This window comes from Acomys russatus, chromosome 24 (genome assembly GCF_903995435.1).
Source record: "Acomys russatus chromosome 24, mAcoRus1.1, whole genome shotgun sequence".
In the NCBI taxonomy this organism is placed as follows: Eukaryota; Metazoa; Chordata; class Mammalia; order Rodentia; family Muridae; genus Acomys; species Acomys russatus.
In genome coordinates, this window is record NC_067160.1 from 2,016,819 (window position 1) to 2,160,997 (window position 144,179).

The 144,179-nt window shown below is 38.5% G+C and overlaps 4 protein-coding genes, 1 non-coding gene and 1 pseudogene across 5 annotated transcripts; all 6 read left to right on the plus strand.

Annotated features, from left to right (window-relative positions):
• Positions 1 to 7,100: 7,100 nt before the first annotated feature.
• Positions 7,101 to 7,204, plus strand: LOC127207802 (U6 spliceosomal RNA). Its single transcript, XR_007833004.1, has one exon. It is a non-coding gene; the product is annotated as a U6 spliceosomal RNA (small nuclear RNA).
• Positions 7,205 to 26,925: 19,721 nt separating this feature from the next.
• On the plus strand, positions 26,926 to 65,881 carry LOC127207342 (fatty acid desaturase 2-like protein FADS2B). The gene is made up of 12 exons (XM_051166740.1): positions 26,926 to 27,537; positions 37,310 to 37,420; positions 45,323 to 45,520; positions 47,318 to 47,419; positions 53,787 to 53,912; positions 56,767 to 56,827; positions 59,741 to 59,817; positions 60,025 to 60,122; positions 61,144 to 61,240; positions 62,974 to 63,053; positions 64,122 to 64,247; positions 65,486 to 65,881. Exons 1-12 carry the CDS (start codon positions 27,199 to 27,201, stop codon positions 65,532 to 65,534), a joined length of 1,464 nt encoding a protein of 487 aa, XP_051022697.1. The 5' UTR covers positions 26,926 to 27,198; the 3' UTR covers positions 65,535 to 65,881.
• A 34,689-nt stretch (positions 65,882 to 100,570) lies between these two features.
• On the plus strand, positions 100,571 to 101,520 carry LOC127207693 (putative olfactory receptor 5AK3). The gene is given in 2 exon segments (XM_051167113.1): positions 100,571 to 101,044; positions 101,047 to 101,520. Coding segments are annotated over 2 exon segments (948 nt in total).
• Positions 101,521 to 108,242: 6,722 nt separating this feature from the next.
• Positions 108,243 to 109,187, plus strand: LOC127207684 (putative olfactory receptor 5AK3). Its single transcript, XM_051167102.1, has one exon. It carries the CDS (start codon positions 108,243 to 108,245, stop codon positions 109,185 to 109,187), a length of 945 nt encoding a protein of 314 aa, XP_051023059.1.
• A 9,794-nt stretch (positions 109,188 to 118,981) lies between these two features.
• LOC127207545 (olfactory receptor 5AK2-like) lies at positions 118,982 to 119,895 on the plus strand (annotated as a pseudogene).
• A 20,070-nt stretch (positions 119,896 to 139,965) lies between these two features.
• LOC127207652 (olfactory receptor 5AK2-like) lies at positions 139,966 to 140,895 on the plus strand. The gene has a single exon (XM_051167078.1). The coding sequence runs from the start codon at positions 139,966 to 139,968 to the stop codon at positions 140,893 to 140,895; it is 930 nt and encodes a 309-aa protein (XP_051023035.1).
• The last annotated feature ends 3,284 nt before the right edge of the window (positions 140,896 to 144,179 follow it).

Genomic DNA, 144,179 nt, shown 5'->3' on the forward strand with positions numbered 1-144,179 from the left:
TAAGGAAATGTCTTGGGGAGAGAAAAAAGGAGTGTCAGAAGCTCAGAGATCAACTGCATTTAACAAACTCTAGAGGCCCTGCTACTCAGCCGCACATAGAATCCTAATGAATAAAACTGTAAACAGGAAAAAAAAAAAAAAGTTAAATACAGACTATTTGTACATCTGAATAAAATCTGGACAGATTCTCTGTTCTCTGGCTTCAAGCAGAATTTATCATCTGACATAAACAACCTGGATTTATCAGGGAGATGGATCTTCCATCTAGGTCTACTTTTCCAGGATAGCTTTGCTTACCCTGAGGCATGGCACATTGCCCTGCCCTTCATGCCTTTCCTCGTTAACTGATACATGCGTGCATTTTTCTTCATCCATACAATAAATGAGGGCATCTGAAGCACTGAAAGAAGAATCTGTCAAAGAGCTGGCACCAAACCTCAGAGCCATTGACAGCTACCCGCTTTGTAGCTTTGAGCTACTCCTTAACCTCTCTAAATCTGTTTCTTTCTCAATGAAGCGAAGCTAATAGCAACCCTTGAAATACTTGCATTGGGATTATGTGAGAAAGGGAATATGAAATACTTTTCTTGGTTTTGTGTGTGTGTGTGTGTGTGTGTGTGTGTGTGTGTGTGTGTGTGTGTTGAGGATTGAACACAAGGTTTTATGTATGTTTTGTAATAACTTAAACATTATTTCGTGCTGGGAAGAATGTCTTCACAAGGTTAGTCTCCAATGTCTCATCTTGAAATGAGTTGCTGCATCATTGAGAAGTCCTTGATCCTCGGCAGAAGCACCTGCATAGAGAGCTATTTCTTACGCACCAAGGAGACAGGGACTACAACAAAGGAAGAAATGGACACTTCTCTGCGGAGTTAGGGGCTCACATTGAACGCTCAGAGAGTAATTTTCTCCCCAGACCCTCATCTTGAAGGGCTGAGTAATGCTCTAGTGTGAGGGAAAAAAATCTTTAAAGATTCCCTTGTAGGACATTTGCAATATCATACATAAATCTTCCAGCTTGTTTTCTTTGTCAGTTTAATCTGTGTGTATATTTAGTGAGAAACGGAAGTAATCAACCAGAAAGTGAACATCTAATGTTTGTTATTGAGGAACCTGAAATTAGCCAGAAAGCTACTGGCATTAGAGGGGGAAAATGATTGGAAAATAGCTCATCTCTCCACCCCATTTTTCTAGAATTACACATATGTGTGTATACAATTTTACGTTATCATAAGATGATAATATATTTTGTGAATTAAGCATGAGAATCAAGATTGCAGTGGGTTCAAAGAAGTGATATGTGAATTGAGAGATGTTTACATTCACCTCAGTGTAGGTAAGAAGTGTCATCCTCCCTTGTGCTAATCTAAGTATTTATCTATAAAACCGGAAAGTCAGAGTTTAAATTTTTGCTTGCATAAAAATTGAATGTGTATGTACAAGTGTGCGTGGGTGCTTTCCTCCAAGGTGAAATCAAGTTCAAAATTATTACTTTCTTAGGAAGTGAAGAAGAAAACATGCCTAAAACTTACCCTCCAGAGGCTTTGCCAGGGAGAAGATAATTAGACTCTTCTCTCTGATAAGATATGCAAACGATTCAGAGCAATTATCCAATGACAAGGCAGCGCAGCTGTGAGGCTCCCTTCACTCTGAGCCTGCAGCTTGGCCAGGACATGGTCCTTGAACTGACTGTGATAGAATAAGTCAAAATCAAGATGCAATGAGGCTGAGAGGACATCAGAGGTCAACGAAACACAAAATAGTGGCAATCTCTATGGGGGCTGGAGGTCTTTTTAGATGTCATTTTCCCACTTTTGTGCATGAGAAACTTGAAGCTCATCAAGTCCAAACAACTTCCTCAAAGTTCCTGTGAAAATACACGGCATTGATGGGAGTTTATTTAACTTTGAATTTTTGATTGAGTAAATTAAATCAGAACAGTGTAATAATGTATTTATTAGGTAGCTTCCCACTTCTTCGCCCAGTCCACTCCACTGATAACACTCATTCTGTGTAGTTGATTTTAAACAGTTTAAAGGAATGGTAGAGCGGCGTGGTGGATAGAGGTGCTTGCCACACAATGCCGGTGACCTGCGTGCCAGCCATAGAAGACATGTAAACATACACAAGGACAGCCAACCCACATGTTTGCACACACACACACACACACACACACACACACACACACACACATACACATGAATTTATTGATTAATTAATTAATTAAAATGTATATGGTGTCCTGTGCATTTCTCAAGCATTTATTATGTACACACAGGGAAACAGAATTTTATATTCTTGACTACTTTCATGTCCAAATCTAACGTGCAATGTAAAAAATGTTCTTGTTTCATTGGCAAATATGTACTGGGGGTGTTTTCAAGGTATCTCATTCTGCCACTGACAACACCTACATAAGTGTGAACAGAAGGTCATGTACTCAGCCCTCTGTTGAAGGAAATGTACGTTGTTTCCAGGTGTTTGCCAATGCAATGGACTCCTGATAAATGAAGAGTGGTGTCTCACGGTGGATCTTAGGTTGTGGAGACTGTCTTTGTGTTTAAGGAAATCAATCTTTTGTCTGGGACAAGAGTTGCAGCATTTCCCTCACTTGGACTTTAGTCATGACATATGTGAGCTTTAAGCTTTTTTCTTTGGTTTTACTTTCTGAAAGATCGTATTTTGAATGGTTTGAGCTCTTGGTCTTTAGGAAGAAGAAATAGGTCAACCCTCCCTTCCTGGTGTATAGATAGATGCTTACGTAACAGTAACAGAGGCTAAAACCAATTCAAAATTATAAAAACCTTCACTCATGAATGCAAGCAATGTTTTATTTTATATTTTATAAATGCTCTGTCCTACCTTCTGGAGTTTAACATTTTATATAATAATGATATATGGATTTAGCTTCTAAAAATGGGATATGATTTCACGTATGCTTATGTACTCTGATTGTACCCCGAAAGCCATACAGAGACCTCAAAATAAAATTCATCAGAATTCCCAAATGCATTCCTAAACATCTCAAAATCATTTCGTTTTCCCTGTTATAAGGTTCTTGGAAAGGAGTTTGGTAAATATTCTGTGTTCTGTGCATTATCTGTATGTAGGAGTTTTTAGCAGCCAGGGGAAAAAAGGGGGTGGGAGACTGAACAGCATATAACAAAGTTACCTTCACATCATTACTTGGTGTAGTGCGTTCCACAATTGATATCTTATATATTCAACCTAGGTGTGAATCAACAGATAAATGGCTAAAGAACACATGCTGTACTATTTAGGCATTGAAAAGATCATAAGTACACCATTTCAGGAAGAAAAAATGTAAATAGAGGTCATGTTGTTAAGTAAAATAAACCAGGCCTTTAAAGAGAAAATATTGCATCTTTTTACTCATATGTGGAATCTGAGATTTTTTTTTTAAATGTGCAAACATAGGATAAGACATTTGGGGCTGAGGAGAAGGGAGCTGAGGAAGGGTGAGTGAGGAGGGAAGAGGCCTCAGTAACACTGACATACATAAGAATGTCCTAAAGAATTCCATCACTTTCACAGTGAATACATCTTAATGAAAGAGATGTTGAGTGAGCTACTCATCATTCCAAGCAGCCTTCTTCTCTGTGAAGCATTTGCAAGCAACAGTGTGCTTCAGAGACATTTCATTTTCTACAAGAAGAACTGGCGTTGAGGTCTAAATTGAATCCTTCCCAGTTGGGAAATGTGGACAAGCCACCCAATTCCTTGGTCCTTGGTTACATTAATTCCGATAGAAGAAAATGAGATCTTTCTTGCTTTCCTGTTCTTTGTGTTACTTAGGTTACTTACCATTGCCAATAATCCAACTGTATATAAATCTATCCAACTATCTATTGTCTTAATTTCTAGGTATGACAAAAAAGAAAATAAAACAGTAAGATTTACTGTGTGTGAAACAACATATGGTAAGCAAATTTCCCAAATGAACTTCTCACAACAACACTGAAAGAGAGATGGGACTTTTTTCTCATTTTGTGGGTGAGGCATGTAAGACACAAAGCTTTCCAAGGTCACTCAATACAAGAGGAACCTGTCAAAGCAAGAAGTGAGAGAAAGAAGAGAAAGTAATCATCATGAGTTATGACTGAAATACCTTTCAAGATTTACAAAAGCACACAGTCATGTGAGCATATTGCTAGAGTCCCTCTTAGGTCCTTGGGAGGGAACATTACAAAGAAAGAGCTGCTAAGCAAGTTCTCTCTGAAGGAAGGACTCTTGAAATATGTTCTTGTTTGAAGATGTTGATGATGAGAAAATACTAAGTCATGCAAAATAGGAAAAGAGGAACATTTAGAAGAGTGAACCACTAATTAAAGGCTCAAAGCAAGAACAAATCTGAGTTGCCTGGCTCACTGAATAACAATCTCATAAAGAATGAAGCTTCTCCATCTTTCTACCAGTGGTGCTAAGGAACCTGACTACTGTTTGAAGACCCGTGATAGCTATAATGACTTTAAAGGGGCATCTGATATGATCTCACAGCTTCACAATGTTCTCTGGACTTCTGATAATGCCCAACTACACTCTAAAGACAACACAGTCTAAGCAAGACTCAAGTTCTGCGCCAGCAACATCACTGCATTTCCTATGTGCTGATTTTACATCATAGACTCCCTTAACAATCTGCTTAAACCAAAATTCTAACATTGAGAAAAGCTGAAAACCACAGAACCCTAACTGTACCATTTGATAGTAGAGGACATTGAGGGTTTGGAGGAATAAATGGCTTACCCAGAGCCATAGTTAGATGCAGACAGAACCATTGTAAGAACTATAGAAGATGCTCTGCCATGTCCTGTGATGCTCTTTCATGTATTCAGCATTCTTTTAAAAAGCAGGGTGGTCAAAAGACTATTCTCACCTGTGTTTTTCTTCCCTTCTAATAAGACAAAAATAGATGTTCATAAGACTTGCTCCACATTAAAAAAAAAAGTGCCTTTCCAGAAGTTGAATAAGAAAAAATATGTGTCTCACATCTGTAATTCTATCAATTTCATCTTCTGCAGGAAGTATTATTTCTTGATATCTCAAGGATTACAGGGCAATATCTGTGCTTGGAATGCAAAGGCTAGAAACTGTCCTAACCTTTCCTCTCCAGTCTCACCACCTCCTACATTCTTTAAGTTATATTGTCTCTCACCTTTAACCATTGCACAAACCTCCTGAGTGATTGTTCTCTGATCCTTCTACAATCTTTCGCAATTTATCAGCCTTCATCTCTTATAGAAATATTCTCTTTCAGACACCCCAAGGCTCTATTATCAAATATAATTTCTGCAATAGAAAAAAACTCTTAAGACTCTTAGGATTTTAATCATTTGAACTTGACATGTAAAGCCTTTTGCAATCCATCGCTCACATTATAATTTTCATTTTATCACTATATGTCATAATTCACACTGTGATCCAGAAAAGTGTATTTGTTTCTTATTCCTTCTGGAAGCTCTATCTCTTCACTAATGTATGCTTTTGCTCATTTTCTCCTTGCCCATGTATTTTCTCTTGACCGTTCATGCAGGGAAGTTCTCCACTCTTGATGATCCAACTTAGGTTCTTCTCCTTGCTTCTCCTTTCCTTTGTTATGTCAAGCAAATGAGAAGTCTTCAAGCTTTGACTCCACACTGGATCTATTATACTCTTTGATGTAGTCTTACGGTGCTGCCTGTGTTGTCATTTTTTGTTCCCTTTATAGACTGAACTCTATGAGAGAAGAACCACAGAGATATTTACATCTCTTAAAGTGCCTGATAGTATGCTGAGGTACACAGAGTGCTCAGTATCATAGATGAAGAAATGGGGCTGATAGATCCTTAGAATTCACTTATCTGGTGCCTAGAGAAAAATTCAAGAATTCAAGAGAAAGTCTTCTACGAAGTATCTACATTTTCCCCTTCTGTAAGAGTTCATTTTTGTAGACTCTTCCATCATGGTCAGATCTAAAGATTTCATATCAAGGGCAGGAAAGGGTAAGTATCCTTTGCAGAAAGGGGAAGAGGCTGAAATGACAGACTGAAGGATACTGCTAGTTAGAAAAGGAACTGAATAGTCAGAGAGGAGTCTAGTTAGAAGGATGAAAGGGGGCCTGAGGGCTTGTCACATTTTTGCATTCTTTCACCCAGGTTCCTCTATGTCAGAGGAGGAAGTGTATTCAGGATCTTAATCAGCCACTAACACTTCCAACCCTCTGTAATCAAGTACTAGAAGTTACCTAACACCAGTTTTGAGAAACGCAGAAGTAAAGAAGGCATGGCCCCTGCCCTCTCCCAATTCATATTCTAATATGCAACAAAATGCAAATGAAGGATGCATAATCTCACCATGCTTAGGAGCAACAGGAACAGAAAAATGCTTTGGTCTTATCAGGAAGGATCATGACTGACCTCACCTGTATCTGACCTCACCCGTGTCTGCAATCCAAAAGATACATTCACAGAAGTTAAAGCAGATGGTGGTTCCTGGGTGCTGGGCAGAGAAGGTAAGAAGGTGCATCAGGCTGACCACTGGGTGGTAATCTGCCAACAAGAGTACATCCCATAGCCTGTCACTGCACAGTAGAGCAGTGCAAGACAACAAAATAGAATGATAACTACTTGAGGACATAGATATGCTTAAACTGACTCAAGTATTAGATAATATACAAATGTATCAGGACAGCAAATACAAAGTGGCTGTGGAGACTGCTCAGCAGTTCAGAATGTTTGCTGCTCTTCCAGGACACCTGAGTTCAGTGCCCAGCATCCATGTGGGAGGCTCAGAACTACCTGTAAATATGCCTGCAGGAATCCCATACCCTTCTGTCTTCATAGACACAACACACACACACAAACACACACACACACACACAAACACACACACACAGTAATAAATATTAAAATGCAAGGAGGAATTATTTGAATGTTCCGTTCCTGATTGTGTCATGTTTCTTCTTGCTATAGGTAGTTTAATGTATATATGTGTAATAATATAAATGTATATGTAAAAAATAAAAACGTTTACTAAAAAGAGAAAAGAAATATGCAAAGACGACAAGATGGAAACTGTAGTATAATATACATGTGTGTTGTGTTCTCTTCGGCAGCACTTATACTAAAACTGGAACAGTGGAGAGAAGATTAGCACAGCCTCTGCACAGGATGACATGGAAATTCAAGAAGTATTCCATATTTTTTGGAGGGAAAGAAAGCTGTTGTCAGTATATATTTTATGAGGAAAGAATAAATAAAAATTTTAAAAAACAACAACACAATAAAACAAAATGTAAAAACATCAGTGAAGCAGTAATAGATTAGTAGAAAAAGGTTAACATGATGACCAGAGGGGAGCTCCAGTGTAAGGTCACTGATCAACAAGAAAGTGTTTTACTACAAATGGAAGACAGCCTACCAATTCTATATACGCTACAGGTTTCAGGACTACCGAATACCTGAGGAAAATAAAATGGTTAACACTGTAGGTTACTGTTATGTCAAATTTTCATTGGGAGTTTTTCAATTTTTCTTTACAAGAAAGTCAAGCTGAATTTAAACAAAAAAATTAAAATTCATATCAGTTTTTTAAAATTAAAACACCTCACTGGTATGGGCAAATTAAGTTTTTTAATGAATGAGTAAAAGTTATTTAGTTTAATTTTCAAAAAATAAGTGACACAATTCAAGACAATTCAAAATAATGTTCTTTATAAAATGAAAGCAAGCTGGGTGCAGTGGTGCATGCCTAGAATCCCACCACTCTGGGAGGCAGAGGCAGGTGCTCTGAGTTTGAGGCCACCCTGGACTACAGAGTGAGTCCAGGACAGCCAAGGTTACACAAAGAAACCCTGCCTTAAGAAACCAAAAAATTAGATAGGTAGGTAGGTAGGTAGGTAGGTAGATGATAGATAGATAGATAGATAGATAGATAGATAGATAGATAGATAGATAATAGATAGATGATAGATAAATGATAGATAGATGATAGATAGATAGATAATAGATGATAGATAGATAGATAGATAGATAAATGATAGATAGATAGATAATAGATAGATGATAGATAAATGATAGATAGATGATAGATAGATAGATAATAGATGATAGATAGATAGATAGATGATAAATTAGAGAGATAATAGAAGGAAAGCATTGCTTAAAATGAGTTTTGAATACTAAGGAACGAGTTTCCTAGGAAAGCAGATAGCTGGTGAGGAATGCTCCAGGTGAAAAGGTCCACTGAATAAAGACGTGCTGAGTGCTCTGTTCACTGAAGGACAGACACCACACTATCTCATTTCTCCCACTGTCTTCCAAGAATTCCTAATCCCTGTGCTTAGCATATAATATTTTCAAGAGATAACTGCATATTACCCAGCCCAATGTTATTTTTAGACTTCCTTATGAGACAAATTCACTTTGAGATTTTTGCCTACAGCTAAAACTAGAGGACTGATCGATCAGTGAATGTCCCCAAAGGTCTGGTATATCAATAAAGTATTTCTTAATATAATCTCAACTACTCTACAAAAAAATTTATTAGAATTATAGAAAGAGTATAAAGATAAGATACCCATCCAATTATCAAACTCACTGGGAAATCTGGATAATTTTAACACTCATGTTTTGTTTTCATGGCTTTGCAAATCTTGATGCCAAATGATAGCCTAAATTGCCAGCATGGGCTTCTAATTCCACAGTCTTTGATATCGCCACAAAAGAAAAAGAAGTTATAAAAACCCAGAACATACTTGCGTACAGGAACTAGAAATGTGAACAAGAACACGTGCTTCTCGCACCATTGCTTTTTGTACCACTGTTCAACAGCCACCATCCTGAATAAGAAGTCATCCATGTTCCAGTCTCTAAGCTCAGATCCAGGTGCTGAGTTCATTGTTCACTTCATGATGGTGCAATTTAGCTTTGAGGTCAGAGTTTCAGTTTCTGGTTTATCTTGGATTAATTTTGTGCTCCACCCCTCAGAGAACAGGCAGAACAAGTCTGAATAATTTATTCTAATTTGTGATGATAAAAATAGATTTTTTTTCTTCTGTCAAACTCATGGCATGGACCGTGTGACTCCAAACTTACAGAAGTATGTATGTATGGTTATGCTGTAAAGAAGTGGAGCTACAACTTCTCACCCTAAACAAAACACTACTTTTTCCAATTAATTGAAAGGAGATAGGAAAATTTAAAGGTGGAACAATCAGGTACTACTCTGAGCTGTGCTTTACACACATTTGCCAGTAAGTACTCACTGAATGAAGAGCATGTTGATGTTGCCAGAACATAAAGTTAATGCAATAAAGAATTTAGAGACACAGGAGGAGTGAACTATGGGGTGTGGAGATTTATAGAACCCTTCATGCTTGACAGCTTTGCAGAATTACCTGAAAAACCTTCTGGAAAGTGCAAGACTCTTAAACCCCACCCCAAAATAATTGAACCAGAATTGCCAGAGGCTTCAACACAGAATATAACACTTAGAAATGTTCTCAGAAAACACTAATGCTAGTCCGTTCAAATAAACTCAACTGGTTCTTAAAGCAAAACTTTCTTAGTTAAAATGATACACCCAACCACGGCAGTCACTTATGATTCTATATGAAATTTTAAAATTTCCAAAGTCAAGACCATTGGGACTTTTCATTCATCTAGCTCTTCTGCATGCTGAGGAAACTACATCAGCATTCACTGGATGAAACAATTATTAAGTTAGGTATGTAATACTATGCAAATGGTCTTTTTCTAATGGACTCTGTAGATCTCCATCACTAGAGCACTAAAGGGCTCCATCTGTGAAATTTTCCAGAACTTATAAACTTTTGACCCTGGCATCCTCTCACTTTTCACACTTGCAATAAATAAGCCTCTTTGGCTTGCTATTCAAAACAGCAGAAAGTAACTACTACCAACAATTCTTGGGTTCACATGTCCTCCAATCAAAATACTCATCAGTTCCTAATCAGCTTCATTTAGGGTGAGAGGGATTGTTCTGGAGTGATCACTGTGGTCAGGAAGAAAGAGACACCATTGTAAGAACGTGACTGCTCCAATGGAACCATCAGCTTGGAGAGAAGTTGCAGCATTAGAAAACCATGGCAGAGAGGAAGTTTGATACATTTCGCCTGTTATTCTCTGATGCTTCAGAGTGTGATGATACCGCGCCCATTCAGACTGCTCAGGGTTTGATCTCTCTCTGTTCAGACAACTCAACCTCACTATTCATGTACAAACATTTACTGGGCATTGAACTGGGCCATGAAGAAACAAAGTTTAGTAAGAAAGACCACCATATAGCACACTTTGCTAATGTAATATGATGGTTGTGTGATGGCTACTAAGGGAAGATAAGGAGAGTTGGCATACATTTACAGAGTTGTTAAGGGGCTCTAACTAGATTTTCGAGAGTGTTAGGTTTGGGGGAGTGAGGAAGCTGTCGTGTGATGCATATTACAAAACTAAAGTCAACAGGGCTAGAGAGACAGCTCAGTGCTTAAGAGCATTGGCTACTTTTCCAAAGGGCCAAGGTTCAATTCCCATCACTTACCTGGCAGCTCACAATTGTCTCTAACTCCAGTTCCAGGGGATCCAATACCCTCTTGGTGCCTCCATGGGCACTGATTACACGTTGCGCGTGCATGTGCGCGCGTGCGCGCACACACACACACACACACACACGCGCGTGCGCAGGTAAAACACTTGTACACATAGAATAAAAGTAAATAAACCTATAAAAGACATAAAGTCAAGAAATGCATGACATAAGGGAGCTTAATTCTCAAGAGGTAAAGAAATGATTGGATAGAAGAGGAAGGAGGGCAGCAGAAGAGGAGGGAGAGCAGCAGAAGAGGAGGGAGGGTAGTTTTTCCAGTCCTACCACTCTGAGCTGTGTAAACATGGGCAAGTCCCAAAAATGTTCTCTCCTCAGCTAGTGGGATTGTTGTAAAGATTACCATTCCTGGTGCATTTGAAGTGTTTAGAGTCATTCTGGCACATCTAAAGTGCTAAAACATGATGCGTCATTGCTATTTGTTCAGTATTATTATCATATATATATTTACAGTGTACTTCCCTTTGAAAGCACAGCCTGCTCTTTTTCTGGTTGATCATGATTTGGATTTAGCCCAGAGGACACACTGTAAGTTCAGAGATCACATGCTCCAAGTGGCTGTTGAGGTTGTGGTGGATCTCACAGGATTAAAGGAGGAAATTGCTTTGTAACCTCACCTCCCATGGGGCCTTAACTCTCAGAGCAGCAGGCCCAGGTGGAGATCACAAGGTAGCCATTCACTTTATTTTGCAAAACATTCTTGTCAAGTCCACTGATCACTCACTCTGACCCTACCATTGACTGTTAACCAGCATCTAACTGTTCTCTCCAGGTCAGTGTTCGAAAGTACGAGCCAATCTTGAAAAGCTGCACCACGTTCTACCCCTTCCTGTCTATCTCTGCAAATGATGGAGGTAATGAGTGGTTATGATCTCTGCTTCTGACTGGGGACATTCCCAGTGCGACAGCAAGTCCAGACAGAGATGCAAAGTACTAAGAACAATACAAGCACAAGACTGGACACAGCAGACATTCAGCAAACGCCGCTTTATGTTTGTTTGTTGCACTGAAGCAATAGTTACATGGACCAAGAGGCTGACTACTCAAGACCGTTTTTTCCTAGTTAAAAACATTATATATATATATATATATATATCTCAACATAGAATCCAGAATGATAAATTTAATTGCATAATCTGCCATCTCAAATCTTTGTATTTGTTCTTGCTTAAACCTTCACATGAATTTTCCAACTGTTCTGCCTATTCAGATTCCTCTCAGAGACGTTTCTTCACACACACACAAAAAAAAAAACATTTGAAATTTTTCTAATCAAATGCTGTCCTTTAACCACATACAACCTCTCAACTACTCTTCCTCTAAGACTTTGTTCTTTTTATTTATTTTCTTCCTTCATTTTTAGTATCTCTGGCTTGAGGCATAGATATGTCTCTTCCTTGAAAAATAATAAAAAGGTTATATAAACGTCAACCCCATGTTGAAGCTTACTAACTAACAATTGATATCACTTATCTGGTACCAACACAAAACATAATTTTCGTTAGTATTATGATAAAAGTTCATTTATCTTCCTTGTTGGAAGTATCATCACATAGCAAGTACTCTGCTCTTTCACTCACTGGCTTATGTTGTTTTGTTTGCCCAGAATACATGTAACAAATTGAATGGTGACCTCATGATCTTCCACCCCACTGTGTCTATATGGCCTTTGTTCCATTTAAATATCTGTTTCTTCTGTCTACAAAATCTCCCAGATAATAAGACTCCTAAACAGCAATGTTCACATTACATTTCCCTCGACTACAACAACTTTTCTAAGTAAATAAATATGTATGGGAAAAAGTGGTTTGTTCAGCTCCACATTATTTGTATGTGATCTATTATTAGGTTTCCTAAAAAAGAAAAGGCCTTCACAATAAGAATTTTTAACTTAATTGCTATTAGGAAAAGTAGATAAGTCCACAAGAACCAACAGAAGAATTGCCTTCTAAAATGTATTTACTCAACATGTGGTCTGTGCAGAACAATGGGATAGCAAGGAAGAAAAAAAAATTACTTAACTGGGAGGAAGGAAACCTAAGGGGAGATACACAAATCTATAGTTTAGAAGACCTGTGCTTGTTTTCCATGTTAACAGGAAGGGTAGGTTTAGACAAGTGTCTTCACTTCTTTGAAACTGTTACCTCATATATTAAATGCTGGGAGCACCTGCATCAAAAAGCTACCTGTAGGTTGAGATTAAATGTACATAAAAGAATTTCCCAAACTTCAAACCACTTGATGTAATCATGGTGATGAGGTGATAATGAGGATGGCCATGAGTTTGTGATGGGGTAAGCACTGTCTAAACATTTCAAATACAATGTCTCGGTCATCCTCACCCATATATCTGCTAGACTCTGTCACCATTCCCATTTGCAAATAAAGGTCAGAGATGGGGAAATTTTTCACATGGAATCGAAATTTGAACTTGATTCTGGATGCCTAGTTAATAATCATATCTATAGTATTGTATAACTAGTCAAATGGCATTTTATGAAGAGGAATATCCAAATTACAACTTACTACCAGAAAGCTTACAGTCTGGGTTCTCTCAGCTCCATTCTGTTTGATTTCAGTTGGCATTCTCCACACTCTTGGCTCCTGTTGTGTATTTAGATGTTATTCAATAATCATGAATGATTGGATGGACGCAGAACTCAGATCCAGGTTGGTGCTGAAGGATAGAGATATCTCAGAGAAATGGCAGGTGGCAACAGTTTTTGGAGAAAAATAGACTTGAACTATTTTAACACTCAGATTATCTCTTATTGTTTTTTCTCCTCAATTGCTGTGTTTTTAAATATTTTAATTTTTCCTAATATAACACAGTGGCATGGCACAGCCAGTAAAAAAAAATAATAATAATAATGGCGATTTCTATCCCTTCAGTAAAGAAAAAATCCTTTAAGGGCCAGAAGAGCCAGATAGGGAGACAATTCAATGCTAAATGTTAAGCACACGCTAGTGTAATATAAGGACATCACTTGCCATGTGCTACTTTAACAGTTTGCTGGAGATGCAGGCAAATGTCAGAGTCTGTCTTACTTCTTCACTAAGGCCTATCAGAGTCTTTTCATGCACATTGCACTTACCTCGACACCCTGACTTGTGTATGTGAGCATATGCTAAAATTAAACAAATGATGCTTATACCTTTTTTTGAGATATGGCATAAGCTTTCCTGGAACTGGCTATGTATACCACACTGGTATTGATCTTACAGAAATCTGCCTGTTTCTACCTCGCAAATATTGGATGAAAGACATGCACCAGCACACCCTGCAAAGCGTAAACACCTTAATTGGCTTTTATTTGTAATTCTGTAGCCTAATAGTACTTCATTCTGTAACCTAGAGCAGGTGTTCTGATGAGGTGAGACAAGGAGACAGGTTTAACAGAAGAAAGTGGATTAAGGAGATCAGAAACCAAACAAAAATTGAATTGGTCGTCTCAAAGTTACATTCTTTTAAAGTATTAAAGACCAGCCAAACACAGTTTACAGCCAATTGAAATCTTTATCTCTGTCATCTGGGAATACACTGAGGTATTTAATTCCTAAGTGCAGCTCCTCTGAGCATTTTGACCAAGGGGCTTTTAAGGGCAAAAAAATAAAAATAAAAAAATACATCTTGATATCTTGCCCTGCAGCTGCAGAGGTATAGGATGCACAAACAGGCAGATTAATAGAAGCTAAGATGAGCAGATAGCTGACAAGACCAGTTAGCTAGAGTATCTTGACCTTGGGTTTCCATAATAGAGTTGAGTATTTTTTTCATGGTGTTCTCCATAAAGGAGATCAAATTCTAGTTAAATCTTAAATGGCCTCAGCAACAACATAAGATGAAAGAACTTCTGCCTGTCTTGCCCTGTCACAAAAGGGCAAAGCAGAAGAGACTTCCTTTCCATGCTAAGTGAAAGAAGACTTTGGAGGGATAGCTGCTAATTTCTCAGAAAGACAGAGAAATAGTTCAGTCTTGGCTTGCTGCCTGAAATTTTCAGTGTGAATGATTTCTCTTTGGTTTGATCTACTTGGTCTCATACATGCTCTCAGTGCAACCAATGGCCTCACATGTATGTTCTGTATCATGTGTAACACACTGATTCTCAACTATGGGTGTCTGTTCTTAAATTAACAGCTGGAAGTATATACAAACAGTTTAAATGCTGCGATTTGGCTGGATGGGGAAGAAATTATCTTGTTCAAAAGGTCAATAGTGCTGAAGCTGAGAAACAGTGATGTAAGGAAGAGCAACTAAACAAACAAAACAAAAAACAAACAAACAAACAAAAAACAGCAATCACCTCACTAAGAGCAACTATAAAAACAAGCATCATAATGTATGCCCTCTCTCCTCTCTGGTCCAAACCCACTGGAACATAAAGCACACAATCCCGGGGCTAATGTTTGGGGTGTGGGAGGAGCTTGAAACTAAACACAAGGATGATTTCTGCCATTGCCTTTTATTTAAAATAGTTTAAGACTTGGGTATAAGGAATCCCCATGTGCTTTTCCCCAAGCACGTCCATACAATAATGCTATGCAATCATAGTAGATGTTTAAAAACAAAACGAGACAGCATGACACAATACCGTCAACTCAGGTGCTGACAGGACCTGGATTTAATCAGAATTGACATGCACTGTCTTTCTCATTCATGTGTTTGCTTCTACTGTACAATTTAATGACATTTTATCTTATGATAATCAATCACCAGAACCAAGGAACATAGTGGGTTCTAATCCCAAAGAAACTCTCTTGTCACCCTTACTAATTATGTCCTTCCTCAGCCTTCATCAGTGACCACTGATGTGTTTGTTCTGCTATAATGGTGTCATTTTAGTAATGTTATGTAAGTTGAATCACAGAGTAGAAAGACTTTTGAGGGTTTTTTAAAATTAAGAATAATCTAAAGAATGCTTACAACCCAGGACTTGGCAAGCTAAGACAGAAGCATAGTGAGGTCCAGGCTGGCCTAGGTCACATATGAAGTCCTTGGCAAAAAAAAAAAAAAAAAGTCATTTAAGTTGCTTTCTTGCTTGCTGCATATGTTAGTACTCATTACTTTTGAACAATAAGCAGTATCCCTGATATGACTATCCTACTGTTTATTTAGTCATTTTCTTCTTGGAAGACATTGGAGTAGTTTCCACTTAAGGCTTTTATAAATGGCCTTCCTATAAGCTTTGGTGTAAAAATTTTATGTGAACATTATTTTTATTTTTTGGGGGGAAAAACACACAGGACTGTAATCGTTGGGTCATTCTTATGGAAAGTGCACATCTACATTTGTAAGGAAACAGCCACATTCTTTTCCAGCAGCTCTCCACCATTTTATGTGTGTATCAATAGTGTGATGTTTAAAATGGGATGCTCTAGTGAGCTAGAGAGGGGGCTCCGTGGTTAAGAATAAACCATCTAGTAAGTGAAGTCTTTCATGGGACATGCCCCTTGGGCTAGTGTCCAGATATAAGTGAGAATATACCATTTGACTCTTTCTGCTTCTGGGTTAACTCACTCATTATGATAATTTCTAGTTCAATCCATTTGTCCACAAATTTTGGGACTTCCTTATTGTTAATAGCTGAGTAGTATTCCATAGTGTAAATGTACCACAGTTTCTTTATCCATTCTTCTGCTGAGGGACACTTAGACTATTTCCATGATCTGTCTATTATGAATAAAGCTGCTATGAACATGGTTGAGCAAATGTTATTGTTGTGTGCTGGAGCATCTTCTGGGTATATTCCAAGGAGTGGAATAGCTGGGTCGTGAGGAAGCCCTATTCCCAGTTTTCTGAGATAGCACCAGATAGATTTCCAAAGTGGCTGTACTAGTTTGCATTCCCACCAGCAATGAAGGAGTATTCCTCTCTCTCCACATCCTCGCCAGCATGTGGTGTCGCTTGAATTTTTGATCTTAGCCATTCTGATGGGTGTAAGAGGGAATCTCAGAATCATTTTGATTTGCATTTCCCTGATGACTAAGGAGGTTGAGCATTTCTTTAAGTGTTTCTCAGCCATTTGATATTCCTCTGTTGAGAATTCTCTGTTTAGTTCTGAGCCCCATTTCTCATTTGGGTTATTTGGTTGGTGATGTTTAATTTCTCGAGTTCTTTATATATTTTGGATATTAGACCTTTGTCAGATGTAGGGTTGGTGAAGATCTTTTCCCAGTCTGTAGGCTGTTGCTTTGTTCTGTTGACAGTGTCTCCTGCCTTACAGAAGCTTCTCAGCCTCATGAGGTCCCATTTATTAATTGTTGACCTTAAGGACTGGGCTGTTGGTGTTCTGTTCAGAAAGTTGGTTCTGCTCAAACAATGGCACCAGCCAAGGCAATAAGTGAAGGAAACTTCAAACCCCTATTCAGATCTACCCAATGGGCAGGACATTCTCCACAGTTGAGGGGAGAGTGGGAACTGACTTTCACATGAATTCTGGTGCCCCATTTTTGATCATGTCCCCTGGATGGAGAGACCTAGTGGCACTCAGAGGAAGGATCACAGGCTACCAAAAAGAGACTTGATACCCTATGAGCATATACAGGGGGATATATTTTATTTTAAATTCCCTAAGAATTTCAACCACAGTTTTAACTGAACATTCTCTTTGTTTTTCTCAGTCACTGCAGCTATGGACAACAAATGTGGGAAAGAATGTTCCAAATAAGATGTTTCTCATACCATCCCTTTGGGTTTCAGAACCTCTGAGTGTCTGGGGAACTGGCCCATGTCATGTGTTACTATATTGTTGTCACTCATATTGGAGATGGTCCTTCTTCTACAAGCAAGTGAAATGACAAAATCAAATATGGCTAGATTTTTTTTTACAAATTTTTAGTACAGATGATGAAATATGCTGCAGGTTGAGGGTCTTTTATTGGAAATATTTAGTACTACAACTGAATTAGATAGGAAGGGGTTTGGACTTGGGAACACACACAGACATGTAACAAGAGATATGTTGGGTATGAGGCTCAAGTCTTCACATAGAATTAATTTGTGTTTTATGCACACCTTACAGGCATAGTCTGGGTGTAGATTCATGATTATAATATGTCGTATCAGGTCAAATATGGATTTCTTTCCATTTCTGGCATCATGTTGGAGCATAAAATGTTCCAAATTTGAAGATTTAAGGATGTTAAATTTTTAGATTAAGAATGATCGACTTGTAGTCATTTCGCCATTCTTGCAATGTTAGTGTAGGATTGACATTTCAAAATATGAGATCTAGAGAAAAGTCAATCAAACAACTTATTTAATTTCTATGGGTTATGAATTTCAGAAACTATATAGAAATAAAACCATTTCATCTCCTTTTAAAATTATAAGGTACAGTAATCACAGATCAATAAAGATTTCAGCTTGACAATCTATAGTTGTGTTTTTCATTTAATTAATTATTTGAAATATAAAACTTTCATGTCCCATTTTATCACTGTAAATTGTGTCATAAGTAATTTCTGTGTAAGAAAAACTATTTTATTTGATAAATATAATTTTTACAATACACATCTTTTACTGTTCTGGGACTTGAAGCCAAAGTCCTGTGCATGCCAGGCAAGCACTCTAATATTATATCCCCAACCCTATATTATAGATATTATTTCTGCTCAAAATAAGACTGTAAAAATACTAAAAGTTAAACTAACCCAATAAACACAAATCCCCTGCTCTTAACCATATGAATCATGGCAATGGGTTCTTTCTTTTTCCCACACACAAATATCTACCTAGAATTTACCAGAAGAACAGTTTGTTGGTCCAGTGTAACTGTCGCTCACCAGCTATTGCATGAGCTTGAAAAATCAGAAGCATCCTTTCACATTAGTTAGAGGGAAGCAGTGAGCTTGAGAGACATGTGTTCTCACGCATCTGAAGAGACATGGGGATAAAGAAAACTTTACTATCTTCTCCACGGCTCACAAAAAGGCAAAGAATGAAAGTAAGGGAGGAAGAGGAAAAAGAAGGGGCTGAGGAGGAGTTGTGGAGTGGGGCTCTGCCCCCAATAAATGGCATGGCAGTCATATTTACTTACACACCTGACCTGTGTGTCCACAGTGGATGCAAGGGAATACTATGTAAATACTTTCAAATGTGGCCTTCCATTATGGAGGACAAATCGTACCACACAAAGTCTCTTAAACCTGAGATTCTGAATCAGGGGCTTCTTAAAATAAGGAAGAGTAGAGATGGGGGCATAATTACAGCAGGGAGCTTTAAACATTTTTCGAATGGTTAATCACAAGCATGGGTGTTCATAGGATTAAACCTCCATTGCTGCTCTCCTGAGTGAGGTACAGGAGAGGCAGGAGGAAAGGATAATGTTGCCTCATTTGACTCCTGCCTTGGCGGTAGCAAGGCTCACCAGTCCAACCCCAGGCAGAGAGGGACCAGCTAAAGTGGCCCATCCTGAATGTCAGCCTCAAGACAATGACATGTTTTCACCCTAGGCACCAACAGCTAATTGCAGTGTTTGTTTTTTTGTTTTTTCAAATAAATTTTGTTGGAATGATAAAGCAGTGCTTTGGAAAAACTGCCCAGGGAAAATGGGTGTGCCCTTTGCACAGTGGCTTATTCACAGATTCAGGGTGTGCCCTGGTGAAAGGAAGCCATGTGGAAAGTAGTTTGTCCAGTTATACTGACAGCCACACTCACACATACGGGTCAGGTCTCAGAGCACTAAAAGCACAGTTCCAAAGAGGAAAGTAGGTAGATTGTGAGTCAACAGAACCGAGCCCCCTTGTACTGGGTCCAGCTCTCTTTATGGTTCGGCAGTTAAGAATAGTTATATGTTTCTTTGTGTAACATCGTGCAACCTACTGAAATCGTTCTCACTGAGAACCAGAAAAATTGTGCACTCATTTTAAAACTACGATTGCCCTGTAACAGGTGTGTTTGCACCTCCATTGTCTCCTGTGAGCCTCACAGTGACCCTTTAGGGACAGCACGGGGGGTAGACATCCTATACAGCCCATCAGGGATATAACTGAGCTTCTGAAACTGCACATGATAGTAAAATGGAAGGAGAAGCAGAGCTACTAGGGGAAAGAAAGGAGCCCAGGCAGGAGGACATGAAGCTAAGAGAGTAATGGAGCCACGATTATAACCAAAATGCATCTCATGTGTGTTTGAAAATGTCACAATGAGAGGCTGAGGGAGTTGGATAGCTCAGCTGGTAACGTCTTGCCACACAAGCATGCAGACCCAAGTTTAAGCCACAGAACAAAACAAACAAAAAATGGTAGGGTGTGGCAGTGCATACTTGTAATTACAGTGCTGGCTTAGGACAGGTAGCTACCTACAGCTTGCCAGCCAGCTATTCTACAGTAATGGGTGCACTCCAAGTCCTTATGATCCCTCACTCAAAACACAAGGTGAGCTGTACCTGAGGAATAATATCTGGATTTACCCTTTTATCTCCACAGGCCAACACACACACACACACACACACACACACACACACACAGAGGCATGCATGTATACATGCATGCACACATGTATGCACACACATATTTAAATGTAATGGAGTAGACCATTAATGTTTACATCCAATATGTGCTGAAGAAGAAAGGAAAGAGGACAACTAGGAGAGGGAGGCTGAAAAGGAAATTCAGATGCCGCTGAGACTCAGAAAACCCTTTGTTGGTGAAAAAAGCAACCTTCAGCCTGGCTCCCGTCTACAACTTACACTTGATGCTTTTCCATCGATTTATTCACTGAACTGGTGCATATTTTTCTATTGTCCTGCCCATTTGGCTGTCTATCCTCCCATTTCCTGTAGGAAAATCGAATTACTATAAAGGCTCAGTACCTGACAAAAGCCATTGTTCTTTGAGCATGTGCTGTCATTGCTTACTATACTAATTCAGAGGGGATGCAGCCGAAGACATGAAGGCAAGGGAAGGTCCACCTGCAGCTGGTAGGAATGCAAATTAGCACAGCCACAGTAGAAAGTAGTGTGGCCGTTCCTCAAAGAAAGAGAAAGAAGCAGAGATACCTCATGATCTAAGAATTCCTACAATTCTTTTTATATCCAAAGGAAATAGTTTCAGTAGGTCAAAGTGACCCCCATGTTCACTGGAGCTCTATTTACAATAACACAAAACTGGACAGAAATAAGATGTGCATTGAGGCCAGTACCTAAGGAAAATGTGATTCACAGTATATACATGTCACGTGCGCACACACACACACACACACACACACACACACACACACACACACACACACACAAGAATTATTTAACCATGAAAATGAAATGTTGCTGTAACGATGAAGCTGCAGGGTGTTTTGTAAAACACAGAAAGACTGGAAAGAATGAGGAAACAGAAAAGGTGCTTTATGGGTAAGCAGATGAGATTAGTTAGAATAATCACTATAACATAACTATAGTGAACTAAAGCTAATAGTTCAGATTAATCAATATGGAGAATTTTAAATTTTCTTAACAAACAAAGTAAGAGTATGAAATAGCAATCACATCAGCTCTCCTGATCTAAACATTGTATATCACAGGATACTTCCACAAGTATGTATAATGGTTACATCGATTTAAATAATTTTTACCATTTCATTAATTAAGTTTCTTCTTTGGCAGTTATATACATGTATGTAATGCATTCTGTTTACTATTCCCCACACCCACCACTTCCTTTCCTTTCCATCCCTATCAATGGCCTCCTCTTCCTCCTTCCTACAACTCCCTTTTCTTGTTGGTATCTTTTGTTTTGGAGGGCCTATTGAGTTTAGCATCATCTTTATATCTATGGGTTTGGCACTATCCAGTGGACCGTGCTGGGCTCACCAGCAGCTACACAACTGAAAATAATGATGCTCTCATCCTCTGAATCCATCAAGATCCAATACCTCAGCAAAATACCCTTCCCTGTCCACTTCTGGCTCTTAGCGAGCCCAGTGCTTTGTTTTTTTGTTGTTGTTGTTGTTGTTTGTTTGTTTGTTTGTTTTTTTAACTATTTTATTATTCTAAATGTATGTCTTGCCTGTGTGTATGTAGGGGGGTCAGAGGAAAGTACCCCTGTAGCTGGAGTTGCAGACAATTGTAAGTCATCAGGTCAGTGCTCAGAATCTAACCTGGGTCCTCCGCAAGAGCAATAGGGGCTTTTATCTGCTGAGCGAACCCTCTAGCCCCCACGCTCAGTTTTTTCAGACCTAATGCAGCTAACCACAGTTGTTGTCATTGATGATTGCACTAACATGTGATGTCAAGAAGACAGTGTTTAACTGCCCTTCACCCTCTCTCCTACGTATGGCATTCCTCCAATTCCCTTTTTTATGGTGACCCCTGGGCCTTAAAGGAGGGGCTCTATATGTCCTGGTTAGGACTGAATATTCAAACTTTCCTTATCCTCAGGACCTGTATAATCGTGAGTTTCTGTTTTCACCACTGCTCTCAGCAAAAAGAGGCTTCTCTGATTAACACTGAGAGAAACCCTTGCCTATGGGCACAAACATAAATATTTAGAAGCCAATGTCATACCATGTCAATTTACCTACATAATAGTAGTAAATTCCATCTTATTATCTATGACCTCCTCTGCCATGTTTTTTTACTATAACATTGGGCATGAATTCTCCCAATCCAAGAGCTGTTGGCCTCCTCTCTAACAGCCACACCACTAGTGCACCAGCGGGCACATGTTTCCAGCTGGGTAGTATTGTAATTCACAAGGCTCACAGCTGGCTGAGGTGATTGGTGTTTCCTGTCTCCAGCTGCCTGAACAGCCCTTCCTAGCATCATAAAAGCTACAAGGAAGTTTCCAGTTTAGCAGCTTAGCTTCTGCTTGATTCGGCTGTATATTACCAAAAAAAAAAAAAAAAAAGTATGGTGTTCTCAGCAATGGGGTACTAACAACTAGTTCTTTTGGACAACCAAAATGAAATTTAAGAATTTGCATGAAGGGTCTTCTCTGGAATTTTCCTGTCCAACAACACGTAAGGAAGTATCCCACTCCTGACATTGGGAATTTTTTTGTTTAGTAACCCATGTTTTCTAGGAGGACTAGTTTCTAGCCATACAGGATCTTTTCTTTAAGACTCTTTTTTTAAAAAGAAAAATTTAAAAGTGATACCAGGGACAGGGGAGATCAGAATGTCATCGGTAAACTTACCACACGAGAATGAAGCTGGCAACACATCTGTAAGCCCAGCAACACATCTGTAAGCCCAGCGCTTGAGAGGCAGAGACATGGGTCCCCCAGCAGAGCTGGCCACTAGACTAGCCAGATAGGTGAGACCTGGATTCAGCCAGAGACCTGAGTCCCCAAATAAAGTGGAAGCCACTGAGAAAAACATGCAAAGACAATCTCTGCCACACACCTGCGTATGCGTGGGCTCTGTTTTTTAAACTATTTTATTTGAGATTCCTTAATGCCTTTTTCTCCCTTCTCCACCCCAATCTGTTCTAACACCCCAAAACCAGGTAAGAGAGAAAGAAACTTAAGGGGGAAAGGAGGTATAATTTTATTTAACTGCTTCCTGCTGGTTAGGGTCATTGGGTTCCTTGGAGGCAAGTTCATTTTCCGAATATCTCCAATTTCTGTTTGTCAGATTGCATCAACAGCAGCCAGGAGCAGCAGGCAGGGCCCAACCATTCTTTCTCGGAGTCCCCTTTCTCTTTGGGCTCTGGCATTTATTCCCTCTCCAGAGTCCTCAGAATGGAACTATCTGCCACTTATAAAAAGCCCCTCTCAGAGCCTGCAGGAGGCAAATAGTCTGCTGCTGTGCACAATCTGAATCAGCCCCATATCTCACACCTCGAATTAAAACAAAAACATGTTTACGTAACATAACTGAGTTTTTAAAGACACCAAAACTTCCACTGCGCACATGTATGTACCTTCACATACATGAACAGGCAACATTATACATGCAAAGGGAGAATAATTCCAACGACTAGCACTTCTAGCCTTGTTTTAATCACTGCATATGAATCCACATGTTTAACTGTCACGAAGAAAAGCTATGAAGCATTATTACTAGTAGTTTCATTCATGTTTCTTCTTAAAAAAATATTTTCTTTTGGAGTGTGTGTGTGTGTGTGTGTGTGTGTGTGTGTGTGTGAGTATATTTGCCTGAGGAAGATAGAGGCATTGGATCTCCTGACCCTAGAGCTATAAGCAGTTGAGCAACTCAAAGTAGGTTCTAGGAGCCCAGACTGGGGTCCTCTGCAAGACTGGTACATGCTCCTACACACTCAGCAATATCTCCAGCCCCATTTGCTATGATTCTAAAGTGAGGAAATTAAGCTCGGTGTGGTTATGCTCCTGTCATCTCTGTACTTAGTGTCTGCTGCATTAAAATCTTGAGTTGGTAACCAGGCCTGGGCTTCATAGTGACTTCCATACCATCTTAGGATACAGACCCAGAGTCTATCTCAAAATTAGTTAATTAGTTAGTTAGTTAGTAGTTAGTTAGTTAGTTAGTTAGTTAAAATGAGGCACAGTGAAGTTAAAGAATTTTTCCAGATTTATGGCATTAAAAGTTCTTGATTTTGATCCGTTGTTGTTCAATAAAGAAGTTCAAGTATAGGAAATAAATTTTTATTTCGATTTGGTTTGTTCTTTTTAAAATACTTTTCTGTACAAAGAAAGGAAAGCATGGCTCATCCCTCAACTCTGAGATGGCAACAAGACAACCCTTAAGTTCTGAAAGACTCTTCAATAAATTATAAAATTTTCTTAAGGACAGGAAAATACTTCCATGCCTCTGAAAACGCCTGGGCTGAGGGATGAGGATGCGGCTCAGTCAGGAGATGGATTACAGCGCATGTGCACGGCCTTGGGCTCAGTCGCCATTACCGTATGTACTAGGAGAATAAGGCACACATAGGCCTGTAACTTCAGCTCTCAGAAGGCAGAAGCCGAATGGTCAGAACTCAAAGGCCATCCTCGGCTACACAGGGAGTCTGCAGCCAGCCTGCGATACACGGGACCCTCTCTCCAAATAAACAAACAAAATAAATAAAAATTAAAATTAAAAATGACTGCTGCGCTGAGAGGAGCACCAGTGTCCCGAGGATTGAAGACGAGTGGCTCAGAGGTACTGCCTGAGTCCTTGTCATTGCTCAGCCATGTACTGTTGACTGATGATGTCAGAGTCAGCTGACCTCCAAGACTAGCACAGTGCTACCCGACAAAAGCTGCTCCGTACATGCTCTGTGGATGAATTTGTAAATAAACAACTGATGACAGCTTTCAAAAGCTCTTTATAGAATTAATATCTCACGATCTTATCCTTACAAGAAACTTTGGGTTATAACCATCTTTTTGTAATCATGATTAGCTTAAGGATTATCTTTAAGATGAGGCTTTTACTTAACTGTCCCCCAGTGAAGAGTCAAAATATTGTGAGAATGCCAAGTGAAGTAACAAAATAGTAGGCCAGTTCTCTGTACTTTTGAGACAGGCCCCTCTAAGTTCCTGAATGATTCAAGCAGTTCATAGATCTCCATATACTGACAGACATACATGTCCTCTAAAACAAACAAACAAACAAACCCACTTGTTTAGATACAATTGTACTGAGGACTGTTGCTGCAAAGCCCCTAACAGTAGTGCTGCAGTGCTTCCTGAATCTCCCAGGCAGATGAGAGTGGTGTGGAGTGTGGGTACAAGCATTACCTAGGTCTTGAGGTACCTTCTTCAGTGGTGTGTCAGCATGGCAGGATATGGTAAAGACAATGCTTTCTCCGTCCCCTGGAGAAGCTAAGCAGCCTCAACTAAAGCCCTAAGCTGACCTGTTGTTTCCACACTTCCCTAACAACCCCAAAATTCTTTAGTTTTCCTGAATTTATACATATAATGTACAAATAGTCCACACAGGCACATTTGTTGGGTTTTGCAAACCTCCACTTAGAAATCATGGGAACTATGAGAGTTTATGTTGATACCACAGCACTGATGTTGGTTTAATCAAGTCACAAGGAGTGTACTTCTTTCATAGAAAACTAAAATGCAAAAACATAATTTAAGGGATGCCTCATAGCTAATAAATGATAGAGGTGAAACATGGTTCTATCTAGTATCCAAACCTATGCATTATTTTCTTTGTTTGGTTTAATATTTTTCACTTCAAAATTATAAAAATTGCATCTATTAATTTGCCAAAATTTGGAAAGTGTCACAAAATGTTGTAAAGCACAATAAAGCATAACCCTCCACAGATGACTATGCCAGCAACGTAATCTACCCCTTTCCCATCAGACGTTATTCAGTAAATATGACGTTTTTAGTAGAAAATTGCTTTAAAGTACAATTTGTTGGATAACTTTTCCTTTGTATTAGTAATACTGCAGTCATGAGTGCCTACCAATAAAAATTCCCGTGAAGTTTTATTTCAAAATACTTACATCCTGTTCAATATGCAAAACAGACGCAATCTTCTTCCTTAGAGCTGAGCACTGAGACCAAGTCTAGGAGTTGCAAATATCAGTAGAATAAATCCCTTTTTATAATAATATTGAATTACATTGAAGATTCAGTGCAGTTTCCCAAATGTGTGTTTTTGCTGTTATTTTTTTGTATAACATCTTTTCTCAAATTCAGAGGCTTCCTGCCGTCAGCTGGGAATCTCGTCCAAACCATCTCCCTCGGTTGCTGCAAAAGCTAGAGCCCAGATGTAGGCAGAGAGAGAGGAAAAAAAAGTCTTGGAGTTAGAGGCAGATACATCTGGTTTCTCCCAGGTTACTTCTCACTTGCAAGGTGGCCATGCTATGGTGACATGTCAGCCCTTTGTTTTCTAAGCTGCAAAATGGGGCACTAACAAGCTTCTCCCGGAAAGAGGGTTGAGAGGATTAACAGATAAAACATGTGACAAGGACTCTAAATCAGCATGTGTCATTCATGTGGCCTTTAGAAGTGTTTGCAGACTTAGAAAGATTTTAGGTGTGAGGTGTAGTAGGGTGGAGGAGTCATTTACATCGTTTGCTTAGGCTTTCCCCTTTTTGAAAAATGACTCTTAAAAAAAAATTAAACCTGTTTGAAAGCCCTTGGGTGAAATGACAGCTGTCCAAAGAACATTTCCTTAGCCCAAGCAACAGCGATCCCAGTCATCCAAGAAGGAGACTCTGAAAGCTTTCGTTCACATGTTGAGTTTACAATTTTAAAAGTTGAGTTTTAATTTTGAGGCATCTCAGGGAGCAGGTGAACCCAACCCACTATGATGTCATTGGAAAAATCAGAGACCAAAGTTTAGCCCCTCCTCCCATGGGGTGGGGCCTCTAATCCTTCAGCCTGTGATTGGCTCCGGGCTCTGTGCTCTGGGACATTTAATGCTGAAGGAGGATGTTGCTAGAAGAGCAGTGTGGAGAAGAGAGAAATGTAGTCTAGCTGTCCTCGGTGCAGAAAAGATTAGCTGCAGACCAAATCAGGCTCAGGCCGGGCAGGTGCTCACTGTCAGGCTGTGAAGAGAAAATTTAGCCAAAAGGCTTTTTCTGTGTGAGTGTCAGGATTGCAGCGGAATGAAAGAGAAGAAAGGGAGTCATTCTGTGGCCCTTTAGTTAGAGAGAGGTAGGAAATTCAGGAATCAACCTAGATAATCTCAGCCATTCAGGGACAATGAAGTTGGAGGAAAAGCTTGAGTACAGTGAGAGCCTTGCTGGGAAAAGTCAGCCCTGTCTCCATGACTCGCGTCAGGCAAATGGCAAAGCAACAGCAAATGGGAAACCAAGAGCAAACGGGAAAGCAGAGATCTATGAAAAGCAGGGGGCAAATGGCACGAGCGACAGGCTCGGGAAATGTCTCAACATGTACACCTGGCAGGAGATCCAGAGACACAATCAAGAGGCCGACCAGTGGCTGGTGATTGATCGCAAGGTTTACAATGTGACTGACTGGGCAAGCAAGCATCCAGGTGGGCATCGGGTCCTCAACCACTATGCTGGGGAAGATGCCACGGTAAGAACATCCACGTGCTTGCTCTCTCTCCCCCCTCCGTCCCTCCGTCCCTCCCTCCCTGCCTCCCTCTTTCCTCCTTACTCTCACTTTCCCAGCTGCTGAGTGGCTTAGTTCTTGGCTCTCATCCCTAAAACATTGAAGTACGTGCCTGGGCTCCACTATCGCTATCTCCTCCCAAACCAATTTTTCAGGATTCCTATCTAGCAAGAATCTCGAAGCAGACGGGGCTTTACGGTCCAGCTGTTGCCCAATATGGGACACATTCGAATATTGATGGTGGAGATTGTGTTTTTGCATTTTCTATCTTGTCTTTTTTTTTTTTTTTTTGGTTTTGTTTGGTGTTTTTTTCTGCTTCTTCTCTTTGAAGCAGAACAGCTGCCCTATAGAGAACAAGTTATATATGCGTAAGTAAAATCTGGGGAAGACACATCATTGATTCAAACGGGAACTTCCAGAAAGCAATTCATCTCATGGGCACCAAATATTGTTAATAATAGCGAAAGCCAAGGACTTGCAGGACCTGGAGTGTTCACAGTTCTCATCTACATAGCGTAGCTCAGGCAGTTCGGCAAGTGGTGATGCAACCCTCACTTACAGATGCGTTCAAATGCACCACCTTCGTCCTCTTGCCAGGGCTGTACATGTTATCTGCACATCACAGGTGAGGTACTTATCCTCGAAGGGGTAAGCCGTGTGCACAGCAGGGATTGATAGTGACAATCAATTGTGGCTTCGGGTTGTTTTATCTTCACTACAAAGTCCTGTGTGTCCGGTTCCTTTAAAAATGAAATAAAACTTAAGAGTCAGAAAAGAGCTCAGCCGGTAAAGACACTTGCCACCAAGCCTGATAATCTGAGTTCAACATCCAAAAACTGCCTTGTAAAAGGTGAAAACCAGTTCCTGAAAGTTGTCCTCTGTCTTCCACATGCATAGATTTACACACACACACACACACACACACACACACACACACACACACACACACACATCCCTAAATATATAGGTAGTGCTAGTAAATTTGTTTTAAAATTCACCAAGTGTTTGATAAGGAGGTCTGACAGATTCTTTGAGTGCACTCAAAGATTTTTTTTTTTTTTAATTTGTATGTGACGAGACCAAAAAAAAAAAAAATCTGTATGTGATGATGCGTGCCTTTAATCCCAGCACTAAAGAGGCAGAAGAAAGCATATCTCTGTGAGTTCAAGGTCAGTCAGGTCTCAACAGGGAGTTCCACATCAGCCAAAGGTACATAGTAAGATGTTATGTTTCCTAAATCCTTTTTTTTAATTTTCTGTACATTACGTACATTCTCACCAACTCTGCAAGTGTTATTGTCTACCACAGTACAGGTAAAGAGTTAGATGCCCCCAACAAACTCAAGGTCAGAAAGTTAGCACGTGGAAGAACAGGCATTTAAGCTGGGCCTTGACACTTTTGCCTTTATTTCACACACTAGCAAAGAAGTTCTCTAATTGTCTTCTCATAGGACCGAAGACACTTGTCTGCAGATGTTATGTTCTAGAAATAGGACTTGGTAGATGCCTGGTAGCTTTGTAAACTTTAGATTTTGATGCTAACAACTTTCCCATAACTCTGTTTTCCCCTGATCTTTCTTCCCTCTTCACTGTCTAGCTATTATTCATTTGCCATCTTCCCGTCTTGATGCTTTCTTCAGTCAGGTGAAGGTCTTTCCAATCAGGCCCTGTCCCTTCTATATTGCTTCAGTTCTAATATGGTTTTTGAACAACGTTCAATCTTCACTTGGGAGCAAAGGAGGAAAAGTATCACAGATGTCAGAAAAGTACACTCAATGTGAAAACCTAGAGACCAATACAAGGGGAGAAGAAACAAAGCAGAGAAAGTATGCATGGGTATGAGAGAAGAACACTTAACAAATTTCAAATACAAAACAAACAAACACTATAAAAAATAAAATAGTCACAGTTCCCTAGCTAATTTACCCCTCATTCCTACAGTGCAGACAACTTTCTTTGTCTGTCTGAAACAAGATCACCTGTGTCCCAAGCTGGCCTTGAACTCTTGACCTCTACATTGCAAATGCTGGGATTAAAGGCATGTATCCACACTCTTTGCCTGGATCAGTGTTTTCTAGCTTAAATCACAGAATTGGCTCAAAGATATTTCTTCAAGGACTGGAGCTTTCAATCACATTGAAAACTGCTGACAGTCTCACCCAATTTGAAGTAGCCCAGGAATTTTTCTGAAGTTTGATAATGGTTTTTAATGCCCTAGATGCCAGTAAGTAGTCATTTCTAGCCCTAGCCAGTGAGGAGGAGATACTTAACATAGAAACCATCAGCCACGGCCAGATCACCTTAGTGTTGGGACATATCAAGAAAGAAAATCATAGGCTTGGTCAACCACATACCTTAGGAAAATAAATTTTTTTTTTAAATTCAAATAAAAGGTTCTCAAAAGGAAAGTGGCTCAAGAATGGCAGGAGAGAGGCACCAGAAGCAAGGCAGTTCTAATTCTCCCTGGCTGCTTGAGGATGGAGAACACATACACTAGGCTTTGTGTGTGAACTCAGGGAAACTACTGAAATGCTCACAATTTCAACTCCATGATCTGCAAACAGGAATAGCACTGCCCACCTGCATGATCCGCAATAAATGGAAAGAATGCATGCAAAGCATGTCATTTAACTGAAGACATTTGAGCGCAACAAATTATAGCATCCATACTCTCAGAAGTGTGGTTGTTACTCTTGGGTAGTTTACTATCAGCATGGAAACCCTGATTATAGTTTGTGTTGTTTAATTGTGAACAGACACCAAGCCCAAAGGCCCAAGGCCAAATGCTCACTTTACAGCTTAGAAGGAATTAGTACAATTTTTTCTTGATTGGCAACTGGAGACCACAGGATAATCTCTGCAATGACATGTCCTAGGTCCATGGCTGTACTTGCCCAGATAAGGCACCTTTTTCTTATTTACACAGAGATGCTTCTGGGTCTCCTAAAAGGTGAATAGCAGTACCTAAGTAATGGGTACAGAACTGGGGTGGGGTCATAAAACCACTCACTCATTTTCCTGAAGCTTTGTGAGGGAATGGACCTAATGTCTCAGAATGGAATAGGCTCAGTGTGTATCTGCAATCCACTTATTATTAAGGCAGTCCTGAGGAGACTGTTTAAGCTATTAGAGTGTCAGGGTTTTTTTTTTTCCTTATAAAAGGAGATAATAATACTTTAATCTTGGTTTTATTATAAAAATCAGTGGAGGTCAAATAAAATGCCCCTCATGGTGCTCAGCAGAGATTAAATATCCAACAAATGACAGCTTTTGTAGGTTATCATCATTTCATCCTCCTGAGACAGATTTGGATGCTCTCCACAGTAGTTTAATGAGCCTGTATAACAAAATCGACACATAAGATACTTGTGCTGCATGCATGAGTTATCTGGTTGTTTGCAAGCTGCTCGATTGTGAGCTAATATAACAGTGCCAATAAGCAGAGCTGGAGGCCTGGAACTTTCCGTGCATGAGAGTTTAGTGAGGAAAAGTCAGGAAGCAGGAAGTTCAACCTGAAGAACTGATTGTCAAGACTGACGTTTAATTTCACCATGATAGGTTATTTCACAGTCTTTAGAATGAAGATTATTAAGCATTTTGATAACAAGACATGCACATGAATAAATTTTTGCCCATACATTCTGTGCTAGACCTTGGTATGTTCCAAGGGAATTGAGTACAATCCCGGTGGTAGATACACAGAGACTGCAAAGTTTGTGATAAAGAAAGCAAGTGCAAGTCAATCTGCTCTTCTCTCAACATCATAGCTTAGAAGGAGCAATGACAGGGCTGAAAAGATGGCCTGGTCTGTAAAGTGCTTGTCATTCAAGCATGAGGACTTGAGTTTGGGTCCTCAGCACTCACTTCAAATGCTGGGCACTGTAGCATGCATATACAGTCCCAGTGCTGGAGAGGCAGCAACAGCTAGATTCCTGAACTTTGCCTCTGGCCAGCAAGCTTAGCTGAATTAGTGATCTCCAGGCCAGGGAGAGGCGTTATCCAGGAAGAGATGCCATCTCCAAGAATAAAGTGGAGACTGACTTTAGACTCCAGGCATTGAATGTGAACAAACAAGGGAGAGATGACAAAAGCTTACAAGAAATAGGGCAGAGTCTTCTTCAACTACTGGAAGGAATCCTAGGGAGAAAGGGCACCATGTACAATTGCACAAGGAAGAGCCTGTGCAGATTGGAATGAGGTGAGCTGACACAGGCAAGGCTAGGGCAAAGAAAAGATAGGCGTGAGCAAACAGGTGGCACAAAATATGAGCAGTCATGAGTAAGTACCCAACCATCATGGGCATCTACTTCCTCTACTTAGCGTAATACTGGCCAAAAGTGCGCTCTTGATTGATGCCTGAGAAAAACAGAGGAGAGAGTCCAGGTTCTCAGAGATGAAAATATACTATGACAGCTAAGAGGAAGGGGCCTATAAGGTCTCACTTATCTGAGTATCCATAGGCAATTAATGGGTACTTCAATAAACCACCTGTGTGCTCAGTATGAGATGAGCACATCAGAAGAATACATAGGTTTAGGAGGCAAGAGAATGAAAGGATGGAAGGAGAGAGAAGAAGGGAGAGAAAAAGGGGGAGACAAAGAGAAGATGATGGAATTCAGCTGAAAGTATAAATGTGACAGCAGGAAGTTCTGTAGAGATACAAGAAGAGAGATAAAGAAAGATTCTTTTCTTCAGTAGTGTAGCTGTGGCTAAGCAATCCATGCTTCTGTAAATAACCACTCACTCAGGGTCCTGTAAGCAACCCTAATCAAATGAGAGAGAGAGAGAGAGAGAGAGAGAGAGAGAGAGAGAGAGAGAGAGAGAGAGAAGGAAGGAGGGAGGGAGGGAGGGAGGAAATGACCCAGAGTGGGAAAGAAAGGACAAATACAATAAAAATCACATATTTGTTATAACATATATAGACATTGTGTGTGTGTATGTGAAAATTCCATAATGAAACCAATTTGTATGTATAATTAACATCTGCTAGTAAAAAATTAATTATAAAAACATAAAGAAAAGAGAATGGACCATAAAAGGATAAATGTTGCCACTCTGAAAGGCCAGCCTGGCAATTAAGTAAAGAATTAATAAAAGACAGTCAAAAGGAAGGAGACCATGATGATGGAGTCCTGGGAATATGTTGAAAGCCTACATGGAATATGAACAAGAAAATTGGGAAGAGAAGATGAGTGGGAGGAACATTGCAGAGACATAATTTAATGTTTGATGGGTAACCGGATAAGCAAGAGAGATGCAGTCTAAATTGATGTGGGTACCTCACTAAGGCACCTAGGTGCCCATTACGGGATGAGAACATAAGTATACATAGATTTAAGAGGTGACAGAATGGAAGAATGGAAGGGGAGGCAGGGCAGTGAGAAAAGACTGGAGCTGCTGAAAGCATAAAATGAAGGTCTTCCAGTGACAACAGGGACTCCCATGGAGAGACAGCCACCTGCCCAATCACCTGAGCATGCTCCCAGGTGGCAGCTCACTCCCAAGGTGAAGGCAAAGTTGTGCTCTCCCTATAACTCAGTCTACTTACAACTCGCCCTCCACTTGGATATCAGGATGTTGTTCTAGCCACAACCTAGAAGCACACAAGTTCTGAAAAGGAACCACAGAGGAAAGGGGGAATTACCTAAGGGAATTTAAGGTTCTCTAAAAAACAAACAAACAAGCAAATGAACAAACATGGTCTCACGTATGCCAGGCTACCTGGAACTCACTATGTAGCCACCAATAACCTCTTGCCTACATTTTCTAAGTACCAGGTTTATTTTAAAACTTGTGAGCTCCTTTGTGGGAAAAGCCACATTCTACACACTTTCTTTTGTGATATTGATCCTCTCTACTGGCGTTTCGTGAGTTTATGCTTGTCTCAACGTCTTTTGGGAAATTTCAGCTCTTATCTGACTAACTACTAAGTCTTAGCCATTGGTCCCAGGTTTAAGATAGAATACTACATAATTAATAACAACAACAGCAACAATAATAATAATGAGCACACACAAACATTAACAACAACAACAATAATAACAAAAGTATTTTTTAAAATTGAAGTAGCTTTCCTAACATGAAGCTACCCCCACTGCTGCCCTGTGTGGCCGATGGTGGAGGTTAAGAAACAAACTGTCTCTGGGTGGACGCAGTCCTCCAGATACAAGCTTTGGCAAATGGAGTACTTGTTTTCTTTCCCTCTTGGTCCAGTGGCTTTGTGCAGGGTGCAGTCTATACTACAAAATCAGAATTTTGTCTGAGACCTTCTGATTTTACATGATTTTACTGTTCTCTTTCCATTGGGGAATTGCTTTCATAATAAAGCGGTAAACAATCACAGCCCTGGTAAAGAATAGCTATGAATTTGCAGTTTCTAAACTACTTGTAAATTTAAAGTAATATTCAGCATTCGTGTCTTTGTTGATATGAGTTTTGGAAAGAATCAGTTTCAATAGGTGCTGCAGAACTGTGCGATTTATGGTGAACTTACAGAGCAGACATGATGACTGAAAAGGGAGTTAAAGAATACAGGGGAAATGGGAGCAGTGTGTGATTCATGCTTCAGTCATCCTGACTCCTCATCCAGGGCTGCTCTGACCACCTGTCCTTCTTACCCTTATTCATCAAGGGTGTATTCACTACGTGTCGCATTCTAGGCACAGTAGTTCATGTTAGGTCTACATTAATTAATGACTAGTACACAGCCGTAGTTTCAAAAGCTCACTAAAGAAGAAGCAAGTATACAGTTTCATTACGATACAAAAAAAAAAATCTTTATAGTCAGTGAGATGGCTCAGTGGGTAAAGAAGACAATTTGCTGCCAACCCTAATGACCTGAGTCTAATCCCTATGATGAACTACACGGTGAAAGGAGGGAACTTATTCCCATAAGCTGCCCTCTAACATCTATGTGTGTGGGTGTTGTGTTTGTTAGTGAATGGATAAACACGTTTGTTCAAGAACAAGCTGCCATGAGCTTGCAGGGTACTCGTGAGTGACTTTCCTGCCTGTGCAAGGAGTGGCAACATCGAACATTGCTATCAAACTCTAAGAAGGGTATTTGTGAAGAGAATAATGGAAGAATGAAGTGGGTGGAAGAGTGTGAAATCTATCAACATTCAGCGCTACAGAAAGTAATAGAATTTTATTCAGTACAAGGCTCCAGTAGATAATATGCTCCATGAAGTGTCAGCCTGAAGGTGCAGCTTGGTGTCAGAGGCAAAGTGCTTCATGAGACTTAAAGCCTACAGTAGGAAAGCCTCATCACCAGATCGGTTTTCGTATCATCTCTAGATGCGTGTCTCCCAGGAAAAGGAGTGTGGATGTTGAAGGCCAAGATGAATATTCACAGTGCCATTGCCCTATTTAGCTCCAAGTTCAAACATTAGCTGTACTGCTGCTCCCTGTGGTGTGTAGGGGAAAGATTTCCATCACACATTCCTAAGAATTTGATGCCTCTCTGTACAATAGAAGCAGTAAATTCCATAGGAGTAAGCTGGTTTCTATGAGCCGGTGTGCTCCTTGTACATAGGTAGGGTGAATTCTGTAAGTACTGGCACTTTCCCCTTCTCCCTTCGTTTTACTCCACCTCCTTCAGCAAGAGACTACTTGTCCAAGAATGTGGGTAACAGAACCTGTTTTTGCCAGCTTCCAAGTAGGAGTTTCACAACCTAGTATATGGATTCTATTAGAAAAGCTCTGTGTATGTTAAGGTTAAGTAAACTACTTTGTTGTACTTCCTCAACAATGCAATGGAAAGGGCTTCACAAATCAGTATGCATGCTGTTCTGTAAAACTCAGTGGCTCCTTAGTATCTTTCCCCAGAGCACAGACTTCTTTCTGATCATTCCTCAGGCTCAAAGGTAATAAAGAATTCAGAAGAGTGGATAATCAACAAAGTTTGAAATCATTCTTGTGTGTGCTACATATCTTGGAATTAGATTATATTCTTCTGTACGCTGACATGCGATTCACCAGTGTGCTTTCCCACTCTAACTTGCTCAGAAACAGCAGGTGGATAGTTTAATCAGAATAGGTCATTATGGGATATATAATCATTCCCTTAACCAATGAAAAATTCTTTGCCTGGTTAGAAGAACTAAGTTTTAATATCAAAGAGTGTAAAAAAGTGTAAAACGTATTAGAATCAATGTAATGTATTGTTCTCCAAAGGTTTTCTTAGAAGTGCAGAGAGGACTGAACATAAAACCCAGTAAGATTATAGGCCTAACTCTGGACCTCTTGGTGAAGTCAATTTACAAAGTTGACATTGCACTACCATATTCATCACATAGACACCGTCTCACATGTAAGCAAACTTCCATGGCATTGAAGATCTAGGATTCAATATGTTCACTTGTGTAATCAGAGTCCACTGGTTGTTAGAGTGTATAAATAAAAACATGAATGTCTCCATTAAAGAGAAGGTAGGGGGTGAGTTCCTGTCACTGGAGGACATAAAGAGACGGTTAACGAGTACTGTGCAGTGAGGCCTGGGAAAACGGCTCGGTGGTTAAGAGTACCTATTGCTGTCATAGAGCTCAGTACCCTACAATGGCCTGTAACTCCAGCTCCACGGGATCTGATGCCCTCTTGTCACCTTTGCGGGCTCTCTCACTCATGCACATATATCCATACATACAATTAATAATAAAATAGTATATTGTATGCCAATCACAAAATCCTAATTAATTTCTCCAAGCTTCATACTAATTTATAAATTGAATGGCAACTGTCACTCTCATTTATGGAAGAAAACATAGAATACATGTAAGGTTATAACACATAAGGCCCACAGTTGCACAGCTGATAAACAGAAAAACCAGAATTGAGGTGTAGGAAGGTTGGCTCTATCGTCCTGCTCCATAATATTTGTATCCCATCCATATATTCAAGGTACAACTTTTGTTGTATTTCCTCAGTTTTAATCCTTCCAACCTCAGTGTCAAAACTGCAAGAAGTTAATCATCTCCATCTTGTAAAATTTTTTTCTCCCCAAAAAACTGTAAAAATACTTGGGAGGAAAGAGTCTTTTACTTCTGAACATACACAGGATATAAGAACTCCACTGCTTCCCATAGTGATGTGAAATTCCTACTTAGCAACATTATTTTTGTGGTGTAGTGAGAGTCCTTCACTGATGCGTACAGCTGAGAGTGTACTACTTTAGGCTGCCCAGGGCTCAAGGACTGTGCTCCCCCAATCACTCAGGTCTTTGTTTTCAGATGTTGCTATCCAACTCAATCTACCATTCTCTGGAATAGCTAACTGAAGAGCCTCATTCTTCTGAGCCTTAGTTAAGAGTTGAAAGACAGCCCCTCAACAGATAATGTAATTTGCATAGACAGTCTTTTTTACTGCATGCCATAGATAAAGTAACTTTTATACGAAACCTGATGCTGGGTTTAAAAGACTCACCATCACTAATTAACTCAAGCTACTCTTCCTTCCAGTGCTTAATAAAAGGAACAATGACGTAATCAATGTTATAGGAATTCCGTGTCCCTAGACAAAGAGTACCCACCCTGGGTGGGTCACCAGCCTTATCCTCTTGTAGAAGGGTGTCAAGGATAAAGTTGGCACATCACCTTGAAGCATCAACAGAGGGTTAGGAGGAAACACTCTGTGGTAGAGTCTGTGCTGTTGCCAGTTTGGCCCAGGATGGGCCAGGGAGGAGCAGATCTGAGGATAAGAGTGCCTTTTACAAGCCTCTAACAAGTATCTCTGCTCTACAGGATGCCTTCAGGGCGATGCACCTGGATCTGAATGTTGTGCAGCTGTACCTTAAGCCACTGCTCATTGGAGAACTTTCTCCAGAAGAACCCAGCCAGGAGAAAAACAAAAATGTAAGTACAACTTCAGGACCCAAGGACATACAAGGATCAGGCATAAGGTGTATTTTGAGAACAAATTGCTGTTTACTGTGAAAATATGAGTCCATAGTAAAGAATAGTGGCTCCTTATTATTTTCAGGATATAGTTCCTAAGACTTTGCCCCAAGTAGAGGCCTGAAATAATGGATAATACGAACAATATCTGCAAGCAATGTGAAGTTAGGAGAGTACAACATTAGAATGGCTGCTAAGTAACAGGACAGAAGGTAGTATATACATGATGGATACAATGGATGAAGGGATAATTAAGGTTAAAGAAAGGGTGGAGCAGGGTGGCAGGATATTCCTTCATCATGCTCAGAACAACCCAAAACTTACAAATTCTGGAATTTTAGTTTTAATATATTTTAACTAAGGATAACTAAAAGTAAGTGAAACCACAGGAAAGAAAGAGGACACTATTTTTTCTCTTTTTCCTTTTATTGAATATAGATTTTCTCATATAACATATCATGATTATAGTTTCTCTTCCCTTTACTCTTCCCACTCATTCCCCGTCGCCCCTCCAGTCATGATACAATCTCTTTCTCTCCAAGATTTCTAAGAGATAATAATAAAATATAACAAATTAAATATAATAAGTCAAAAAAAACCCATCACATGAGGTTGGACAAGAAAAACTAGCAGAAGGAAAAGAGCCCAAGAGAAGACACATAAATAAGAGACGCACTCATTCATACACTCAGGAGTCCCATATAAACACTAAACTATACATATAAAATATTCAGACAAAAATATGTGATCTATGTATGCATAAAGAGAAAAAGTGGGGAAAAGGAGAGAATAAAACACTACAATCCTAAAAAAAGAGAAAGAAAGAAAGAAAGAAAGAAAGAAAGAAAGAAAGGAAGAAAGAAAAAACCTCACTAAACTAGAAGCCGAAATACGTAAGTAGAGGACATGGTGCAGACCCATTCATTTCTAGTGCATGCTGCTTCACTCTCTACGTGTTCATCTGAGCTTTAATGCTATTGAGTTAAAGGGCCTTGCTTTCTTGGTGTCCTCAGTCTCCTCTGGATTTTACACACTTTCTCCCTTCTCTTCCCCATGATACCGTGAGTCCTGAGGGGAGGAATTTGATGGAATCATCCCATTTAGGGCTGAGTGTTCCAAGGCCCTTCTCACTCTCTGTGTGATACCCAGCTGTAGGTCTCTACATTTGGTTCTATGTGAAGGAGTAAGCTTCTCTGATGATGGCTGAGCAAGGCACAAATCTGAGCACAGCAGAATATCATTAGGAGTCATTTTTGTACATATGTCTTTGCCTTAGAACAGCATTACTTGGTTTTACCCTAGGCCTCTGTCTAGTCTCTGGTTCTCGGCCACTCAAGCAGTGTTGGGTATAGGTTCCATCTTGTAGAGTAGCCCTTAAGTCAAATCAGACATTGGTTGGTTACTCGCAATGTTTGTGCCACCGTTACCTAAGCATATTTTGCAAGCAGGACAGCATTACAGATCAGAGGTTCTTTGTTTTTGTCTTTAATATATTGGTGTTTACATTTCTCTTTTGGTAGTGTGCAGAATGCCTTCCTGTATTAAACATGCTAGTATGTAGGGATGAAGGCTATAGAGTAGGCACCTGCCTGACTTTTACATGTTCAGTGAATTGTGTAGGTCTTGTCTTCAGCAATGGTGCCTTGCTGTCAGCTTGTAGAGAAGACCTACTGTCTAGTTATCTGAGCCTGGGTTATGTGTAGATTTCAATCAGATTCCTTTTCCCCAGTAATCCAATCCCATTACTGGAAACTTTGGTGAAAAGAGATGGTCAATTGTGACTCTTTCTCCCTCATTGCTTGGCAGTTTTCCCTAGACTGTCTTCATACGTAGATATCTTTCAGAAAGTGTCTGCTATAATAGATTTCCATAATACCTCTCAAATGCCCCTTAATTTTAGCTGGCACTCCCTGTTTTCCCTGCACAGCCCCTTTCCCCTCCTCTCTTAATCCTCCTGCTCCAGCTCCATGCCCACTCATCCATAATTCTCCATTCCCTTTTCCTAACAATATTGATATGCTCCTTCTAGACTCTTGCTCCATACTTACCCTCTATGGTACTACAAACTGTAGCTTGGCTATCATATATAAGCACATATAAGCAAAATATTTAGCACAGGTATCTTTCTGAGTCTGGGTTACCTCATTCCGGATTTTTTCTAGTTCCATCCAATTGCCTGAAAATTTCGTGATATTATTTTTTAACAGCTGGAATAACACTCAATTGTGTAAATGTAACACGTTTTCTTTACCCGTTCTTCTATTGATGGACATCTAGGATGTTCCCAATTTCTGGCTATTATGAACAGAGCAGCAATGGACATGGGTAATGAAGTGTCTTTGTAATAAAAATGAAGCACATTTTGTGTATATGCTTAAGAGTGGTAAAGCTGGATCTTGAGAAAAATCAACTCCCATCTTCCTGAGGAACTGCCACAGTGATTTCCATAGTGATGTACAAGTTTGCACTCCCACCAACAATGGAGGAGTGTTCCCCTTTCTTCACATCCTCACTAGCATGAGTTGTTACTTGTTTATTAATCTCTGAATAAGTAGATTCTGCTTATTTCAAATATCATATTTTCCTTGAAAGACAGTTTCTTTATATTTTTATAATTTCATAATTCATATAATGAAACATGATCATATTTTATTCTCAGAACGAAGCAATGGAATTTACAGCACTTCATCCAATACAAGCTCTTTGCCTCTAAGCATTTAATTCATTCCAGGCAACTTGGGCAGGACTTTACTTCTGTGGCTGCTTTTAATCATGTGCTTGAAGCGTAGCTAAGCTAAGTTCCATGGGAGCAGAGACTGTCTCATGTATTCCTGCGTGCTCACACCTGCCTACACAGGACCAGACATGTAGCAAGCCTCAACAGTTTGCTGTTGAATGAAAGATGAGAATAAATCTTAACCATTGCCCTTTTTATGCTTATGGAAATTATCTTCATGAAGAATAAATTGTTTTCTGAACACAATTGTTTTAATCAAAGACCTGTAAATCACTTCTCTCTAGCCACAGTTTTTTAACTGTTCCCCACGGCAGGTGTTATTCTTTCTTTAATAGTCTGGTTATCTTAAACACTGTCTTCTAATGTTTCTGCATGACTAAAACTTTGCTGGGATGATTTTTGCATAAAACTTAAAAGGGTTTTACTTAAAAAGCAAACAGTTCACTTGTTGGAAACTTATTTTTGTAGATACTTAAATGTGTCTTATATGCAATCAGAAATTGTGTATACAAAGTGCTGACCCCTACAGTACTGTGATGTTAAGAGCTTTATTTACTCTTTAAGGAATGACGAGATGACTCAGGAGGCAAGACTGGTTTAAGGGAATAAAGTTGTTGTGTTCATATCTGAGAGCAATGCTGGGGTTCATTTTGCCCACATCTATCCTACACAGCTGTGCACCAGGTGACACAGCGTTGTCTTGAAGACTGGACTCTGAGAGTAGACTTACTCAGGGCTCACTCTAACCCTGCTCATCTCAAACCCATTTAAGCAAGTTCTCAAACTTCCTTGTGGCCCAGTATCTTCCAGTGTAAAACAGTGACACCACCACTACATCTTTGAATTATTTGGATTGTAATTTTAAAAATTAAAGAGCATGAAGTAGTGTTTAAAAATGGCAAATGCTCTGCAGTAAAGATATTATGGTTATCATAAACACAGTGGTGCTACCAGAAATTACAAACATTAATGCATGTCGCCACTACTTGTAGCAGGTGAACCTAGGTTTAGATGGACTAGCAAAGGTTAGTTGTTATTCCTAAAGAGTTTCCAAAAGACAAAGAAAATTCAAATAACTTCTGAGAGCTGAGAGCTTATCATTATTTAAACTATTGTTCTTCTCTGAGATTTAAGGTTGACTGTGAATTTTCTGTTTGACATCTGTGTAGCTAGCTACTGGAGTTACTACTATAGGAAGCTGTTAAAACTGAGTGTCAGGAGATGTGGTCTTAAGTTTCAGCCTCTGTCACTGGCTTGCTAATTATTTTGAGGCAGTTTCTCTTCTGAATTTCAGTGACTTTCTACTCTGTATAATTGGAGTGGAGAAGAAAAGGCCAGGAGAAACTGTACAGTTGAATTACTATGAGGGGCAAATTAGAACTGTCTATGGCCACCAGAATTCTAAGTTTTATGGACACTGAAATTAGGCTTGTGGCATTTGGGCTGACAATGGGTCCTTTGAAATGTCCACCAATCACAAGTGCACCCTCACACATAAAAGAATGTGATATCCATAAGCAGTTATGGAAAATATTGAATAAAGCACCATAAGCTACTTATGCAATCTCACAGCTTGGTGATTGTATTACCTTGAACCTAGGATCTGTGATACTTCTTTTTTAATTTATTTATTTATTCACTTTACATGCGTATTGTAACCCCTTCCTTGCTTTCCTCTTAGTCCCTCCCTTCCTTTCTCTTCCCTGACCTCCTTCTCCCTATTCCTCAAAAAAAGGGGCCACCCGTATGTACCACACCAGCTCATCAAGTCACATCAGGGCTGAGCATACCCTCCTCCCTTGTGGCCTGCTGAGGCACTCCATATCAAATATAGCCTCTGCTCCTTACACTAGGGAAACCACATGAAGCCCGAGCTGCCCATCTGCTACAGCGATGTAAGTTGCCTTGTTCCAGTCTATGCATGGTCCTTGGCTGGTGCTTCAGTCTCTGCAAACCCCTCTGGGCCCTTGTTAGTTGGATCTGTTGGTCTTCCTGTGGATCTCATGTCACCTCCAGGTCCTTCTATCCATCCTCACACTTTTCCACAAGACTCCCTATGCCTCACCCAATGTTTGGTTGTGATTCTCTGCATCTGTTTGGACCCACTGCTTGGTGTAGCCTCTCCAAAGACAGTTATCCTAGGCTCCTGTCTGTGAGAATAGCAGAGTATTTTTAATACTGTCAGGGGTTGGCTATCTCCCATAGGGTAGGTCTCAGGTTGGGCCGGGAGTTAGTTGGACATTCTCTCAATCTCTGCTCTATCTTGATTCCTGCATATCTTGTAGGAAGAATAATTTTTTGTAGTGGGTTGGTTTTCCTCTCCCTCCACTAGGAGTCCTGTTTAGTTACAGGGTATCATCTTCAGTCTCCATGACACCTGTTACTATAAGTCTCAGCTAGAGTCACCCCATATTTTCCCAGAAGCCTACCCTGTCCTAGGTCCATAGCATCTATCCATCTCCCCCAAGAAGAGGCTTTTTACATCTAGATGAAAAACACTCATCAGTGAAATGGATACATACTGCATGTCACTGAAAACAACACATAGCAGGTCCCCTTTAGCCACAGTTTACTTTTTATAGTTTCAGTGATCTATCATCAAAGTCCCAAGACACTCCATAGAAATTAGAGAAAAACTCAATACATATGTTTTCAATTATTTTTAGCAGTATATAAAGAATTATGTCTTTAGTGTAGTCACCTTGGTTATAAGATGGGACTATTTTATATCTCAAACATACATCAATAACTTTGGCATGTTTTCTCTGTGGATGACAGAATCTGCTGTGTGGTCTATTACATACTTCAGAACCCTTCAAAAACTCCGCCTTCCATCTTCTAACTTCTCTCTTCCTTCTTCCCCACATTCCGTAGCTTCCTAAAAACTCCGCCTTCCATCTTCTGACTTCTCTCTTCCTTCTTCCCCACATTCCGTAGCTTCCTAAAAACTCCGCCTTCCATCTTCTGACTTCTCTCTTCCTTCTTCCCCACATTCCATAGCTTCCTCTTCTTTGTTTTATAAAGGAGCAAAAATTTTGAATGTGAAGCTTCTTGACATGACAACACCTTCCCTATGGTTGAATGTACTGAGTTCTAAATTTCAGCAGGAGATGGCCGTGCAGGTCTGAGCATGTGAGAACAAAAGGAAACTCAGACCAACCTTGAACATTCCTAAGAAGAATCAGGGGACAGATTTCACTCACAAAATTCCACATCCTTAACCACAAACTGTTGGAGGACCCAGCTGTTTGAGCTTGTAGTTCTCCCAATCTGTGTAGCCTTTCTGAGCTCAGTGCTAGCTGGAGGGCTCCTTTCCCCAGAAGGGCCTCCTAGCCTCTACTGGCCTCATCTGGAAAGTGTCTTCAGGCATAGATGCCTCTAACCATATCTAGTATATGGCCTTTAGCACAGTTCCCCACTATCTCTCCCCTCCCTGCACCTATAGGATAATTAGGTACTGTGTTCCCATTCATATGATATGAGCATGGTGCCAAATGCAAATCAAGCAACCTTAGAATTCCTAGTTCCAACCAATTATATACAGTTATTCTGTAAAGTCTTTGTTCACCCCAAATAAAATTGCACTATCTCACCGAATCGTTTCCTTGAAGCTATTCCATCATGCTCACAGCCTTCCAAGCCCTGATCCCAAACTTTGCTCCTTCTGCCTTCGTAGGCTGGTATCCAACAGCCCTCCATGGAAGAGGAGACCCACACTAAACTTGTCAGAATTATAAATCTATTGATTGTAAAGTTGTTCCTGAGCATAAAGATGTGTATGTGTATGAAATATTTGTAATGCTATGGTTTTAAGCATCAGTTACTCACTCACAAGTACATAGATAATATGGTTTAAAATGTCCTCAAGGGCTTGCACAATGGCTCAGCAGGTAAAGCAGTTTGCTGCATAAGTCTGACAATCTGAGTTTGATCTTCAGAACCAGCATAAAGGTACAAAAAAAAAAAAAAAAAAAAAAAACTAGCTCAACTATGGTTGTCTTCTGGTCTGCCCACGCATATAACGTGTGTGTCACCCCCTACACACATGAAGAAGAAGAAGAAGAAGAAGAAGAAGAAGAAGAAGAAGAAGAAGAAGAAGAAGAAGAAGAAGAAGAAGAAGAAGAAGAAGAAGAAGAAAAAGAAGAAGAAGAAGAAAAGAGGAGGAGGAAGAAGAAGAAATTTTATGTTACACCAATCAATTTTGAAATGAGACTGAGACTTCTGGTGTCTAGAATTAGCTTTACAGGTCTCTTCTTTTCTACTTCCACACTCCTCTTAACATCTCTAAAATGCTGCTACTTTTCTCCCACCCGACTCACACTCTCAACTGTTCTGATTTCCAAACTTTTATACTCATTAACCCAACTGATATTTATGCTCAGCATCCAGTACAATTAAGTACAATTACCTTGCAAATTAATGCCATTATCTTACACACAAACATACACATGTACATATGCATAATTCTTGTGTACCTAGGCCACACTAGCCAGCAAACACACACTGATGCTGATAGTCTTGTTCTAGGGGACCCACTGAGAAGGTCTGTGAAAATTTTTCCCTCGAGCTAATCTACCCAGAACACATTGTTCTATGTTTACCTCCATCTGTAAATGATTCACTTTTACACAGCAAATAACTAATGACTGGAAAAGCACTTGCACACTATAGCAGTAACTATGGTAATACATATCCTCATGAACAATAAGTTCTCCCAAATGTAAACAGAGTTCAACTCAGTAAACATTTGAAATAATGGCAATGGTCTCAATAGCAACAATTGGGCTTATACATATCACAATTGCCCCCCCGCCCCCCACCCCCCACCCCGCCTGCCATCCCACAGCCCAGAAAACAGCTGGTTTTATCTACCCTCCCTAACAGCTGGAGAAATATTTTCACATTGCACCTCATTCTTTCCCATTAAAAAAAATATCAAATGACCACTTTTTCAAGCATTTCATTTGTTTTAATTTTCATCGTCAATGGCTTTAAATTTTAAACAAATATATCTGTATTTATAAAAAATAATTTAGTAGTAATTTGCTAAGTACATCTTGTGGTCATTTATCTTCCTGGTCCCATGAAGAAACTAATTTCAAACCTGGATATTCATTTCACAGCCACAGTTGGTGGAAGACTTCCGTGAACTGCGCAAGAAGTTAGAGAAGATGAACATGTTCAGTGCCAACCTGGGGTTCTTCTTCCTGCACCTTGCCCAGATTTTGGTTTTGGAAGTCTTAGCATGGCTAGTACTACGTCATTTTGGCAATGGCTGGACTGTTACAATACTTGTTTCCTTTCTCCTTACAGTTTCTCAGGTAAGCAGCTGTCCTAAGCTTTAGTTGTTTAGTTGTTGTTGTTTTGTTTGTTTTGGGGTTGTTGTTTTTTTTGCTTTGCTTTGGTTTTTGTTGTTTTTCTTGCTTTGGTTTTTGTTTTTTTTGTTTTTTTTTTTTAATCCTTCTGTGTTTTACTAGAAAACTTCACACATACTCAATATATTTTGCTCGTGGTCACTCCTCACTGTCCCTGCCTAATGCACTCAAGATGCCAATCAATGCATCTCCCTGCCAACTTCATGGGCTCCTTTCTAAATGGTGTTTTAGCACACAGAGTTCAGTTAGAACAGCCTGTGTGCAAGGAGTGTGGCATTATACACTGGAACCCTCAGTGGCCACAGCCACAAATTAAAATGCCTCTCCCTCTTCCAGAAGCCAGTAGCTCCTCAGCTAGGGTGGTACCTCAGGAACCCCCTGTGATGTCATTTCTAACTTCTGGGTCTTGTACACATTGTAACCAGAGCAAATATGTGTTTGTATGTATAACAGGCATTTCACATCCAGAGGAAATCAGTTCATATCTCTCTTCTTTATGCTCCATTTCCTATATTCTTGCTGACTTCTCTTTTGTAGTGTTCTCTGACCTCCTATAGATGGGATGGTACACATTTTGGGACACTTCTCGTGGGTTCCAAAGTGTCAGACTGCACTTCTTTCACCTATCAGACGAGGACAACAATGAATATGGAATTATTCTGAAAACACTAATCAGGGTAATCTGTAAACAATAGTAATTGTTAAATAAAAGGAATCAATATCATTTGCTATAATGGTTAAACAAAAGGAAATCTATATCATTTGCCATAATGGTTAAATAAAAGGAAATTGATATCATTTGCCCTGTTTTGTCCCAACTCTAATAACTAAAATTCTGTCCTCAGCCATTGTTGATCTCACAACATCCGTCTTTATCTTTCATTGATTAACCCACCAACGCTTATCAATACATTAGCCCATGCATTCTTCAAGGGGGAAAATTATATCTTAATATATGAGAATTAAAACACATGCACTTCTGTGTAAATGACATCAGCAACTTTCACTTAACAGAAGATTAGATAAATCTTTGTTAAATTCTAAATGCTTGTCCAAATGCATGTGGCCTCATTTAATCACAGGCTGTGTACAGATACGTAAGGAAATTCACATGCTCCTCTGTCCTAAATAAAAGTGTCCCCAGGACTGAGAGAACTACTAAGTTGAGTATGGTAAAAGGAGGAAGAAGTGCCAACACCAAGGGGAGGCATGTGCTCCTGGAGCAGGAAGGGTTTTTACAAAGATTGAAGAGTAATGTTTCCAGATCCCAGAATTTCTACATTAATTTATTTCTTGTAAAGTCAAACTTCTTTATTCTTTAGGAAGTAATTTTTGGAAACAAATATGGTTTAGATTCTTACCATTAATTTGACAGTTTACAATAACTAAATTAAACAACAGCCTCATGAGTTTGGCATTACACCCAGGGGGGGATCAGATAGGTCACTGAGGATCAGAGCTGCTGTATAGCATTCCCAGAGTTGTCCTGCTCTTAAGTATTGAAGATCGATGGTCTTTCTAACCCACCATAGAAGATATCAAAGGGTGACAAAGAAAGTGTTCAAAGCAGGACGGACCACTTGTACATGTAGATGGAGGTTGGAGAGATAGCGATGTTGAAACTAACCCTGGGTGATGATCAAGTGAGGTCTCCTAATAGTCTGTCAGGCACACAAGTCTACTTGTGGACTTGATGATTCCTTCTTGACTTTGCAACTTCTCTCACCTCCTTTTCTTTCTTAGGCACAAAGTTCATTTTTACAGCATGACATAGGACACCTTTCCATGTTTAAGAAGTCCAAGTGGAACCACCTGATGCACAAATTTGTAATGTGTCATCTCAAGGTAAGGGTGCGGGAAAGTGTGATAGAGACTGTTGACCATAATTCCCTAAGGCAGGAATTGCTCTGTCTTCCTTATGTGCTCAAAGCAGCAAAACATGTTATGACATTCACAAATGAGTAAAAATATAATTATAAGATAGATTATATATAATATCATTTAATTAACATTGCAAAATGCACAGCAAAATCAAATTTTGAGGTTTAAGAAGAAAACGTTTAGTGTTTATTTTTTGTGACTCTGGTGACATTGTTGGCTCAATTCACATTGTCCTGAGGAATGTTCACAGGAAAATGTTTGTGTCCTTCAAATCTAGATATGCACTATAAAACCACGAATAGGAATCTTTCTAGGAGGGTGGATGTGAATGTTTTCCTTGGGGGAACTCAGCAGACCTAATTAATCCAAAAGGTTGAGGCTAAGTACATAAAGGGAAAAATGCCAGAAGACAGCAAATAAGATAAAGAATAGTTGAGGAAGGCGGGTGATTCTGTTGAAGAGGAAGATTACAAAACTCAGACTTTTGTAAAAAGTAAGAGTTGATAACAAAAACTGGCATTACCCTTTAAGAAGGGGATGTGCTTTTTATGCAGCACCTAGTGAGCTGCTATACATAGCTTTCACTAAGTTCTGTGCATGAATGAGCGAAAGAACAAATGAGCCAAGGTTATAGGACAACAGCATCAAGGGTTTTTGGCTCCGACAATGCTCAGCATGCCATCCCAAGACCATGTGTCTGTCTCTGACCTTTAGCATCTTATAAACTATGTCTCTGCTTTTCTCTAACTATCTAATTTTTTTTTACTGTGGACTCTAGATCACAAGGGGAGAAAAATGCCCCCTGATCAAGACATCTCAAACATACCCTTCCATTCAAGCTAGAATCTTCTAGGAAAAGCTAGAACCTCCTCAGGCACGGACTCAGATTTTTTTCCTATCTTAACATAGTGTCTCTTTCTACTACTTCTCAAAGATAACTACTTGGTGTCCCAGCCTGATAATAGCCAGCTAATTAATAGAATGAAGAGAGTGCTGGAGCCAAAACATTGGAGAGCAATTAGCAGCAGCCATGGGCAATAGCTGATAAGGGATGGTGGCAGGAACTTGAAGATGAAAGCTGTCAGGTGCCAAGTTCCAAACCATCTCTCTGGAGGCTATTTATTGTCTAAGACTTGTGACATGGATATCACAGCACCCATATTTTTTTCCAGATAAAATGAGTCTTCAAAGGCATTGACTATTTAAGCCAATGTCTACAAACTAATACAAACTAATAGGAAAATTAATACCACAGTATTAAATAATGCAGACCAGAGTATGGCTTCTCATTTTTAGGAAATTGAGGATATTGGTAAAAGTAGGTATGCTTAGACTGTTAAAAATTATTCAATTTAATTTATTTTCAGTGGGTTTGGGTGTCAGTCTGGGTGAAGATCTTTAGAAGCTTTTCAGAGGCTTCTAACCAAGATCCTGTACGAAGAACAGCAAACTCTTTCACTGTTTACTGAACCGCGTCGCTTTGAATACGTTATTTAATGTGTGTGGACTTGAGTTTCTTCACTGAAAAGGAAATGAAGATAGATGGAGAAAAGTTTCAGACTGCAGGATTATTGTCAGTTATGTGTGCTACTTCTGTGTCATGGGTAAAACGGTGACTGTAAACTATCGTGTCAGCTGCTACTGACATTAGGAGCAATATTTTCACAATCAAAATGATCCAGAATCAATAAGAAAAAAATGTGTGATCATGATAGTCCTAAGAAGTAGACTATAAGTCAGACGGCCATTGGCTACAGAAATCACCATGCATGGGCACTGTCTGTCATTGAGCAGATGGAGCCACAACCAGGCTAAGTAACAGAGTTCGAATCTGAGTTCCTATTAGAGACATGTCTGTCCCCAAAATGAACAAGGGATGGTCACATTATATGAAAAGACTCATTTAATCAGAAAATTCCTAGAAGCATTTTCTTTCACACCTATTGCTACCATTGCAACATAGATGAATTTTCCAAATTCATCTTGAAATACCACAAAATAAAAATAGAGGCACTTTTTTCTATTACTATAAGATTCAGGTAGTGTTTCCTCCCCTGTGTGGAGGAGAAAAATGGAATTAAAAATCATTTACCCTCAAGGTAATTGGCAGCTGTTTTGGCACCAACTAATTCCACTGAGTTCCACCCTTGCTGGCTCTTTTTAAAGTCATTGTTTTCCCATTGACCCAAATTTGTACCTAGATCTTTCTATTTCATGTCTCTAAAAAACATTTTTCATAACTTGAAATGTATATATCATTTATGACCCCTGACTTGAATGAGAGCATGGGAAATCACTCTAAAAGTAAAGCCAGCAAACCTTGCCTTTTTTTTTTTCAGGCAAAGCTGGTGATTCATGAACAAATAAATATAGGCTTCAACATGTACAGAATAGAAAATTACTTGTGGGGTGGTAAAGTGGGTGGGAAGGAGATGACAAAGAAAATTATAAGCAGCAACATGCCCACCTCTTACAATCATTACAAGTCTAAATTTCAAAACTAGGCTTAACATCAGCTTCCCCTACAGCTCAGAGAAGCATGAGCAGCATTGGGTTCTTATTCAGCATCTCTCGTGTGTGTGTGTGTGTGTGTGTGTGTGTGTGTGTGTGTGTGTGTGTGTGTGTGTGTGTGTGTTCTAGTGTTCCGAGTATACAGACATTCAAATATTCTTTCTGAAAATGAGCTATGAAATGTCTACATATATTTTTCCACTGTCATATATTACAGGCCAAGTACTTTTAAAATCCACATGTGAAATATTTCAAACTCTAAATATTTTTTTTAACATCAAGAATGATGCCAAGAATAGAAAGTTCCACACCACCACACCATGAAACATTGTTTCATGATAAAAAAAAATTTTTTTAAATAGCAAATAAATTTATCTCCAGGGCCAGTTGTATATGAAACAAATGAGTTTTATGTTTATATTTAATTCTCATCTTCATATTTCATTATATATATACAAATATTCCAGAGAGGTTTCTTTTTAAAGAAACTGAAGATGCTACTGCCCCCAGACATTTGGTATAAACATGTAACCTTTTTTTCAAGATCTTCCCATACAAATGTTTTACAAATAATAAAAATTCAGTATCACTATAAAATAATGGAGCAGAATATTTGATATTAAGACTTGGCCTGACTATAGTCTATGACTATATCTTAAAACACTTGGTGGGAGGTAAGAGGAAGTGTTAGGCAATTGCTTCCCATAATCCCTCAGAATTACATACATTTCCTTGTTGAGGAAATTTCCAAAGCCGCACACCCAGTACATAGCCAAACAGGAATATAAATTCCAATTAACTTCAGTTCAAAGACTAGATTCTTTCTCTTGCACTGAACTAAGGCGATAACTTAAGCATAAGGAATACCCTAAGTAGGACCCACGTAGAACTGTCTCAGACTAGCCAGGCACATGGCTGAAAATCCTCACATCCACATAAAAAATAAAAACCTACCCTTTGTCTCTGGTAAGACTGTTTCCCAGACACACGGACTCAGGTGGAACTGGTTGTTTAGATCACACCCATCATTATGTTGGCTACTGTTCTAACCTCTAGGGCTTTGTGCTATTAAGATCTGTTTCTTGATCTGCTATGCATTAAAACCTGTCTCCCATGATACCAGTTACTACAGGTAGTCATTGCTTAAAAGAATACAGTCAGCTGGTGGAAGAGGCCAAACCATCAGCTGTGGGAAGAGATAACTTAAAAAGAGAATCATTTCTTATCATGTTGCATTTGGCTGTCAACCGTGCCCAGTAGATTACATACTGTTCGTGTGGGAACCTTGTTGTATCATGCCTTTCATAGTGTCACAAGTACCTACCTAGGTCAGAATCCCACCTATCTGATGCACTTCAACATAAACAACAAACAAGTGGATAAGTGAGTGCATGTGCAACCCCACGAGTAACTTGACACGAGTAAGACAGACCCCACAGGCCAGTGATAAATACAGCTTGGGACACAACAAGTCTAACTAACCATAAGGTATCCTAGCGAGAAGCATCCAGAAAGTGACTGCTCAGGCAGACAGGAAACATATACACACTGGAGCTAGAAACCCCACTATAATTAAGGAGTGCTGGAGGGAGTGGGGAATGCCACATCCCACTGCGTTTGTGAGTAGGTAGATAATTGTTATGGCTCATAGTAGAGCTTCCAGAAAGAATATGGGAAGACAGGGCTAATGCTTTCAGGTTTTCAAAGCATACTCATTTTCCTCTAGGTGTATGATGTATAGACCATCATCCTCCAGCAGAAATAATATGTAAAATACATTAAAATGACATGACACAGCCAAGGTGCTTGATGCTAGATAGTGTTCCCTTGATGTAACAAGAAAAACGAATTCACGGACTCTCAACAATAAGGTGACCAAAATAAAACCAGCACAATAGGAATACCAGTGGATACACCAACATACATGGAAAATTCTACAAGGTCCTACCTCCACATAAAGAGCTATAGGTGATCAATGACTATTTTAAAAAGGAGAATCAGTTTCCTCCAGGGACAAGCTCCCTCATGGGTTATTCAGTCCCAAGTAGCTAGCACTGGACACGTGTACATATGAGCAACACTAAATGTACTCAGCAGGCTGTATATGTACGCATATGAGTGTATATGGATACACATGTACCTATAAGTACATGTGTATATATGTAACAATAATAAATAAGAGGTCATGAATTCGGGAGGGAGAGTCTCACAAGAAGGTGAGAATCATACAGATAGACACATTGTTGATGTATGAAATTCTCAAAATAATTTTTCAAATGACACCCTTCATCCTAAGTTATATGTAGTCATACTTAAACTGCCTACTTATAGCTATACTATAATATTCAAAACATTATGACTTAAATCTGTGACCAATGTAAAAATTAGTAAAATATTTTGCATTTATTTTTTGTATACTGATCCTTCAAAGTGAAATTTGAGACTTAGTTTATCTAACCACATATAGTTAGTAGCTTCTATATTTGGCACAGCTGATTTATAATGTGTATATATGTGTGTGTATTGATTATTAAGAGATGGGAAATATGCAATAAAATATTAATACTATTCATTTTTCTATAAGCAGTTAACACATATGAGAAAAACTGGGTTTCTCAAAGAGCCAGCATTTTAGCTCCTGCATCTTATATAACCAACCTTGAGTCACCAATGGAACTAAATGTCATCATGTTTAGATAAAATTTAACTTTTATAAAGATGAGTGAGTTACCAAAACATACATATCAGCATTTAAAAAGTGGAAGAAGAGTGAGAGACCTCCAAATCTTTAGCTATATTAAAATCCTCAAATTTATCGTAATAGAGACAATCACTAGCAGCTTAATAAAAACATGATTCTAACTCCATCTAGAATGTTTCCATTCTCATTTATGTCCGTGGGAGAGCATTAATCTGGGACATACAGTGATCTGAGCAGAGTCCTCCAAGAAGAACACTTCAGATTCATGACTCTGTGAAATATTCACTGAAGTCTCATACCTAGGGGTAGCTATGCATCCCACAAAGCTAATTAAGATCTTGGCTATGAGGCTTCTTTATATGTAAAATAGGAATAAGACTCACCATTGCATCTCCTTTACAATCATTTTTCTAGAATAGGCTCCTATGAAAGAAAGCTAGAAAATCATTTCATATGAGTAGACCGTGTTTCTATTATCAGGAGTTCTTTTTAGCCTTAAGTTGTGTTCTTGAATTAGAAAAGTATTTCTTCATAAGCTTTGAGCCCCCTTTCCTTTCTTTCTTTTTTTTTTAACACATTTTTATTGAAAGATAAAATAATTCATATTACATCTCATTTTCTATCCCATCCCATACATCCTCCCATTCCTCCCTCCCTCCCGCTTTCACCCCAACCCCCCTTCCCTATGACTGTGACCAAGGGGGACCTCCTCCCCCTGAATATGGTGCTAGGGTATCAAGTCTCTTCTTGGTAGTCTGCTATCCTTCCTCCGAGTGCCATTGGGCCTCCCCAACAAAGGGACATGGCCAAATATGGGGCACCAGAGATCCTGTGAAAGTCAGTCCCCAGTCTCCACTTAACTGTGGAGAATGTTCTGTCCCTTGGTTAGATCTGGGTAGGGGTTTGATGATGGTTGCATGTTTTGTCCTTGGTTGGTGCCTTTGATCAAGCAGAACCCCTGGAGCCCCCTTTTCTAAAAAATCATCCTGTTGTCTAGCAGCAGCATAAACTAGAGACGCCAAATCTCTTATTCTCCCATTGAAGATATGAAACACCCCAACAATGAGAGCTACTTGGGGAGAAAATTCCATTAGTTAATGAATTCTCTCTTCTCTTCAGGGCCTGTCAGCTGACTGGTGGAATTATAGACACTTCCAGCATCACGTAAAACCGAATATCTACCCTAAGGATCCAGACATTGATGTGGGACCACTTTTCCTGCTTGGAGATACCCAGCCTGTGAAGGTGAACATTCCTGGAAGTGGAAAGATCAATTCCAATTGTTCTATCATCACAAAAAAATCTCAGATGCTTTCTCCCTTTTAGGGTTTAGATATAGATCTAAAATTTTTTAAAAAAAGTTTGGAGTTATAAAGGAATTTTAAGAGTCATGACAATCATGACTCCGGTCACAAAGGTCACTCAGTGCAGATTCACAGAGCAGAAGATATAATAACCTGTGTCACATTGCTTGAGCAATCCCAATGGTAGGTTTACATCTAGTGCTTATCAAAACTTCTGAGGCAACTTCAACCATTCTTAAGTAGTGGAATCAAGTGAGCGAAAATTTGACTTCAAAGCAAGGATATGAGGAGATGCTCACTGAGAAAAAAATAACTCAGTGCATTTGGTTAGCACCGGACAACAAACACCTAAATGCTGGTTACCTCAATTCACTCTAGTGTAGTTAAAAAACTGTTGTTATTTTTGGTTCATGTTCATTTTGGTATGTTTGACTTATAGGACCCATACTGCCCACTTTTATGACACTTGTAAATACTACGCACAGTTTGAACTTTCAAACAAAAACTTAGAGGATAGAAGTGATAACACTGAATTTTTAAGTCATTGATTTTTTTTCCTTCAAGTGTCAACTTGAGTCTGTCATCTAAAAGACTATTTGACTTACTGAATTTTTGTGGAAAAGACAGTGTTTTTTTTATTATTATTAATTTATTCTTGTTACATCTCAATGGTTATCCCATCCCTTGTGTTCTCCCATTCTTCCCTCCCTCCCCTTTTCCCCTTATTCCCCTCCCCTATGACTGTTCCAAAAGTGGCATACTGATTAAAACAAAAGTTTACCCCTCACCTAGGAGAACAATAGCTACTGAGAACCACATACTGTCAAACAGATCTCTGTCTTCTAGCAGATTCCTCCACTGTTATTTGTTGCCTAGACCTGTCTTACACAGAGCCCAAAGATGATGTAACTTTTAGAAATCTGCTTTTTCCATCTTTGAGGGACTTATCTTCTGTCCCAAGTAAAGTAGAAAACAAAGGTTCTTGCTTATATATGTAATAAATGTGTTACCTATGATCACAAATTGATTGTTTTTCACAATAGCTCTGCAAAACTTTTGATTCCCCTGACGCTTGTGGTCTTCTATGTTCATCGTTAGAAGATTGATTATATGCTGGTGTCTCTGATGTGACCCTTGGAGCATATGTTTGCCCATGAAGCATTCTGACTCCCTCTAAAGCACCTTCTAGAGAGTTGTGCTTAGTTTACAGGCTGCTGCCTCACAAATACAGAAGCCATCTCTATAAATTCTACATGCTGCGTGTGAGCCCATTCATAAAACTTTCAAGTTCTAGATACTATAATGTGTGGTTTATACTTACTCCACCTCTGAAACTCGGTGGTGTAATTCAACAGTTGTGGGGTTTCTTGCGAGCCATGAGCTTTTCTGTTCATACTTATTTCCTGAAAGTCTTTCTAACCCTTCATTCAAATAGAACTTTCTTAACCCACACCGACTAAGTCTTGTAAGTCTTCTGTCCATGTCCAGAGATTTAATATCCTTCTTTAGGGTAATGCTCAAGCAGTTCATCTAAGGTTATCAAGTCCCAAGCATCTTCTGCCACATCTCTTTTCCTTGTTTCTCACTACTTAGGTATTTGGAGACTTGAGAGCAACTACAAATAGCTATTAGCATTTCATCACCATAATATTTCATTTTCTTTATGGCAACAAAAGGAGGTGTTAACTGCATTATTAGACAAAGGAGGTTATCTATAGAAGGCAGAAGAACAACTAAGTAAAATGAGTCGACACTTCCTCTAGTGTTGTAACTGAGTTACCAGAAGGGAAAACAAAGTGTGTGTGAATTATTATTCTCTCATTTAATCCTTCAATAAATTTCAGCTAGGTACTAGAGATATACAGTCATTAATCCAATGTCGACTGACTAATTGCTACCATTGTGTCCTGAACACAGATCAAATTAATCAAGAAGAACCTCAGGAAATGAATCAAATTCAAGTTTATGAATGGAATCTTATAATTATATGATGCGTAATTAATTACATATGTTGTTTGTAAAAATATTACGTACACAATATATGCCATATGCATGGCGTGCATTATCACGTTGTCTTAGAAACAGTAAGTTAAAATTGAAACCTATGATGAGAATATAAAAGAAAAGAGATGAGAGAGTCAGGAGGGAGCATGAATTCCCATTTATCACAAAGCCATGTAATAAGTATCCATTGGATGAAGGCACAGAGATAGAGCCTGATAGGAAAGCACAGTCACAGCAGAACAGGCAAAGAAGAGCTTAAAGGCTCCACAGAAATGTGTTTTGACGTTAACATTGCACATGAAGAGAATAGATTTCAAAATGTTCTGCACAATGCAAGGGAAAATAATTCTAAATTTTTAATAGGTGAGTGTTGCATTAAAATGATAATAAACTGTATAGTAAAAACAGACTAATAGTCTGGGAAAGAATTAGCCTCAGTTAAAGCACACTGTGTACTCTCAACCCTGTTCTAGTTCTTCCAGTCTCTCAAGTTTGACAGGCAACGAGTGCTAAAGTCATGCCTCCTCCTCCCTGTCACCTCATCCCCTGCCCCCCGCTGTCTCTGTCTCTCTGTCTCTGTCTCTCTGTCTCTGTCCCTGTCTCTCTGTCTCTCTCTTTCTCTCTCTGTCTCTGTCTCTGTCTATCTCTCTCTCTCTGTCTCTGTTTCTCTGTCTTGTCTCTGTCTCTGTCTCTCTCTCTCCCTCTCTTACACACACACACACACACACACACACACACACACACACACACTGAAGAATAATGACACTTTATTTTATTCTCTATCCTTTTAGTATGGTAAGAAGAAAATAAAATACATTGACTATGAGAAGCAACACCTGTACTTCTACATGGGTGAGTCCTCTGCAGCCTCTCTTCTTGTACGCACTAGCCAGACTGAATACAGAACTGGAACTTTCTCACAGAAACCGGCCCATATCTGATTTCTTAATGAAAAAATGAACAGAACTTATTTCAGAGTCACTGGTGGGGAAAGACGAAAATCAAAGTGGAAAAGTATATGATCACTTCTAATGGGTGTCACATCACACTAGCTATTGGGAAAGGAAGAAACGATTTTCTGAAAGAGGGCCAGAAGGAAGAATGCTACGTAGGGAGTTAAGCATCCTCTTTAAAAATTTTAACAATATTGAAAGAAAAAATTAATAACAACATTTTTTGTAGAAAGAAAAGAGGTGGTAAAACAATGCTGAAGCATTTTCAGTGAGATACCAGAAAAATTAGACCCAAGGATAAGGACATCAAGAAAGTTTGTATATGGAAGACAGCTTGTAGGTACTGAGATTAGCAAACAGCTTTAACATATGCACACAAATCAGATACTTAGATAATAGGTAAAATGGTAGATAGATATGTAGATATATAGATGATATAACAGATGGATAGATAGAAGACAGATAGATTAACAGATATAGATAGATGATGGATAGATAGATAGATAGATAGATAGATAGATAGATAGATAGATAGATGGATGGATAGATGGGTAGATAGATAGATAGATGGATGGATGGATAGATAGATAGATGGATAGATAGATAGATAGATAGATAGATAGATAGATAGATAGATAGATAGATAGATGGATGGATAGATAGATAGATGGATAGATAGATAGATAGATAGATAGATGGATAGATAGATGGATAGATAGATAGATGGATAGATAGATGGATGGATAGATAGATGGATAGATAGATAGATAGATAGATGGATGGATGGATAGATGGATGGATAGATAGATGGATAGATGGATAGATAGATAGATAGATAGATGGATAGATAGATAGATAGATAGATAGATAGATAGATAGATGGATAGATAGATGAGAGAGAGATGAAAATTATATAGGCAGATAGATGACAATATCGCCAAACTTGAAAGAAAAAACAGTAATTCTAATATTACTATTACTATTATTATTAAACTAAATCAAACACCTGGTGACTTATCAAATTTTTAAGTAACTGAAGTCTACGCATCTGACATAGATGTGCACATCTGGAAAACAAACCAACATTGTAGAAGGAAACAAACACAACCTGTATACCAGAGGTTGTCTACTGAGTCATTTTTCTTCCAGGGGATATTTGAACAAGGTCTAGAAACATTTTTTATTCTCAGTATAGAGGGGAATGGGAATAATTTCAAAATTCCTGTAAATGCACAAGAGTAGCCAGTCATAACAAATGATTACCTAGCCATATAACCCAGTACTTCTGAGACTGAGAAGCCATCACATGCTCTCATTTGCCCACATAGGCAACTAGTGGTCACTTATAACATAGCTGTGGAACATGGCCACTGAGTGAATTTTTTGTCAAGTGGGACTACCCATCCTGGCTCTCTCTTTCTCATTGGAGTTCAGTCTTTCTACCCTGTACCCATCACTATACCCTTCTTGTGCTGCATTCCAAAAGATAGTAACACCAGCCTAAATAGATGGCCTGAATGTTTGACACACACAAAAAGATTAATTTCTGAATTTAAGTCATATGCCTTAACATCATGTCTTTGTAGTGAAAAGTACTCCCTTACCTTATGCAGGATGAGTATAGGGCCTAAGTTCACTCTAGGATGCCTATATCAAAACTCCTCAACACTTTCTTGGTGCCCTTTCCCTTGAAATGCCAGCTGAGCCCCTCAGGGACAAACAAGTCAACCTCAAATTGTTACAGAAAAACATAGCTATATATTTGTCAGAGACAACTAGAAAAATTTTATTCAAACTAACGCAAATCAAAGAGAAACCTGAATACCAGTTGAGCTTTAACTCAGCTGGAACAAATGGTGAGAGGAAGACTTTTCAAATACTAAAGATACATATTAAAAGGTTTTGACTGGGAGGTAGAAACGAGTGTGATAAAACTCGACCATCTCTGTATGCAGACTGGTGTTTATTAGTTCTGGGCTCTGGTTCCTCTAGGAAAAAGGTGCCTTCTTCTTCTTTATAATGTTTCAAAAGGAAGGCCCTCTGGCCTTTGAGTTATAGCACATAAATTTTAAAGGAAGAAAAATTAATTTGCATTTATATGTAGTCTAAATTAATTCTCTAAGAAAAATGAAGCCATATTTTTCTTGTCAGGTTGGATGGGCCAAAATAAATTGTTTTGGCATAGTTTGGTTTTCACAAGTAGAAACTTTAAGGAGGCTAGGATGTTGTGGCTTTGGACTGTTTCAGTGCATATGGGTGAAATCATTTCTGATGATAATTAGCAATCCTAGATTGTCAAGCCTGAGATCTAGTTGAGGACAAAGTTTGGCCAGGATAAAGGTCTTTGCTCAAAGTCTAAATGTCTACCTGAAATTGTTTTGCACTCTTGGAAGCCTTGCTGGTGCTGTGAGAAAAAAAATCAAGTGTGTTCAGGAACTGGGTATACTTGTGTCATTCTTCTCATAGCAATGTGTCCCAACATAACACACGCTGAAGACTCAGAGGGCCCAAAAGACTTCAATACCTAGGGAACATTGAAAGCTTACAACCAAAGATTGTGGGAAGTGTCTATTAAAATGACTGGTACCTTCAATATTTCATTTACTACTTCAGGAAACTTGAACCTGGAACTGTTGGCTAAATTCCTTCCCTAGCCTCTGGGGTATAAGAGCTCAGGGTGTTGTTCCGGATGTGTGCCTTGCGTCCTTTCTCAAAGCCATCACTGTGAGGAGGGCACACAGAAGAAACAAACACTCACGGGCTTGCACTAGAGTCCACATTGCTCATTTGTCTTATTTTTTATCTTTTTCAGTTGCACTTCCTCTCCTTATGCCTGTCTACTTCAACTTCCAATCCATGCAAGTGATGTACCTTCGAAAGTACTGGACAGTGAGTCACACGTTCCCTTTTCTAAGCCTAGACCAATAGAAAATGGGTTGAAAGCGCTTGGTGCCTTTCAGGGGTAGCTCTGTTCAGTAACCAGAGAGCATCATACTGAGACGACAGTGCCCAGAGAGCATCATACTGAGACAGTGCCCAGAGAGCAGGACATAAAACCGTGTTCAAGGTGGCTCACTGAAACGCTTATCTCTGCAGGACATTGCTTGGGTCAGCAGCTTTTACATCCGATATTTCATCACATTTGGCCCTTTCTATGGAATTTTTGGGACGGTGTTGCTCATATATTTGGTCAAGTAAGAATATTCTCTTATATTTCTATAACCTCTGTTCCTAGATTTATTTGTTATTGGCAAAAAATCGGGTGACAATGTGGCCCGCCCCCATGAGAAGTTTGAAAGCAAGCTGGAAGGCAACAGTTGAAGTGACTGAGTAACACAGGTGTCGTCTAGGAAGAATTCGTCTAAGTTGAATTTCCCTCACTTTCCTAGGTTCCCAACTAAGCCCTATCAGCTGTTCTCTATGGCCATCACAACTCCAGCTGCTTTGACGTCATAAACTCTGCCAGGAATCATGATAGGACAAGAGGAGTTTTAAGCTGTCATGACTAGAAATTTTTCCCCAAACCAAATTGGCTCCAAACCACTATTTTAAGTAAATAGCCCTTTCCAAACTTCTAATTTGTTTCTTTCCCAATGAGTTGCCTTGCTATACCAAACCCCTATTATTCCTAAGGATAATTAGAGCAACTGTGCATCTGACTGTCAGTTAAGGGATTGACAGTTATCATTGTGTCAGTGTAATCCCCACACACCCTGTGATGTAGATAGTATCTCCTTTCTTTCTACTCAAGGAATGAAGCTTTGAGAGATTAAATCACTTGCCTAAGGTGACAGAACAAGTCAGGGCCAAGACTGGTGCCAAGACAGAACTTGACCCCAGCTCTATCTGATGATAAACTGTCAATTACTTTACTAACGCCCTTAGAGAAGCTGTTAATTTTTTTTCTTGTGCCGGGAATTGAACTGGGATTCATGCATACCAGGCAAGCACTTGGCCCCCCCAGTATCCTTTATCCTTACACCCAAACTAGAGTAGACTGTTTGCAGGCAGTACTCCTGTGAGTTAGGATGTGGGACAAAGCATATTGGCAGATGCTTGTGTGCTGACACTTGTTAGAGATGGCATTCAAAGACGAAATAGGCAGTTACTAGCACCTTGTAACTTCTTTCATTTCCTCTAGTGTTTGGCCGGCTCAACCAGAGGTCATGCAGGCTCTGTGATTGCAACTAAAACACACTTTTTATTCCTCCAAAGGCTTATTGAGAGCCCATGGATTGCCTATGTTACCCAGATGAGCCACATCCCCATGAAAATGAGCAGAGAGGAGAACCATGACTGGCTCAGCACTCAGGTGACGACAGCATTCCTGAGGGGCAATTCTTCCAGCCAGACTGGCTTACAACCTGCTTACCTCAGACACTAACAGTAACTCACCTGCATAAAACACTGTCCTGGGGGCAGGCACTGGGAGATGTTTTACATGTAACTACACAAGGTGGACACAATGATTATTCTCACTTTACAACGTAATAGAACTGACTTGTGAAAAGGTTTGGTAACTTATATATGGCCACACAACTATGTGGCAGGAGCAAGTTTTAAACCTTAGCAATTTGGTTGTAGTCCTGTATGCAAAGTAGAAGTCAGTCAGCTAAAATCCAGAGGCCAAATCTGAACACTGATTGTTTTTGTGTAGTAAGTTTTCCTGGGCCATGGTCACGTTTGTTTATTTATATATGTATTACCCATCGCCACTTTGATGCTTTATAAAACTTAATGTTGATGATAAAATTAAAAGGTTTACTATCAAAACTATAACACACTCCTTTATTAAGTACAAAGTGATCATGCCTGAAACCATATACACACAAACAATTTTTAAAAGCCCAGTGGGTTATATTTATATTCTTGTTCATACATAGACAAAATTATGTAAAAATAATAAAAGAAAAAGCTATAATTTTGAGAATAGGGTGGAACATGAAAGCAGTTGTAGGGAGGGTACTTAGGAGCACTGTAGGGAGGAAAGGGAAGGAGGAAATCGATATAATTCTATTTTAGTTTTTTGGTTTTTTTTTTTTGGTTTTTTTTTTTTTTTTGAGACAGTTTCTCAGTGTAGCCTTGGCTCCTGGGCTCGCTTTGTAGATTAGGCTGGCCTAAAATTCACAGTGATCTGCCTTCCTCTGCCTCCCTGAGTGATGGGATTACAGGCATACACAATTTTTTAAATGTATTTAAAAATAAAAAGTCTAGAGAAAAGATTTATTATCTGAAAATTTGTAGAAAATGTGTGCTGGCTTCCTATTGTTGTCATGCATATAACAAAGACTTCAAGTGAATCTAAGGCTCAAAATTATAGGATGAGGTGTACCTAGTAATCTATGGTGTCACCGCTTACAGTCTAGAAGGTTCTCAGGGGTTTGGCCTGAGAGCTGCTTCTGTGCGTCTCTACTGTTCACTTACATTTCTTTAGTCATTGGGTAGACTCACTTTCCACATACTTAGTGGATATACATTTCCCTTTATGTGAATTGTTCCCCAGCACCCTGACCTTTTATGTGAGTATTAATATGTTTTTTGATAATATCTTTTAAAGTAGGGCTTTTAAAACATTGCCTAAAATATATGTTATAAACATTTTTCTACCTGGTTCTTAACCCTGTTATTTTACAGTAGAAGGACATCATTAAATATTTTATGATTTCATTTCACTCAGAATCCCTCAAGTCCAAACCTAAGCATGCATTTTCCACAACAATTCTAAAAACCCATCTACATCAGTCAACCTTCTCCCTCACGACAGCACAGCCTCCTGTGTCTCAGGAATGATTGTGACATTTTCTCTTTCAATCCTAAATATTTCTTCATATATATCACTTTTTATATACTTCTTGCCAAAATATCTTAGCATGTTTTAAATGGTAAATGTCTTGAAGGCCGTGACTGTGTCTATTGTATATAATTCATAGTTACTAAAAAAGTAAAAATAATAAACATGTGTTTTTAATATATTTACATAAAATAATTAACATTTTCTTTTATGCTTAGGCTCCCTTGTAGCTAATGCAAGCTTTTTCTTTTCAGATTGTGGCCACCTGTAATATTGAACAGTCCTTTTTCAATGACTGGTTCACTGGACACCTGAACTTCCAAATTGAACACCAGTGAGTAATGCAAATGCTCTATTGTTGAGCAATGCCTGAGCCTTAACTGCACCCAATATAGTACAGCCTACATCATTCAGTTAAGAGTCCCGGTGAATTAAAAGGTTTAACCAGAGTTTCCTAAAGACTGCTGCTGATCAGTGCCAATGGTTGGGTTGAGAGAAAGAGAGAGCAAGTACATGTATCCATGCATGTTTGGTTTGTTAAGGAAGCCTAAGAAAAATTACAGCACTTGAGTAACCAAGTTTTGTTGAACATTTAAGTACAATTTAATGTAACTATCAAGTTAAGATCAACGTTATAAAATAATCAGTAATAAAATCTAGTCACTTCAGAAATTCCAAAGTGCATCTGAAGAAACTTTTCCAGCTCATCAGCTAAGTGAACATACAGTAAAGAAATGGAAAGTGAGAGCGCTTGGGTAACTGGCCTCCCCGTCACACGCACCAAGGTGCTTCTCCTGTGGAGCTACCTCTGGGAGTCAGAAAAAGAAAGAGCTCTTAGCTTTCGATCTTATTTTCTCATTCTTTATTCTCTATCGATCCCTGAACACCCTGGCAAAAGAAGAACCGTAATTGATATATTATTAGTGAATAATTAATGTATTCGTGTTAAGGATGATCACCCGGCTGGTAAGTGCCAGGCTTTCGATAAAAGCCTTCTTGCCGCAAATTCCGATGTGAGGTCTTCTAGCTAACTGCCACAACTAGTCCAGGGTGAATACTTAGCTATTCAACAGCAGGTTTTAGACGGGAAGAGCAGAAGAGGGGAAAAAATGGGGGAAACATGATCTCCTGCTCATCTAAGCAATTAAAAATGCTAGCTAATCCATGTTCTCATTGGACGTGACCAAAAGTACGCACGTTAAGTACAGCTAATATTTATTCTCTTAGCTTGTCCAAAAACTTCACAACCACATGATGTACAGATATGTTCAAAGATAAGGCTTGTACATGGTCAAGATTGGTCTGCATTTCTGGTTTGGCTTTATTTAGAAATGAAAGAAATAAAATTCCTTTCGGGTTTCTCTTTATATGTAAGTTTCACATCTTTTGTTTGTTTTCTTAGTCTCTTCCCCACAATGCCACGCCATAATTATCACAAAGTGGCCCCTCTGGTGAAGTCACTCTGTGCCAAGCATGGACTGCAGTATATAAATAAGCCCATCTTGAAGGCATTTGGAGATATTGTCAGGTAATGACATAATTTACCTTTACTCAAAGCTTTATCATTTTTTTTTCTTCCTAGCCCCAAACTGTTCAGAAACTTTTGAATCTTTTATCCAACAGCCATTTATTAAGAAACATCAGTTATCAACAATAATGATGAAACATAAACACTTAGCATTTGCCTACTAGACTCTAGGTATTTCTTAGTGTCCTAAATAGTTCAAACTCCTGAAATCATAGCTAAGCAGGATTTGTCTTTGAATTTGCCGTAGATCTCTGGACATGCTTTAGAATTTAATATGATAGGAAGAGCCATTAAATCTTCTAACCCACTGGAGAAATCCTTAATGTCTAGCGTGATGTATTGCATGAATCAGCCTGGGTTACCAGCCATGTGTAATGTATGCACACACACACATATAGTTTGATGCAGGACATGGTACTAAACAAATTTACAACCACTGGCCTGAGTTTAATACAATTTTTAAAAATATTCTCTTTTTTAAAAAATCAGGGAAATATTATGAAAGCCACAATGGCCACACCTAATCTCATCTGATTTCTTCAGTCTCTCCACATTCTCTGTCATGTAGACATCTGGTCTACCTTCAGCTGCCCAAAACTCCTTGTACCTAAGCATCTCATCTCTTTGACACCTTTTCATCTGCCTACAACTTTCCTCAAGACTACCACTTCTCCTTTTACTTTCTCAATTCCCAGTCACTCTTTAAAGCTCATGATAATTGTTTCCCTTATGTCAGTCTTCACTGGTCTCAAGATTTAAATAAAAAAAAAAAAGAAAAAGAAAGATTTAAATCTATCCTTATCCCAGTCCTAATCACAGCCTTAATTAAATGGCTTGCTGAGTTTACAATTATTTAATGTTCATCTTTCAAGTAAGACTGAGAATTTATGTGGACAGGATTCATATCTGTCTCTTTGATGTTACATTCCTGGATCCTAGAAATATATCTTCAACATTATAAAATAGGATAGGTAGGAAAATATGGTATGAGTTGATATTTAAGTACATGACAAAGAACAGAATAAAATTAAAATAAAACTCAGACCTTCTTCCTGAAAAAAAGACAAATTTGTCTGTTGAAAATATTCAGTAGTTCCTTCCCTGGTTCACAGACAGTGATATTTATCAAATATGACTAGAAACTATGTTGTCTTAAAATAAGCAATGCATCTGATAAATGTTTTGTGGGGATTTCCTTTGCACTGAGTTTCTCTTTCTGACAATTTTGTCTTCCCCAGGTCCTTGAAAAAGTCTGCTGCCCTCTGGATGGATGCTTACTATGAATGATGCAGAACTTTGCACCTATTGGTATCTCTGAAATGGGTGGTGGCTGTGCAAGAGCTCCTCTCTGATTAAGTGAGAATTAACAGGAAGCATTAGCATAAGTGACTGTGCCAGGAATGTGAAGGACACTTATTAGCCTTTCTCTGAAGATCTCTTCTGAAACTGAATGGAAGAAAAAACACAAGGTGACTTCGGTCAGAATACGAAAAGGGAAATGGTAGTTCACTGTTTCTACTTTTCCATTAGGGTTTTGGAGTTAGTTCCAGTAGACCTCAGTGAGATTGTTTCTAGGTGGGGCATAAGAAGATGTGCACAGAAGCAGAAGTGGGAAAAGTAAAGAATGTCTGATAAAGCCATTGGAAGTCAGTTCTTAGAAGAGAAGTTGTTTGTTTATTTAAGACATCCCTGCTGAAGTACAAATTTTTGCTTACTTCCTTTTGAATAGGTGAACTTCTTTAAACATTGATTATAATTAATATTAAAATATCTACAAGTTATGTCTTCAGTTTGACCTTTTGGCTGAAACATGTGTAATTAGTGTACTTCCCCAAATCCAACACCCTTAGCAACTGATGAAGAAGATCTGTTTAAAGGTGTTTCTGTTTGCCTGGCAAATAGTGTCCCTTGCGTATAATATTGGGTTTTCTACTCCTTACCCAGTAAAGCAAAAGTCTCCAAATATTCTTATTAGATCACCCAGATGAAGGAAAGAGCTCCATTTTTTTTTTAATAATGGGAACCATAGACTAATAGCAAGTCATTTTTTTTTTCAAGTTTAGCAGGTAATTAAGCCTATCTTAACAATTTTCTTTCTCATGAGTGAATTTCTCAGTTGGTTTCTATTTGTATTCTTTTTAAAAAATTGTTTGTAGTGATCTCTTAGGAACTGTGGATTACTAAAAAACACATACAAATAATGTATGGACAATCTCACTACCACACTAATTTCTTTAGTTAAACTACTTCATGAAGGGTACAAAAAAACCTGACCTTACTTGTAAGGAGAAAACGTGTATGAACAAAGTTTTCTTCTAGTGCTCTAAGCAAACCAGAGTTGTTGGTGTGTCTGTTGTTTGAAGTCTTCAGTAAACATTTGCTCATGCTCTCAAAGCTCTTAAAAATTCTCTACGGTTGTTTGCATCCTAATTGAATTTCTGGCAAATAACAGAACATTCAGTCACTCACTGTTCCTGAGGATTCACAAAACACACATACTAAAAACAAAAAAATAGTACCAAACTCTCTGGAGAAGAAATGTGGAATGGTCATCATGTCCAGTCGGAAAGCTGAACAGACGGTGAGACAGAGGCAGAGCTCTGTTGACTCAAGGATTCTTCTTAATGCTAGTAGAGTCATGGGTAATTTCTCATACACAGACTGAGACTTGAATGTAGGTGAGGTTGCAATGTTGTGGCTTTCTCTAGTGTTGCCTGGTACTGTTCCTAGAGGCTCTCAAGTTCTGCTTTTGCTTTGGGTCCTTGGAAATAGCAAAGAGTTTTGCTGTGTTAACCTAATTACCTCAAAGGAATTCCTAGCCAATATTAAAATATGGCTACCTTTGAGTTTCTACAGACAGTTCATTGCTATGAAATATTAAAAAATGTATTGGGGAAATGCAAATTTAAATAAATAAATAAATAAATATATCTAAACAGCTAGTCCTGGGCTTTCTTTCCTAAGAGATTTTTAGTTCCTATTCTACTCTGATATCTTTACTCTTTATTATTCTATTTGTATTCTTCATAATTCATCTTGCTAATTTGTGTTGTTCAAAGAATTTATGCACCTCTTATGAGTCAAACAGTTTGTTGGTATGTAATCTTTATAGAGGTCCACTATGTTCCATTGTATTTCTGTGCATTGCAAAAAGTTATACACTAAGCCATGTGCTTGCTGTCTGGCAATTTATAAGAGCAGTTAGAAAACGAATCAAGAAAATTATAAAAACAAAACTGAAGTTTGAGAGGGCATGTGGCAAAGATGCAGAGAAAGAAGGGCGATGAATGGCAGCTCAGCTGGACACAACGTGAGGTGACAGAACAGGTCAGACACTGTGACCCAGATAAAAGACCATGTGGGAGAAACACAGTGAAAACTTGAAAGCCAGCAGGATCAAGGGCCAGAGAGTTTCAAAGTGGAGGAGCTAATTATCTTTATAACAAATGCATTGGGAATCCACTAAAAAGTAGGGCTGGAATAAAACTCTCAAGGTCATTTTGGTTAAAGACTCAGGAGCTAGGAATAGTTAAGCCGTTTTCACTTATTTTACCCACATATCAGATCTTTGTACTACAAAGGGCAGAAGTAAAGTCACCTATAGAATCAGTCTCCCAATTTTTTTTAGCTTTTTTGTTTAAAACTTTAATTAGACATAAATCAAAGAGAATTTGGGCTAATTTGGCAATTTTATCACATATGACCATTTACTTAAAAGGCAATTTGGCACAATGTAAACAAAAAACCACAAGCATATGTAAATACTAAATATATACATCATCATATATAAAAGTAGATTTTAAAATACAAATATTTTGCATCATTTATCAATTTTAAGTCAAGCTGTTGGTCAAATAAAATTTCAATATCATGAAATTTTTTAAATCTAAAAAAGACAAGTGAGTAGGCACTGACAGCTTGGTTTTAATATGACTTGTCCTGGTCTGGTTGGAATTGGATCAGACAAGCATCTTGAAAACATTTTCTGAGATAAATCTTAAATTATAGCTATAACATTAGAAATAAAAACTATTGTCTGTCTATTCTGCTCTCCTTTCATGTCTCCTAAATTCTAATTTAGTGATCATTGGTCTGAGAAGTTGCAAAAACAATGGGTTCATGCTCTTTATCTCTACAGAACAATTAAACAATGAAAAATAAATTCAGAAACAAAAAACCCAGAATAGCTAAAACAATCTTGTACAATAAAAGGTACTCCGGAGGAATCTCCATACCTGATCTCAAACTGTACTATAAAGCAATAGTAATTAAAACAGCATGGTACTGGCACAGCAACAGGCTGGTTGATCAGTGGAATCGAATCGAAGACCCAGATATGAATCCACACACATATGGTCACTTGATTTTTGACAAAGAAGCCAAATCCATTCAATGGAAAAAGGATAGCATCTTCAACAAATGGTGCTGGTCTAACTGGAGGTCTATGTGTAAAAAAATGAAACTGGACCCATATTTGTCACCTTGCACAAAACTCAAATCCAAGTGGATTAAAGACCTCAACATAAAACCAGAGACACTAAGCCACTTAGAGGAAAAAGTGGGAAAGAGCCTGGAACATATTGGCAAGGGGAGCAACTTTCTGAACAGAACATCAACGGCCCAGGCCTTAATGTTAACCATTAATAAATGGGACCTCATGAGGCTGAGAAGCTTCTGTAAGGCAGGAGACACTGTCAAGAGAACAAAGCGACAGCCTACAGACTGGGAAAAAATCTTCACCAACCCTACATCTGACAAAGGTTTAATATCCAAAATATAGAAAGAACTCAAGAAATTAAACACCACCAAACCGAATAACCCAATTGAGAAATGGGGCTTGGAACTAAACAGAGAATTCTCAACAGAGGAGTATCAAATGGCTGAGAAACACTTAAAGAAATGCTCAACCTCCTTAGTCATCAGGGAAATGCAAATCAAAACAACTCTGAGATTCCATCTTACACCCATCAGAATGGCTAAGATCAAAAACTCAAGCGACACCACATGCTGGCGAGGATGTGGGGAGAGAGGAACACTCCTTCATTGCTGGTGGGAATGCAAACTAGTACAGCCACTTTGGAAATCTATCTGGTGCTATCTCAGAAAAATGGGAATAAGGCTTCCTCAAGACCCAGCTATTCCACTCCTTGGAATATACCCAGAAGATGCTCCAGCACACAACAAGAAAATTTGCTCAACCATGTTCATAGCAGCCTTATTCATAATAGCCAGAACATGGAAACAGCCTAAGTGTCCCTCAGTAGAAGAGTGGATAAAGAAACTGTGGTACATATACACTATGGAATACTACTCAGCTATTAAAAACAAGGAATTCCCGAAATTTGTGGATAAATAGATTGAGCTAGAAATGATCATAATGAGTGAATTAACCCAGAAGCAGAAAGAATCAAATGGCGTATACTCACTTATATCTGCATACTAGCCCAAGGGGCATGTCCCAGGAAAGCCTTCACTTACCAGGAAACTGGGACAGAGGGGAAGGCATCCTATTGGGACTCTAAATGAGAGACGCATGGGAGAATAGCAAAATAAAAGGATACAGAGGGTCCTAGAAATCTACAAGTAGAACAATATGATAGGCAGATTTGGGCCCAGGGGTCCCGCTCAAACTAAGGCACCAGCCAAAGACAATACAGGAGGTAAACTTTAAACCCCTTCCCAGATCTAGCCAATGGTCAGAATATTCTCCACAGTTTAGTGGAGAGTGTGATATGACTTTCTTACATACTCTGGTGCCTCACATTTGACCATGTCCCCTGGAGGGGGAGACCTGGTGGCACTCAGAGGAAGGACAGCAGGTAGCCAAGAAGAGACTTGATACCCTATGAGAATATATAGGGGGAGGAAATCCCCCTCAGGAACAGTCATAGGGGAGGGGAATAATGGAAAAATGGGGGGGGGGGAGGAATGGGAGGATACAAGGGATGGGATAAACATTGAGATGTAACAAGAATAAATTAATAAAAAAATATGCAAATGAAAAAAAAAGAAAGAAAAATAAATTCAGCCAATACTTCACCAAGGATAACACCAAACATCATCCAGTGAAACATAAAATTATTGGGGCTTGTGAATTCAGAAAGATGATAATTTTATGGATTAGCAACATACAAAACAAATTAAAATTTACTCCATAGCTAGAGCACTATTAGTATTTTTCATGATGTAAGTTTTTTTTTTCTGATTTCAAAAACATGTTAATGTAATTCCTCCCAAGTATATAAGAAGCATCAGCAAGATGGCTCACAAGGTAGAGGCATGTGCTGCCAAAACTGACAACCTGAGTTCAATTCCTGAGACTCACATGGTCAAGGAGAGAGCTGCAGCAAGCTGTCCTCCAGCTGCCACACATTGCTAGCACACATGAGTGCATGGGCACATGCATGAGCAATGATCTAATAAGTAAGCAAATGTTTAAAAATCAAAATTATGCTATATGTTTCATATTCTGATATTATTCAGTGCATTACCTTCAAGGTTAATTCATACTGTTGTTTATTGCACATGAGGCTGGACAACATTTTGTAGTATGTACATGCCACATCTTACCCATTCATCTACTGATGACCATTTAGGTTCTTCCCACATCTTGGCTATGATGGATACTTATGCAATGAAGATGGGAAATTAGTACCTTTTTGATATTGTAATTTCTATTATTTTAGACACCAAAAGAAAACATTACAAAAATCTTAACCAGTGGTTCAAGACATTTGGTAATGAGCTGTAGTCTTCATGGACACTGTCCCATTTAATACAACAGGCCTATGTGGAAAATGCTGTAGTGAATTTCATTACAAAGATGAAAATTTGAAGCATGGGGAGAATGGTCATTTGCATGAATTCATAACCTTACGGAGTAGATCTCACATCTAGGAACGTGTGACTTTACACTCCGTGTTCATTAATTCCCATGCCAAGAAACTCAACTGAATGTGGGCATTCAAAGATGTGAGCATCATTAGAAGATTTCTGACAGTTTCCTGGGAGCTGATAGAATACACAGAATGCCCCTTTGCCCTCTACATAAGTGTGCATCACCAGAGTGGAGAACTGCACATAAGCTATGAAAGGAGCATGGAATAGGTACCAATCGTAGCACAGGAAAGGTTGGGTGACTTCCACTCATTGTACTTTAAAGACAGCCTTGACCAGGGTAATTTCACATGGAGAGTCTCAAGCTGAGTCTTTTTTTTTTTAAATGAAAAATAAAATCATTCATATTACATCTCAATTGCTATGCCATCCTGTGCATCCTCCTATTCCTCCCTCCCTCCCTCTTTCACCCCATTCCCCTTCCCTATGACTATGACTGAGGGGGACCTCCTCCCCTTGAATATGATGCTAGGGTATCAAGTTTCATCTTGGTAGTCTGCTATCCTTCCTCTGAGTGCCATCGGGCCTCCCCATCAAGGGGACATGGCTAAATATGGGGCACCAGAGTTCATATGAAAGTCAGTCCCTACTCTCCACTCAACTGTGGAGAATGTCCTGTCCATTGGCTAGATCTGGATAGGGGTTTTATGATGACTGCACATATTGTCCTTTGTTGGTGCCATAGAGGCCCAGATCCGCCCATCATAGTGTTCTTCTTGTAGGTTTCTAGGACCCTCTGGATCCATCTATTTCCCTGTCTCCCATATTTCTCTCACCTTAGGATGTCCTCACCTCTATCCCACTTTCCTGGTAAGTGAAGACTTTCATGAGACATACCCCTTGGGCTAGTGTCCAGTTATAAGTGAGTATATACTATTTGAGTCTCTCTGCTTCTGGGTTAGCTCACTCATTTCTAGTTCAATCCATTTGTCCACAAATTTTGGAAATTCCTTGTTTTTAATAGCTGAGTAGTATTCCATAGTTTAAATGTACCACAGTTTCTTTATCCATAGTAGCCAGATCAAGCAGAGTCTTAACCTTCCTTTCAGAAAGACAGATCCTGCACTAAATGTTTAATAACAGGATAGTGAGACTGATCTAAGAATTTGTAATGACAAATATGAATCAAGCCAGATAAAAATCCATACTCCCTGTGGTACTACTTGGATGGCTTTCCCACATACTCTTTTTGCTTAAAAAAAAAAAAATTGAGCTCAGAATTGAACGTTCAATGTTTTTTAAAAAATTGTGTACGTATTTTGATAGGGATTGCACTGAATCTGTAGATTGCTTTTGGTAAGATGGCCATTTTTACTATGTTAATTCTCCCGATCCATGAGCAAGGAAGATCATTCCATCTTCTCATGTCTTCTTCAATCTCTTTCTTCAGAGTTTTGAAATTTTTTTCAAAGAAGTCCTTCACTTCCTTGGTTAGATTAACTCCTAGATATTTTATATTGCTTGTGGCTAATGTGAAGGGTGTGGTTTTCCTAATTTCTTCCTCTGCAAGCTTGTCATTTGTGTATAGGAAGGCTACAGACTTTTTTGAGTTAATTTTGTATCCAGCCAATTTGCTGAAGGTGTTTAACAATGGCCAGGACATTCTCCACAGTTGACTGAAGAGTGGGGTCTGACTTTGACACAAACTCTGGTGCCCCATATTTGACCACGTCTCCTGGATGGGGAGACCTGGGGGCACTCAGAGGGAGGATAGCAGGCTACCAAGAAGAGACTTGACACCCTATGAGCATATACAGGGAGAGGAAGTCCCCCTCAGGAACAGTCATAGGGGAGGGGAATAAGGGGAAAATGGGAGGGAGGGAGGAATGGGAGGATACAAGAGAGAGGATAACCATTGAGATGTAATATGAATAAATTAATAAAAATTTTTAAAATTAAGCAATGGAATTTTACATAGGCTTTTAATGAGGTGAATGAATTAGCACCAGAAACCTACATTTTAGTTTTAAGTCATTAGTTTTATACTATACAGCAAAATTATCCAGATCACTTACCTCAATTTCACACCTCAATCTCCACATCTGTAAAATAGGTGTGGTGCATGTTATTATGTGCCTATATGCAATACTACAGTGGCTGTAATAATTGAAAGAAGTCAGGCAAATGGCATGATTACATTAGTGAGAACACCTTTAGATTCTTATTATACTTATTATAATGAGGGGCTCCCCATCTGAAAAAGGACACAAAGCTACACAAACACACAGGATCAAAGGCCACTGACTCATCTTTACAGTGATGAAGACACATCCTGAAAATGAGAAAATTATGAGTCACAAATAAGAACATGATTATACCTTTTATAACAAGCACGAACTATGAGCAACCTCTAAGTATATCCAATTCCTAGAACCAGTTAACATGTCGTAGGCTGAAAGGGTAGAAGAGATCAAGGTTCTAGTTACCCAGGCCCAGGCTAACCATCTGAGTACCCAGGTGTTATTGTATCAAAGCCTCTCAGACATAAGATTACGTTTGCTGATTAATATATAATAAAAGACATTCTTGTGTGCTTCCTTGACAGCCAATAACTTTGTCTTCAATTTTAAAAGTGTGAAAAATGTAGAACCTTGAATTTAAGTTCTGTTGACAGTATGATATACTTAGGTGCTTTTTCTTTCCCGGAGTTGCTTAGGAAAGCTTGAGGACAGGAGCCTTGAAGGAACGTTGCCGTGAACATCTTTGAAGCTACCACACGACTTTGACTTTGCTATTTTAGCAAACTTGTTTTATCTCTGTATCCCTCTCCTCCACCTAACGGCTTCTCAGTCTATCCACTAACCCATTCTATTTCATGAATTTCAAAGTAAATTTTCAGGGGCTGCTTTAAAAATTAGTTTCAGGTAATTCAGACAGTATAACACATTTTCTCCCTTTTAGTAAAGAATTGGTAAGAATTAAAAATAAAAATGGGTTCCAGCTTTACTTCCAAAGGATCATAATAGAGTCTCCTTCTCTGCAAGATCAATTAACTTAATGCAGGACAAACTTTCATATAGATATACATATGTGTGTGTTTCAGTTTTCATGTGTCTATGTTCATATATATTTGATGTATATTAAATCTTCTCTTTCATTTGGCAACATTGCATTGTAGATATGTTTTCATTTGCTAAATTAAATGAAGGACATAAACAAAAAAATACTTAAGCTGTAATTTCAACAGTACTTCTAATTTCCTATCATCAGAGACACATGTACATTTTTAAGAATTATATCTGTGTGTGTGTGTGTGTGTGTGTTTCTCTCTTTCTTAGACTCAATCTCAAGAACCCGCGTATGTGAATCAACTACTGCACCATTGCACTATATCCTCAGACCCAACAATCATGTCCTGCTCACTGTCTGATCTAGGGCAGTGTCAGAATTAGGTCAAAGCCTTCAAAGGTAGCTCTTGAGTGACTGAATGGATAAATGTCTTCCCAGTTTGTGTAGCAACATCTCTTAGCCCTTCAGGGATCATAAGAAATCAATCATTAGGACTATTCAAAAATCCAATAAAATTGTATCACTAAAATATCTCATATATGTCCAGTTAACTGATTGAATGTTTAGAAATCAACTACTAGCTCAAGGAATGGTTCCACTAATCAATGTTTTAAGAACTGAGGCCTAAATCACAGCGCTAGCTAATATAAAGGTGGTGACTAAAGGGTACATGAACAAGGTGTCCAAGTAAGTTTCACATTGTCTGTGCTACAGGATGGTACCACAGTAAACAGGTAGGCATTTGGGGTGAAAATAATCAATATGTCTTATTCATGCTTCCACAGTAGGGGTTGATAAACTGTCAGAAATGAAATAAGCTTGAGACCACACATTCCTGTCCGCCTCGCAAACTGTTGGACTTACTGTAAGACACCTGCTAATGTCTGCAGGAGGCTGTCTGCAACTTAGCTAACCTCATCCTTGTGGGCTCCCGTTGGTCTTCCTTAAAATAGTTTAAGAAATGGGAAGGCAAAATGAGTAGTACTTTAGCCTTTGGAGCAGGTGCCTAGATCAGAGCCTACCCTGTCTTACTGAGGGGTGCTCCCAGCAAGTGTTCAGTCTTAAATATTGACTGAGGAATTCCTTGAAAGTGCCAGTTAAATCCAGTCCTTGTCTCCTTAGATGCTTGTTAGAGGCTTTTTACTTCTTCAGGTTTTACCAAATCCTTTACAATCCTTTTGTAACCTGCTTTACTATACCTTAATTATGCTGAGAACTGAGGGTGGGGTGTGTTTGTTTGCTTGCTTGCTTTGTAATAACATATCTGGTTTTACTGCATTTTATTTTAACCCATTCTTTCCATATTTTCCAGCACTAACACTAACATGAATAATTAGAATAAGAATCTAGGAGTCAAAGTTGATCTCTCTGAATTCCTGAATTCAATCCTAAAGTCATCAGTATAAACTCTGTCTTCTTGGAACAATACAACATCAAGTCTCTAGCCCCTCCCTCACACGGTGCAAGTTCTAGCTGCCCGTACTCTTCAAGCAAATGATCACATGAGTCAGGGCATGTAAATGATCCCAGCTCCCATGTTTGCTTTTACAGCTATACCCCAGTCAGCAGCAGCAATTTCCACAATAGCTTATCTGGTATTGTTTCCCGCTCTTACCCTACAAACAGTTCCTTGTCATACCTAGAGTAACACCCAACCCTCCCAGGAAAGTCATTGCTTGGGTCCCTGATGCTAACACCCAACCCTCCCAGAAAAGTCATTGCTTGGGTCCCTGATGCTAGCATGTACATCATCAGCCTGTTTTCTTGTTCCCAGAAATCGCAAACTAAGCTCTGTCCATGTTGTACTTTATTTCATGTCATCTCCCTCTTGGTTACATTTGCGACCTCTCTGCCATCTCATCTAACTACAGTGGGCTTCCCCTCAATCACTGCTCCCTCACAGTGCATCATCCTTCTTACAGAACTTTACAACTCAGTGTCCTGGTTAGCGTTTATCATTAACTTGCACAGCCTAGAGTCATCCAACAGAAGAAGAACCAATTGATGAACTGCCTAGATCAAGTTTGTGTATGGGCTTGTCAATGGGGCATTGTCTTGATTACTAATTGATGGAGGAGGCCCCAGCTCACTGTTGGCAACACCATTCCTCCAGGAGGTGTTCCTGGGTTGTGTAAAAAAAATTTTACCTATATAAGGGAAAACCAGTTAGCAAGACAATATGAGCCAGCAAGCAAGTGGGAAAGCAGCATTTCTCCATGACTCCTGCCTCCAGGTTCCTCCTGCCTTGAGTTTCTACCCTAATTTCTTTCAATGATAAGTTGTGACCTGTAACTATAAGCCAAATAAAGTGTTTTCTCCCTAAGATATTTTGTCAGAGTATTTTATCATAGCAACATATGTCAAACTAGAATACCCAGTGATGGATTTCCTTGATTATATTTTTATTACATATAATAGAATACAAATTCCTCAGTACTCACAGCCACACATGCATGTTCTCTACCTGTTCTGGTGCCTAACATATAGTCGATGCCAGTAATACTTATTACATTAATGAATAGCAGTGTTGTATTAACATGGTTTTTTTTCATTTTTTTCCTTTTTATTAAAAAATAGAGTCTTTTCTCATACAATATATCCTGATTATAGTTTCCCAGCCCCTCTGTTCCTTCCAGGCCTTCCCCACCTCTCTTCTCCCCTGGATCCACTCCCATTTGTCTCTCATTAGGAAAGAACAGGATTTTAGGAGATAACAACCAAACATGACAAAATAAGAGGTAATAAAATAAGGCAAGTCAGCCCAGCAGAAGGAAAAGAGCCCCAAGAGCAGGCACAAGAATCAAAGACCTACTCATTCAGACTCTCAGGAGCCCCATAAAATACTAAGCTGAAAGCTATAATATACATAGATAGATAGATAGATAGATGATAGATAGATGATAGATAGATAGATAGATAGATAGATAGATAGATATGTATAGATAGATAGATATATAAAGAGGATCGAGTGAAGAAGTCCTATATAGGCCTTGTGCTTGCTGGCTCAATTTCTGTGAATTTATGAGCCTTGCTCAGTTTATTCGGAGGGCCTTTTTCTTCTGGTGTCATTCCATCCCCTCTGGCTCTGACCCTCTTTCTGCCTCCTCTTCCATGGTGTTCCATGAGCTCTGAGGGGAGGGAATTGATGTAGACACCCCATTTAGAGCTGTGTGTTCCAAGAACTCTCTCCCTGCATAATGTCTGACTGTGGGTCTCTACATCTGCTCCCACCTGCTTTCTGCAAGAGGAAGCTTCTTTGGTGATGACTTCACAAAAATAATGATTTGTAAGTATACCAGAATTTTTTTTAGACTAGTGGTATTTTGTTTTACCCTAGGGATCCTGACTGTCTAGTCTCTGGCTCTTGGTCACTCTAGAAATGTCAGGTATGGGTTCCATTTCTTGGAGTAGATCTTAAGTCAAAACAGACATCAGTTGGCTACTCCCACAATCTTTGTACCACTATTGCTCCAGCATAAAAGTTGTGTGGCTGTGTTGGTGTTTAAATTTCTATTTGGTACTCTGCAGAATACCTTTCTACAGCAAAGACACTAGCACATAGGGTTAAAGGCCCTAGGTAGGCATCAGCTCCACTTTTCCACATGCAATGAGTTGTTAGAGTGTTTTCCTCAGCAATGGGGCCTGTCCGATGGGGGTTTTCAGAGAGCAGTCGTTGTCTGTTGTCTTAGCAACAGTCTGGGTTCTTTGGGATTTCCATGGAGCCCCTTGGCCAACAATTCAATTGAATACAATGCAATCCTAGTACTGGAAGCCTTATTTGATGAAAAGAGATGGCCAGATGGGGCTTGGTCTGCCCCATTTTTAGGAGACCTTATTTGGATTTCCTTCATATATTTTAGGAAGTTTCTCCTGATCTAGGTTTCCATACAATCCCTTGAAAAGCCCCCAATTCCAGCTGTCTCTCCCCATATTGCTTCCTTCAACCCTAGCTTTTCTCCCCATTCCCACCTGATCTACCAGTTCAAGTCCCCACCTGCTCCCAGTACACCCATAAAATCTAATCTATTTCCCCTTCCCAGGGAAATCCATGCCCTTCCCCCAGTCCCTTCCTCTATACCTAACCTTTCTGGGTCTACAGACTGTAGCTTGGTTATCATTTGTATAATGGCTAATATCCAAATATAAGTGAATACACACAATATTTATCATTCTGGGTCTGGGTTACTTCATTCAGATTTACTCAGGTAACACAAGTTACCTCACTAGTTCCATCCATTTGCCTGAAATTTTCTTTTTTTTTTTTATGTTATTTTCTTTATTTTTTTTTATTAATTTATTCTTGTTACATCTCAATGTTTATCCCATCCCTACCTGAAATTTTCATGATGTCATTTTTGAACAACTGAGTAATACTCCATTGTGTACTCCAGATTTTCTTTATCCATTCATCTGTTGAGGAATATATACATTGTTTCCAATTTCTTGCTATTATGAATAGAGCAGCAATGAACATGGTTGAGCAAGTGTGTTTGTGGTAGGGTGCAGCATCGTTTGCTTATATACCCAAGAGATGTCAGCATGTAGAAGGATGAAAATAGATCTATATCTATCACCTTGCACAAAACTCAACTCCAAATGGATAAAAACCTCAACATAAAACCAGATACATTGAACATGAAAGAAGAGAAAGTGGATAATATAGCCTTGAGCTCATTGGCATAGTGCCTCAATAATGCAGGCACTAAGACCAACGATTAATAAATGGGACCTCATGAAACTGAAAAGCTTCTGTAAGGCAAAGGATGCTGTCATTTGGACAAAGTGACAGCCTACAGAATGGGAAAAGATTTTTGCCAACTCCAAATCCAATAGAGGGCTAATATCCAAAATATATAAAGAACCATCTTAAGGTTTCTATTGCTGCAAAGAAACACCATGAACAAAAAGCAAGTTGGAGAAAAAAGGGTTTATTTGGCTTATATTCCATGTTGAAAGCAACTCAAACATGGCAGAATCCTGGAGGTAGGTGCTGATACAGAAGCCATGAAGGTGCCTTGCTTCTCCTTACTGATTTGCTCAGCCTCCTTCTTATAGAATCTAGGCCCACCTGCCCAAGGATAGCACAACCCACATTAGGCTGAGCCTAATTGATCACTAACTGAGAAAATGCCTTAAAGCTGGATCTCATGGAGGCTTTTCCTCAACTGAGGCTCTTTTCTCTCAGATGACTCTAGTGTGTGTCAACCTGACACAAAACCAGACAGTACAAGAACTCAAAAAAATATCAAATAGTTCAATAAAAAATAAGGTACAGAGCTCAACAGAGAAGTCTCAACAGAGGAAATCAAATCGCTAAGAAACATTGAAATGAATGTTCAACATCCTCAGCAATCAGGGAAATGCAAATCAAAACTATATTGCAATTCTGTCTTACACCTGTCATAATGCTTAAGATCAGTAACACAAGAAACAGCTTTGCAAGGAAATGGAATAAGGGGGGAACACTCTTCCATTGTGGGTGGGAGGGCAAACTTGTGCATTACCTATGGAGATCAATATGTTGGTTCCTTAGAAAGTTGGGAATTGATCTACCTCAAGATCCAGCTAAAATATGAAACATTTAACATGGAATTGCTAAGCTAATGTTCTTCCTCAGATAAATTGACGATATCTGCATTCTTTTTACTTAAATAATCATTTTTATTATGCTTTTTAATTGAAGTAGAATATCATCACTTTCTCTTTCTCTTTTTCTCCCTCCAGCCACTCCGTTATCCTTTTTAGAATCCTTCCCATGTCCCCCAGGTCTCAAGGTATGTCTTTAATAGCCTCCTTTTCCTCTGATTATTGTTGTCACACACATCTGTAAAGTGCAGACACTAGTAGCACTTATTGCACATAGTGTTTTATATATTAAAGAAAGCACTACAAATTTATTTTTCAAACAGTGCCTTAAAATGTCTCCGAACATTACAACTCTTATCTGTAAAATGCAAATGCTAACAATTCTTTTGACACAGTATGGTTTACATATTAAAATAAATATGTGTATATATGTATACACACCACACACACACACACACATACACACACAACATTGTGAGTCTGGTTTTGTTGATTATGTGTATGTGGTTTCAAGGCTGACCACTCTGTGTTGGACATCCAATGGGAATGGCTAATTCCCTTTCTCTCAGCAGTCTTTAGTTGCACTAGTACTTTGTCTAGGGTTAGCAAATTTGAGTATTTCTTAGCTTTATACAATGCTAAATTCTAGCTTCGACATGTGTTATCAGTGTGAACATGGACAAGTTACTTCAAGTCTGAGGTATAGCTCCCTTATCTGTAAAATGCAAATACAAATAATACTTATGACACATAGTGTTTTACATATCAAAACACTACAAATCAATCTTTTAAACTGATGCCTTCAAATGTTTCTGAGCTTCAGATCTCTTATCTGTAAAATGCAGATACTGATAGTCCTTATGACACAGTATTGTTTATATATTAAACAAAACACTACATAAAAGTCTTTCAGATAATAATCTCCTGAAATGTTAAGCTCTTGGTAAAGTTTACTGGTATTACTGTTGGTGTTGGTTTTCAGGTCACAGAAACTATGATCAAAAAGTTAAAAAAAAAAGTTGTATTTCTCTATCACAAATCATGTATTTTCATTCACATTTATTCTGTGAAGGTGCTAAATACAGACACACCATAAAACTCCACAAGCACACAATTACACAAAACCACACTTACATTCAAGTGCACAGTAATATCTAGTACAAACTGATCATTCATTTACCAGTCATCACAAAGGAACCATGGATGGATATGCCCATAATCTACAGGAAGTAAATAAAGAGACAATGAAGAATGAGGATGTACATTTCCAATAATGAAGAATCAAAGGACACGTATTGATTAACCAGAAGAGTGAGTGGTGAGAAAGGAAAGGGAAACAGGACAAAGTTTCAGAATGCATTAAAAGAAATGCTTTGGTTTGAGGAGAAGCAACAGTGTAATCAGTAGTGGAAAATTGTAAAATATCCTGTGTACTGAGCCAAACTGTTTAAACTTTATGCCAAAAGAACTTGGGAGCGATAAAAAGAATTGAATAAGACACATATATATGAAATCAAATCAAATCTACAGAAATAGAAAGTATATTGGGGGTTACCAGAGGCTATAGTGGGATGGAAAGTGTGGGAAATGTGCATAATGGTCAATGGGTAAATTCAATATAAAAGATAAATAAATGAACAGAGCACTAAAAATAGTCACCATTACAACAGCCATGTATCCTTTAACTGCTAAAAGAATAAATTTAAAACATTTTCACTGCAAAATATTAAGAACAACACTTGAGGTGAAGTCATGTAGAAGATCCCAATTTAAACAGTGCACAACATATAAATCTAATAAATTTCATTATATATCCAAATAATTATTGTTTAACAATATTAAAATAATAATATAAATATAGGGAATAGAACAATTTTGTAAAGCGCTATGAGACAAGATTTGATGGGAGAGTTGAAAACAGTAAGATAGTATAAACATGGTAATCACCAAACTTAGCCAGACTGGCTCTCAGGAAATGATTAGCAAAGTCAGTATTGAAAAAAATAAGTATAAATAAAAATTGTTAACTATTTGATAGATGTTTAAATAACGGATATATATATATACATATACATATATAAATATATAATGACAATCAACATAGAAAAAATAGAAATAACTGACCTAGTTCTTAAATGCACGAGATTATGTAGAAGAATAATACTTTTAATGAAATGAAGATTTCAGTAGATAAGTAATTTGAACCTATCTAGTCAACGGAGAGAACAGAGTGACTGCCAAGGAGTAGAAGCCTAAGGCATTTATGGGATGCCATCAAGAGAAGTAACACATTACTGAAGAGTTATAAGAAAATGAGAGAAAGAAGATTAATTAAGGAAAAAACGTTGAAAACATACCAAACCTAGGCATAAAGATATGTGAATGAATGTCCACGAAGCTTTGGTTTCCCTCAGGGCACTCGGTCCAAATAGGAATTCATCAGTGTTCTATAGTCAATTTGTCAGAAATCATAGACAGATATTGTTAACAACAGAAAGACTAAAAGAAGCCAGCATGTGTATGGCAAACCCCCACATCAGATTCTCAGAAGAAGCAGGACAGAGAGGAGAATGGGGATAGACATGGAAAAAGCAAACTAAGAATATTTCACCTGGGAAATGAGCTCTCCAGATACACAAGAGAGATAAAAACTTTCCAAGCCCAACTAAAACAATGGAGTTCATTACCATTAGACTGGTTTTACAAGCAGTTTTTAAAAGGCTAAATTCGGATTAAAATTAAAGGATGGTCATTAGTAACACAGAGACATGTGAAATATAAAACACCTCTGGTAATGGTAGTGTATGTCTGTATCCAGAATATTCCACTACTATAATAGGACTCCATGAATCACTCTTGACATTAGGAGAAAAGTTAAAATAAGTACAGCCACAAAAATATCTATGTGGTGGTTGGTTTTGTCACCTTGACACATTCTAGCATCACTTAGGAAGGCTGTCTCAATAAGGTACTGTTAAGGTCAGGTTGGCCTGTGGTCATACGGTCATGATTATGCTATTTAATGTAGGAAGACCTCCCCAATGTGGGGACATCTTTCTCTGTTCTTGGTTCTGGGCTGCATGTGTGTAGAGAGGAGACTCAGCACAAAGAGACACCGATGTATGTATCCTGTCGCTGGTCTTGAGTGTAGAGGTGATGTGAATAATTGTGTAGATTTTCTTTTGCTTTGTTGCAAAATAAAACAAACTGTGTCTCCCCTTACTTGATTTTGTCAGGGTATCTCATCACAGCAACAACAACAAAAGTGGGACTATGTTTGTTAACAGATTAACAGTTAAAATATATATTATGCCGTGAAAATTGTAAAGAATTGTTCTAATAACAAAGACACAACAAAACTGGAAAATTATAGACAAACCTCCACAACAAAAACAAACACTAAAATTCTCAATAAAATACTTGTAAACTGAACTCAGAAGCATATTCAAAAGATCATTCACCCAAGTGGGATTCCTTCTGGTATCCAAAGGTGGTTCACTGTATCTAAATCAATAAATGTAATAAAATACATGAATAGATTCGGACATGGTAATCTCGATAGACAAGGACTTTTGACAAAATCTAGTAGCATTTTATTTTAACACCTTGAAGAAGTTATGGGTAAAATAAATATATTTCAATGTAATAAAGTCAATGGGAAGAAAATCAAAGTCTTTCCCCTAAAACCAAGACTGAGAAAAGCATTCTATTCAATACAATGCTTGGAGTCTTAGCTAGAGAAAGAGAGGGAAATAAAATGAACCAAGTAGGAAAGTGCAAACAGAAAGCATTTCCTATTTTTCTGGTGACATGATCCTCCTATACCACAGAGATTCTAAAGACTCACTTCCAGCAAATTAGCAGGATCCAAAAGCAATACTCAAATTAGCAATAGCTTTTCCATACATCAATAAATGAACATGATTGGAAAGGAGTCATGAGAATAATCCATTCAAAATACCTCCCCCAAGAAATTGGAATATGAGCCTGGAGAGACGGCTTCATAGCTAAAACAACTCTATGATCTTCCAGTGGGATTCCCAATATCCACGTGGAAGATCAAGATAATCTACAACTCAAGTTCTAAGAGATTCAACACTCTCCTTTGGCCTCTGAAGATACCAGAAATGTATTTCTATGTCATACACAAACATACATGCAGGCAAAATACTCAAACAAATAAAATTAAAAATTAAATAAAAATATACCTCGGAATAAACCAAACAGAGGAAGTGAAAAAAAACCTTCCCACAGAAGAAAATTAAAGCATTTAATAAAGAAATAAAAGATTTCTCAGGCTTATAGGTTACCATAATAAGTAGCATGAAATTTTTATACCACCAAAAGTAATCTAGAGATACAATTAGATACCCAGAAAATTCTAATTACTCTTTTCACAGAAAAGGAAAAGGCTACCTAAAATTAATCTGGAAGCACAAAAACTCTGAATAGCCAAAGCAAACCTGAGTAACAAGAAGTACACTGGTCATGATGAAATACCTAATTTCAGATTATACTACAGAGCCATAGTGGCAAAACAGAATGAAGGTGAGAGAAAAACAGACCCGCACAGCAATAGAATAGAAAAGAGGACTAAGGAAAAACCATGCCAAGCTGGCGCCATCTGGTCTTTGATATGTTTTATTTTATGAGACTATACTACAATCACATCGTTTCCCTTTCCTTCCCCCCCTCCAAACTCTCCCATGCACCACACCCTCACTTTGTTCTATTTAAAATTCATGGCCTATTGCTCTCCTTGGAATATACCCAGAAGATGCTCCAGCACACAACAAGAAAATTTGCTCAACCATGTTCATAGCAGCCTTATTCATAATAGCCAGAACATGGAAACAGCCTAAGCGTCCCTCAGTAGAAGAGTGGATAAAGAAACTGTGGTACATATACACTATGGAATACTGCTCAGCTATTAAAAACAAGGAATTCCCAAAATTTGTGGATAAATGGATTGAGCTAGAAATGATCATAATGAGTGAGCTAACCCAGAAGCAGAAAGACTCAAATGGTATATACTCACTTATATCTGCATACTAGCCCAAGGGGCATGTCCCACGAAAGCCTTCACTTACCAGGAAACTGGGACAGAGGGGAGGGCATCCTATTGAGACTCTAGGTGAGAAAAATATAGGGGATAGGGAAGTAGGTGGATCCAGAGGGTCCTAGAAACCTACAAGAGGAACATTATGATGGGTGGATCTGAGCCCAGGGGTTCTGCTTGATCAAAGGCACCAACCAAGGACAAAACATGCAACTATCATCAAACCCCTACCCAGATCTAACCAAGGGACAGAACATTCTCCACAGTTAAGTGGAGACTGGGGACTGACTTTCACAGGATCTCTGGTGCCCCATATTTGGCCATGTCCCTTTGTTGGGGAGGCCCAATGGCACTCGGAGGAAGGATAGCAGACTACCAAGAAGAGACTTGATACCCTAGCACCATATTCAGGGGGAGGAGGTCCCCCTTGGTCACAGTCATAGGGCAGGGGGGTTGGGGTGAAAGTGGGAGGGAGGGAGAAATGGGAGGATATATGGGATGGGATAGAAAATGAGATGTAATATGAATTATTTTATCTTTCAATAAAAATGTGTTAAAAAAAATAAATTTAAAAAAATAATAAAATAAAATAAAATTCATGGCCTATTTTTTTTTCATTTTTTCACACACAGACACACACATACACACACACACATACACACACACACATACACACATACATACACACACATACACACACACACATACACACATATACACACACACACACCTTGCTCCATTCCTATAATGTTGCTAACCTGGAAGGCAAAGAGGCCACAAGATGTCAGCCATAGACAATGCACTACAGCAAGCAAAGAACGCTGAACAGCAGTCTTTCTCAGGGAAGATCACCTGAATTTTTACAAAGGTATAAAAAACAAACAAACAAACACACACACACACAAAAAAAACACTAGTCCAAGGGGTACGTCCCCATGGAAAACTTTACCTACCAGGAAAGTGGATCAGAGGGGAGGACATCCTATTGAGACTTTAGGTGTGAGAAGCCTGGGAGAATGAGGAAATAGAAGGATCCAGAGGGTCCTGGAAAACTACAGGCAGGTGTGGGCCCTGGAGTCCTCCTCAAACTATGACACCAGTCAAGGAAAATATAGGCAGTAAACTTTGAACCCCTACCCAGACTAGCCGTTGGACAGGACATTCTCCACCATTAAGTGGAGAAGGAGATCTGACTTTCACACAAACCATGTCCTTTGCATGGAGACGCCTGGTGGCACTCAGAGGAAGGATAATAGGTCATCAAGAAGAGACTCGATACCTTATGAGCATATACAGGGGGAGGAGGTCCCCCTCAGTCACAGACATAGGGGAGGGGAATGGGGGAGAAGCGGGAGGGAGGGAGGAATGGGAGAATACAAGGGATGGGCTAACAACTGAGATGTAATTTGAATAAATTAATAATTAAAAAAGAAAAAAAAAGAAAAAAAACAATAGCCCACTCTGGAGAAAAGATAACTTTCTCATCAAATGATGATGGAAAAGCCATATCTCTATCTATATCTAGAATCATGATATCAGATCCCATCTCTCACCCTACACAGAAATCAGTTACAAATGAATCAAAATCCTTAATATAAAAACCTGAACTGGTAGAAGAGAACAGTGAAGAAAACATCTGGAAATGTAGGCACAGTCAAAGACTTTCTGAAAAGATCTTTAAGCATAATCAGAATATACTAAATACATGTATGGAATTGTCAAAGAATAAATTCAAAATGCTTTAAGTCACCTTAAGAAAAATTAAGTGTGGCAAATGGTGAGAAAGACACACGACATCAACCTCTGGTCACCAAACCCACACATACACACATGTGTGTGCACACACACACACACACACACACACACACACACACACACACACACACACAAAGCTGTATTGCAGTATTGCATTTTTTTATTTTTTAACTTTTAGTTTATCATGCAGAATTTCAAGGAAAAAAATATTTAAAACAATTATAAATATATGTCAATGGACACACAATACACAGATATACAATATGTAACTATGACAATGTGAAAGAAAGCTTGTATTATTTTTTCACTTTCAGGAAAAAGTATCAAGTGAGAACCTGTTCATGAACTGCAATGTTGATTGTTAAAATGCCCACACTTCCAAGGTGACCTTCAAATTCTACAGTGGCACCCTAGGAACCCCAATGCATTTCTCACTGAAAGGGAAAGAAAAAACAAACAAAAACAAAACAAAACAAAAAAACCATAAAAAAACTACTGCTAAAATTTACATAGACCCATAAAAATGATGTGATGGTTTTTATTTTATCTTATTATACTTTGTTTTGTTATCTTTTGCTGGAATCTCTCAGAGGCCTGTTCTTTTCTAATAAGAGACAGAAAGGGAGTGGATCCGGGCGGGAGGGGAGGTGGGGAGGAATCAGGAGAAGCAGGGGGAGGAGAAACTTTAAACAGGGTAGATTGTGTTAGGAAAGAATGTATTTTCAATAAAAGGGAAACGTTTCCTTAAATAACTTTGTTTAAAGAACGAAGTGATAGAAACTATTTAAGTATCTGCTTTGTTGGAGGCAAAAATCTAGCCAATTTTTCAGAAATGCTGGTATCAGATACAAAGAAACTTGTGAAGAACTGATTTGAAAACATAGACACAGGTGTGCACATCTTTCTGTACCCATAGGGGCCACAGCCAAAGCGACACTGATGTTGAAAAGGCTGCATCTGAAGGCAGTATTGAACTTATTGCCAGTTATGAATGACTTCAATGGTTCAATAATTATTATCCATTGCCAATGTAAAGGTGAAGGGTATGGCTGAAAATGCTGCCGAGGAAGCAGCTGAAGACTTTGGAGAGTTTTTAGTGAACGGGAAATTATTTAGTAGAATAAATAATCTTCAGTGTGGTGAGACCTCAGAATGCCTGGTCAACTGTCCCACAGGACTTCCATCTAGGAGGAGGCCACAGCAATACCAAGTTCTAAGCCTTTAAAAGTAGGATGACATTTGCATTCGTGGCTGTTGTTACAGACTACAAACCTATATTCTGGGATCTAGAGCAATGAGAACTTTCTGTCTTCTTTATACATCCATAAACACAAAGTCCTACAGCAGCAGTAACATAGCACCAATATAACACATCCTCTTCCTAGATGCCCCCAAATTTCTTTTTATTATAATAATTATTAATTTATTTATTTATTTACATTGCAATCAGTTTCCCCTTCCTCCTCCCCTCCTACTCCCTCTCTCTCAAATCCCCTCATCCTATGCGCCTTCCCTTTCTCCTCAGAGAAGCCATTTCCCATGGATATTAACCTGCCTTCGCATATCAAGTTGTACCAGGACTGGGTACACCTTCTTCTATTGAGGCTATACAAAGCTGTCCCATTAGGGGAAAGGGATCCAAAGGCAGGCAACAGATTCAGAAAGAGCCCCTGCTACTGATCTTAGAGGCCCCACATGAGGACCAAGCTGTACATCTGTTACATATCTGTTGCATCTGTTACATAAAGGGCCTAGCTCCATCCTATGCATGCTCTCTGGTTGGTGACTCAGTCTATATAATCCTATATGGACCTAGGTTAGTTGATTCTGTAGGTTTTCTTGTGGTGTCCTTGACCTCTTCTGGCTCTTCCAAGCCATCTTCCCCTCTTCCATAAGATTTCCCAACCTCTGCCTAATGTTTGGCTGTTTGTCTTTGCATCTATTTTCATCAGCTGTTGGGTGACGCCACTCAGATGACAGCCATGCTATCCTCCTGTCTGCAAGTATAGCAGAATGTGATGACTAGTGTCAGTGGTGGGCTCTCTCTCATGGCACAGGACCCAAGTTTGGTCAGTCATTGTTTTACCATTGCCTCACTTTCTGCAACCTCTTTTTTGCTACACCTCTTACAGGCATGAAAAAAAAAAGATTATGGGTCTAAGGTTTTGTGGCAAGCTAGAAATCTAGGACAATGGAAACTCCCAGGAATCTCTGAGGGTGACACTAGCTAAGACTTCTAGCAATGGGGGCTATGGAACATGAATTAGTCACCTCCTGTACCCAGGCAAGATACACAATGGAGGTACAGGGGTACCAACCCAGCTCCCCCAAATTTCCATGCCAACAAAACTGAGATACATTGTTTGGAAAGTAATATTCCTTTCATATTTTTTACTTACGCTCATAGTATTTCTATACATTATTGCTTTTCATACCAATATCAGTCGCATTTAATTCCTTCACATTTCATTGATTATATAATGGGCTAATGCACCAAGGAGTTAAAACACCATTTAAACACCTACTATCTGAAATGACTTCTGCCCCAGGTCATTACTGCAACTAAATGACATAGAAAGCACGTAGCTGCAATTCTGGAAGAATTGCAACATCAGTGACTGCACCAAGAACTTGGCTTGAGCTCAGGCTAGTGTCACCAGAGAGTGTATGAATGGTACGCAAAGAAGGCACTGAAAAATGTTCACTTGTGACTTCAGAGGATTTTTCCAACAAGGAGCTTCCAGAACTCATCAAGGCTGTAGTTCAGATCACAAGCTAGAGCCTGGATGAGAAGAACGGTGCTGAGGAGCTCCTAGGTGTGGCTCCTGTGGAACTGACTGATGAGGAGCCGTTGGCACTGAGACAGAAACATCCAGCTGAAGGATAGGCAAGAGGGAAGGACACGGCAGAAGAAAACAACCTTATGACTCACACGGAAGGCCCATCAGGTGTTTCTTGTGGCTTTCAACAAGCTGCTTCAGGTAGAGAAAATGGATCCCAACAGCTAGATGCTTTCGTTAACAGGAAGAAATGTCTGGAGTGCAAATATGTGATGGATGAGAAAAGGTAAGCCCTGGTAGGTACATTTATGAAGAGTCATGCCTCCCATGAAGATGTTCAGGGAAATCCCTGAGAAAGATTCCAGAACAAGGTGTGGTTATCACATAAGGTGACAGTTTGCTCCACCTATGTTTTTGCTCATTAAAATCTCTCAGGAAAAAAAAAAGTTAAGGAGTGGAAGATAGCTACACTAATGATCTCCATCTTATGTAGACTGTGTGTGTGTGTGTGTGTGTGTGTGTGTGTGTGTGTGTGTTCAATGTTACAATTTTTTAATTTTTATTTATGTGTGCCACACATACTGATCATCATCATAATAATTCACCATTCACTGTCTCTCTCTCCCTCCCTCCTTCCCTTATGCTAATTCACTTCTCCCTCCTAACTTCCATTTTTTCATTTTTTCATTTTTTTCATACAGGTCTTTTCCAGGTAGCCATGACTGTGGCATGTTCATGGTTGCAATGGCCATAGCATATCCAAAACACAGAGTCTCATAGCACTCCTGCCCACCCTCTTAGTCATGTGATGTCTTCCATTGTCCTACTTCTTATGTAGCCTCCATGGGGATTGAAAGAAAAAAAAAATCAATATATTCATTTTTAATTAAAGGTTTTGAAAGGACAAAAATGTACAAGAAAAAAAAGCTTATAAAAGAAAAGCCTATTAAAAAACACTTTCTTGTGGCTATAACATGTTTGTGCTATTACAAGAGTCAAAAGCCTTAAAGGTTTTTAAAATAAGAATTACAGCAATATAAAGTTAATTTATCATTATTTTTAATATATTTTTTAAATTTATTCATATTACATCTCAATTGTTAGCCCATCCCTTGTATCCTCCCATTCCTCCCTCCCTCCCATTTTCCCCTTACTCCCTTCCCCTATGACTGTGTCTGAGAGGGACCTCTTCCCCCTGTATATGTTCATAGGGTATCGAGTCTCTTCTTGGTAGCCTGCTATCCTTCCTCTTAGTGCCACCAGGCCTCCCCATCCAGGGAACGTGGTCAAATATGGGGCACCAGAGTTCCTGTGAAAGTCATACCCCACTCTCCACTCAACTATGAAGAATTTCCTGTCCATTGGCTAGATCTGAGTAGGGGTTTGAAGTTTACTGCATGTATTGTCCTTTGCTGGTGCCATAGTTTGAGCAGGACCCCTGGGCCCAGATCTGCCTGTCATAATGTTCTACTTGTAGGTTTCTAGGACCCTCTGGATCCTTCTACTTTGATATTCTCCCATGCTTCTCTCACCTAGAGTCCCAATAGCATGTCCTCCCCTCTGTTCCACTTTCTTGGTAAGTGAAGAAATTCGTGGGACATGCCCCTTGGGCTAGTGTCCAGATAGAAGTGAGTATATACCATGTGACTCTTGCTGCTTCTGGGTTAACTCACTCATTATGAACATTTCTAGTTCAATCCATTTGTTCACAAATTTCAGGAATTCCTTGTTTTTAATAGCTAAGTACTATTCCACAGTGTAAATGAACCACAGTTTCTTTATCCATTCTTCTACTGAGGGACACTTAGACTGTTTCAAGGTTCTGGCTATTAAGAATAAGGCTGCTATGAACATGTTGAGCAAATTTTTTTGTTGTGTGCTGGAGCATCTTCTGGGTATATTCCAAGGAGTGGAATAGCTGGATCTTGAGGAAGCCCTATTCCCAGTTTTCTGAGATAGCACCAGATAGATTTCCAAAGTGGCTCTACTAGTTTGCATTCCCACCAGCAATGAAGGAATGTTCCTCTTTCTCCACATCCTCCCCAGCATGTGGTGTCACTTGAATTCCACACACATATGGTCACTTGAGTTTTGACAAAGAAGCCAAATCTATTCAATGGAAAAAAGATAGCATCTTCAGCAAATGGTGCCGGTCTAACTGGATGTCTACATGTAAAAAAGTGCAATTGGACCCATATTTGTCACCATGCACAAAACTCAAATTCAAGTGGATCAAAGACCTCAACATAAAACCAGAGACACTAAGTCAGTTAGAAGAAAAATTGGGGAGGAGCCTGGAACACATTGGCACAGGAGACAACTTCCTGAACAGAACACCAACACCTCAGGCCTTAAGGTCAACAATTAATAAATGAGACCTCATGAGGCTGAGAAGCTTCTGTAAGGCAAGAGACACTGTCAAGAGAACGAAGCAACAGCCTACAGACTGGGAAAAGATCTTCACCAACCCTACATCTGACAAAGGTCTAATATCCAAAATATATAAAGAACTCAAGAAATTAAACACCCAAATGAGAAATGGGGCTCAAAACTAAACAGAGAAATCTCAAAAGAGGAATATTGAATGGCTGAGAAACACTTGAAGAAATGCTCAACCTCCTTAGTCATCATGGAAATGCAAATCAAAACAACTCTAAGATTCCATCTTTTACCTATCATTAATTATTAGTAGTATAAAATTTATGTGGCCTGAGTGTGCAGTATTTATAAAGTCTGAACTAGTGAGGATTAACATTTAGAATTTCACAGACACCTACCTACTATTCACTGACTCACTCAAAGCAACTTCATAGTAAATATCCTAGTCATATTTTCAAGTTTCATTTATGGCACTATAATAACCACCATACCCAAACTAACATGGGTGGGAAAGGCCTTAACTCATCTTACACTTCCAGGTCACAATCTACCACTGGCAGAAACCAAAACAGGAACTCAAAGGAGGAACTTCAAACAAGAACTGATCATAGACCAAAAGAGAGGTGTGTTTACTGGATTGTTCTCCCTGGGTCACATTCAGGGACCGTTTTATATAACCCAGGCCTACACACATACAGTGATTTGGGCCCACATACATAGATTAGCAATCAAGAAAATGCCCACAGGCCAATCCAATGGAAACACTCTTTCAAAGCAGGTTTCTTCTTCCAAAGTGTACGTAATTGAAAACCAATATTAGCCATCACAGCAAGTTATAATGTTTGGTCTTTATATGGTATTTTAATGTACTTTTTCTATATTCATATGTGTTTATGTACACAAATATTGTATTACAGTTCTCCAAAGTATTTAGTTCAGTAACATGGTTTTGTACCCTACAAGCAATAGGCTAGGCCATGGAGCTCAAGTATGTGGCAAACCATACCAGCTATGATATATTGTCACTACACTCTGGTGTTTGTCCAACAGCAAAGTCACCTAATGATGCGTTCTTCATCATTGAGTGATGTGATATTACACTTCATAAATGTCTTAAGTCAACACGTAGGCTTTAACAATGTTAAGTGGACAAAACCAGAGTTCTTACCACACAGGGGAAATATTGGGAAACTTTTGGAGTTGATGAATATAATTATCATTCTGATTGTAGTTACGACTTTATTAAATGTGCACAGTTCTCCTTATTAATTGTATATAACTTAGTAAGAATGTTTGGGGAAGAGCTGAGATGCAACTCTGTGATAGAATTCTTGCTTAGTTTATACAAGATCCTAAGTTTAATCTCTAGCCTTATGGAACAATAAGTTTAGAGGAAAATAAAGGAGAGACTTGCTTAAGAGTAGAATAAATAAAGTCAAGAATTATTTATGTAAATTGAACTCCCACTAGATTGTTTCATATTTAAGCTATTAATTGTGAGAAAAACAAAACAATTGAATGCCAAAATACAAAAGCAACATGCATTTTTAAAATTCTTTATTATTAATTTATTCTTGTTACATCTCAATGGTTATCCCATCCCTTGTGTCCTCCCATTCTTCCCTCCCTCCCCTTTTCCCCTTATTCCCCTCCCCTATGACTGTTCCTGAGGGGGATTACCTCCCCCTGTATATGCTCATAGAGTATCAAGTATCTTCTAGGTAACCTGCTGTCCTTCCTCTGAGTGCCACCAGGTCTCCCCCTCCAGGGGACATGGTCAAATGTGAGGCACCAGAGTACATGAGAAAGTCATATCCCACTCTCCACTCAAGTGTGGAGACTGTTCTGACCATTAGCTAGATCTGGATAGGGGTTTAAAGTTTACTGCCTGTATTGTCCTTGGCTGGTGCCTTAGTTTGAGCAGGACCCCTGGGCCCAAATCTGCCTATCCTAATGTTCTACTTGTAGGTTTCTAGGACCCTCTGGATCCTTCTACTTTGCCATTCTCCCATGCTTCTCTCATCTAGAGTCCAGAAAATTTGCTCAACCATGTTCATAGCAGCCTTATTCATAATAGCCAGATCATGGAAACAGCCTAACTGTCCCTCAGTAGAAGAATGGATAAAGAAAATGTGATACATATACACTATGGAATACTGCTCGGCTATTAAAAACAAGGAATTCCCAAAATTTGTGGATAAATGGATTGAGCTAGAAATGATCATAATGAGTGAATTAACCCAGAAGCAGAAAGAATTAAATGGCATATACTCATTTATATCTGCATACTAGCCCAAGGGGCATGTCCCAGGAAAGCCTTCACTTACCAGGAAACTGGGACAGAGGGGAGGACATCCTATTGGGACTCTAGATGAGAGAAGCAACATGCATTTTTAAAAGGAGTAATAACAGAAGTAAAGAATACAAAAGCATGACATATAAAAGCAAATATCAAAATTGTAGAAGCACAGTGACATTTATTGTCATCTATACTAATAAAATGTTTGAGATAACCTAAAAGTCTGACAACGGAGAAAGAACAAATTAAATGGATTCAGAAATTTGGCTTTCAGTAAAATATAATACAACCGCAAAAAAAGATTGGGGCCTCTCTCTGTACAGACAAACTTAGATCAGTCAGAATATTAAGTGAAATACAAGCATTTCAATATGCAAAGCACCATGAAGAGCACTGTCATCTGTGGGTAGTACATAAAAAATATAAATACTAATGTGCTTCAAAAAACAATGCATAGCTTTTAGCTTGCTAAGTAACAAGAGTCAGGACAGAGATGATCTCCAAGAAGGAAAAGACGCACTGGAAATCAAGCCTCAGAGAAGGTTATGGCTTTTATTCTATGCATTTTTACATTTCGAAATTATTACCATACGGGTAACTTGTTACTCTGAAAGAAGAAAGGAGCAGTGCAAAGAGTAACATAAATTGGAAGGAAGGAAGAAATAGTGCCAAAAGAAAAGGAGGAAGAGAAAGAAGCATTGGTGAAGAGATAGGAATGAATGGAAAAGGAGTGATAAATGGAGAGTGTGAGGGACAGGGGGAGGGGAGAAGAACGAAAGAACGAAAAAAATTGAAATATTTAAAAAATCAAGCAAACGGACCTTAATGAAAGTACCACAAAAACAAACTTTGCCCCCTCAGGAACTCTGTGGTTTTTCAGCAGGGAATGACAAATGAACATTTTTTTTTTCAATCCCATCTCTGCCTCTGGAGCCTCAGGGTCTCTGAGCACTAATCCCTTAGGCCCAAACTATTCACTTCCTGATGGGGGAAAAAGTGCACAGGAAGGCTCAGGTTGGCAATTACCTTAGCCTGCTGCAGAAAAGGACTCTAGGGGCAATGTCAAGGTAAGTAAAAGAAAGCAAAGCTGATCAGCAGCTTAACTGGACTGTGGTGTGAGCAAGAAACTGCAAAGCAAAGTCCAGCATGATCTTCCGAAGACCAGGAGGCCACTTCCCATCTCTGGTGATGTAAGGAAACAGGACGAGGGGTTTGACTTGGCTGCAAGGGAAAGATTGTGAATGAGCAGATAACACAGTGGAGCAAGCTTCCAGCTCCTCACCCAAATCATCAATATTGTGGGCTAGCTTAGCCATTTGGTGAGCATTCGTTTAGTGTGGACTCCTGTTGTGGAAAGTTAATACTTTGATGAACCTCACATCACTGTAAAGCCTGCTCTATCTTTTCCTCTCCTTATTTTATTTTGAAAGTGTATAGACTCACAGGAAGTTGCAAAGATAGAGCAGAGACCCCCCACAAATCCCACAGTTCTCTATACTAGTTAACATTTTGTATATGACACTTGGACACCAGAGTCAAGACTTCAATGTTACTATGGTACACCTGTGCATGAGTCTAGAAGATTCTTACTTGAGTGACCTCTTACTCACCATACGAATCAACATGCAGAGTATTCCATCACAGATCGTGTATTACATACAAACTGTTCCCTTCTTACCATACATAGACACACCACCTCCCTCCACCTCTGCACCTCTAAACCCCAGTAATCACTAACTTATTCTTCATCTCTACAATTTTGACATTTTCATGATGTTATAAAATTGAAATTATGCCATATATGAATACTGGAGACAACTGTTTTCATTGATTCAGCAAACCATCATTGAGGTAAATACAAATTGCTTCGTTTACCAACCGTGTAATCTTCTTTCTTTTTAAGACCCATTCCACACTATGACTGTTCAGTATTTGCCTCACCAATTACTTGGTATTGAGCATTTGGGTTGGTGGAATCCCTTACAAGTGAATAGTATGACAACTCGTTCACATGTTTTTCCGTGGGGTGAGTCGTGTGCAAAGCAAGCCGAAAGAACAGAATTCCAGAACTTACAATTCCAGGAAACTGCTACCCTGGTATCCAGGTGCTTTGCCGTTTTGCAATGCCACCAACAATACTGAGATATTTAGTAGTTGTGCGTCATGCTTGGTGTTTGGAATTGTATTATTTTTACTGTAGCAATCATAATAAGTGTCCCATACAATCATGGTGTTATTGTGATGATGTCACCATATTAGTAATCCACGTGTCCATAATGGGCAATGGTGACACTGGAACTACTCCATATGTCTGTTTGTGATTCACAGAGGATACTGGGGAAACACTTGTTCATGTATATTACTAATTTTCTAACTTGACTTTCCTAAATGCTCAGTTTGAGAGTCCCTTAGTATATAGTCCAGAGTTACATATCTGTATTATAATTTTTTTTTCTCAGACTGTAACACCTTTTCTTTCTCTCAACCAGGTCTTTGAGCAAATATGTGGAGTTTTATAAGGTTCAATCTGTTTGTCTATTTTAATGAATTTTACTTTTAGTGCCATGTCTAAGAACTCTTCACTGGGCCCTGCTCTCTGTTTCTTCTAGAATCTTGTAGCTTTATATCTTGCATTTATATGTGTGTGTGCTATTTGGGTTAAGTGCCTGTGTGTGGTGTAATATTTGCATAGAGTCCATCATGTCTCCTTTGGATAGCAAATACTCCAGAGTCATGTGCATACTCTAGTTCATTTAAAAATGAACATACAAGCTGGGTGTGGTGGCACACGCCTACCATCCCAACTCTCAGGAAGGCAGAGACAGGCGGATCTCTATGAGTTTGAAGCTAGCCTGGTCTACAAAGAGAGTCTAGAACAGCCAAGGCTACTCAGAGAAACCCTGTCTCAAAAAATCCAAAATAAGTAAGATGAACAAGTACCACGGTCCTCTCCCAAAGGCTTCTGATCTCCCAAATGCTTCAGAAGCTTTGTTCAAGTCAGAGGGCTGAGCCTGTGAATATCTACTCCAGAGCGCTCTGTTCTGCTTTATATATATGCCTATCTTTCCACCAACATTAACTTTGAACACTATAGCTAAAATATAGGTTTTTGAGTCAAGTAGATTGATCCTTTGTCAGAATCACCTTAGACATTCTAAAGACTTTTCCCTTCCCCATACACATAAAAATATCCTGGTATGTATCTCAAAAAGAATCGTATAAGTCTTGATGTAAATTATGTCACACTTGTGCCCCAACATGATGTTTTGTTTCATTGAGTTCCTAACTCATGAATGTGGCTTGTCTCTATGTTAAGACTTTTAGTTTTTTCACCATTTTTCTATTTTCAACATACCAAAATTACATAGATTCTCTTATCTATTTTCTTTTTGGTGATTTTAAATTATATGCACACTTTTTTTTTAAAGTACTGAGACTAGGTATAGATTTACTTTATTTAAAATATTTTTATAATGGCCTTTCCTTATTGTATTCTACTGAGAAATTTCTCCATCACATACAAAAAAATAATAATTTATTTGGGTTTATTCTTCCTTGACCCATGCTTTACCTGTGAGGTGGTAGAAAGGCTGGTGTGTCTTTGTAACTTTGTATCTTTTTACTGGGATACACAATGTCTAAAACCAAAGCAGTAACAGTATCACCCTATCTAGAGAGTACTTTATATTTTCTTCTTTAATTGAAAACAGATGTTTTTCACACTATTTTCTGATATGGTTTCCTCCCCCAGGATGTCTCCCAATTCCTCTCCACTGCAACGTCTGGCGTAGCAAGCACTTTTAAATGGACTTAGTCTAGATCTGCCTGATAATTGCCTTCCTCCCAAGGAAGATGCCCTTGGAAGGACTTCATTTTGCCTTTTTTCTGACATATTTAAATGAGGAAATAATTTCTTAGAATTTACATTTTTTTCAGCTCTCATTAAACTAAAACTGAAGGCAACAGTGTCTTCCTCATCAGTTAGATATCTCCTATAGTGCTTATTTCTCAAAAAATTGAAAGTGCCAGAGAACCCATAAGAACACTGACATCGTTTTCCACATTCCACCACTAAAGGTAAATACACAACACTTCTTAGAGTTACTGTGGAAAAAATAGTGGGGTGCTCTCCTGATGTGCTGGGTATATGAGATATTTTTTCTCTATGGGTTACATTGTGAAATAATATGTTATATTTGAGAAAAATGAACTAAATTGTAAAACAAAAATTCAATCTCATGTTTAGCCATGATACAATTAAGTATCTAATTTTTTAATAGCCTGGGGTTGTGAATATTGCTCAAGGGTAAAGAGTTTGCCTAACATATATAGCCCTGAGGTCAATACTCCGCGATGACAAAAGTCTTTTTGACTTATTAAGTACAAGAAGATAAAATACTGAGCCAGCAATAATGATTTACCCTACTGAATCCTCCGGGTGTAGTGATGAGAGGGCTGAAGGGAATATTAAAGGAATGAGGATTGTGCGGATCCTTCTGGAATTGTTTCTCAGCATTTTGGATAAAAGCCAGTGCAGAGACTTCCATAAAGCAACTTAGAGCTTATAACTGTTGGTTATAACTCACAGGCCAATAGATTACCTGAGCTACTAGAACTTCCTTGGCTTACTAGCATGGACATCCATACCTGATATATAAAGAATGGAGAATGATATAAAAAAAAAAAAAAAAAAGCTAAGGGGGGAGGAAACAGAAACTTCCAGGAAAAAGGATCATTTGTGAAACTCTCAAGCAACCCACCAAATGCAAACAGAGAGAGAGAGAGAGAGAGAGAGAGAGAGAGAGAGAGAGAGAGAGAGAGAGAGACTGTTGCTATTATAAGAATTAATTATTGGAGGGTGTACAAGGTCATAGGTACATTTTTAGTATAGGCCCTTGAGATTTCTGTTCTTATGCCTGAGTTATAAAGGGAGAGGACTGTCATCTCTGTTGCTGATTTGTCTTTTGAGCCTTTTTTTCTCTCTCTTATGTCTCTTGCTTTTCACTATGGCGTGATACAGTAAGAAGGGCCTCACCAAGTACACTTCTTCCATCTCTGACCTACTAGCTTCCGGAACTGTAAGTCCAGTAAATTTCCTCTTCTATATAAATTGCCAAGTCTCTAATATTCTACCATAGCGACACAAAACATGCTTGTGATGATTTCTGAAATGGCCTAAAGTAAACCAATGTCCTCATGTAACAGCAGACACATCACCAGATTTAAAAACACAAGATGCCCAGTTGATTTTGGATTTCAAAGAAACAATATTTTTTTTAATCTCTTAATATTCCTTATGTAATGTTTGGATCACATTGCAGCTACGATTGTATTATCTGAAATCACATTGTAAACATTTACTCTGTTTTATCTATGGCAACATTAAGACATGACATTCCAAGTTTCCCAGTTGTCAATACCCAGATAGCAGATGAGGATTCCAGAAGCTGAGATCTCTAAAAGTAGGAGTGAAGAACTGGTTCAGGCTTGGAGGAAGAAAGAAACAAAGAAAGAAAGAAACAAAGAAAGAAAGAAAGAAAGAAAGAAAGAAAGAAAGAAAGAAAGAAAGAAAGAAAGAAAGAAAAGAAAGACTGGACCTAAAATGAAAATGCTATGGGAAGTGCAAATTATCTCTCTTATAAGATATCCATTTTATAAGACAAACACATTAGATGATAGTTTTAGAACAGGTAACAATAAATCATGTGATAAAATCATCAAAAATGGGGAGCATGGAAGTGTCTCAGAAACCTTTACTTTCATAGACTACTTCTAATTGCACCAGCTATGACTAGAAATAAATGATTGAAAAAATGGAGGAACAAGAAAAACTATAGGCAGGCAGATGTGGTGGTGCACCTCTGTAATCTCAACACTCAGGGAAGCAGAGGGAAGGTGGACCTCTGTGAGTTCAAGGCCAGCCTGGTCTACAAATTGAGTCCAGGAATGCCAAGGCTACACAGAGAAACCCTATTTCAAAAAAACCACACATGCGCGCACACACACACACACACTTATTACAGTAGAAAATTATGTCAATCTACTTTTGGGTTTATTGTTGTTGTTTGGGTTTTTGGTTGGTTGGTTGGTTGGTTGGTTTGTTGGTTTTGGTTTTCAGTTCTTTAGATTTATACATTAAAAGTCAGCATTCTCCTATCAAGTATGTTTTATTTGAAAATAAATTACTGGGTCAAATATAGACCTCTTATAGGCCTCTTCCCCTAGATACAGATCAAAACTACTTATATTTATCATGAACAGCTAGATGAAAAATGTAATATGAGGAGACCAAGAAAGCAGCAGTGAAGAGTCCTTGCTACTTTTGCAGAGGACCTGAGTTAGGTTTTCAGCAAGCACAAGTCCAAACACCACAGTTCCAAGGATTCTAAAACCCTCTTCTGGCCTCTGTGAACACTACACATGCATACATTAGAGAAACACTCATACACGTAAAATAAATAAAGCTTTTTAAAAGTAATGTAAAATAGAAGAATCCTTTCATTTCAAGAAGTTCTAATTTTTCTTTCTTGTCTTGGTCCCCTTCAGACTCTTGGAAGCCATGTCACAAGGAAATGTCACCGAAGTCACTGACTTCTACCTTCTGGGATTTGGGGTCCAGCAACAAACTCAATGTGTTCTCTTCATGGCATTTCTTGTGATCTACATAACATCCATGCTGGGTAACACTGGCATGATCGTCCTCATCAACGCTGACTCCAGACTTCAGACTCCCATGTACTTCTTCCTACAACATCTGGCTTTTGTTGATATCTGTTACACATCTGCCATCACTCCCAAGATGCTGAAGAGCTTCATGGTAAAAGATGGCTCCATATCATACACAGGATGTATAATACAATTGTTGGTGTATGCCACATTTGCAACTAGTGATTGTTACCTCCTCGCTGTGATGGCAGTGGACCGGTATGTGGCCATCTGTAGGCCTCTTCACTACCCCATAATCATGTCTCGACAAGTCTGCATACAGTTGGTAGCTCTTTCTTATCTCATGGGATCAATAAATTCCTCGGTACACACACAGGATTTACATTTTCATTGTCTTATTGTAATTCCAAAGATATCAATCACTTTTTCTGTGATGTTGTCCCAATCATCACTCTCTCTTGCTCCGACATTGCCATTAATATCATGCTACTTACGGTTTTTGTTGGCTTTAACCTGACGTTCACTGTGTCAGTCGTTATCTTCTCCTACATCTACGTCATGGCCGCCATCCTAAAGATGTCCTCTACTGCAGGGAGGAAGAAAACCTTCTCCACGTGTGCCTCCCACCCGACAGCCGTCACCGTTTTCTATGGAACCCTGGCTTACATGTACTTACAGCCTCATTCTGACAGTTCTGAGGAGAAGATGAAAGTGGCCTCTGTGTTTTATGGCATTGTGATTCCCATGTTGAACCCTCTGATCTACAGCTTGAGAAACAAAGAGGTCAAAGAGAGTTTTAAAGCAATGAGCAGAAAGTTCTTTAGATTGAACTCTAATCCTTGATGTGGGGGGTCATCAAAATGTATGATAGACATGTTCCCACAACTTAACAATTCTGAAGCTGAAAACGTGTTCAATATGAATCTGTGCTACTTACATCAATATGTAATGTCTTAGAATGTGGGGCAAATCCTAAGACATGCTCCTAGGTAGTACTCATTTTCCATGTAATGTCACTTAGAAAGCATTTTACATTTCTCAAGAGGAAGTGTTATAGGCATTATTTGAAATTTTGAGAAACATGAATAAAACTTTAAAGGTATTGTTTCAAATATTTTAATGGACAGAAAATCATCTGCTTCTTCATAATCAATATTAAAATTAAAATTTTCTTAAATCATCTAGAATGGAGTTCATTATGAATCTGGTTCTAATTGTTATACAAATGTACACATAGATATGTGTGTTACTTTAATATTATCTTATGGTTCAGGTAATGTTTTCCACCCAATACATCTCACATATCTTACATGCTTAGTGTTTCCCAGCAATTATTTTTCAATAACTACCCTTGTTATCCTTACTCCATATCTTTCTTGCCCAAGGAAGAGGAATTCCTGAAAGCATTTTCCACTCCTATATATAAAATATGCATAGGGATAGATGTCTATAAACTACCATGAGTTTATAAAGGACATGTAAACAATGCTTGTTTGCACTAATATGATCTATCAAAAATCGCTGAAAGGTACATTGGAGGATTTTGTAGCAGGAAAAGGAAGGGGCAAATTATGAAATTATATTATAATCACAAAATTTTTTTTTAAGTGCAGGTGGAAAAATGTCTTTACCTAGGGCTGAATTAAAAGAACATAGAATTCTTTAGGTGACATGAAAGAAGAAACAAATTCAATTTTTTAAAATAAATATCAATAGTCAATGTAATATTACAAAACACTTTCCTCTTAAAATTTAAATATTCTTAAATTTTAGTTAGATACTGATTTCATTTCACTTATTACATTGACAGCTATTTTTGCTACATTGATATCCTTATTAATATAAGTCCTTGAACAATATGAAAAGATGCTGAACCTGATTCATAACAACAGAAAATAAGCTATTGATAAAGACCAATGAGAAAAAAAATTGTCCTTTCTAGAAATAAATAAATAAAAGGCCTTATACAGAAAATTTAGATTCACTAGTCAAAAATCACTAGCTCGGGCAAGAGAGGGCTGGAAGCACGGGTCAGCAGTTAAGTGTGCTTGCTCATAAGGACCAAAGTTCAGATCCTAGCACCTTTATAACTAGCTGGGAGTCCTACATCACCTGTAACTCCAACTGCAAGGGATCCTATGCCTCATTTTGTCTTCTGCTGACTCACAAGTACATACGTCTTCACACACACACACACAAACACACACATACACATTCACACACACACATGAATAAGTAGATTTAAAATGACTAACTGTTAAAAAAATAAAGAGGAATAGAAGGAGTGGACAGGAACAAGAGAGGTTAATGAACAAACATAAAACAAATTACATGTCTATACAAAATTATGATAATGAAACCCTTTATTGTGATTAACATGTGCTATTTTTTTTTTAATAATCACTAGTGATAGTTGTTTATCCAATTCCAAGTCAGCCCAGGAGACCTCAGATTGTCAAGAGAGTATAGATCCCTTAGGCCCCAGGTATAAACTTCCTGATGAGGAAGAAACATAGAGGTTTCCGTTGACAATCACTTCAACCAACCACATAGAGAAAATCTGGAAGCAACACCAGTGTAAGTAAAAGAAAGCAATTGTCGTTTTTCAGTGTCACTGTGATCACTGTCCTATGAAAAGGAAACAGCAGAGCAAGAGGGTTAGAAGCAGAGTCCCAGCATGCCTCACCAAAGCCTAGAGGCTGCACCCCATCATGGGTGAGGTAACACAATGGCATAAGGGGCTTGTTTTCATCTCCTGGGAAAGAAAGTAAAGAACAAGTAATTGAGTCAACTAATCACTGTTTGGCATGTGTTACCACAGCCGTTTGGGTGAGCTCGATCACTGCCTTTCCTATGCTGAGAACGTTGCATAAATTTGCTTGTCTGATGCTGTGTTGCTGCACAGCTGGCTCAATGCTTTTTCTACTAACTCTGTTTTCAGGCTTTAAATATTCATAGGTTCACAGGAGATTTTAAAGATAATGCTGAAATTTCTTTCTCAGTGTTTTTATCTTGCATAATAAGCCGAGGCATCAAACCCATAGCTTTGATGTTGGTACAGTGCCCATTTGGTTATATGGTATTTTCTCACTTCTTTAGATATATTCCAATAACCACCATATTAGCCAAGATATCAAATTTTCATCAGAGATCTGATTCCATACAAACTTTGCTCACATTTGCCCATTATAAGCACACCACCCCAACCACCTACCAGCTATAACACAAGTCAATCACTATTCTCTTCTTTATCTTAAAATCTTATCATCTCGATAATATTTTAAGTAAAATCATACATCCTATGACCTTAGAAAATTAGCTGTTGCCATGGAGAGCCACCATTTGTCCATGTTTCTCTCACTTTGACCCTACATCCTATTTCACAGTGTAGCATAATGTGATTTGTTTAACCAACAATTTGCTAAAGAACATTTTAGCTGTTGACACTTTTAAATTATTGCCAATGAAGCTTTTTTTGAAATGTTTTGCACATTTTGACATAAGCATAAGTTTCATGTATACAAAATTGGCTAGGAGTACAGGGACTGGACGGTATGTTTGAGTTCCTTAAATACTACCAAATCATTTTCGAAGCACAGTTATGACACTTTACACACCCACAACTATCTATAAAAGACCATGGCTCGAGTTCTCGCCAGCTTTAGATTTCTCCCTGTGTTTGTGTTAGCGATTGCCACGGCTGTGCAGCGACAGCTGGTCACGCTCGGTGTGGTCCTATCCCACCAGGTTTGTAATTCACATCTTCATAATGGCTAATAATCCTGAGTGGATTCCATGTACCCATACATAGATTCCTCTGGTGAGGTAAACTGTTCATGTATCTCACCAGTTTTCTAATTTTTTTTTCATTTATTCTATGGATGATAGTCACTTAGTTTAGATACAAAATCTTTTTCATCAACTCTACACTAAGACTTTTTCATATTCTTAACCAGGTTTTTAACAAAGCAAAACCTTTTGATTTTGAGAATTTAATTTGTTTGTCTATTTCCATTTATATATTTTACTTTGCCCATTATGGATAAGAATTATTCAGTAGGCACAGGACACAAAACTTTCCCTACTTTTATACTGTTTCATGACTGCACTTTTGTACTTAAATATATTATGTCTTTTGAGTTATTTTATATAGAATGTGGTTTGAACTGAGCACATATCATCATCCTAATGATAATAAATTAATCCTCCAACTCCTCCTGACCTTGCCCTCCCACCCCCACCAACATAAACACAAACACACACATACAAACACACACATACCACACCACACCACACACACACACCACACCACACATACATCACAACACACACACACACACACACACACACACACACCTACCTTTTTAAACTCATTAAGCCAAATTTGTGCTGTCCAGGTACTTTTGGATGTGTGTTCATCCAATGGAGCATGGTCCACCAGGGGCCACGCCCATAAGGAAAGCTGACTGTCCCTCTCTCAGCAGCTAGCCACTTACCAATAGCTCTTCAACTAAGAGTTTGTTTCATGCTCACCTCCTCTCTTTAAGACGGGATTTTTGTCTGGCTTGCGCTAGCACAGACCTTTTGCATGTTATCACAACTGCTGTTAGTTCACATGTGCGACTGCTCTGCATCCTTTTCCTTGAGGATCTCTGAGCAACGGGAGGAGAGGCTGTGGTACAGATGTACAATTTAAGGCTGAGACTTCTGCAGTCTACCATTCTCTGCATATTGACAAGTTGTGGGTCTCTGTTTTAATAGACATCTACTGCATTTAAAAAAAGCTTCTCTGAAAAGAGCTTAGAGATCCATTAATCTAAGGGTGTAATGGAAGTCAATGGGAATTGCTTCAATACTATTTCAATTCCGCAAAATAACAGCAGTAGGAGTTGTACTAGGGCCTACAGCCCAAATAGCCACAAATTGGCAGCCCTTGACAGGCAGCCACTGGGATTTGTCAGTGCAAATGGTGGGTGTCTTAGACATGAGGAGGGCTCTGATTCGTGCACTTAATTGTTTTTTATTAACTGATGTAGATATTCTAACTTTTTTCTTCAGCATCAATTTTTAAATAATGTTTTAAAATTAATTGGCATCATCATACCTGTGCATTAGTTTGAGAAGATTCATGCTTCGTTGTGTTGAGCGCTACAATCCGCGAAGTGTTCATTTCAATATTTTTTATTTCTCTTATTAATATTTTCCAATTTTCTGTAAATAATCTTATTCAGAAAAAAGAAAAATAAGCAAATAAAGTTATGGGCAAAATTACGGACTATGGTTAAAAAAAAAAGGTGCTAATGTTAGCTCTTAACTTGACAGGAAAAAAATCTACAGAAAGCATCACTGATGTTTGGAGACCAAGTGCTTGCCTCATAAGATCAAGAGCAAGGTGAATGTATTCCCACCCCTGTTAGGATATTCATTATACTTCTGAAAGCTCTACCCAGTGCCTAAGTGCATAAAATTAACACTTTTCAGGAATGATAAAAATGGCACTGTCCTACTTGCAAAAGATATTTTGTTGTTGTTTTATTAATCTTGCTTCTGTATTAATGTGAGATTCTGAGGAGTATTTTTTTCTTTTTGTAATATCTATATTTGGCATTGTGAGTATTAAGGGATACCTAAGTCAGAATAAGTCACAAACCATCTTTCCACATAGTATTTAATTTCCCCCTTAATTTTGGTGAATTCTCCAGGAATTTTCTCAATTACACTTATTTATTTTGTGTATGTTCCTTTCTCTCTCTCTCTCTCTCTCTCTCTCTCTCTCTCTCTCTCTCTCTCTCTCTCTCTCTCTCTCTCTCTCTGTGTGTGTGTGTGTGTGTGTGTGTGTGTGTGTGTGTGTGTGATTACAGTATGATTTCTTCATTCATAAGTAATTTCTTTAAGTATATATTTTACGGGTATAAAGGTCTATTTATATGAATTATAGTTATATGAACAGTAATTCAACTCTGTTGAGTATGCTACAGAATGAAGACAGTACCTAGTGTTCAACACTATCTTATGTCTTTCCGTAATTATAGTTCCACTTATTCTCTGTGGATGGTGTGTGAGGTTTAGCTGAGTTGTTTGAGTCCCAAAGATAATGCTTTTTTTACTGTAGTTTCTGCTTTCTCCGATGGTGTTTGTTTATGTCTCCAGGTTTTAAGTCCTTGGTGACCTGTGTTGGGTACTCACGCTGTAACTCATAGAAACTCTGTTGTCTGTGGTGAGCTGATGGCCTGTAAGTTATAATCTAATGTGTATTGGTGATCTGCTTCAGAGGGCTCTGAATCAAGACTGTTTTAATACTCCTCCTGGTCCTCTCTCAGTAGACTATCAAAACCAATCCCTAAACCTTTTAAGGAGTTTAAAAGGTAATGTAATCAATCATAAGCTTTCCCTGTTGCTAGCTTAGGAGTAGATATTCTTGACTCTAATAACTCAGTAATCAAGATTCATGAATCCATCTTCTCAGGCACAAATTTGTACAGTTGTTACAAATCCGTGTACTTACAACTTTTAAATCAAAAACCTTTATTGTGCATTTTATTGATATAACACTCCTTTAAAAATAAGACAGGCAGAGACTGTAGATATGCTTCCATGGTTAAAATTACTTGTTGCTCTTTCAGAAGGCGCAAGTGTGGTCCCCAGCAACCACATTATGAACCTCATAACTGCATATAACTCAAACTCCAGGGCATCTAATACTTTTTTCTGGCTTCTGTGAACACACCACATATGTACATCTCTCTCTCTCTCTCTCTCTCTCTCTCTCTCTCTCTCTCTCTCTCTCTCTCTCTCTCTCTCTCTCTCACACACACACACACACACACACACACACATATACACCTAAAATAATAAAAAGAAAAATTTAATAAATACAATAGCTATAAAGAAGAAAATCCCTAAAAATCAGTGACATAAATCAACAGAATTCTCAATCACACTGAGTTCTGTGGAAGACTTACAGTGTAGAAAGGAGAACAACTTTAAACTCAATGTGATCACCAGAGTTCATCTCTGGAAACATTTCACAAGGCACTAGAGTTGGATCATCATCTAAGCTGTACAAAAACATCATGAAGCCACAAAAATTATGTTGACCTTTTAAATGTTTCAAAAAAAAGTCTTTCATGCACTTCTAATTTTAAGAGTTTAAAGCATAATTAAGAGACTAATAAAAAAGATGAATGTTTAAACTTTATACAGGCTTTTGAGAAGGTCAAAATTATATTTATATAGTGCTATACACAAATACAGATGCCTGTATATTAGAGTAGAAAAGTATAAGATTGGTATTTCTTAGAATTATATACTCAACATTGATTTATTTCCATAAAGTATTCTTTATCTTTAAGTGAATCTATTGCTAAATGACACATACAAAGCAACAAACCCTTTTGTGAGCTTTTATTGTGGATATCAAAGTAAAGGATGGAGTGAAAAATATGAATTTTTCTTAAATCTGATGAAAGATTTTCTTTCTTTCTTTCTTTTTTTTTTTTTTTTTTTTTTTTTTTTTTTTTTTTTTTTTGCTCCTTTTCTTGATCACCTATAGACTCTTGGTAGCCATGACACAGGGAAACAGCACTGAAGTCACTGCCTTCTATCTCCTGGGATTTGGGGTCCAGCGTGACATTCAGTGTGTTCTTTTCATTGTGTTCCTTCTTATCTATGTGACGTCCATGCTGGGTAACACTGGCATGATCCTCCTCATCAATGCTGACTCCAGACTTCAGACTCCCATGTACTTCTTCCTACAACATCTGGCTTTTGTTGATATCTGTTACACATCTGCCATCACTCCCAAGATGCTGCAAAACTTCATGGTAGAAGATAAATCAATAACGTTTAGGGGATGTATAATACAACTATTCATTTACGCAATATTTGCAACCAGTGACTGTTACCTCCTCGCTGTTATGGCAGTGGACCGGTATGTGGCCATCTGTAGGCCTCTTCGCTACCCCATAATCATGTCTCGACAAGTCTGCATACAGTTGGTAGCTCTTTCTTATCTCATGGGATCAATAAATTCCTCAGTACACACAGGATTTACATTTTCACTGTCCTTCTGTAACACAAAAATCAATCACTTTTTCTGCGACATTCCCCCAATTGTCACTCTTTCATGCTACAACAATGACATGAACTTCATGCTAATTTTGATTTTTGTTGGCTTTAACCTGACGTTCACTGTGTCAGTCGTTATCTTCTCCTACATCTACATCATGGCCGCCATCCTAAAGATGTCCTCTACTGCAGGGAGGAAGAAAACCTTCTCCACGTGTGCCTCCCACCCGACAGCCGTCACCGTTTTCTATGGAACCCTGGCTTACATGTACTTACAGCCTCATTCTGACAGTTCTGAGGAGAAGATGAAAGTGGCCTCTGTGTTTTATGGCATTGTGATTCCCATGTTGAACCCTCTGATCTACAGCTTGAGAAACAAGGAAGTAAAGGATGCTATAAGAGCCACGGGGAAAAAGTTCTTTAAATTGGATTTAAATTATTAAAATTCAGTATATTATAATGCCCAGTGGAAGTGTGTTACTGCAACTGGAATTCATCTAGAATGTTCACAAACCATCATTGTAGCTCATTTAGTAATTTCTGTAACTGAAAACACTGAACTTTGAAATCGTGTCCAGAGATTCTTTCATCTCTAGAACATTTCTAAATATCTCACACTTCTCATGAGAAGTATCTCATGGAGATTATTCAGATACTAAGTAGTAAATGTATGCCAAAAAATCCTATCTCAAATGTATTTAAGTATACAGATAATCCCTACTTGTACACTGTCATTACCAAAATTAATACTCATTATATTGCCATTACTTAAACGGGGATCTATGATGAGGTCCATTGCCAATTATGTTCAAATTATTGCAAATAATATGGATGTTAAATAAACTTTTCTATTCACCAATAACTTTTTACCCAAACTTTTATTTCTACTCAATATTTGCACATATGTTACCTCCCTGATACTTGAAAGTACTTATGTGTGTCATTGGTTATCCTCTAACTCAGTTACCCCCATGTCTGGGAAAGGTAACTCCTACGAGCATATCCAATTTCTATCTCCAATAAAGGTAATGTTTAAATGAATTAATCTAAGAACTTCCCAGTAAATATCCATTTTAAAAGACATATGGATCTCTTTTATTTAGACAAATAGCTATAAGCTTCAGAAACTCAATGGGAATTCTAGTAGAACCAAAGAGCACTTTGAGTCAAAATGCTACCATTGGCAGGAAAGCTATAACACCATACTGCACTTCACATCAGTGACCCACAGGAATGTAGAAAAGACCAACTGCCAACAAATTGCCATGCAAAGTAATTTGTTTCTCAGGGGACACCTTAATCAGGCTATATGATATACCTAACACACACACACACACACACACACACATTAGCCATGTAATCTCTGTTAAGGAAAAAAACTCATTATTATACCATCTATGTTTATTAATTTCAGGAATTTACATATATATTTAATTTTATGTGTATGAGTATTTTTGCCTGAATTTATGTCTATAGGCACCACTTCTCATGTCTGTGGAGGCCAAAAGAGAGCATCAAGTACCCGGGAACTAGAGTGGTAGGTGGTTATGAACTGTTATGGTGGTACTGAAAATCAATCCCAGGTCCTCTGAAAGAGCAGCCAGTGCTCCAAACTGTTGACCCATCACACATACAAAATGTCTTCTTTCCATTTTAACCATGCCAACAGGTTTAATACATATCAATTTCAGAAGTCTCATGTTCGAATATTTCAATATAATCTACATAAAATATAGGTAAGTGTCATGAAATTATTTATTCAAAAAATTCTTTTCCAACTATGAATCTGATAAACAGGTCAGTATGTGCTCTCGACAATTGTTGGGATAGGAAGGGAGGCAGAACTGCCTAGAGGAGGCTCTTGGGCCAGTCGAGCTGCAAGGAGAGACTCCCTGATCAGAGTAAGCTACATGGAAGCTGTATAGAGAGCTGCAGGGATGCAGCTTTCTTGAGTTGTCACCCAGACTGCTGGTGACATGCACACCATGCAATGGTAAGAAAGACGTTCTAACTGCAAATCCTACTCTGAAATAGTAGGAATGGAAATAAGAAATGGGTAATGGACCTTGAGAAAGTACTGAATCAGAAAGGTGAGTTCTGGTATTGTAAGGGTGGGGCACGATCTCCTTTAGCCCCATACAATGCTCTCTGGATACTTTAGGGGGTTCATGGAATATCTGCCTTCCAAACTCAGATTGAAAGACTTCTTTATGAACATCATAACCATCATTTCTTAATTAATCTCCAGGAATAAATAAAGTTTCTCCATCTCGCTTTCTATCAGTCCTAGTGTGAATCACTTACTTTTTCTAGCAGAACCTCAAAATTCATCCATCCGCTCGCTAGTCACTACCCACATCCAAAGCTGCTTTCCTATTTTTAAACACTTGAAACAGATGCCCTTCACTCTGTGTAAAAATTTCCATCTCACAGAGTCTGGGCTGCTATAACAAGTTACTATAACCTAGGTTGTTTCTAAGCAACAGGGGTTTGTTCCTTAGAGATCTGGAGAGTAAAAGCCTGAGATAAGGGGCTTCAACCTGATCAGGCTCTGGCAAGGTTTCACTTCTGAGCTGTGGACTGAAAACTTCCCATGGTAACTTCACCAGCAAAGGGAAAGAAGAGAGAGAAATAGACCTTTCTTGTGAGACTGAGGGGGACACAGTTCTCACTCATCAGCGTCCCAGTCATATACACCCAACCACCCCACTTCCAAAGACTGACACATTCCAGGTCAGAGTTTCAGCATGTGTACTGAGGCAGGTGATGAAACATAAACCTTCAGTCCATAACACACACAAAAAAAAATATCTGAGCTATTCCAGTGCATTGCCAAATCTAAGAGTAATTTTGGAGCATCACAAATGAACTTGCAATCAGTATATAAAATGTTTCCATTAAAGCCACTGTTGGTTTTTTTTTTTTATGATATAAAGAAGAAAGATGGTTTAACTAGAAAATGTTTTTTTCTTAATGTGTAGTATTACTTTTCTTTTTTGAAAGTGATTTTCCTAGCTAGCCAAGAGAGTAAACAAAACGACATAGAGGTGAAAAGTGCTTACTTAGTTTACAATGAATTCTACAAGAGAAGTACACTACGAAGTATGCATTGTCCCACATTTGGACAAGCTACCCAATCAACCCTCCTCCTGCATTGGACGACACTTTTGTGAATGATCTTAATTATGATGATTCCTCCCACATGGCATAAGAGACAGAAACTCACAATGCTGGAAGGAAAGCACCACAAAATATAGACACAAACAAAGACAGACAAAATGACCAACTACAAATGTTATGAAACCAAGTGCTGATGTGCTATGGAACAGGGCAGGAATTTTGTTCTGTGTTATGCTGGCCTGACCACTAAGTACAAAACTGCTGAGTGACATGGGAAGCTGTTGTCTCTTAGGCCATGTTAAACATGTGGCTGACACTCTATCCTCCTTCTGGGTTATTTTCAGGCTATGATGGGTTAGGGGATGTCCAAAGCTCCGGCAGACAGGTTGGATTACAAGGCAACCAGCATGTGTGATACACTAGAGAAATCACAAACATGCTAATCCTGACTCTCAAATATTTGTTTTAACAGAGCATTCAAACCAAAGTTTTCACTTTTATCAGCAACTGAGTTGCTAGTTGAGATTGTAGCCACCAATGAGGAATGCTGAATGTCAATTCACCCACCTTTTCTTCATCACTCAACTGTCAACTAAGCAAAGAACCAGAAATTCATAGGGGAAAGGTTTGTCGGTGGCCATTAAGATAAAGGTTTAATCATAGCACACTTCAAGGTAATTAAAACTCACACTCTCATTCCACAGAAAGTCACTTGAAACAGTCTAGTTTAATAAAGCTAAAGCAGAGTAAGTAACTCTGCAGAGGGATGCCTCTTTTATTTGAGCTTTTAGGGAGAAAATTCAAGTGTAAATTTTTAAATGATCAATGTGGTACTACAGAATTGATTCATGTAACACTATATGTTTGCCAAACTGGATATCATGGGTTTTTAAGTTTAGGATACAATCAGATACTCTGTTTTATAGAAGCCTGTTTTATTTTACCAATATATTGACATGGATTTCATATACAACTAAACATGGTTTATTTGGCATAAGCAAAGATGTTCAAATGTCTTCATAATGATGAAAATCAGTGTTAAAAAACAATTTCTTACTCTCACCTTCCCTTACCATTCATATTTTCAATCTATGCTAATTTTTTAATAAACTTCAACTTTGTTTCAAAAAGCAAGGAGCAAATATCATGAAAAGGACATCTTTTCTAGGAATAACATCCAATCTGTTATCATATCTAGAAAGTTTAAATTCGCTTCAGCCAAAAATCACTAATGTTGTTTATCCAATGCTACCTCAGCCCCTGAGATCTGAGATTCTCAAAAGAGTTGATGCTGAGGCCTTAGGCCCCAGTAATAAAGTCCCCGAAAAGGAGAGAACACTGAACACTCAGGAGAGACCTGGTGAGCAATGAGCCTGCTCCAGCTGCAGCCAGTGTGTGTGTGTGTGTGTGTGTGTGTGTGTGTGTGTGTGTGTGTGTGTGTGTGTGTGTTGTACTGCAGAAACTGATACACCCACCAAGGACCATGCATGGTTAGGACCTAGACCCTCTGCTCAGATGTATACGATAGGCAGCACAGTCTCCAGCTGCAGGCAGCCCATTCTGCTGTAAGCAAAGCAAAGCAATCCCTTGCTTGCCACCGGTCACACATCTCTGCGGGGTGCGAAAGAACACAAAGCAAAAGACCTGTGGCAGAGTCCAGCATGGCTCACAGGACCAGGAGGGTGCTCTCCTCCATCATGGGTGATGTAATCAGAGTGTTGCCCAGGAAACTGTAGGAATGAAAATGAGGACAAATCTTTCAAATTTATAAACCAGCCAATGTTACATGCCTTTGATATTTTGAGTGTTCCTTACGTACCTTAGGTATGGTTCTCTTTTCAGATATGTGTGATGAACACATTTTATCCTGTGTACTGTGCCTTTTCAGACTCTTAACCTGGATTTTTTTTTTTTTTTTTTTAGCAAAAGTTAGTTTAAGATTTTCACGAGGCTCTGTTTACTTATTTATACACATGAGCCTACACTGCATGGTCCTTGGTGGGTACACCAGTCTCTGCAGCATAACACACACACACAATTTTTCTCAATTACATCCTATATGACATGATGAAGCCTTTGTATATATTGTCTGAGAGCTCTCCACTGGGCTCTATGACTTTAAGTTTTTATCTTGTTATTTTATTTACAATGATCTATCTCTGTTAATTTTTATTTAAGTCATAAAATTTATATTGAGTTCAATTTCTACCCTGAAATACTCAAGCATTCCAGCATGCTATTGGATGACTTTTGCATTTTGGGGTAGACATCTGTATATTGTTTTCTGGGCTCACTCTGCTCTTCATCTGTGTGTCTCCCCATCTACCAAAAGCACAGCGTTTATTCGTACAATGTCAGCAGAAATCCTGGCTATAAAAGTACTGACTGCATACTCTATACTCTTTGGGAAATCTTGCTTAGGTAGCATAACAGTGTTTCCCTTCCACATAAATCATATAATAACCTAGTCTATATCAAAAGAAAAAATCTTATAAATTTGGTATTGTGTCTATAGTCTGTCAATTTCATACAGATTAACTTCTCATTGTGCTGCGTTTTCCAGCTCATATAGTTTGACTACTTATGTAAATCTTTGGTTTCCTTGATCACTGTTTTCTGAGGTTTTTTTTTTTTTCTTAATTTGTTCATATCACATCCTGATTGTAGCTCCCTCCCTCATCGTCTCCCCATCCCACCATCCATCCCTCATCTCTCCTCCCTCCTACCCTAGGGGTCAGAAAGGGGAAGCCCTCCTTGCCCATCACCTGACCTCAGCCTATCAAATTTCATCTGGACTGCCTGTATTCTCTCCCTCTGTGGCCTGGCAAGGCCACCCTGCCAGGCGGAAGTGATCAATGAGTGGGCACCAGAGTCCATATCAGAAGTAGCCCCTACTCCCCATATTATGGGCCCCACAAGGAGACTGTGCTGCCTATCACATACATCTGAGCAGAGGGTCTAGGTCCTAACCATGCATGGTGCTTGGTGGGTACACCAGTATCTGCAGTTTAACACACACACACACACACACACACACACACACACACACACACCCTGCCTGTTGGCTCCATTAGTCTCCTCGTGGAGCTTCTGTCCTGTCCAGGTTCTTTTGTCCCCCAACTCTTCCATAAGACTCTCTGCACTCCACCCCAAAGTTTGGCTGTGAGTCTTAGCATCAGCTTCCATGCCTTACTAGGTGGAGTCTTTCAGGTGGCATCTATAGCAGGCTCCCATCCTGTTTCCTCTCTTCAAACACTCTATGTGTCTGTTCTATTTCTCCTTCTGGGTGGGAATTAAGCATTCTTCCTAGGGTATTCCTTGTTATTTAGCTTCTTTGGGTCTTTGTATTGCAGTGTGGCCATCTTGTATTGTGTGGCTAATATCTACTTATAAATGAGTATATGCTATGCGTGTCTTTCTGGGTCTGGGTTACCTCACTCAGGATGATCATTTCTAGTTCCATCCATTTGCCTGAAATTTTCAAGATTTCCTTGTTTTAATAGCTGAGTAGTATTGCATTGTATAAATGTACCACTGTTTCTTTATTCATTCTTCAGTTGAGGGACATCTAGGTTGTTTCGAGATTCTAGCTACTATGAATAAGGCTGTGAACATATTTAAGCAAATGTCCTTGTTGTATGATGGAGCATCTTTCAGGTATATGAGCAGAAGTGGTACAGTAGGTCTTGAGTTAGAGCTATTCACAATTTTCTGAGAAAGCAGCAGATTGATTTCCAGAGTGATTGTACCAGTCTGCACTCCCACCAGCAATGGAGGAGTGGTCCCCTTTCTCCACATCCTCACCAGCATGTACTGAGTTTTTTATCTTAGCCATTCTGACAATTGTAAAATGGAATCTCAGAGATGTTTTTATTTGCATTTCACAGATGACTAGGGACATTGAGAATTTCTTTAAATGTTTCTCAGCCATTCGATATTCCTCTGCTGAGAATTCTCTGTTTAAATCTGTTACTCATTTTTAATTGGATTATTTGGTTTGGTCTTTAGTTCTTTATATATTTTGGGTATTAGCCCTCTGTCAAATGTAGGGTTGGTAAAAATCTTTTCCCAGTCTGTAGGCTGTGGTTTTGTTCTATTGACAGTGTCCTTTGCCTTTGCTTTTCAGTTTCATGAGATTCCATTTATTAATTGTTGATCCTAGAGCCTGAGCTGCTGATATTCTGTTCAGGAAGTTATCTCCTTTGCCAATGATCTCAAGGCTCTTGTTTTCTGAGTTTTATCATACTAATCCTGTGCAGATATAGTTAGATGTGGGATGCTAAAGTATTCCACTTTAGTGACTATAAATGAGACTAATTTCAGCCCCTATCTTCCATTGTTAATATGCAGAGAATTGATCTCTTTGTAGTCATCTTGTGTTCTGCAGATTTGCAGAGGCGACTTGTGAGCTCTAGAAGATAATTCTAGATTCCTTGAGATCTTCTGTACTGTTCATGACACCTACACCTACATGGGTGTATTTCTTCCTCTCAAACATGTGTGACTTTTATTCCTCTTCCACCTTTATTCTACCGACTAGAATTTCCATAGGTGTTAGGAATTGCAGTGATAATATTGTGTTAATCCGAGGACAAACAAATAAACAAAGGTAAGCATAGAGTTTGAACTTTTTTTAAAGTCACGACTAGGTGTGGAATTCTGCCAAATGCATCTTCAAAAATCATATGATGTGTAGAGAGGTAGGTTTCTTTTTCATATTATTTGTATCTGGGGTTCTTTTTTCAATTTTATTCATATATCTGCAATTTTGTTTACAAATAAAAATCCATCTAATATATGTATGATCATTCCATAATCCACTTGTCTTTTGATGATAATCTTGGCTGGTTCCATTATCTTGCTTTTATGAATATGACAACAATAAACATGGGTGTGTAAGTGTATATGTGGTGGGATATATAGTTTTATAGGTGTATACTCAGGACTGATGTAGATACATAGTTCAGTAGTTCTATTTCTTTTTTTTTTTTTTTTTAGATAATATAATTACATTTCTTTTTCCATGTCTTCCCTCTAGACCCTCCCATGTGACCTTTGTTTTTCACTAATTGTTATTGAACACATATAGATATATAAAGATATATTACTAAATATAACCTATTCAGTCCATATATTGTTACTTATATGTATGTTTTCAGGACTGACCATTGGGCACTGGACAGCCAATTGGTATATTCTCCCCTGGGGAAGACCATATATCTCACTCCCAGTTTTCCTTGGTTGCTTATAGTTCTTTGCTTAAGGTTGAAAACCCTGGTTGGCTTTTTCCTGTCCACTTTAGCATGTACATTGGTGTCAGTCATCCTTACTCATCTCCTGTGTTAGTTCTCATGTCAGTAAGACTTTATGGGTGTCACTTCTGATGGTACAAGGAGACACAATCTCACAACAAACTCCCTCATCTTCTGGCTCCTCAACTCTTTCTGCCTCTTCTGAAATGTCTTTGAGCTTCCAGTGCAGGAGTGTTTTGTAGAAGTATCCGTTTAGACTGTCCACACTCTGCTTTCTGGTTGGCTGTGGTTTTCTGAACTCTCCACACTGATTTCCAAAATGTCCTTACTAGGCTACACTCACACAAGCAGTGAATCAGGTTTCTCTTTCTTCGTCCCTCATTACTTGTCTCTCTGTTCTTATTGATACCCATTCTTTCTAGAATGAGATGCAGTCTTGTAGTAGTCTTAATTTGTACTTCCCTGATAGATAGGGATATTCAATACTCTTTTAAAGTACTTACTGACCACTTGCATTCCTTCTAATAACTGTCTATTACCTCTATTAGCACATTTGTGGCTTAGAACTTTGGAGGTCTTAATGTTTAATTTTTTAAAAAATTCTTTATATATTTTATGTATCAACTCTCACCTAAGGTACAACTGAAGATGATTTTCTTCCACTTCCTGTTTGTTCACTTTGATGACAGTTTTCCTTTTTGTGCCGAAGCTTTTTAATTTCAGGTGGCCTCATTCGCTACCTCTGGCTACTTCCTTTCCTATTTGAATTCTGTTCAGAGAATTCTTGTGAATACCTATATGCTCAAAATGCTTCCTGTTTTATCTATGGTAGCATTTGAGATTTCAGAAGTTCTTTTATCTACTTAGATATGATATTGTATGGGGTGAAAATATAGATCTAATTTTATTCTTATAAAGGTAGCAATCCAGTTTTATCTACACACTTTGTTGAATGGACTTTCTTTTCTAGAATGTTTTGACCCCTTTGTCAAAAATTAGATGATTATAACTGCATGAGTTTATTCTTCAGTTCTATTTCCTATATTGTCTATGCTTCTATTTTTGTACTGGTACCAGGATTTTTGTCAATACAGTAATACAGTGAGATCAAGTGTGATAATATCATTATGTGTGTCCTTTCTGCCTAGGATTGCTTTGCCTATAGTTGGCCTTTGTCTTTTATATGAATTTTTGGTTTTCCTAGGTCTATGAAAGACATTATTAGAATTTTGATGGGAATTATGTTGAATCTGAAGATAACTTTTGGTAATATGGACTTTTCATCAATTAATTCTACCAATCCAGGAGATGTGAGATTATGCTTTATCTAGTATCTTCTTCAGGTTCCTCCTACACTGTCTTAAAGTCTTTACTATGGAGGTATATCATTTCCAAGCTTAGTTTTATTCCTAGATTAATTTTAATCTATTGTGAGTGTTTATTTCTCCTAAGTTTGTTCTTAGTAAGTTCATTATGTATGATTTTGTATCTTTTAACTTTACTGTAAATGTTTACTAATCCAACGGGTTTTCTAGTAGAGTCTATATGGTCTTTTGAGCATAGAACACATAATCTGCAATTAGGGATAATTTGACTTTTTCTAAGAAGTATTCTCCATTTTATTATTTTTTTTTTGTATTCTCCATTTTAAAATCAAGCATGACTTAAATGCACTTATATATAAAGTGACTTCCTGTCATAGATATAGAAAACCTTTTTGCAAGCTGATAAGCATCACGAGTGCTTGTCGGGAAAAGCCGACTCAAATAAAATGAATCGAAGCTGAACAAACTGTTAATATTTTTAAAAATCCTGAAATTTTCCTTTCCCTCTTCCTTTTGCTCTTCTCCAGATCTTCAGTGACAATGACACAAGAAAACGAGACTGAAGTCAAGTGCTTCTATCTCCTGGGATTTGGGATACAGCGTGACATTCAGTGTGTTCTCTTCATTGTGTTCCTTCTTGTTTATGTGACGTCCATGCTGGGTAACACTGGCATGATCGTCCTCATCAACGCTGACTCCAGACTTCAGACTCCCATGTACTTCTTCCTACAACATCTGGCTTTTGTTGATATCTGTTACACATCTGCCATCACTCCCAAGATCCATATCATTTGGTGGGTGTGTAGTGCAACTACTGGTCTATGCAATATTTTCTACTTGTGACTGCTGCCTCCTGGCAGCTATGGCTGTGGACCGCTATGTCGCCATATGCAAGCCACTTCATTATCCCATAGTCATGTCCCGAAAAGTCTGCATCCAGATGGTAGCTGGGTCCTGTCTCATTGGATCAATAAATTCTTCAGTACACACAGGGTTAACATTTTCATTGTCATATTGCAAATCTAACCACATCAATCACTTTTTCTGTGACGTCCCCCAGTTATTAGCCTTTCGTGCTCCAACACTGACACCAACGTCAGGCTTCTTGTTATCTTTTTTGGCTTTAACCTCCGTTCACTGTGTCAGTCGTTATCTTCTCCTACATCTACATCATGGCCGCCATCCTAAAGATGTCCTCTACTGCAGGGAGGAAGAAAACCTTCTCCGCGTGTGCCTCCCACCCGACAGCTGTCACCGTTTTCTATGGAACCCTGGCTTACATGTACTTACAGCCTCATTCTGACAGTTCTGAGGAGAAAATGAAAGTGGCCTCTGTGTTTTATGGCATTGTGATTCCCATGTTGAACCCTCTGATCTACAGCTTGAGAAACAAGGAAGTAAAGGACGATATAAAATTGACAAGAAAAAAGTTATTTAGATTTGTTCCACAATAATAAAAATTCACCATATCAAATGATCAGAGTAATTGTGCAACTACAATTTAAAAATTATGAAATTTGAGGCACTGAATTTTAAATGATGACTGGCCCCATTAATGCATTCAATCTTATAATATAGGGAATATTAAATTACTTCTACTGAAATTTATATTTGAAACTCATAGTTTGAAATTTATATTTCATACTCCCAGAAGGGATTTTTGAAGATTATTATGGATATCAACAAATATAGATATATATGTATTTTAAAGCCTTCATAAAATGCTATTTCAAATATTTTTAAATACTTTAGTGGTTCTCAACCTGTGAATCACAACCCCTTTGGGGACTGCATGTCAGATATTTACATTACAGTTTATAAGAGTAACAAAATTACAGTTATGTGGTAGCAACAGAATAATTTTATGGTTTGGGTTCATCACAACTTGAAGGACTGTATTAAAAGGTCACAGCATTGGGAAGATTGAGAACCATCACTTTAATGGCTAGAAAAACTTTTTACTATATATAATAAATATTAACATTGAATTTCATTATTTTCTTCTGCTTTAATGGAGTTTCATAAATTGCCTACAATGAGATCTTTTCATAAGGTCTATTAAAATCATTGCAATAATCTGAATATGAAATAAATGTATTTATTTTAAAACCAGTTTGCAATATAAACTGTCCCTTTCATCTCATGTTCTCTTCAATATTGCCTTCCATGCCACTTCATCACTTATATTTTCATTGGTAACTTTCTTTTCAATATATACTAATCTCTATGAACTGTAGCAACGAGTGAGATAACCTAGAAAGAGATGACACTAAAAATGTATCATTGGTCATTCACTTACAAAAGACATGCAAACCATTATTATGCAGAAAGAGCTTTATAACAGACAAAAAAGAAACCCTGCTCTTGTGTAGTGTGCCAGGAAGATGGCTTCAGAGACTTCACTCTCTTCGTTATGCCATCACTGTATGACGTGACATCCTGGCAGTCAACCCTCTCTGTTCACAATTCTATTCTTCACTCAAAAAAAAAAAAAAATACTCTTAGCATCCATTGGAATCCCACTGATTTCCCTATTGATTATACACTATAAAGCACCAACACAATCCTGACAAAAGCTGACTGAGGTAAGCTTTATGGAGAGCGATATTTTGCATAAACTCTGTGGTCGCTCTGCTGATCCCTCACCAGATGTGATTCTTCTTGCTGATTATTTACATATGAAAACACTCAAATTGAGTCTGTGTTATGGCAAGAAATGCATTAATTTACTCCTTATGTAGAATGGTTTGCATGACTTTGTTAGATATTCATTAAAAGTATTTCTTAAATCACTGTACAACGAATGCACACAGACAGCGTCACTCATTTCCCATTAAATGATAAAGTGCAATATCAGTAAAGGGGTGTCCCACCATCCCATGTTTCATTCAACAAAGTGCCTTGTTAAAGGAGTTTGGAATATTCTATGGTAAATTCAGGCTAGAGACTGAAAGCATTTTTAGACTTTCCTGGTGATCTGTATCTGTATTCAAGCTGCAGTGCAGTTCTGAACACAGAAACTGAGGTGAGCTTCCTAGGTTCTGAATACTCCACCTATACTGCCCTACCAGAGAGGAACATTGCCCCAAGGAAGATGGTATCACCACAGAGTGAACATCAGGTTAAATCCAACAAAGATAACAAGAAGCCTGATGTCCGTGTCAGTGTTGGAGCATGAAAGGCTAATAACTGGGGGACATCACAAAAAAAAGATTGATGTGGTTAGATTTACAATATCACACACACACACACACACACACACACACACAAAAGAAAACAGCAACAACAAAACATAAAGCTATATGAAGATGATAGAGTCCTTAAAGACAAAATGTATAAATCTCTTAAGCAAATCCAAGAAAGCACAAACAAGCAATTGGAGGAAATGAATAAATCTCTCAAATAAGCCCAGGGAAACACAAACAAACAATTGAACAAAATTAATAGATCCCTTAAAGAAAGCTAAGAAAAAATTGAATAAAACAAATGGCACAGTTCAAGACCTGAAAATGCAAATCGAAGCAATAAACACACACACACACACACACACACACACACACACACACACACACACACGTGAGGGAATTCTGGAAATGAGGAATTTAGGAGCGGAAACAGGAAGTAGAGAGGCAAGTTTCACCAACAAGACATTGACAAAAAAGAGAATCTCAGGCAGTAAAGATACAATAGATAAAATGGATAAATTGGTCGAAAAATGTTAAATCTAAAATATTCCTGACCAAAACATCCAGGAAATCTGAGGCACGATGAAAAGACCAAACCCAAGAATAATAGAAAGAAGTGAAGAAGAATTCCAGCTCAAAGATCCAGAAAATATTTTCTTTTAAATTACAGAGGAATTTTTTTCTTTTTTCCCATTTTTATTATGTTTCTTTTTTAACAGATACATATATATTATCACACATAAATAAAATAAACTACATACAGCAAGAAGAATCAGGAATTATATAAATGTTACATCCATAGTGATTTGGCTATTTGTATTTGGCAAACTTGAAATAAACATCTTTCCTATTTTATGAGTCTAAAATTCTGAATGAAAATCAATATCTATCATACCTCATCTCTATTAACTTAAAACATCTATCTAGATCTAAAAACATCTTAACCCCTAACCAACTAAGCTTAATTGTAAGACTAAACTATCTGGTCTTCAACCCCATCAGAGACTTGAAAAGGAACAAAACTTAACTACCTGAGTGAACAGGAAGTGCAGTATCCAAAATACATAAAGAACTCAAGAAATTAAACATCACCAAGTCAAATATCCCAATTTAAAAATGGGGTACACAGATATGAAGCCACACACATATAGTCACCTGATTTTTGACAAAGAAGCCAAATCTATTCAATGGAAAAAGGATAGCATCTTCAACAAATGGTGCTGGTCTAACTGGATTTCCACATGTAGAAAAATGCAATTGGACCCATACTTGTCACCATGCACAAAGCTCAAGTCCAAATGGATTAAAGACCTCAATATAAAACCAGAGACACTAAATCAGTTAGAAGAAAAAGTGGGGAAGAGCCTGGAACACATTGGCACCAGAGACAACTTCCTGAACAGAACACCAACAGCCCAGGCCTTAATGTCAACAATTAACAAATGGGACCTCATGAGGCTGAGAAGCTTCTGTAAGGCAGGAGACACTGTCAAAAGAACAAAGTGACCGCCTACAGACTGGGAAATAATCTTCACCAACCCTGCATCTGACAAAGGTCTAATATCCAAACTTTATAAAGAACTCAAGAAATTAAATGCCACCAAACCAAATAACCCAATTGAGAAATGGGGCTCAGAATTAAACAGAGAATTCTCAACAGAGGAGTATCAAATGGCTGAGAAACACTTAAAGAAATGCTCAACATCTCTAGTCATCAGAGAAATACAAATCAAAACAACTCTGAGATTCCATCTTACACCCATCAGAATGGCTAAAATCAAACATTCACGTGACAACACATGCTGGCGAGGATGTGGAGAGAGAGGAACACTCCTTCATTGCTGGTGGGAATACAAACTAGTACAGCCACTTTGGAAATCTATCTGGTGCTACCTTAGAAAACTGGGAATAAGGCTTCCTCAAGACCCAGCTATTGCTCTCCTTGGAATATACCCAGAAGATGCTCTAGCACACAACAAGAAAATTTGTTCAACCATGTTCATAGCAGCCTTATTCATAATAGCCAGAACATGGAAACAGCCTAAGTGTCCATCAGTAGAAGAATGGATAAAGAAACTGTGGTACATATACACTATGGAATACTACTCAGCTATTAAAAATAAGGAATTCTCGAAATTTGTGGACAAATGGATTGAACTAGAAATGATCATAATGAGTGAGCTAACCCAGAAGCAGAAAGACTCAAATGGTATATACTCACTTATAACTGGACACTAGCCCAAGGGGCAGGTCCCATCAAAATCTGCACCTACCAGGAAAGTGGGATAGAGGTGAGAACATCCTATTGAGACTCTAGGTGAGAAAAATATAGGGGATAGGGAAGTAGGTGGATCCAGAGGGTCCTAGAAACCTACAAGAGGAACATTATGATGGGTGGATCTGAGCCCAGGGGTTCTGCTTGATCAAAGGCACCAACCAAGGACAAAACATGCAACCATCATCAAACCCCTACCCAGATCTAACCAAAGGACAGAACATTCTCCACAGTTAAGTGGAGACTGGGGACTGACTTTCACAGGATCTCTGGTGCCCCATATTTGGCCATGTCCCTTTGTTGGGGAGGCCCAATGGCACTCGGAGGAAGGATAGCAGACTACCAAGAAGAGACTTGATACCCTAGCACCATATTCAGGGAGAGGAGGTCCCCCTTGGTCACAGTCATAGGGAAGGGGGATTGGGGTGAAAGTGGGAGGGAGGGAGGAATGGGAGGATGTATGGGATGGGATAGAAAATGAGATGTAATATGAATTATTTTATCTTTCAATAAAAATGTGTTAAAAAAAATAAAAAAATAAAAAAAATAAAAATGGGGTACAGAGCTAAACAGACAATTCTCAACAGAGGAATATCAAATGGCTGAGAAACACTTAAAAGAAATGCTCAACATCCCTAGCCATGAGGGAAATGGAAATCAAAACTGCTCTGAGAGGCTAAGATGAAAAATTCAAGTGACAGCACATGCTGGCGAGGATATGGAGAAAGGGGAACACTCCTCCATTGTTGGTGGGAGTGAAAACATGTACAACAACTTTGGAGATATATCTGGCGCTATCTCAGGAAATTGGGAATAAGTCTACCTCAACACTCAGCCATACTACTACTGGGCATATGCCCTAAAGATGCTCCACCAAACAACAAGAACATTTGCTCAACTATATTCATAGCAGCCAGAGTCTGGAAACAACCTAGATGTCCCTCCACTGAAGAAAAATGTTCTAACCTAAAGAAGCAAATGCCTATAAAAGCACAAGAAGCATACAGAACACCAATAGATTGGACAAGAAGAAAAAGTCCCCTCGCCAAGTAATAATCAAAACATTAAACATACAAAACAAAAAAAGAATATTAAGTCAGGAGCAGTGGCTCATGCTTGTAATCCTAGCACTTGGGAAGGCAGAAGCAGGTGGATCTCTGTGAATTCAAGGCCAGCCTGGTCTACAAAGCAACTCCAGGACTGCCAAGGCTACAAAGAGAAACACTGTCTAAAAAAACAAGAGAGAAGGAGAGAGAGAGAGAATACTAAAAGCTGCAAAGAGAAAACACCAGGTAACATATGAATTCAAACCTATTTGAATTACATCTTATTTCTCAATGGAAACTCTAAAAGCCAGAAGGGCTGAGTCAGATATACTGCAGACCCTAAGACACCACAGATGCCATTCCAGCCCACTTACTGAGAGTGTTTATCAGGAGTTCTGTGGTGGAATTTTTAGGGTCATGCATATGCGAATAGGGATACTTTGACTTCTTTTCAATTTGTAGCCCCTTGCTCTTCCTCAACTATCTTATTGATATAATTAAAACTTCAAATGCTTTTTTAAATATATATGGAGAGAGTGGACAATTTTGCCTTGTGATTTTAGTGGAATTGCTTTGTGTGTCTCTTCATTTAGTTTAGTGTTGGTTATAGGCCTACTATAAATTGCCTTCCTTGTGTTTAGATAGGTCTCTTATATCCTTAATCTCTACAAGATTTAAGCCATGGGATGTTGAATGCTTTTTCAGCATCTAATGATGTGATCATGTGGTTTTTGGCTTTCAGTTTATTATTTATATGGAAGATTACCCTTACTGATTTTCCTAAGTGAAACCATAACTGCAGCTCTGGAATGAAGCCTACTTGATCATGGTGGCTTTCAATGTATTCTTAGATTCTGTTTGCAAGTATTTTGTTGAGTATTTTCTTCATCTACGTTCATGAGGGAAGTTGGTCTTAATTCTCTTTCTTTGTTGAGTATTTGTGTGGTTTACGTACCAGGATGAAAATAGCCTGATAAATTAATTTGGCAACGTTCCTTCTGTTTCTATTTTGATGAGTATTGGTGCTAACTCTGTTTTGAAATTTTGTGCTAAAGCTATCAGACCCTGGGTTTTGTTTGGTTGGGAGACTATTTTTGCCTGTTTCAATAGAGGATATAGTCTACTTAAATTGTTTATCTGATCTTAAATTAGCTTTGGTAAGTGATACCTATCAATAAAATTATCCATTTCTTTTAGATTTTTCCAATTTGGTGAAGTACAGGTTCTTAAAGTGTGTCATTATTCTCTGGATTCCCTCGGTGTCTGCTGTTATGCCCCCTTTCATATCTGATTTTTATTAAATTGGATATTCTTTCTTTGTCTTTTAGTTAGTTTGGATAATGATTTGACTATCCCATTGATTTTCTTAAAGAACCAACTCTTTGATCCTTTGTATGGTTCTCTTTGATTCTATTTTAATGATTTCATCCCAGAGTTTATTTCCTGCCATCTACTCCTATTGGGTGTGTTTGGTTCATTTTGTTCTAGAGTTTTCAGGTATGCTGTTAAGTTGCCAGTATGATATATCTGTAATTATTTTTAATTGGTTCACCTTACATCCTGATTGCAGCACCCTCCCGATTACACCCACCCTCCCTCATCTCCTTCCTCACCCCTCCCGTGGTCCTGAGAAAGGAAGAGTACTCCTCCTCTATCATCTGACCTCAGCCTATCAACTCTCATCTAGACTACCTGCCTATCTACAACACCTGAGCAGAGGGTTGAGGTCCTAAACATGCATGGTCCTTGGCTGGTGCATCAGTCTCTGCTGTAACCCCCGACCTCTGGCCCGGCCCAGATGTGCTGGCTCCATTGGTCTCTTTGTAGAGCTCCTGTCCCCTCCGTGTCTTTCTATTCCTCAACTTTTCCATGAGACTCCCTGTGCTCCACCCCAAAGTTTGGCTGTGAGTCTCAGCATTTGCTTAGATCCCCTGCCAGGTGGAGTCTTCAGAGGACCTCTTTGGTAGGTTCCCATCCTGTTGCTTCTCTTCAACCACTTCTGGTGTCTGTTCTGTTTTCCCTTCAGGATGAGAATGAAGCCTCCTCCCTAGGGTCCTCCTTGTTGTTTAGCTTCTTTAGGTCTGTGTACAGTGTGGTTGTCCTGTATTATTGGCTAATATCTGCTTAGAAGTGAGTATTACCACTTTCTGGGTCTGGGTCACCTTACTCAAGATGATCATTTCTAGTTTCATTCATTTGCCTGAAAATTTCATTCTTTTATTAGCTGAGTAGTATTGCATTGTGTAACTGTACCACAGCTTATTTATCTGTTCTTCAGTTGAGGGACATCTAGGTTGTTTCCAGATACTGGCTATTACAAATAAAGCTGATAAGAACACAGGTGAGCAGATGTCCTTGTTTTGTTGTGGAGCATCGGTCAGGCATATGCCCAGGAGTGGTATGGCTGGATCTTGAGGTAGTAGTAGTCCCAATTTTCTGAGAAAGTGCCAGATTAAGTTCCAAAGTGGTTGTACAAATTTGAATTCCCACAAGAAATAGAGGAGTGTTCTCCTTTCTCCACATCCTCTCCAGCATGTGCTATGGCTTGAGTTTTTGAACTTAGCCGTTCTGACTGGTGTAAGGTGGAATCTCAGAATCATTTTGATTTGTATTTCCCTGATTACTAGGGATATTGAGCATTTCTTTAAGTGTTTCTCGGACATTCAATATTCCTTTGCTGAGAATTCTCTGTTTGGTTCTGTACCCCATTTTTTAATTGGGTTATTTAGTTTCATGGTGTTTAATTTCTTGAGTTCTTTATATATTTTGGATAGTTGCCCTCCATCAAATGTAGGGTTAGTAAAGATCTTTTCCCAGTCTATAGGCTGTCATTTTGTTCTGTTGATGGAGTCCTTTGCTTTACAGAAGCTTTTCAGTTTCATGAGGTCCCATTTATTAATCGTTGATCCTAGAGCCTGGACTGTTGGGATTTTGTTCAGGAAATTATCTTCTTTGCCAATGAGCTAAAGGTTCTTTTCAACTTATTCTAATAGGCGTAGTGTGTCTGATTTTATGTTATGTTCCACTTTAATCCACTTTGACTTCAGTTTTGAGCAGGGTGATGAATAATGGTCTATTTGCATTTTCTACACATAGACAACCAGCTAGACCAGCACCATTTGTTGTGATGCTATATTTTTCCATTGTATGGTTCTGGCTTCTTTGTCAAAAATAAAGTGTCTAGGTCTTCATTTCTATTCCATTGATCCACCAGCCTATTTCAATGCCAGTACCATGCCATTTATATTACTGTTGCTCTGTAGTACAGCTTGAGATCAGGGATGGATATTCCTTCAGAAGATCTTTATTGTACAGGGCTATTTTAGCTATTCTGGGATTTTTTTGTTTTTTCCATATGAAGCTGAGAATTGTTTCAAGGACTGTAAAGAATTGTGTAGGTATTTTGATTCTGTTCTGAATCCATCTGGCGCTGGGGTTTTTTGTTTTGTTTTGTTTGTTTTGTTTTGTTTTGAAGACTTTTGATGACTCCTTCTATTTCGTTAGGAGATATGGGACTATTTAATTTGTTTACCTGATCTTGATTCAATTTTTGGAGTTGGTAGCTATCAAGAAATTTTGTCCATTTTGTTTAGATTTTCAAATTTTGTGGCATATGGGCTTTTGACATAAGACCTTATGATTCTTTGGATTTCCTTTGTGTCTGACATTATGTCTACCTTTTCAACTTTTCATTTGGTGATTTAAATACTCTCCCTCAGCCTTTTAGTTAGTTTGGCTAATGGTTTGTCTATCTTGTTGATTTTCTCAAAGAACTAGCGCTTGGTTTCATTGATTCTTTGAACTGTTCTCTTTGCTTCTAATTTATTGATTTCAGCCCTGAGTTTGATGATTTCCTGCAGTTTACTCCTCCTTGGTGTGTTTGTTTCTTTTTGTCTAGAGCTTAGTGGTGTGCTGTTAAGTTGCTAGTATGGGATATATCCAATTTTCTTATGAAGGTGCTTAGTGCTATGAACTTTCCTCTTAGCACGCTTTCATTGTGTTCTGTAAATTTGCATATGTTGTACCTTCGTTTTTATTGAATTCTAGGAAGTCTTTTTATTTCTCACCCAAGCAGCTTCCAAAATAGTTCCTGATTGGTTTACTTCTGTTCCTCAGTCTGTCCTCGGGGCAAACTTCTCTTGGCCACATGCTCATGGTCCTTACATGGCCATGGCAACTTCTTCCTCTCTACCTTCCTCTCCTCCTGCTCTATCTCACACAGGAATAGAAAAGAGATTTTAAGATTTAGCTCAAATGAGTTTATTCAATATCAAATCTGAGAGTGATCATATAGGGCCCTAGGGAACTTTTTTGAAGTATTTTATCCTAAACCACAGAAAATAAATGGAAGAAGAATAAAACAGATAGAGACAATATAATCATGAGTGAATCATGTCTGGCTTATACATTGTGAGACAGGAACTGTTCTACCATGTCATTAATGGGCAGTACAGAATGTTGCTCAAAGTTGTCCCTCTGCAAGACAAAGAATTGAGATATTTTTCCTACCTTCCTCTCCCAGAGATGAAGATTAATGGATATTGTTACCATCCATATATATGTGTATGTGTATGTGTGTAGATGTCCTTGAGAGAAGTCATGGATGAAGGACCATATTCAAAGGTCTAGCCAACACATTTTAAGTACAGAATTCCTAAGGGTAGAAAGCCTTTGTTCCCATGTTTAAGTACATCTATATAGTTGATGGTCCACTTCATTACCATTATTTTCTTATGCTTACTTTGAAAAGACAAGAGATACTTGGAATATGGCAGATATCTTTTACTGTTTTTATATTGAAAAATAAAATCATTCATATTACATCTCAATTGCTATTCCATCCTGTGCATCCTCCCATTCCTCCCTCTCTCTAGCTTTCAACTCATTCCCCTTCCCTATGACTGTGACTGAGGGGAACATCTTCCCCCTGAATATAATGGTAAGGTATCAAGTCTCTTCTTGGTAGTCTGCTATCCTTCCTCTGAGTGCCATCGGGCCTCCCCATCAAGGGGACATGGCCAAATATGAGGCACCAGAGTTCATGTGAAAGTCAGTCCCCACTTTCCACTTAATTGTGGAGAATATTCTGTCCCTTGGATAGATCTGGGTAGGAGTTTGATGATGACTGCGTGTACTGTCCTTGGTTGGTGCCATAGATCAAGCAGAACCCCTGGGCCCAGATCCGCCCATCATAGTGTTTTCTAGTAGGTTTCTAGGACCCTCTGGATCCTTCTATTTCCCCATCTCCTATATTTCTCTCACCTAGAGTCCCAGTAGGATGTCCTCACCTCTATCCCACTTTGCTGGTAAGTGAAAACTTTCATAGGACATGCCCCTTGGGCTAGTGTCCAGTTATAAGTGAGTATATACAATTTGAGTCTCTCTGGCAGATATTTTTTAATGATAGTTAGCCAACATATTTGACAACAACCCTAGAGTTTCTGGTAAACTAAAAGGTACAAGCTACATTAATGTTAGTTTTTTTTCCTTTAAAACCAATTAACTTGGATTTAATAGCAGCACTATAGGAAAATGCAATACAAAGTTTCTTATCCCAGAGATTTCTGTTGAAATATTTTATGTAAAGTGTACTTAGAAAAAAATTCTCTTTATGTAGGGATGTCTTTGGAAAATAGCTATGTATTGAGTAAAGAGAGAAACAATGATGAGTTAGTATTTTGTTTAAGTAAATAAATGACATATTTGATACTGTATGTCTCAAAAGGCGGCATCTTTTTTTTTCATCTTTTTTTAATTAATTTATTCATATTACATCTCGATTGTTAGCCCTTCCCCTGTTTCCTCCCATTCTTCCCTCCCTCCCACTTCTCCCCTTCTCCCCTCCCCTATGTCTGTGACTGAGGGAGACCTCCTCCCCCTATATATGCTCTCAGAATATCAAGTCTCTTCTTGGTAACTTGCTATCCTTCCTCTGAGTGCCACCAGGTCTCCCCATCTGGGGGACATGGTCAGAAAAGGGGCACCAGAGTTCATGTGAGAGTCAGATCTCACTCTCCACTCAACGGTGGAGAGTATCATGTTCGTCGGCTAGGTCTTGGTAGGGGTTCGAAGCTTACTGCCTATATTCTCCTTGGCTGGTGCCTTAGTTTGAGGAGGACCCCAGGATCCAGATCTGAAAAGGCGGCATCTTTAATGCCCTTAAATTTGGGTCGTATTTTTCATTTTTAAGAAAGCCCAGGTTTTTGATGCTGTTGTTGCTTTTTGCTTTATTCACTTTACATCCTGGCCAAATCCCCATCCTTCATCGCCTCCCAGTTCCACCCTCCGTTCTTCTTCCCCCTCCCCCTCCTCTATTCCTCAGAGAAGGGGAACCACCCTTTCCATGCACCCTCAATTCATCAAGTCACATCAGAACTGAGCATGTCCTCTTTCCGTGTGAGCTGACAAGGCAGTCCCATCAGAGTGAAGTGACCAAAAGCCTGGCAACAGAGTCCATATCCACAACTTAACAGCATACCTGAAACTCTAGAACAAAAAGAATAAACACACCAAAGAGTAGACAGCTGGAAATAATCAAACTCAGGCCTGAAATCAATAAATTAAAAACAAAAGGAACAACACAAATAACCAATGAAACCAAGAGCTGGTTCTTTGAGAAAATCAGGAGAGTTGACAAACCCTTCACCAAAGTAACTAAAAGGCAGAGGGAGAGTATCCAAATTAACAAAATCAAAATGAAAGGGGGAACATAGCAAGACACTGAGGAAATCCAAAATATCATCAGGTCTTACTTCAAAAGCCTGCATTTCACAATTTTAGGAAATCTAAAGGAAACGGATGATTTTCTTGATAGATACCACTTACCAAAGTTAAATCAAGATCAAGTAAACAGTTTAAACAGTCCTATAACTCCTAAGGAAATATAAGCAGTCATCAAAAGCCCAAGTTCTTATGGGTTCAGTAGCAAAGCTTTATATATGAAGCTAAGCACAAGTGAAAAGATGTTCAACCTGACTTGTAGTAATGAATGATTGTCAATTAATAAGGCAACACAACAAGTAAAAGAGAGCTAATAGTTCACTGTAAAAATAACAACAACAAAAAAAAAAGCCAAAATTGTCAATTTAGTCAGCAACATATAACTTCAGAACATTGTTTTTATCTAATTCCATCTCAGTTCCAGGAACTTCAGGTTCTCAGGGGAGTGATATTGATCCCTTATCCCCCAACTATGAACTCCCTCAAGGATAGAAAACACTCAGAGAGGCCTCGATGATGGGCAATCAGCCTATGCCTGCTGCACAGTGGTTCTGGAAGCAACCATGATTTAAAGAAAGAAAAACCAGTGAGGTTTCCAATGTCTTCTGTGCATCAGTGAAGCAGGTGGTGAAATGCAAAAGGATTCACCTTAAGTTCCAGAATGTTCCACTTATGGAAATAGAGTGAAGAAACTAAATTGTACTTTATTGTCCAGGGAGAGTGAGAATTAACAAAGGATCAAGTAACTAAATGGCAGAACGAATCTGAACTCCCTTAATGTTGAAGGCTCATTCAGTATTACTCCTGTGGTGGACAACTTATTTTCAGCCATGAAATGAAGAACTGAGTTTTCAGGTTTAACCTGTCTCTCTGCCTCTGTGTGTGTGTGTGTGTGTGTGTGTGTGTGTGTGTGTGTGTGTGTGTGTTTCTCCCTGTCTCTCTCTGTTCTCTCTCTCTCTCTCTCTCTCTCTCTCTCTCTCTCTCTCTCTCTCTCTCTCTCTCTCTCTCTGACTAAAATAATCCTCATAAATTTAGTCTGTCATAAATGTAAACAGCATCTTCCAGACACAACAGGACTGGTATATAAATAAGCCCAAAGACTGTGTGACAGCTAATATGAACAGGTTCAAACCAGACAAAATTCTAGTATTCAAAGGGGAAAAATGGACACAAAGCCCCACCCCTAATGAAGAAGGTATTTGTAATTGATTTCTGCTGGAAAGGGGAAAATCATTTTTCTACAGTGGAGTGTCACTAGGTCTATCAACCACACTCCAGAGCAAACCCCATGGCCAGGAATGGTTAGTAAACACAAAAGAGACTCTATGGGTTTTTGTGGAGTGTGTGTGTGTGTGTGTGTGTGTGTGTGTGTGTGTGTGTGTGTGCGTGCGTGCACGCGCACGCACATTTTTGTTTCTTTTGGGGGAGGTCTGGATTTTTCAGCTTACTGTAGTTTTTTGTTTGTTTGATTTTCATTTTTTTATTTTGTTTTGAGAAGAAGAAAGAACATGAAGTTAGGCTGGTAGGAAGTGGGAGGAATATAGTAAAAGTTAAAGGAGAGGAAATAATATTATCAAAACATATTGTATGAAAAATGTGAACAAAAGGGGAAAGTCAAATATTAGATAAGAATTAAACTGTATAAAATATATTTTGAATCTTCCACACTGTTCATATCAAACTGCAAGACCCTTTCCTTGCTGTGCAATGTGGTATGGGCACATAGGTATATAGATTTTATCTTAATTTGAGAGTCCACATATCAATCTGTAAGATGAAGCTACCATTGTTTCACTAACCTCATTTCCAAAGATTTGTTTTAATAAATCATTACAGTGAACATGTTGACTTAAGTAAATCTGTGATCCCCATCTTACAGGAGAAAAAAACTGAGCCAGAGTGAATGAAGCTGTGAGTAAGAATCAAGCCGAGAGCAGTCTGCTCCTGCACACCTGCTCAGCTCTGACTTTAAATGAAGCTTTGGAAGTGTACGGGCTCATCAGAGGGTTGACTTACACAGAAAGCTCAGGTATTTTCTACCCAGTTCTCTTCCCAGAATTCACTTGATTAGCAAACACCCTCAATGTGGTGTGTGTGTGTGTGTGTGTGTGTGTGTGTGTGTGTGTGTGTGGTGTTCACTTGTCTTCTTTCCTGAGCTCTAGAAAACTGTTACCCAAAAATGTGTACACTACTTTAACTCAAAATGATTATGGCACCCTTGGTTATTATTTTTTACCTATGTGCCCTGTTCTGTTTATCTTTTTGGTATTTCAAAGACCCAGAGAAGCACAAAGTACCAGCAAACTTAGCTTGCTATTTGCCCACCACTACTGTCACATTCTTATCCAAAACTCACCGTAGCATCTATGGAGCTGCCCATAGCTCTGCTGGACGTTCCTGAGAGCTGACTACAGGAGAAATTCTGAAACTCTAATACCACAGGGACACATGGGAAGATTTACAAACATAACAATTCAGTTGCTGGGCTTCTTTGCTTCTTTAATAAATGAGACCGGCATACATGAGTATGAATGGCCGTTGCATGTGCTCATTTATTTACAATATTTACCTTATGATGGATATTTATATTTATTTACAATATTTACCTTATGATGGATATTTGACCAGAGGAAACATAGGTGTATTTTAACTGTTTCCAAAATGTGTCCAACATAACTATAAATTTATTTTTCTAACAAAAATATTTGGATTCCTGTGTATCCACAATTCTCATCAAAACATAGCACTTTTCAAATATAACTACCTGATTAATGGCAAGATTCATATGTTTTTTTTATTTCTGTTGAATATTTAGTTTTCTTTCTTTTACAATTGTCTTGTTTATGTTATATTTTATAAAATTTTCCATTAAATTAATTTTTTAATTATATAGAGTGAACCTTTAATATTTATATGTGTTGAATCAAATTTGCTGAACTAGATTGCAATCTTTTTCCTCTGGTGCTATTGAGCATTTTAATAGGGGTGCTTTTTTATTTCATGTGTAGATGGTAGAGGTCTATGTCTAAGTGAGTGTGTGTGCACCAGAGAAAGACATTGGCTGTCTTGCCCTTATTACTTTGAAAGGGGATCTCTAATTTAACCTGTACCTAGGCTGGTGGCCAGCCCGCCCCAAAGAGACTTATATTTCTATTTAGGTTACAGAAACCTGTGCATCCATGTTCATTTTTTACATGGATATTAGGATCTAAACTCATTGATTGAATAACAAGTTCTCTTACCCTATGAACCCTCTCTCCAACCTCAACATTTTTATATTTGTTTTATGAATTATCTAAACTTTTTATACATTGCCAAGTCACAAGTAGTCAGCATTGTTTTTCTTAAAAAAAATGTAGGTGTTGGAATCCATAATACATTAGGAAACAACTTTCTTAAAACATAAAGTTGGAATTCAATATTATTACTTCATATGCATAAGCATTTATAGCACCACAGTATATTTTAATATTTCATGTGATTCTATACTTCCCTTTTCTCTCTCCAAACCCTCTTACATACCTCTCCTTGCTCTCTGTCAAATCCATAAGCTCTTTTTCACTAATTACACTATATTTTATATTAATTACTATACATGTTATATTGTATATACTAAAAATAACCTGTTCAGCCTGTATACTGTAACTTGCATGCATGTTTTCAAGACTGGCCATTTGGTGTTATTGTGCTCTTCCCTGAAGAAGACTATTTTTCTCATTATTGGAATTTCTTAGTTGACTATTGTTCCTTGAGAATGATTGAAGATCTGTGCTTTCCACTTTGGCGTGTATACTGGTCTCATCTTTGTTCAGTTCATGGTTAGAAAGTCATGCTGGTGAGACTTTATAGATGTAGCTAGAAGACACAATCTCACAGAAAACTCCCTGATCCTCTTTCTCTTACAATTTTTCTGCCTCTTCTTCTGCAATGTTCCCTGAGCCTTAGATACAGGGATGTTTTATAGTTATGGACATTAGGACTGGGCTTCATTACAGAGCATTGTGATTCTCTGTCATGGTCTTCATCTGTTTCAGAGAAAGGTTTCCTTGATTAGGGGAGAAAACTACACTTATTTCTTGGTACAGGAACAAATGCTGGGTGAGTAAAGTGGTGCTTGCTGGTCCTCCTCCAATATCCATGACTTCACTAGCACTTAGTTAGCTAGGTTTTCAGGACCAGGGATAATTCCTCTCTTGTTGAGCAGGTCTTAAGTCCAATTACAGAGCTGTTGGTTGCTGACAAGATATGCATGGTACTACTGCACTCTTAGGGCTATTGAGCAATGCTGGTCACTGATGTGGTTTATAGGTGTCATGGATGGGTAAGACTGTTGCTTGCCTCCTTCCTTTAGAAGCTTGAATATTTTGTTTTTCTTGGCTTCATTGACATGTGTTTCTACACTCAAGCCAGTTGCATGCTGTCTTCACAATTGTTGTTTCATAATAGCGTCTGCTGTCTAGCAGGACAAGTTGTTCCTTCTGCTTGTTTTCCTTTCAAATTCCACATAGAATTTTCAAGTTGAAGATAAAGTTTTCTCAAGTATGTAACTGAAACTGCAGAGAATTTGTAGACTAATATGTTGAAAATTGTAGTGGTATAATTCTGTATTTTTTCTCCAAGAAATTTGTCTGTTTGTATCTTCAAGCCTTCAGGAAAAGCTATTTCCTTAATTTAAAAAATGAATATATTCTTATGTTTACATCTAGATTTTTAAATCTGGCTAAAGTGTTTTTTTGTTTTAGTCATTAGATTATTCAAAGTAATAAAGTAGTAAGGTAATAATGAGCATGTTCTTTTTCCACAACTTGGAAACATTATGTGTGTGTGTGTGTGTGTGTGTGTTCAGCCATTTCTGGAATCCTGTATTATTCCTTCATTTAGGCACTGTATCTCATGACTTGTTGGCAATAATGATGCTCCTGCAGAAATGTGAAACCACTTACCGTAGTAGCGTCATTTCTCCCCATTAATGTTTCTTAACATTTTCCCAAGAAATATTATCAACCTTTGTCAAATAATGTTTGCTATCTTTTGAGATGATATGACTGTTATTCTTTACTATATCAATATGGAAAATTATAGCAACTAACTTTCTAATGTTAATAATGTTTTCATTCCTTGGATAAATGTATTGATATTTGTTGCTTAGAAAAAAATGATTTTCCCTGTATACTGTTATTTTCCTCACAAATACAATTTTTTTTTCTCTTCATTGTATTTACCTCATTCCTAGACAAGAGAAATGGCACATTTGGTTTGTGAATCTGAAAAAACCCTAGTAAGCTGTAACACCCAGCCTGCTGAAGCCTATGATCCGGTCTCCTACAGCACCTGAAACATGACGACCATCTGTTGCCAAGAATAACTGAATCTGTAAGCCAATCTACTTTCTTTAGGTCTTCCTCCTATATCTAGAAGTGATCATTTGGTGCCCACATACACTGTTTTTAATTTATCAGGGAAGGAAGGGAATAGGCATTTGCTGATGTCTGCTTTGATTTCTGTACTCATGGCTGGACTTAAGATGTTGGCATCTACAGTCCCAAATTAGTGGAGTTTTAACTTTCCTTCTCAGATTGAACTTATCTCGGTATTTATGTTATCTTATTATCGTGAAATTGGTTGTTTTGGATCATTCATTAATTAGGGAGGAGTTCTCATAGGCTCCACCTCTTACTGAGGAACCATTGTCAGTTGATACCTGCCTGTGAGGAGATAAAATGATTCCTCTGAAGGTGTGTACAATGGTTGTATTCTATGCCCCAGTGGGTGGCCTAACTCCCATGAACATGATGGAACTAATTGGACTCAAGTGGGTGGTTTGGTATTTTTAAAGAAGAAGACATGAAGTTAGGAAGAGAATATGTTGAAAGAATATAAAGGGAGTAAAGGAGAAAATGGGGGTAGATATAAACAGGTATCATTGCATACATATATAAAATTCTCAAAGAATAAAAACCAATATTCATTAAAATTAGAGGCAGTTTCTCCAAACATATATATGTGCTAAATTTTACATGTAATGTAAGTGAATCAAGTGTTTTGTATGATATTTTTAAATGTTAGGTTGAAATTAATTAGTGCTTTGAAATATTTTACTCTTTCCAAAGCACACACACAAATGTCCATAAATACACACACACACACACACACACACACACACACACACAATCACTCTCCAGATGCTTAGTCAACTTAGCATTGTTTGAAAATTAATATTGAAAAAATAAAAACATAATACAGAGCAGCAGGATTCAACCAACATCACCTTGTGGGATGCAAGGTAAGGAGAAAATCATTTTATTTCAGCATTTGGTTCTGCCTGAAAAAAATAAGCTTGAGAAATAGTTGGCTGCATTAAATTTCCTTTACAGAATATGACATGAGCTCAAAATGATCAATTATCGAGCTTTTTCATAAGAACATATGGTAAAATTAATCAATTTTTATTTCATATTCGATTATTTCTGCTCCAGAAAAGGCAAAGTAGAGAAGTTAAACAAAGGAAATAATATTTTTTTAAAAATCATTGTTGGCAACTGAAAAAGATTCCAAAACTAGGAAAAATCAAAAATCACACACAAATCAAAAGAAAGAGACACTGACAATGCCTCAGGCAGGCAATTTACTGCAAAAACAAATCAAAATCTAAGAACATTAAAAGGTGATAATATGATTTTTCAGTTCAAAAAAATAAAAAATAAGGCACTACTAGAAGCCTGTCATCCCAGCACTCAGAGAAACAGAGGCAGGCAGATCTCTGAGTTTGAGGCCAGCCGGGTCTACAAAGCGAGCGCAGTACAGCCAAACCTACACAGAGGAACCCTGTCTTGAAAAATAAAAAAAATAAAAATGAAATTAAAAGGCCCTTTTCCCAAGAAAAGATGAATTTCATGAGTAATTAGGAACACAGGAACATGAATATATATCAGTGCCACAAGTGCATCCATCACATAATTTAAATGCACTAATTTTGTTCCTAGAAACATGTCACAGAAAAATTGATACAATGAACAATTTGCAGCAGAGATAAGCTGTAGCCAGTCTGATCAGCTCCAGCAGAGGTCATAGACGAACACTGAGAGGTGAGGAGTAAGAGGCACAGATACTGGCGTGTGATATGTAACCAACACCAAGCCATGAACTCCACCTGACCTATCTGTGATGTGGAAAGCACTGTAAGAACCCATGATTACTGAGAATTACTTAAAACATTGGACAAAGTTGACATTGTAGTACTTTTCATAAAAATTTTGAAATTTTTCAAAAATAATTTTCTACATACTTTGGTTTAAAAAAAATTATCATGTGGTAAGGAGAGGAAAAGGTCAAAATGAGGCATGGAATTAACTTAGGGAAAAATTATATGTAACTATATATTTAGATTGATATTTTCAGGCACAATTATTAATAAAGGTATTTTCACTAAAATACAGAGCATAAGGAACAATCAGGGAGTGAAATAAGCATTTTTTCATTTAACTGATACATTAAAAAAACAACAATCAGTTGCTGAGAACCAAGATCTGTTCAAAAGCAGTTACTAAAAAAGATGGATGAAAGTAACGTAAGTACTGAGGTTCAGCCTTTAAATGCCATCAAATATATCATGACAAATATAGTCTTTTAGGGGAAAGGAGAACAGCTCAGCCATGAGAACTCGGCTTTAGATGGCCAGAAATCATGTAAAACAAAATCCAGACACAGTGGCGCACAATCGTGGGCCCTGATCTGAAACAGACAAATCACTGGTATTAGCTGACATATCAAGTTCCAAATAAAATGAGACCTGGTTGCAAAATAAAAGATGACAAGTACCTGAGAAATGTCACCCAGTGTTGATCTTTGGCCCTCAAATACACACATGTATGTGCATGTGCCGGTACACACTTATACACATATACACAAAGCATATATATATATATATATATATATATATATATATATATATATATATATATATATATATGCAAAGAAAACATTCTTTTTGGGGGGGTTTGTTTTTGTGGTTTTTTGTTTGTTTGTTTGTTTTTCGAGACAGGGTTTCTCTATGTAGCCTTGACTGTCCTGGACTCGCTTTGTAGACCAGGCTGGCCTCGAACTCACAGCGATCCGCCTGCCTCTGCCTCCCGAGTGCTGGGATTAAAGGCATGTGCCACCACGCCCGGCTAAGAAAGCATTCTTTGAAGTCATTACAAAACCAAATATTATAACATTTCTGAAAACAAACAAAATGGACTTTTTTTCTATGCTATTTTTCCGTCGTCAATTTCAGCTGATTTTGGATTTCTACCAAGTATGGAACACAGTAACGACACCAAAGTGACTGAATTTGTTCTCCTGGGATTCGCTGGCCAACATGAGTTTTGGCACATCCTCTTTGTGGTGTTCCTCGGGATTTACACAGCCACCTTAGTGGGCAACATCGGCATGATCCTGCTCATCAAACTCCATTCGTCCCTGCACACTCCCATGTACTTCTTCCTGCAGCATTTGGCTTTTGTTGACCTCTGCTATTCCTCTGCCATCACTCCCAAGACGTTGCAGAATTTCGTGAGCATAAAATCTTCCATCTCCTTCACAGGGTGCATAGTTCAGTTACTGGTCTATGGAACCTTTGTAACCAGTGACTGCTTCATCCTGGCCGCTATGGCTGTGGACCGCTACGTGGCCATCTGTAACCCACTGCGCTATCCTGTCATCATGTCCCAGAGACTGTGCGCTCTGCTGCTGCTTGGCTCATACACTATGGGCTTCCTAAATGCCTCTGTAAATACAAGTTTTACTTTCTTATCAAACTTTTGCAAATCCAATGCCATTAATCACTTTTTCTGTGACGTACCACCGATTCTTGCCCTCTCTTGCTCCAGTATTGACCTCAATATCATGGTGCTGACAGTCTTCGTGGGGTTTAACTTAACGTTCACTGTGTCTGTTGTCATTTTCTCCTACACATTTATCTTGGCTGCCATCCTAAGGATGTCTTCTGCTGCAGGAAGGAGAAAAGCTTTCTCCACATGTGCATCCCATATGACTGCTGTCACCATATTCTATGGGACGCTGTCATACATGTATGTACTTCATGGGACCAACAGATCTCAAGAGCAGGAGAAGGTGGCCTCTGTGTTCTATGGTATTATGATTCCCATGTTAAACCCCCTCATCTACAGCCTAAGAAACCAGGATGTCATAGAAGCCCTGAAGAACGTAGGGAAAAAATGTTTCTAGTGGAAAACTTGGTCTCCATGTCAACGTGGATCAACAGGCAAGGCAACCAGGCTCTGTCCTTGCTCAGCTCGGAAGGATGTGGCAAATATATACATAACACAAAGACACTCCTTAATTATCAGTGACATCTGAAATTATCAAATACATAAACTTGTTTCTTTGGTACTGAGAAGCAAACCCAAAATTACGCACATTCTAATCAAGTACTCTACTAGGGAGGTTCACCCAGGTATCTGAATAAAGTATTGATATTGCTTTTGTATGTTTTGTGAGCCTCTCTGGAAAGAGTACTCCAAAAAATAAAATTATGGTATTTTCTCATTTACAGGAGTTAATGGGATTATATAAATTGTAAAAATGTGATATTGTCATTTTGTAAATTAGAAAAAAAAACTTCTTTAAGGGTCTAGACTGATGGTACACACCTTTAATTCCAGCAATCAGAAGAATAGGCAATATTGACAACAAAGTTAAGGTCCTTTTTGTGATTCTTCTTACACATATCATTAATCAATTAAGTGGAACAGTGGATGAGAAGATTAATAAGATAGTGTTCACCGCCTTTCCCAAAATAAGGAATAAAACATAAAAATAGCAAGTGCCTAAGAAATGCTGAACACTATTCAAAAGGCACAAAAAATATATTTGGATATTGTTCTACACAAATATAGATACACAACAAATGTATTACAAAATAATATGAATCTATGTTTCTCTGAAATATGCATTAAACATTAATATTCTTATAGGAAGAATTCTTCATTTTCAGATGGATCCATGGCTCAAATGCACTGTTTATATGATGATTTCCTATCAAAAATATTTTTTAAAATCTCTTTAGAAAGACTGAAAGCTCCTGGGCTATGTTTGATGGGAATCTTTTAAGTTCCAAAATACTGTGAAAGGCAAGACCATCTTTATATCTTTAGAGGTCACAAAGATTTTCCTCTTGTCTTGCAACTTGTCTTGTCCTATCTGGGGCATGTGACTCGGAAAATGGCACTGAGTCACTGATTTTTATCTTCTAGGATTTAAGGCCCAGGATGATATTCATGTGCCTTCTTCACTCTGGTTCCTTCATCTACATGTCAGCCATGGTGGGTAACAGTGGAAATATCTTCCTCATCAACGTAGATTACACACTTTAGACTCCCATGTACTTCTTACAACATCTGGGGGTTTTTTAGTACCTGCTACACATCTGCCATCACTCCTACAACGATGCAAAAGTTTATGGTAGAAAATAGACCCATAGCACGCCGAGGTTGTGTAATACAATGGTTGATATATGACACATTTACAACAAGTGACTGTTACCTCCTGGAGACCACAGAAAGGCCATTATATGGTCATCTGTAAACCACTTTACTGACTTACAATCATTTCCCTAAAAAGTTTACGTACTAGAGAGTAGCTGATTTCTATTTCAATGACCAACAAATTCCTCTGTACACACAAATCCTAAAGTGTTTCAGGCTTGGCCACCATTCTAAAGATAGCCTGTACTGTGGAGAACAAGAAAACTTCCATATGAGGCTTTCACTCAGTAGTATTCTATGGAACCCTAGCCTACAGGTACTTAATGTATCATTCTTTTAATTCTGGGGATTTAAGGGTGACTATCACATTCACATTGTTTCCTGTGTTAAAAACTCAGATCTATAACATGGGTAGAAATAGGGTAAATCATGCTATTAAAGGCCATAGGGAAAAGGCTTTTTAGATTGGATATGCATGGATAGAATCTGCATCATCAAATCATGAGTATGATTATTCAAATATATTCAAAATTATGAAAATATAAAATATTAAGCTTTTAAATGATGCCTGACCTCATTAATATACCATATCTTAGACAGAAGAAATATTCTGTGACCGTTTATGAAACTGATTTCCCTAGAATAAAGTTTCTGACCTATGTCTTGTACTACTGTAGAGGACATTGCTATTTAAATATTGATAAGCATATAAAGTTTTTAAAATACTACATCAAATATTTCCAAATATATCATTTTATATAAATACATTTATTTTCTTTTTTATATCCCAACTGCAGTTTCTCTCTCCCTTCTTCCCATTTCCTGTGCCCCCTCACCTCCCACCTACCCTGCATCCACTCCCCCTCTTTTTCTGTTAAGAAAGGGGCAGGACTAACATGGATGTAAACCATATCAAGTTGCAGTTAGACTAAATACCTCTCCTCACATTGAAGCCGGACAAGGCAACCCAGTAGGAGAAAAAGTTCCCAAAAGCAGGTAAGAGTCAGAGACAATGCTTGCCCCCATGTTAAGAGTACCACAAGAAGACCAAGCTACACCACTGTAACATAACATATATGTAGAGGACCTAGGTTAGACCCATGATGGTTCCCTGACTGTCAGTTCAGTCTCAGTAATGCCCTGAGTCCAGGTTTGTTGATTCTGTGGGGTTTCTTATGGTGTCCTTGAGTCATCTGGCTCTAAAATCCTTCCTCCTCTTCCTCCTCCTCCTCCTCCTCCTCCTCTTCCTTCTCCTTCTCCTCTTCAGCAAGATTCCCCAAGCTCCACCTAATAATTTGTTTGTAGGTCTCTACATCTGTTTCTATCAGGTGCTAGATGAAGACTCTCAATTATGACAGTTGGGCTAGGCACAAATCTATGAGTATAGCAGAATATCATTAAAAACAACTTTTCAATCCTAGGTCTCTGGGCTATCCAACCTCTGTCCTCCAGGCAGTGTCAGGGGTGGGCTCCCTCTCATGGCATAGTTTTCAAGGTGGACAGTCATTGGTTGGGCATTCCTACAACTTCTGCACTACCATTACCCCACCAACAGTGAAAAAGTGTTCCCTTTCCCTGCTCACCATGGTTACCCTACATATGTGGATAGTAAAGATCTTGACAGACCTTCAAGCCATGCAGGAGAGAACTTGAGTAAAGTATCTCCATGTCTTTTCCTGCAAAAGGTCAGTTGTAAATGACGTTGCATATCGTTTATTAATGCCCCCTTCAGGAATGAGCTCCTTTTTCCCAAGGTGTAACTCAGGAAGTAGTCCATCCACACTTAAGTGTCCTAACATCATCCTATATCATCTTCACTTGTTTTATTTTTTGCTATTCCCTGTGGTGTTAGATGAATATCTTCAAAAACATTCAGTAAACTGAGTATTATGATAGAAAATATGGCACAAAATCTATACCATTCTAGATAGTATCCAAAGTTTCAGGGGCCCTTATGACTTTTTACACTATTTAGTTGCAAATATGAGGTCCAAAAGAAACACTGATAATTTTTAAATCTTACAC

Bases quoted from the DNA above. Each gene is read 5' to 3' on its own strand.
- LOC127207342 (XM_051166740.1), top strand. From the start codon at position 27,199: ATGAAGTTGGAGGAAAAGCTTGAGTACAGTGAGAGCCTTGCTGGGAAA. The intron at 27,538-37,309 runs GTAAGAACATCC...TCTGCTCTACAG, and splicing joins ATGCTGGGGAAGATGCCACG to GATGCCTTCAGGGCGATGCA. The intron at 61,241-62,973 runs GTGACGACAGCA...TTTTCTTTTCAG, and splicing joins ATGACTGGCTCAGCACTCAG to ATTGTGGCCACCTGTAATAT.
- LOC127207652 (XM_051167078.1), top strand. From the start codon at position 139,966: ATGGAACACAGTAACGACACCAAAGTGACTGAATTTGTTCTCCTGGGA.
- LOC127207684 (XM_051167102.1), top strand. From the start codon at position 108,243: ATGACACAGGGAAACAGCACTGAAGTCACTGCCTTCTATCTCCTGGGA.